We start from the raw sequence: 141,653 nt of genomic DNA on the forward strand, positions 1-141,653 counted from the left end.
ACTGAGCCTGCGCTCTAGAGCCCGTAAGCCACAACTACTGAGCCCGCGTGCCACAACTACTGAAGTCCACGTGCCTAGAGCCAGTGTCCTGCAACAAGAGAAGCCACAGCAATAAGAAGCCCGCGCACTGCAACTAAGAGTAGCCCCTGCTCGCCGCAACTAGAGAAAGCCTGCGCGCAGCCACGAAGACCTAACGCAGCCAAAAATAAATAAATTAAAAAAAAAATGCATCCTAAACACCCCTTGACCTCAAGGAACTCTCAATATAAAGTAGTGATGGTGGCAGCAAATGCATATATAAATTACAGCTATACTAACAGTAGGGAAAAATGTTAAGACCTCACTATGGAAGTGTGGTCTGAGGACCCACAGCATCTGAATCTCCTGGGGCAACTGAGACCCACTGCTAAACCCTTGAATTTGCATTTTAACAAGATCCTCAGGTGGTGTGGATGCTTCTCAAGGTTTGAGAAGTGATGAACTGTGGGACTATAGAAGGACCCACTCTTGATCCCTTCGAAAGTGGTCAGAAGTCTCCAGACTCTTGGGAACATTCCAGGATGAGAGACCAACAGCCCCGTGATGATGGCAGTTAGAGCAAGAAGGATTCTGGAATGAGAAGTTTAGTCTGGAAGGATACTGGGAACTTTGGAAAGTGTGGGAGACAGGACAAAAAAGGCAGGCTGAGGCCAGAGGCAGAAGGGCCAGACTGAACTGCTGAGATTTCTGGAGGAAGCCACAGGAAATTTTAAGCAGTAAAGTGACAGGATAAGATTCCTCTGTTTGGCCATAACTCTGGTTGCAGTGAGGAGGACGAAATGCATAAGAGAGGTTGGAGCAGGCCCGACTTGCATCCTTACATGAGGACGATTCCGTTTTGAACAGAAAAGAAGTCTTTGAGGACTCAGAGATGGAGGGTGGCACTGAGTCCCGGCCGACAGGGAAACACAGGGCTCCAGCTGCAGCTGGATACAGGTGGGTTCTTTCTTCTCAAAGTGCCCCGATACCCACCAGTCACATCAGCATCACCCGGGAATTGTTAGAAATGCAAATTCTTGGGTCTCACCTGAGATACATTGTCAGAAACTCTGGGGATGGGGCACACAAATCTGACTTGGAATAAGTTCTCGTTCACATTGCAAACCACTGTTCTAGCCTGCCAAAAATCTTGTAGTAGGTGGTAAGGCTTAGAATTGCCACAACTTTCTTTCTTAAAAAGAAAACAAACACAAAACAGGAGAGTAACGAGAAATGAGTCTCTATGTCTAGAGGCCAGAATAAAAGCCACATATAACCTAGATTTTATATAGTGCCCAGGAAAAGCAAAAGACATATTGACCATCTTGTCCAAAAGCCTCACATTTGGAGAATTAAAATAGTTCTGGTAGAGGCCTGTTAAGTTCTAGGTAGCCTAAATTAAGTAAAACTTAATCATCACGGTTGTAAATTCTTTGTTGCCTTTATTCCCCAGAAAAACACCCTCAGAAAAGGCGCTGGGATTCCTTCTGGCCCTCTGAAAATTGTGTTTCTGATGCAACCGCCCATTAAAAAAAACGCAATCTCAAATTAAAAACCCCCCAAAAGGAGCAGCGGGGCTGGCGCCACCATCCTGAGGCATCTCTGCCGTTTCCCTGCCACACTGCTGCGGACTGCAGTGCTCCTTTCCCGGGCTGTTCCCAAAGACAAATAAATCACTCCTTGTTTTTTCCAGACCTGAAATTAGCGGTGACTCAGAGCGCTCTGAATCGCCACAGTCGCCTCGGCAAAGAGGAAAAATGTGCAGATTTTTCCTCTCGCCCGAGGGCCAGACGTGCAGGTCTGGGCCAATCAGGCGAGGATGGCGGGAATCTCACCAAAGTAGGTAAAAAATGCGGGACGCGCGGCCCCCGCGACTGCCCGCGCCCCGGCTCCCGCTGGTCCTTTCTTCGTCCCTCCCTCCCTCCCTCTCGTCCTCCTTCCTCCCTCCCCCCTCCTCCTCCCTCCTCCCTCCCGTCTCCTCCGCCGCGGGCCCCGCCCCTCTCACCCCTCCCCCTCCCAGGCCCCGCCCCTCGCGGCGGTGCACACCTGGCCAGGTGGCTACTTCCATGTAAGGGCAACGGCGGCGCAGTGGGCGGGGCGCTACGTGGCCCCGCCCCGGTGAAGGGGCCACCGCCCCTCGCCCGCAGGTGCCAGCTGAAGCTCCGCCCCCTCGTCCGGAGCTGCTGGGGGAGGACCTCGCCCCCGCCCCACAGGCCAGAGCTGGTGAGGGGTGCCCGGTGCCCCTTCTCCGGAAGGCGAGGAAGACCCCGCCCCCGCGGAGTCGGGGTTGGGGGGGGGACTGCCGGGGCGGGGCGTTGCCAGGCCGGCCGGTTGCGTAGCAACGGTGGGCAGCGCGTGACGTGCGCCGCCGCGTCTGGGCCCGAGGCGCCCGCCAGTCCCTGGGAGGTTAGTGGGGCTGCTGTGAGGAGGTCGCTCCGCAGACTTGGTGCTCGCCGGCTCCCTCTCCGCGCTCTGCGGCCGCCGCGGCGAAGATGGTAAGCTGGGGGCCCGGGGCGCCGCGGGGTCGGGGCGGCGGCGGCGCGGGGGGACCCGGGCTTCGGCCGCCGCGGACCCGCTGGGCCCCGCGCCGGGGCGGCTCCTCGGCCGCTGCATTCTCGCCGTCGCCGCCGGCGCGGGGCCTCCCCCTGGCCTCGGTAGCCCAGCCGGGGTCGACCCCCCCGCCCCGGCGACGCCGCCCGGGGTCCGCCCGCGCTCCCGGGTGGGGCCTCTTTGGCGCACGTTTCGCCAAGGCCGGGAGCGGGCGGTCGGCGACTCGGGCGGTTTCGGCCCCTGAGGTCCGTGCGTCTTGAGGAGGGAACGAGGACTTTATTGAGCCACCTGGGGGGCGGGATGGCCACCGAGCGTGACCCCCCACGATTCCGAACCGGGCCTGCGGTCCTTTGCTGCCGCCCCCGGTGGTCCGCGTCCCGTAGCTCCTCGTCCTGCGCGTTCGGCCGGGCGGTGGCCTGTCCGGCCTCCATGTACGGTCACAGATTTTCTTTTACCTGCAAACAGGTTGGCTCTGCCAGTATTTAGCGGGCAGGGGGTGGGCATGATGCTGGGATGCTAACTAAAGCAAATGAAAAAGCTTTTTAAAGTCCATTAAGCTATCCGAGTCGCTAAAAAGTAAACAGATGTTCCGCATATTCTAGGTGTTGGACTGCTTAATTCACGTATTTTCCCCTCTAAACTGTCACTCTCGTTTGCTGTAGAACCGTGCTCTTAAGTGGACGATCAAGTAGGACATTTTGTCGTTTTCTGTAGTCTGCGCATTCTGTTACCATTTTTGGTCAATGATTTGCAGGCAAAGGCTTACCAGACTTTGCTGGAAATATTACACTGTTATTGCATCTGTCTGCCTGGAAACAGTTGGTCCCAGTTTATCTTCCTACACAGTGTTTTCACTGAATGACAATTTGGGTTTTCTTAAGGTATTGCACCTTTCAGGGCTATGCAGACTGGCTCAGTGGTGGAAGAAAATTAGAGATTAACAGTAGTTTCTGGATGACTGAGGATATTTAGTACGAATTTGATGTTGTTCAGTTTTTGGTTCTTCTTTGGTTTGATTTTGTAAGCTACAAAGGAGATCGGCATCTTACAACTTTCTAACTTCTTTAAGATTGTACTACTTTATGCTAAAAGACTTAATCTTAGGGCTTTGAGTTTTCATAAATTTAAGACCATACACTCAGACGAAAGTGCTTTGAATCAGGCTGGAGCCGGCTTTAGTGCCTTCTGATTTGACATAACTTTATTTTCTGTTTGAAAATAGGACCAACCCTTTTTACTTTAGCTAAATGCTTAAACTTTAAAGCTTAACTTTCTTATTTCTATACATTCAAATAAAATGAAGAGTATGTTTAAAATATTTATGGTTCGGAAGGAGGAGGAGAAATAAAAATTAATCAAGATGGGTGATTCCGAGTACGTTTCAAACTTCGGGAGGTCGGAAGAACTTATGAACTACTCTTGTTAGGATGCTTGCAAAGAAAGAGAGTTTAGAATACAGGTGACCATCTTTATTTTATTATTTTAATTGACACAGTTGAGTTACAATGTTGTGTTCATTTCTGCTGTCCCGCAGAGTGCTTCAGTCATACATATATATACATTCTTTTTAAAATATTGTTTTCCAGTATGGTTTATCATAGGATGTTGAATATAGTTTTCTGTGCTATACAGTAGGATCTATATGTAGAAGCTCACATCTGCTAACCCCAACCTTAGTCTGTCCCTCCCCAACCCCCTCCCCCTTGGCAACCACAAGTCTGTTCTCTTTGTCTGTGAGTCTGTGTCTGTTTCGTAGATCAGTTCATTTGTGCAGATGACCATTTTTAAAGCTTACTCTTGTATTTAGCCTTATGAGCACAGAGCTTCTCCCTTCATTCCAGCTATTAGAGAATATTATGAAGATGTATGTTTATTCCCTGATTTTAGCACTTTACCTCTGTATTTGAAACTGTTTAGATCTGTTGGTTGGATACTTGGTTCCAAGTTTCTAAGATTTTTTTTTTTTCAGATTAAATTTTAACTGTTGATGGATTTGTTCTACATTAACAAAATCACTTCCTGGTACTCACCAAGTCTTCTCGAAGCACTTGGGAATAAAGCAATTTGAAACCAACTCAGATCACCCTGAGCACTTTAAGATGAGATTTCATGTTTTTAAAGTCTCACTTTACAGTGCCAAAGAAAAAAAAAAGCCTACCCTCCACAGGAACCACATCTACACTCTCCAAACAAAACTTTGGTGTGCGTGTGTACTGGGTGCGCCAGCTTCCTCATACAAAGATTATTTACCAGCCTACCATGAAATTCCTAGGGTTATCTGCTGAGTAGTTCTTCCTGTTGGTATGGATTGAGACATCACAGGAGACTGGCCTAGCTCCTCTTGTAACCAGTGGCTCTCTGGGAAGTCAGAGTGTAGTCTTGTCCCTGAAACAGTAAAGGTCTGCATGATAATCTAACCCTTAACCTTACCCTAATGAGAACTTGGCTCTAACAAACTGAGCTGTTGGCTCAGACTGAATTACACCTGTATTCTTCCACTTGATGATTAGCAAAAACACTTTTACTTACAGCAATCTAGTGGAAGAGGTTGGGCATGTGTTCCTGTGCCCATTTAACATATTAGAAAACAGTCTGTAAAGGTTTTATTGACTTGTGGCCTTTTCTGACTCCACATCAGGCTTTAAAATAATTTAAAAATTAATTTTGAAACATTTTAAGCAGGAAGGTACACAGAATAATAAGTTCCTTTGTACAAAAAAAGAAAAGGTTAACTTTTTGCCATATTTCAGGTTTTTATGTTACCTTTACAGGTAAATACGCATCTTTTTCCTCATCCCATTCCCTTCTCTCCCCAGAGGTAACCACTCCTGTGTCAAAGACGTAATGTACTGGCCGATTAAGGAGATGATTTTTGCAGGTTATTGCATTTGAGAGAACATTAATTGAAATGAGGAACATCTCAAAAACAAACAAAAAAACAACAAAAAAGGACAGAGACCTGGGGCTGGTAAACTGAGGAGTCTTGAGGAAGCCTGGGGACATGTCTTAATCTGGAAGTAAGCAAGAGCAGGATCCTTCTGTTGCCCTGAACACAAAATGATGGGAGTGAATTTCTTAATCTTCACTGCTTTTCAGGAGCTCAGGGCTCAGGTAAAAGTTCAGCATAGTCACCTGAAACTAACACATTTCATTGATGTTTCCATACTTTCAGTTGTACATGTATGCGTCTGTAATAATATATGTTGCCTTGACGTATTTTAAGATTTTACATAAATGTTATCATGCTTCGTGTATCCTTTTGCAACTTTGAAAAAAAGAACTTGGTGAGGTTTAGTTCTAGTTTGCCTCCCATCAGCTGCTTTCACGAGCCTGTTTCTCTATTTTCACTACTTGGCATTATGAGACTTTGAAAACCAATCGGATAGGTGTGAAATGGTTTCTCATTCTTTTAATTTGCATTTCTCTGATTAGCAGTAGTTGAGTATCTTTTCATTCTTGTTGCAGCTTATGTTTTTACATGCATGAGCTTTCAGTGACCCTGACACTGTGTAAATACTCCCCACGTCTTCATATAAACTCATTTGTGGAGCCATAAAGTAAATCTAACCTTAAAAGAAAATCAGCGAGAATGTGCTTGTCAAAGCCAGACCTGCATAATGAAGACTAATATACCTTGCCTCTGGCACCTGCTTTTCTTTGCCTGCCTCTCAAGCTGCTAAGTAACAGAAGTTCAGTACTCTTAATTCTAGCCACCTGCCCTTGTGAGGCCCTGGTTGTGGTAGAATGCACAGTGATCCAGAGTAGAGTTCCATCTTTGCCACAGGGCGTGGAGATTAACATCCTCTGTTCTATACTTACCCTTTTCCTTCTTTTTCCTCCGTTTTGGGGATTTTTAATTTGGGATTGCGTATTTTTTAATGGGCGGTTGCATCAGAAACACAATTTTCAGAGGGCCAGAAGGAATCCCAGTGCCTTTTCTGAGGGTGTTTTTCTGGGGAATAAAGGCAACAAAGAATTTACAACCGTGATGATTAAGTTTTACTTAATTTAGGCTACCTAGAACTTAACAGGCCTCTACCAGAACTATTTTAATTCTCCAAATGTGAGGCTTTTGGACAAGATGGTCAATATGTCTTTTGCTTTTCCTGGGCACTATATAAAATCTAGGTTATGTGTGGCTTCTAGCCAAAATGTTAAAAACAAACACACATGGGATATACGGGAAAACTGTACTTTCTGCTCAATTTTGCTGTGAACCTACAATGTCTCTACAAAATAAAGGCTATTAAAAAAATAAAACAAATAACCATAATCGTTTTTTGTAAACAGAATTGTTTTAAATCAAAATGGTGTTTATTGTATACAGGAAGATTCTAAACATTTGTGTTTTTGTTTATGTTAATGTAACTTATATTTTCTTTCAGTAATAATTAAGATACTTTGAGCCGAACACCACATTTGAAATTTGAAAAAAAAAATTGAAACTCTTTAAAAACTGTTGTTTTAACATGTACTTTTTTTTTATCTACAGAGTAATGCTCTAGTCTGAATAACTAGGCCTGGTCTCTGTCGTAGTCTTTGCTATTTGCATACCTAAACCACAGAAAATAATAAACCATAAACATGATGCTTGTTATTTAAGCATCTTGAGCTACCTTTCCACATAGCCTAATACTCCTCTCTAGGTTTTCCATGAAAGACATACCCAAAGATTTATATGTAACACTCAGAAATATTTTAATCATTGGTGTTAGAAATGAGTTTTCACTTGGAGTTGTCCTGCTTCTAAAAGCTGTCTCCTGTTCATTTTGCTTGAAATTTTACATTGGGAGAAGCATAGAAAAATAAACATCAGATTGGTTCATCTCAGTAATGCTTTGACAGACTTGTTACTTAATTCATGGAATCTTGGAATTCATGTACAAGGAATCTTCTGTACAAGGGCCCCCATAGAGTTGAGTACATAGTCTTGAGTGATCCTTAACTCTTGTAAGATTGTCTTCTAGTAGCTGACATTGTAATGCTTATGTGCTGTTTACCCTATTTCATGATTTGTTTGCTGTGTTAAAAAATCAATTTTTGGTAGATCTTTTAAAAGTAGCTCATTTCAGGAAAAATGCAGTCAGAATTCTTAAAATTCATATTTTAATCTGTAGTGTGAAATGGTGGAGATTTTGGCTTTATTTTTTTTGACAATGACAAGGGACCGTCAAAGAACTCTTATGCTGTTGCAACAAGGCTTAGGATGAGCACTTGAAAGGTAGAAACTTCAGTGCGTACTGTAGCAGGAAACCTACATTTAAAACTAATTTATCTGTGTGTTTGTGCTTTTGGATCACATTAGAGGAAGACTGTTTACTACTTTCAACATTTTTGCATTACTTTATAGGTTGTTCCTCCTATTTCTACCCATATTTTTCTACCCGTAGAATTTTCTACCCATATTCCTGTCTTGGCTTGTTTTCAGAAGATGGGCAACTTGTAAATTTTTAAATTCTTTCACAAAGCACATTTTTGTTGGTGGTAGTGTTTTTTTTTTTTTTTAAGTAATAGAGCTAAAACTAAAGCATGGGCAGATATAGGTAAAACTTCTCCAGCTGGCTCTGGAGCTATCTTTTAAGTCAGTTATGGAAGCTCTGAAGCTCTGAGGAATTCTCAAATCATTGAGGCCTTGTTTTAAAAACGTTGTAAGTCATCTTTAGACCAATGTTGTCGAATAGAAATAAAATGTGAGTTACATATGTATTTTTAAATTTTCTAGTAGCCCCATTAAAAAGGTAAAAAGAAAAGATGAAATTTGTTTAACCCAATATATCTGAAATATTGTATCAACATTTAATCAATTAAAAAATGAGACATTTTACATTCTTCTCTCATACAAATTGTTTGAAATCCACTGTATATTTTATACTCAGCACAGCTCAATTCAGATGCTCAGTTTTCATTGGAAATATTTGGTATATATTTAGACATAAAATTTATAGTTGAAAAAGCAGAGTCATATACTTAAGTTGCTCCAAGCATACTTAGTTTTCCAGTAATGGAATTGATAATGAATTTAAAAATTTAAGTTAATTAAAGTGAAATAAAATTAAAAATGCAGTTCCTCGGCAGCACTGGCCATGTTTAATGGACTCTCTAAACCACATGTGGTTAGTGGCCACCTTAACGGACCAGCCTCAGACTTTGTGGATTGGCCTGTTTAATGTGTAAGGGGACGTTAGTGTGGGTACCAACACTTTTGTTAATTCTTGGCATGTCTGCATATGACTAACAGTGCTGAGGTAGCCTGTGAATCCCTTTTATGGAACTTATTAAGATGTTTTGTGGGACTAGACTGTTGAGCTCCATTGGCTAGGATTTGTATATTTCAGTACCACAACACCTCTCCAAGTAGGCCCACAACAGATGTTACCAAATGAACACGAATGAGTGAATGAGAGGGCATTCTTCATTATGATGGGGCCGGGTCCCATGGAGATGGATTACTTTAATTTTTATACTTTCTATTCCCACATACCTTTCTTTTAATACAATGGGAATTGAGTTTTAAGTACTGAACTAATTGAATAGTACCTCCCCTTTGTATATTGCGTTATAATTTAGTTCGAGTCTTAACAGTGAAAATCCTTTGAGATAGATAAGGCAGGTATTATTAGAGTAGCACCTTTCAACTAATTCTGACATGCAAAAACTGCTCAGTAATGCCAATTCTCTTTCTTTCTTAAAAATGAAACTGAATGGTATTTGATGCTCATTGAGGCATCCTGAACCATAGAAAAGCACTTGAAAGCTCAACAAATGAAAGAACAAGAAGTAATGCTATCTTAGATAACTTATAAGTATTTGCTGTGTGTCATACATTGTGTTAACTTATCTCACTCAATCCTTCTAGCAACCCAGTGAGGTAGGTATTGTTATCATTACTGTTAAACTATACTGAGAAGTGGTTAAGAGCTTGAGCCCAGAGTCTGGCTGCCTAGGTTTTTTGAATCTTGGCTCTGCCACTTACTGACTGTATAACCTGAGACACATTACTGACTGTTCTGTGCCTCAATTTCATCATTCCTCCAAGTGGGAATGATAATAGTACTTAACCATCACAACATTTTGTCGATGCATATAAGTAAAGCAATGCCTGGCACATAGTAAAGTGCTTATCAGCACTGGCTAAAATAATAATATTAAACAACCTTAGATCCAAGTTTAACAGTCTCTTTTCTTTATATTCTGAGTACACCAGTGTTTACTTCAGTAATTGTAGATAAAATAAAAACGGTGAAGGAGTGCATAAAAACATGTTTCTAATTGTTTATTATTTCTTTAAACTAATTTTATTTTACTTGGAGTCATTATATATGATCAACTTTTTAATTTGACTTTTGAGGTGATTTTGATCCTTGATGTAAAAATATCTTGTCTTCCACTCATAGTTATATTTTTCTTGAAGTAATTAATGGAGAATGAAACACAGTTGTTCATTGCCCTCAAGGTTTAGAATAGCAATCATCTATTCAATAAATATTTGAGAAGTTATTATATGCCAAGAACTGACCCAGGTACTTGGCATACAGTACAGAAAAACAAAGTCCATTCCTTGTAGAAGTTATATTCTAATGGAGGTGGGCAGGTGGGAGGGACAACCAAAAAATTACAAGATCATGTCAGGTAATGGCAACTGGTGTGAAAAAAATAGGGTGATCAATAGGGAGTACTAGAAAAGTTGGCTACCTTGAGGTAGATTCTTAGGGAAGTCCTCTTGGGGTGACATTTGAGCTTAAGACTTGCATGGCAAGAAGGAGCTAGCTAGCCATGTTAAGAGCATTTTAGGTAGAAGGAACTCTGTAAGTAGAAAGGCCTTGAGAAGAGAATGAGCTTGACATGCCAGGGACAAAAAAAGGTTTGTGTAGTTGGAATTCAGTGAAAAGCAGGGAGAAAAGTAGGAAATGGACTGTAGGCAGGAGCTAGAGCTGGGTGAGCCAAGGTGACTGCACCAGGAAGCTGTCGGGTGTCTGGTGGTAGGGAGGTGTTAGGGTGTTAAGTTGTGGAGTGAGATAGGATTTAGATGTACAAATGGGGACAAAACTGATTGACCGTTGCTATTATTCAATCAGTCAGTGGTAGCTTGGATTAGGATTGTTAGTACTGGGATAGTGAGAAGTGATTGGATATTGTATATTTGGGGGAAGAGCTGACCGGACTTACTGATCATTTGGGTGTGTGGCATAGGGGAAAGAAAGACATCAAAGATAATTCCGAAGATTTAGACCTGAGCCACTAGGTAGTTGGTGGTGTCATTGTGCTGGGGTACTATATAAAAGAAGCCAAAATAGTTTGGCAAAAATTGAGGTTCTTGGGGCTTCCCTAGTGGCGCAGTGGTTGAGAGTCCACCTGCCGATGCATGGGACACGGGTTCGTGCCCCGGTCCGGGAAGATCCCACATGCCGCAGAGCGGCTGGGCCCGTGAGCCATGGCTGCTGAGCCTGTGCGTCTGGAGCCTGTGCTCCGCAATGGGAGAGGCCACAACAGTGAGAGGCCCGCGTACCGCAAAAAAAAAAAAAAAAAATTGAGGTTCTTGGAACTTTGAGGAACAACAAATTGATGCAGAAGTATTACAGATCTTTAAAATATCTTCACATCTGATTGTAATAATAATGTATGTTCGTTATATAACATTAAGGAAAATTGAGTTGTAATGACAGCCCTATCCAAAGTGCATTTGGTGCACTTTCTTTCAGGCCACTTTAAACATATGCTCATTCTTTCAATAAATAAGTGTTAGGTACCTTCTGGGAATCAAGTACTGTTGTAGGTTCTAGAGATTCAACAGTGTACAAGACAAAGTCCCTTTTCCTATGGAATATACATTCTCATGGGGGAGACAGGTAAGAAATCAGTAAATAAATAAGATAATTGGAGATTGTAATAAGTACTATAATGGAAATAAGGGAGATAGTGAATATCTGGAGAATGTCAGTGTAGATTTTTCTCAAACAGTTGAGTTCATCTGTAACAGTTTTATGTCCTTTATTTCTCACATCTCAATGTGACAAGGGTGTCAAGCTAATTTAATGGGGAAACGAATAGCGTCTTCAACAAATGATGCTGGGACAGGTGATGTCCACATGAATGAATTTGGATCCCTGCTTCACACTATATACAAAATTTAACTCAAAATGGGTCATAGACCTAAATATAAGAGCTAAAGCTATAAAACTCCTAGAAGAAAACATAGGCATAAATCTTTGTGAACTTGGATTAGGCAGTGTTTTTTGGACAATTTTCGTGGTATTTTTAGGCAGTGACACCAAAAGCACAGGTGCCAAGAGAAAAATAGGTAAATTGGACTTTATTAGAATTGAAAACTTTTTTGCATCAAAGAACACCATTGAGAAAGTGGAAAAGACAACCCAGAGAATGGGAGAAAATATTTGCAAATCATATGTCTGACAAGGAACTTGCAGAATATATGAAGAACTCTTACAACTCAACAATAAAAAGACAACTGAATTATATGGGCAAAGGCTTTGAATAGACATTTTTCTAAAGGAAGATACACAGATGGTCAATAAGCTCATGAAAATATGCTCAAAATCATTAGCCACTAGGAAATGCAGATCAAAACATAGTGAGATCCTATTTCATACCCACTAGGATGGCTGTAAAAAAACTAACATGTTGGCAAGGGCATGGGGAAGTTGGAACCCTCCCACATATGTTGCTGGTGGGAATGTAAAATGGTGCAGCCATTTTGGAAAACGGTTTGACATTTCCTCAAGAAGTTAAACTTAGGCGTTACCATATGACCCAGCAGTTTCACTCCTAGTTATATACCAAGTGAAATGAAAACACATGTCCACATAAAAACTTGTACATGAATGTTCATAGTGTTATTCATAATAGCCTCAAAGTGGAAACAACCCAGATGTCCATCGACTGATGATTGGATAGATAAAATGTAGTATATCTGTACAATGGAGTATTATTTGTCAGTAAAATAAATGATGTACTGATACATGCTATGACATGGATGAACCTTAACACATGTAAAGTGAAAGAAGCCAGTCAGAAAAAGACTGCATGTTGTATGATTCCATTTATATAGCATATCCAGGATTGGCAGATACATAGAGACAGGAAGTAAATTTGTGGTTGGCTAGGTTTGGGGTTGGTAAGAATGGGAAAGAGGAGTGATTGTTCATGAGTACTGGGTTTCTTTTTAAGGTGTTCAGAATGTTCTAAAACTAGACTGTGATGGATGCACAATGCGAATATACTAAAGCCCACTGAATTTACACTTTAAATGGGTCAATTTTATGGTGTGTTAAATATATCTGTAAAAACTATTTAAACTGTAATGGTATTATGCATATACAGTGATGGTATTAAATCATCTTCCTGTTAGATTTTAATCCGTATTGTAAGTAGTGCCCAGTCATCCTTGAGCATAAATCTTTGCCTTCATTGGCATTGTTTGTTCAAAATAGAGTCCTAGGTATGCAGTTACTGAGTCAAAAGTTTGGTGTTTGTGTGTATATATTTCTGATTTTTAAAATTTGCTCATCATAGAAAACTTGGAAAATAGAGGAAACTAGGGAGTAGATAAAGTCACTTATATTCCCACTGTTAGAGATGAAATTTCTTTTTCCTCTATGTATTTTACTGTACATAAAACTTTATATCTAGCTTATTTTTTCACTTAAACCAAATCATAATTATTTCCCCCATGTCATTAAAAGCTTACCATAAACGTAATTTTAACAGCTGTATCACAAGCTATCCTGTGGATATATTATGATTTTCTTAGTAATTCTTCTGTTTTTATTTGGACTGTCTCATTTTTAGTATTATGCAGATTATTTCCCCAGAATAAATTCCTTGAAGTAGGAATACTAGGTTAAAGGGTCAAAGAGTTTAGATTTTTTTAAGGCTCTTGGTGAAAATGGCCAAATTGCTTCCTGAAAGGTAACAGTGAGTAATATCGTTGCCTGTGGTGGAAGATAAATCTGGAAGGGTAGGTTGGTTCAGATAATAAAGGGCCTCTTATGCTGTGTTAATGAATTCGGACTTTTGTGGGTGCTTGGGAATTGGTGAAGATTTTTAATCTTGGGCGTGATAGAAGATTTGAAGAGTAGATGAGAAGGAATAGATTTGAAATACACATTTAAGGAGGAATTTGGTAGGGCTTAGAAACTGAGTGTGACCACGGAACAAAGGTAGATCAGTTAACCAACAGCATCAAGTCTGCTTCCTGTCTTCGGTTCACTGACATGCTAGCTCATCCTCCAGAGAAGCCAAGTTGTTAAGCTAAGACAACATCGTTTACCATTAGCTTATGGTGTGTTCAGTATTATCTTTCTCAAAAGGGACTAGAGTGTTTTTTACATTGTTGCTCTTGAAGTAAAAACTAAAAGTAATGTATATTTTTTCCATTTAGGATAATTTACGTAAAGTAAAATTCACCATTTTTAGTGTAAGTTCTGCAGATTTTGGCCATATACAGTTGTGTAACTACCACCACAATCAAAATATAGAATAGTTCCTTCACTCCAAAAAAGTGCCCATATTAATACCTCCTCCAATCCCCAACAACCACTGATGTTCTTTTTTTAAAAAAATTTTAAATTTAATTTTATTTATTTTTTTATACAGCAGGTTCTTATTAGTCATCAATTTTATACACATCAGTGTATACATGTCAATCCCAATTGCCCAATTCAGCACACACACCCCACCCCCGCCGCTTTCCCCCCTTGGTGTCCATACATTTGTTCTCTACATCTGTGTCTCATTTTCTGCCCTGCAAACCAGTTCATCTGTACCATTTTTCTAGGTTCCACATATATGCGTTAATATACGATATTTGTTTTTCTCTTTCTGACTTACTTCACTCTGTATGACAGTCACCAGATGCACCCACGTCTCTACAAATGACCCAATTTCATTCCTTTTTATTGAGTAATATTCCATTGTGTATATGTACCACATCTTCTTTATCCATTCGTCTGTCGATGGGCATTTAGGTTGCTTCCATGACCTGGCTATTGTAAATAGTGCTGCAATGAACATTGGGGTGCATGTGTCTTTTTGAATTATGGTTTTCTCTGGGTATATGCCCAGTAGTGGGATTGCTGGGTCACATGGTAATTCTATTTTCAGTTTTTTAAGGAGCCTCCATACTGTTCTCCATAGTAGCTGTATCAATTTACATTCCCACCAACAGTGCAAGAGGGTTCCCTTTTCTCCACACCCTCTCTAGCATTTGTTGTTTGTAGATTTTCTGATGATGCCCATTCTAACTGGTGTGAGGTGATACCTCATTGTAGTTCTGATTTGCATTTCTCTAATAATTAGTGATGTTGAGCAGCTTTTCATGTGCTTCTTGGCCATCTGTATGGCTTCTTTGGAGAAATGTCTATTTAGGTCTTCTGCCCATTTTTGGATTGGGTTCTTTGTTTTTTTAATATTGAGCTGCATGAGCTGTTTATATATTTTGGAGATTAATCCTTTGTCTGTTGATTCGTTTGCAAATCTTTTCTCCCATTCTGAAGGTTGTCTTTTTGTCTTGAGTATGGTTTCCTTTGCTGTGCAAAAGCTTTGAAGTTTCATTAGGTCCCATTTGTTTATTTTTGTTTTTATTTCCATTACTCTAGGAGATGGTTCAAAAAAGATCTTGCTGTGATTTATGTCAAAGAGTGTTCTTCCTATGTTTTCCTCTAAGAGTTTTATAGTGTCCGGTCTTACATTTAGGTCTCGAATCCATTTTGAGTTTATTTTTGTGTATGGTGTTACATACGGAGTGTTCTAATTTCATTCTTTTACATGTAGCTGTCCAGTTTTCCCAACACCACTTATTGAAGAGACTGTCTTTTCTCCATTGTGTATCCTTGCCTCCTTTGTCATAGATTAGTTGACCATAGGTGTGTGGGTTTATCTGTGGGCGTTCTATCTTGTTCCATTGATCTATGTTTCTGTTTTTGTGCCAGTACCATATTTTCTTGATTACTGTAGCTTTATAATATAGTCTGAAGTCAGGGAGTCTGATTCCTCCAGCTCCGTTTTTTTCCCTCAAGATTGCTTTGGCTATTTGGGGTCTTTTGTGTGTCCATACAAATTTTAAGGTTTTTTGTTCTAGTTCTGTAAAAAATGCCATTGGTAATTTGATAGGGATTGCATTTAATCTGTAGATTGCTTTGGGTGTATAGTCATTTTCACAGTATTGATTCTTCCAGTCCAAGAACATGGTGTATCTCTCCATCTGTTGGTATCATCTTTAATTTCTTTCATCAGTGTCTTATAGTTTTCTGCATACAGGTCTTTAGTCTCCCTAGGTAGGTTTATTCCTAGGTATTTTATTCTTTTTGTTGCAATGGTGAATGGGATTGTTTCTTTAATTTCTCTTTCAGATTTTTCATCATTAGTGTATAGGAATGCAAGAGAGTTCTGTGTATTAATTTTGTATCCTGCAACTTTACCAAATTCATTGATTAGCTCTAGTAGTTTTCTGATGACATCTTTAGGATTCTGTATGTATAGTGTCATGTCATTTGCAGACAGTGACAGTTTTACTTCTTCTTTTCCAATTTGTATTCTTTTTATTTGTTATTCTTCTCTGATTGCTGTGGCTAGGACTTCCAAAACTATGTTGAATAATAGTGGTGAGAGTGGACATCCTTGTCTTGTTCCTGATCTTAGAGGAAATGCTTTCAGTTTTTCACCATTGAGAATGATGTTTGCTGTGGGTTTGTCATATATGGCCTTTATTATGTTGAGGTAGCTTCCCTCTATGCCCACTTTCTGGAGAGTTTTTATCATAAATGGGTGTTGAATATTGCCAAAAGCTTTTTCTGCCATCTATTGAGATGATCATATGGTTTTTATTCTTCAATTTGTTAATATGGTGTATCACATTGATTGATTTGTGTATATTGAAGAATCCTTGCATCCCTGGGATAAATCCCACTTGATCATGGTGTACGATCCTTTCAGTGTGTTGTTGGATTCGGTTTGCTAGTATTTTGTTGAGGAATTTTGCATCTATATTCATCTGTGATATTGGTCTGTAATTTTCTTTTTTTGTAGTATCTTTGTCTGGTTTTGGTATCAGGGTGATGGTGGCCTCATAGAATGAGTTTGGGTGTGTTCCTTCCTCTGCAATTTTTTGGAAGAGTTTGAGAAGGATGGGTGTTATCTCTTCTCTAAATGTTTGATAGAATTCACCTGTGAAGCCATCTGGTCCTGGACGTTTGTTTGTTGGAAGATTGTTAATCACAGTTTCAATTTCATTACTTGTGATTGGTCTGTTCATATTTTCTATTTCTTCCTGGTTCAGTCTTGGAAGGTTATACCTTTCTAACAATTTGTCCATTTCTTCCAGGTTGTCCACTTTATTGGCATAGAGTTGCTTGTAGTAGTCTCTTAGGATGCTTTGTATTTCTGTGGTGTCTGTTGTAACTTCTCCTGTTTCATTTCTAATTTTATTGATTTCAGTCCTCTCCTCTTTTTCTTGATGAGTCTGGCTAATGGTTTATCAATTTTGTTTATCTTCTCAAAGAACCAGCTTTTCGTTTTATTGATTTTTGCTGTTGTTTTCTTTGTTTCTATTTCGTTTATTTCTGCTCTGATCTTTATGATTTCTTTCCTTCTGCTAACTTTGGGTTTTGTTTGTTCTTCTTTCTCTAATTGCTTTAGGTGTAAATTTAGATTGTTTATTTGAGATTTTTCTTGTTTCTTGAGGTAGGCTTGTATAGCTATAAACTTCCCTCTTAGAACTACTTTTGCTGCATCTCATAGGTTTTGGATCGTCGTGTTTTCATTGTCATTTGTCTCTAGGTATTTTTTGATTTCCTCTTTGATTTCTTCAGTGATCTCTTGGTATTTAGTAACATATTGTTTAGCCTCCATTTGTTTGTGTTTTTTATGTTTTTTTCCCTGTAATTCATATCTAATCTCATAGCGTTGTGGCCAGAAAAGATGCTTGATATGATTTCAGTTTTCTTAAATTTACTGAGGCTTGATTTGTGACCCAAGATGTGATCTATCCTGGAGAATGTTCCGTGTGCACTTGAGAAGGAAGTGTAATCTGCTGTTTTTGGATGGAATGTCCTATAAATATCAATTAAATCTATCTGGTCTATTGTGTCATTTAAAGCTTCTGTTTCCTTATTTATTTTCATTTTGGATGATCTGTCCATTGGTGTAAGTGAGGTGTTAAAAGTCCCCCACTATTATTGTGTTACTGTTGATTTCCTCTTTTATAGCTGTTAGCAGTTGCCTTATGTATTGAGGTGCTCCTGTGTTTGGTGCATATATATTTATAGTTGTTTTACCTCCTTGGATTGATCCCTTGATCATTATGTAGTGTCATTCCTTATCTCTTGTAACATTCTTTTTTTTTTAAGTCTATTTTATCTGATATGAGTATTGCTACTCCAGCTTTCTTTTGATTTCCATTTGCATGGAATATCTTTTTCCAACCCCTCACTTTCAGTCTGAATGTGTCCCTGTGTCTGAAGTGGGTCTCTTGTAGACAGCATATATATGGGTCTTGTTTTTGTATCCATTCAGCAAGTCTGTGTCTTTTGGTTGGAACATTTAATCCATTCACATTTAAGGTAATTATCAGTATGTATGTTCCTATGACCATTTTCTTAATTGTTTTGGGTTTGTTTTTGTACGTCCTTTTCTTCTCTTGTGTTTCCCACTTAGAGAAGTTCCTTTAGCATTTGTTGTGGAGCTGGTTTGGTGGTGCTGAATTCTCTTAGCTTTCGCTTGTCTGTAAAGCTTTTGATTTCTCCATCGAATCTGAATGAGATCCTTGCCAGGTAGAGTAATCTTGGTTGTAGGTTCTTCCCTTTCACCACTTTCAGTGTATCATGCCACTCCCTTCGGGCTTGTAGAGTTTCTGCTGAGAAATCAGCTTTTAACCTTATGGGAGTTCCCTTGTATGTTATTTGTCATTTTTCCCTTGCTGCTTTCAATAAGTTTTCTTTGTCTTTAATGTTTGCCAATTTGATTACTGTGTGCCTCGGCGTGTTTCTCCTTGGGTTTATCCTGTATGGGACTTGCTGCACTTCCTGGACTTGGGTGGCTATTTCCTTTCCCATGTTAGGGAAGTTTTCGACTATAATCTCTTGAAGTATTTTCTCTGGTCCTTTCTCTCTCTCTTCTCCTTCTGTGACCCCTATAATGCGAATGTTGTTGAGTTTAATGTTGTCCTAGAGGTCTCTTAGGCTGTCTTCATTTCTTTTCATTCTTTTTTCTTCATTCTGTTCCGCAGCAGTGAATTCCACCATTCTGTCTTCCAGGCCACTTACCCGTTCTTCTGCCTCAGTTATTCTGCTATTGATTCCTTCTAGTGTAGTTTTCATTTCAGTTATTGCATTGTTCATCTCTGTTTGTTTTTAATTCTTCTAGATCTTTGTTAAACATTTCTTGCATCTACTCAATCTTTGCCTCCATTCTTTTTCCGAGGTCCTGGATCACTTTTTTTTTTTTTTTTCCTGGTACGCTGGCCTCTCACTGCCGTGGCCTCTCCTGTCGCGGAGCACAGGCTCCAGACGCGTAGGCCCAGCGGCCATGGCTCACGGGCCCAGCTGCTCGGCGGCACGCGGGATCCTCCTGGACCGGGGCACGAACCCGCGCCCCCTGCATGGGCAGGTGGACTCCCAACCACTGCGCCACCAGGGAAGCCCCCTGGATCATCTTCACTATCATTATTCTGAATCCTTTTTCTGCAAGGTTGCCTATCTCTATTTCATTTAGTTGTTTTTCTGGGGTTTTATCTTGTTCCTTCATCTGGTACATAGCTCTCTGCCTTTTCATCTTGTCTGTCTTTCTGTGAATGTGGTTTTTGTTCCACAGGCTGCAGGATTGTAGTTCTTCTTGCTTCTGCTGTCTGCCCTCTGGTGGATGAGGCTATCTGAGAGGCTTATGCAAGTTTCCTGATGGGAGGGACTGGTGGTGTGTAGAGCTGACTCACTGATCTGTTCTTTGTCCCTGTAGTTTCTTTCACCTTTGCACGAGTATCATATAAATGGAATTGTGCAGTCATAACCTTTGAGTCTGGGTTCTTTTCACTTAGGATAAGGTATTTGTACATCAGCAGTTTGTTCCTTTTGTTGCAAACAGTATTCCATTCCCCAGTTTAGGAATGTATTCTTTGTTTCCTATCTTAGTGAAAGGTGAGGCAAAATATTGTGGAGATCTTTTTCCCCCTAATATTAATAAGTGCTTGAAACAGTCATTCTCTCCACCTTGGATAAAACCACTAATAGATATATCTTATTATTAAGTAGTGCTTTTTAAATTTTTTCAACTGCAGAATCAAATGGCTATTTAACAGGGGAGGGGATTGCAGAAATTTTGAAATGTGTCAGTTTGTTTTATGGGATATTGACTTCTTAAAGGTCATACTCTTTGCATATTGAATACTGTATACATTAATGTCTCTTATCTAGCATTTATTCTGAAATTAAGTGATGCTTACATATCAGTTTTAGAAATAAAAAGTGTATATTTGTGACCTTTAGAACAGAATATTAAGTAGAAAACTTACGTTGATTAAATAAACATTTATTAAACAGCTTCGGTTCCGGGTAGATGGGGGATTGTGTGTATGTGTTAGGCAGAGGGCATTGATAAAGATACCAAGAGTTGAGGTGATGTCTCATGGTGGTTTTGATTGTTTCCCTGATGATTAGTGATGTTGAGCACCTTTTCACGTACTTCTTGGCCATCTTTATGTCTTTGGAAAAATGTGTATTCAGAGCCTCTGCTCATTTTTTAATTGAATTTTTTTTGTTGTTGCTGAGTTGTATGTGAGTGAGTTCTTTACATATTTTGGATATGTACCTTATCAGATACCTGATTTGCAAACATTTTCTCCCATTCAATAGATTGCCTTTTCATTTTGTTGATGGTTTTCTTTGCTGTGCAGAAGTGTTTTCATTTGATATAGTTCCACTTACTGATTTTTGCTTTTGTTGCTTTTGGTTTTTGGAGTCAGATCCAGAAAAATCATCACCAAGACCTATGTCGAAGAGCTTACCATCTGTGTTTTATTTTAGGAGATTTGCAATTTCATATCTTCCATTCAAGTCTTTAATCCATTTTTTGAGTTAGTTTCCTTATGCTATAAGATAGCGGTCCAGTGTCATTCTTCTGTACGTGGCTGTCCACTTTTCCCAAAACCATTTATTAAAAGAGATTGTCCTTTCCCATTGTACAGTTGACCCTTGAATAGCATGGGTTTGAACTGCACAGGTCCACTTAGAGGTGGATTTTTTCAGTAAATATGTGCTGTAGTACTACACGATCCGTGGTTGGTTGAATCCACCAATGCGGAACCATGGACTTGGAGGGCTGACTATAAAATTATATGCAGATTTTCAGTTGTGCAGAGGGTCAGTACCCCTAACCCCCAAGGTGTTCAAGGGTCAACTTTTTATTCTTGGCTCCTTTGACATAAATTAATTGACCATATATGCATTAGAATGTCAATTATTAAAAAGACAGAAATAACAAGTGTTGGTGAGGATGTGAAGAAAAGGGAACCCTTGTGCACTATTGGGGGGAATGTAAATTGGTTCAGCCATTATGGAAATCAGTATGAAGATTCCTCATACTGATTTTTTAATTTAATTAAAAATTAAAGAACTACCGTATGATCCATCAGCTCCACTTCTGGGTATTTATGCAAAGGAATAAAAGATGTATGCAACCCCTTGTTCATTGCAACATTATTTACAATAGCCAAGGCATAGAAGCAACCTAAGTGTTCATTGATGGTTAAGTGAATAAAGAAAATGTGCACACATATATAAATACATAAATGGAATATTATTTAGCCATAAAAAAGGAGATTTTGCCACTTGCAGCAACATGGATGTAGCTTGAAGGCATTAAGCTAAGTGAAATAAGTCAAACAGAGGAAGACAAATACCTTATGATCTCAATTATATGTGGAATCTAAAGAAAAAAACCCAAACTCATAGATAAAGAGAACAAATTGGTGGTTGCCAGAGGCAGGGTGGTGGGCAAAATGGGTGAAGGTGGTCAAAAGGTACAAACTTCTATTATAAAATAAATAAGTTCTGGGGATGTGATGTACAGCATGGTGACTATAATATTGTAATAGTACTTATTGTATATTTGAAAGTTGCTAAAAGAGTAGATCTTAAAAGTTCTCATCACAAGAAGGAAAATTGTAACGACGTGTGGTGATGGATGCTAACTAGACTTATTATGGTGATCATCTCACAGTGTATACAAATACTGAATCATTATGTTGTACACTTGAAACAACAGGTATGTTGTTGTGACCTAACAATGCTGTGTCAGTTATAGCTCAAAAAAAATGTCTTTCAGTTTCATCATCATCGCAAGTACATTCATGGTTCCATGATGTGATATGCAGTGAGTTGTCCTTATAAAATCAAATGATGTAAAAATTTTCCTTCTTTACAAGTTGTTTTTGTCAGTTATGAGGAATCTAAAAGATAAACATTATAAATATATGCAAACAGTATGTCAGAGGTCTGAAGTTCTGTATTTTTAGGAAAAAGAAAATAATAGCAGGTCTGATCAGGACCAAAATATTCTGTGGAGATCAATAAAAATTGCTTAGAAGTTTTTCGCTGTGTTTCTTTCAGAAAACCCTAAAGTTTTGAGATGTAGTATTTTCCTTGGTGTAAACTGAAGAATTGTACCATGAAGAATGGGGAAAAAATACAACATTTCATAAAAATTTTAAGGGATAATCATTTTTCAAAACCTTATAAAGTAGCTGATATTTCTTAGGTAGAATAGGGTTGGAGAAAAAATGATACTGTTAGTTCTTGCCCTTAAGGAGCACAGTCTAGAGAATGAGACACCCAATAGAAAGTTCATCACAGTCGTTGATGATTCTGTGATGGAAATAATCGTCCTCTGTGTTAGCATATGGTGGTTGAGAGGCCAAGTAAGCATTTCCTTCCCAGAGGGGAGGCCTGAGCTGAGCCCTGAAGGACTTGGCCGGCGGCAGAGGAGGAAGGTGAAGTATCACTAGAGAATGTGGTGTATTCAGGGAATCCCAGAGGTCGTGCATGACTGGAATTACGGGGTGCACGTCAGGGAGAAGTGGGAAAGGAAGCTGGAAAGATAGGGCATAAAGTGCTTGGCATGGATTTTATCCTGAAGGAAATTGGGCACTTGAAAGAAAACAGGAAAGACCTAGGACTTTTTGCCAGTGTGCTTCTATCCCTTGGTTGCTCGGACCCCCTCCCATTTTTCTATCTAGATTTGAGGCGGGTGGGGGGAGAAATGGGGGCTGTTACTTTCTCCGTCAGGTTTATGGAACTCCTTATTGTTCCTGCCCTGCCTTTCTGACTCCCTGCCTCAGCCTCCCAGCAGGTGGGGAACCTGTTACACCTAGTAAGACTGTCTGTAAATAAGATTGCATACAATCGGAGTGAGACAGATGTTTAGCAACTGGGCCTTTATTCTATCTAATCTATTTTGGCTGTTGAGATGATTTTTCTGTAAGTTATTTTTCTTTTGGTGGCGGGTTTTTTTCTGTGGGTGGTGGTTCCTAGAATTTAGGTTATTGAATGAGTTTTTTTCCTTACCAAGTAAGGTGTAACCATAAAATGGTTTTCGTGGAACTCTAAACGTTAACATGCAGCTAGTAGAGAGTTGCTGTTTGGTCTACATAGGCTGTCTCAAGGACATTGTCTGTACTTTGCTGTGAGGTGAATGAAGGACTTCTACAAGTGGAAATTGGCTGTAAATTTAACAGTTTAGTCACCCTGGCTTTGGGGGATGAGCTAGTGTATCAGGGCAGAGGGTTAACTAGGAACATTTTCTGGCTCGCTGCTGGCCTGTGTAGTGACTGCGCAAATGACAGAACGGTGCTTCCCTCGGTGGCGCAGCCCCAGGAGGCAGGCAGATGGCGCTGCTGCCAGCTTCGCAGCCCTGCAGAGGCGCCTCTCGGCTAGTGGAGCAGGGGCTCAATTTAGCTCTTTCTTGGCCCCCTTGGCCAGGCACGGTCTAGAAAACTGTACTCAGCAGCTGTGGACATTTTGGGCTTATCAAGGGATGGAGGATTTGCTGTGTGCTTGCCTGACTGATCTTTACTTACTGGGCAGGGACAGATTTTAAGGCAGAGCCTGTTAGTTCGCCCCACAGCAGGCCCCAGTTTTCATCCTTGTGACCTTTGCTTCACACCTGTAGCTGATAGTTGTGCGGAGGATAATGGTAAGAGGTGGTGTGACTCAATCTTGACTGTTAAAGAAGACCGTTCTCATCCTTTGTGTTCTTCATATCTTTGCTGTTCATCCATTTAATAGTCACGGGAAGAAAGGAGAGAGATACATCAAATGTCAGTATGTTTTTTAAATCTGTAGTTGCGGTCGTCAGAGGACAGGTAGGAATTACTGTTTCAAATACAAATTTTAAGCTGTCTGGTTGTTTTGACTCTTCCAAATTAACACTCAGAATATCCCCGTGCCAAAAAAAGAGTCTATTATAAGTCTCTTATCCCCCCAAGATTGCTTCCTTACCTCCAGAAATAGTCGGCCATAATTATTACAGTAAACTGGAGTTGAAATCCTTGCCCTTGGGGGCATTATTTTACTGCATAGTATAGTAACGGTGGTTCCTGAGGACAGGAGGCATCCATAACGCTAAATAGTATAGTGTTTTTCCAAGGTAGAAAACTACGTAATATGTTTTATAGATTTGTCTACCCAATATATACTATTTTGGTACATATTGAGTTAATTTTATGTGTTATTTTATGTTAAACTATTTAAAATCCTCAGTTGTATTAGCCATATTTCATGTGCTCAGTAGCCGTGTGTGGTAGTGGCTGCCATATTGGACAGTGCAGACAGAGAACATTTGTATCATCACAGAAAGTTCTGTTGTTCAGCACAGCTTCAAGGTCGTGTTGGAGGTGGAGTGTCTTAGCATCATTTGCATATGGCCACCTATTTTCCTGTTTTCAGTATGATAACTAAGCCAGAAAGACATACTGTTTACCCAGAGAATAACCTCTAGTATTCCAGGGAGTGGGGTGGCGGCAGAGTGGAGTTCAGGACGGGATCTAGAGACCTAAATGCTTCTCAAACTAATTTCATTCATTCTTATTTGAACTCTCAGTGGCTTTTTGGTAGGGAGATAAATTAAATGTATGTATTCTGCCTCCCATCTTGACACAGGATCTGTGAGGTTCTTAAATCTTACATGTAAAAATGTCCCTGAAGTACTTGTCACTCTCATTTTATTTGTTGTGTGATCATTATTGCTCAGAGGCACCAGTTGTAGTAGCCAAAAGCCTAAATATTCTGTAGTCAGTAATTTTCTGATTCTCTTGGCCCTTGTGCAAGGCATGGTGTAAATAAAGGATAATTGTGAACCCATTTAAACTCCCCAACTCCTTTGATTAGCAGTTACGGTGGGTGTTTAAGAGTTGGTAGGTTGAGAAAGGACCTAATTAATGCCATTTTTTTCTGCCAGGTGTTTGTAAATTTGAAACTGTATTTGTCTGCTATGCAGTATTCTACTTTCAAATGTTTCAGACGCTCAGCTTAGAAAAATAATTTTTTAAAAATTAATAATTTTCTGAGGCAAAACAATAGCTTTCATTCCTGTTTTCTCCAACGAGGATTGGGTTAAGTGTAGTTGGCATCAGTTATGGAGCCAGCAGGCATCCTACGTGAGTTTGGTAGTATAGACATAGACCACTGTTTCTGAAGTTTTGTTGAAAGGTAGGCTGCTGTAAGCCATCACATTTCGTTTTTGGCCTGGTTCCGTTGTCTACAATAATTGAATCAGAAAACTTGAGCTTCTTTCAAAGATTACCACCCTTACTCTAGAAGTGGAGAGAGTTGATGTTTTAACTTTAAAATACCCAGTGTTTCATAGTCTTTGTAGCTTTTACTTCCCCCTCTGTTTGTGAGTAGTAACTTTATTTAAAGAAGCGTACACTGGGTGAATGTTGAATATAAAGACAGTGCCTCCGTGTACATTATGCATTTAATCTCTGAATCAGTGTTTTACACAAGCTCTGCCAGAGGAGACTCAGGTTTGAGATCCATTATGCTTCAGGTACAAGTTAAAACTGGTAGTCACGTGAGATAAAATAAGTGAAGAATCATTTAACAGCAACTATTTTAACATGGGGGTGGAGTTCTGAAAGCAACTGTTATTCTCCAGTGGTCACTGGTACAGAACAGAGAGAAACTGAAGTCGTGGATAACATATCTTTTTAAGGTAATCACAAGGCTCTTGTAATAGCAATCTATTTTTGCTCTCAAGATTTTCTTTCCCAACAGTGCAGCAGATTTTGGTCCTATTTCAAAGTATCCTTTAATGGTCTTTATTGTTAAAACTTTGCAGTTGAATATAAATAACTCTTTAGAAATAAATTTAAAATTGCAACTGAATTTGGTTTTGCTTTAAAAAATAAACTTTGGATTTCTTGACAGCTGAGCAGTTAAAATGTTAATAATTAACATTTTAGAGAAATACTGAAAACTGAGACTTATGGGAGAGGATCTTTTCTATTAGGTAAAAAACACAGTGAACAAATGATTCTGAATATTAGTGTTACAACTGTTTTTAAGAGATTCATTGAAATGTGATAACAAATCCACAGAATTTAATACTCACAGGAATTCTTAACCATCATGATGGATGAACTGTATTTCAATATAATTGGTTTTTTTTAATGCTGTATCTTTTATTTTGATTGAAATACCATGTTGAGAAAGGACCCATAGGCTTTACCAGGAGTCTGTGGCTCAAAAAATGCTTTGACTTTGGGCCTATTAGTTTTTATAATGTACGCTATCACTACTGCTTCATTATAAAAGTTAAACTTGTAGGCAAAGAAGTAAAATAGCAATGAGCTAAGATTTTAATGTTTCTTGAAATTTTAGAGCAACAGTTTAGTGATTGTCACCTGGGGCTGATTGGAAATGCAGAGTCTCAGACTCTACCCCAGATATTCTGAATCAGAATCTGCAAAATCTGCATTTTAACAGGATCCCCAGGTGATCCTACTGACCTGGTGCATGCCCCTAAGTAAATCAGTTGAAGGAACTCCTTTACTCAGGAGATGTTAAATGACACGCCCGAGGTGACACAGCTGGTTAGTGGGGAAGCTTGGGTGGAGCTGTTGCTCTCATAATTCTGGTGCTTTAATATCAAGTTATCTGCTTTTGGCCTCTAAAAAGTTAATAAACTGTAGTTACTTAAGGAGTAGTTTATCTTTTTTCCATCCCACTAGTCCGTACCCCAGGCTTTCCCGTTCACCCCCCAGAGTCAAAGGTGGAAGAAGAGCCCTGCTGGTGCCCGTGAGACCATGGAGCAGCAGTGGCAGAGGCGCCGGGCTGGAGGAGTGGTGTCCCCTGCCTTCCCAGTCTGCCCTCGCGGTTTTATTTTAGTCCAGCTTTATAAAAATCATTATCAAGAGTCTGGGCACCAGTTGTTTAATCTTCCATATCAAGTGTATTCCAAGTATATACTAAGTAAAGCAAGGTCTAACAAATTCAAGCATATTTTATTCATTACAATTGAATCTAATGTACATGTTGCCTCGTGCATGTTTTAAATTACTTTCAAGGGCAAAAGTTAGTATTACAGTGTTAGTAGTCGTAAAGAAATCGTACTTGTTTAACATCGAAGCCCCTAAAGCCACCGCAGTAGGAAGATGAGAGAAAATGAGCATTTGGTGATATCAGTCAGCCTCCTGGTCACTGACCTGAACACTTGATTCTGTCTGCTTCCTCGCTGTCTTCCCTTCCCAGCCAGCGGCTGTGGAGCACAGGGGATGTCCTCACCACCTCCTCCTTGTACTGTGCCTGCCACGCTGGTGGAGGCCTCATGGCCCCGGCCTTGCTGACCGCAGTGGCCTTTAGGTTGTCTCCTTGCCCCAGTCTCCTCCTGTCCTGGCTCTCTCATGCATGGCTTCGTGTATTTTCCAAAAAATACCCAGTGCCTCCAGACTCCTGGGCCTGCCGTTGGTGGCCTCTCCCCCGAACCCAGTCCACATCCTGGTTTCCTCCTCTCATACTGGATGAACCGCGTTCTGTTTGTCAGGAACTGTCTTTTCATCCTTTCAGCCCCCTTATTCTGGAGTGCTTTAAGTCACCTTCCAGACGAAACTCTCCTTGATTTACCCGCATCCCCTCCCTGCCCCCAGTTTGATCTCTACCTTCTTTAAACGCCCTTCTGTTGGAGTTTATCAAGGAATAGTGAATGTTTTACCAAGTATTGAAGCACTATATGTGCTCTTTATCTTCTCCACTAATCAGTACACTCCCTTGAGGGTCTGATTTATTCTTGATTTCCTCAAGGGAACACAAAAGTGAACAAGACAGACATATAGTCTTAAGGAGCTTACTGCCCCTTTGGGGAGACAGTCAAGTAATCTTGAAGGTAGGACATTGAGGCTGTAGTAAGTGCTATGGGCTAGAGGCATATGATCTCATGGAAGCGCGTGATAGTGGTTTTGGCCCAAACAACTTGTTTTCCAAGTGAAAATTGATCTGAGGTGTAAAGAGTGAATGAGGCACAGTGAGCAGAGGCCCCGAGCCGGGAGGGAGCCTGAATGCAGACAACTAACAGAAGGCCGGTAGTGAGCTTCCTGAACTTCCGAGCACGGGTGCTGTAAGGTAGGGCTGCAGAGGTGGGCGGATCACGCCTGCGCAGAGCAGTGGAAAGCCGCCACTGAAGTGTTTTACGCACGGTGATGGTATTCCTGTTGCAGATCTGTGGCTGCAGTGCACTGGATGAATTAGGGGGAGTGGAGGTGATCACAGGGTGCGTGAGCAGTCTGTTGTGTTTGGGATGACAAATTAAACGCCAAATATCAGTGGCCTAATAATAGAGTAAAGGTTTATCTCTGTCGTGCAGTGCAGTGGGGTTGGGCAGCCCTCTTCTGTCTTGAGGTGTGTCTGCCAGGGTCATCTTTGCAGGGGAAGGCAGAGCTTGAAGATCAGCTTTAAAGGGCCAGGCCTGGCGGTGCTTCCTGTCACGGTGACCACCTCTCACCGAGCAGGGCTCAGTCTTGTGGCCCCAGCTGAGCTTGCGAGGAAGGCTGGAGAACGTGGTCTTCCTGGGTCCATGCATGTCCTCGTCTCCCTCCCCTGCAGTGACTTGAGAGGTTACTGGCACAGTTACGGTAATAGGCAGTGGTAGCTTGGGCTGGGAGAATGGCAACAGAAATGGGGAGAAATGAATATCTTGGAGAAAAACTTGGAAATTCAAAGGGCTAAGTGAGGTGAGGGCAGAGGATTGTTGAGGATGTCTCTTAGGTTTGGCGCTTATATGAAACTGAGATGGTGGTGTGTACTGGGAAAGGAAGACTGATGAGAAGGAGACCAACCTGTATCAGATTTTGGACATGCTGAGCATCAGATCCCTTTGAAACATCCAGCTGCAGATGTTAGATAGGCAATTGGGTGTAAAGACTGTGAGTTCAGAAAGGCAGAAATCTGAACACCGTGCGAGTCCTTTGGATTAGGTGATGGAAACCTCGAGCGTGGATACCTCAGGAGAATGCAGAGTCCTTCCTTTCCACCAACACCGCCATCAGCATCTGCTTTCTGCCAGATTGCTCAACCGTTGCCTCTCTGACCTCACTGAACCTGTGGGGTCCTCGGATCCCTTTGCTGGTCCTTAGGGGATTCCCTTTGGAACTACCCATCATAGCTATTCTAAACCTTTACCCTCCCTCTTCCTATTTTAGAGGAATAAAGGCATAGTCTTTCCTAAGACTGACTCGTGCATCTGTGCCCTGCATCTCGTCAGTCTCATTAGGATTCTGACTGTTGTTTGAGTGGTTAAGTATCCTCTGGAGCCAAATCGCCTGAGTTCAAACCTCAGTTCTTCTGTCAGTTTCTGTGTGACCCTGGCCAAGTTACTTAATCTTTCTATGCCTCAATTTCCCCATCTGTAGGATGCAAGCAGTAATGGTAGCTAGCTCATAGAATGGTGATTTAGAAGTGTGTGACAATAGAAGTACTCAATATTAGTATTTTTTTCTTTTTCTTTAGGGTTTGGCTTTCTTTCTCTTGTTCCTTCAAGCTCTTAAACTGTTAGTGTGGCCGCATCTCCCCAGTGGAAGACAACTTACATGCATTGGAAGTCAGCGTTCAGTCCTCCCCTTCCCTTCGCCATCAGCCATCCTGTCTGCTGTACCTCAGTTCCCTGTGCATCCCCAGCCCACTGCCCTGGATTCCTGCCCATCCCTCTGTCTCCTGAAATGCTCAGAGGCCCAGTCGTCAAGCCCAGTGGTCCGTTTCCAGTCATTCTCGAACTTTACAGTTTCTGGTATTGCTGACCTCCCTTCTGGAAATATTTTCTCTTGGCTTCCAGGATGGTCTTTTCCCCCTTCTTACTTTTTCTTCTTAGCCTTCTGATAATTTCTTCTTAATTCCATTGACTTGTTTCTCTTTTGCTACTTAATGTTGATATGCCTCCGTGGTATTGACTTTGGTCCAAAATACCGATTAAGTGGAGCCTTCCTATTAGATTTGTGCTGTTTCCAGTTACTAACTGGTCATCTCCACCTAGATGTCTTGCACATTCTTCAAGATTAACGTGTTAAACTGTGCCCATCCTCCCCCTTCTGTTTATCCATCAGTCTTTCTAGTCACCAGTCTGGAGAATCCATCCAGGGTCGTCTTTGATGCTCTTCTGTACTGTTTCTCTCAGCTGTATTGGCTCTGCTTTGAAATGTCCTTGGATTTGTTTTTGTTTTCAGCAGCACTGCTGTAGTTCAGAGCTTTCTCTGGATATTGGCAGTTGCCTCAGACGTAGTCTTCCTGCTTCCAGTGTCTTTGCCAGTTTCTCCTTCACAGTCTTTGGTGTTAGTTTCCTCAAGCATAAATGTCTCTAGTATTCCCCTCATCAGAAACCTCCATATTCCTCATTTCAGATGGAAAAAAGCCAAAATTCTTCCTTACTGAGGCTTTTAAGGTGCCTGTAAGTTACAGCCAGATTTGACGGAGGTTAGTTGCATTATGATTGCAGGGTACACATTTACTTTCTGTTTTCAATTACTGATACATAATTAATTTAATTTCCAAGTCGTAATTGAGTGTTGTTTGAAATACTTCACTTAGATATTGACAGATACATTCAAATATTAATTGGTTGGATTCAAGGCTTCACATGTTTCCTTCATGCTTTTAAAGATGGATTAGTCAAATGTGATTTACAAATCACCAGTTATGGACTAGGGAGTTAGAGGAATTAGGGTCTGTTTCTAATTCCTTGTTAATTTTTGTCACTTTGAACATTTTATTCATCTCTATTCAAAAAATCAGAATAAAGATTCTTAACTTGCTTTCCATAGATGAACTGTGAAGATCAGAACAATACTACTCCTAAAGCAGTAAAAGAAGGTTTAAGGTAGTATTTTTTAAAAATGGGAAAGCGGTAAGATTGTGTAACTTTGGAGGTAGTTTTCTAGCCTTAATTTTCTATATATTCCTCTTTGTTAGAGTAAAATGTTCATTTAGGATTAGATTAGGTAGGATTGAAGTGGATTATGATTAGATGTAGATTAGATCAGATGGGATTGAGGTGAGCTCTTTTAATCAATGAGATGATTAAGTGGCCCAGTTACCTTAATACTAAGTAACTGCTAGGATCTTTGTGTATTTTAACCCCCAGAATTCTTACATGGATTTTTCTTTTCTTTTTTTTTTTTTTTTTGCGGTACGCGGGCCTCTCACTGTTGTGGCCTCTCCCGTTGCGGAGCACAGGCTCTGGACGTGCAGGCTCAGCGGCCATGGCTCACGGGCCTAGCCGCTCTGCGGCATGTGGGATCTTCCCGGACCGGGGCACGAACCCGTATCCCCTGCATCGGCAGGCGGACTCCCAACCACTGCGCCACAAGGGAAGCCCCTTACATGCCTTTTTAAGTAACAACTTTATTGAGATATAATTCACATATCATAAAGTACAGTTCGCTGATTTTCAGTATGTTTCCAGAGTTGAGCATCCATCACCACTGTCAAATTCCAGAACATTCCATCACTCCAAAAAGATGCCCGTCCCACTAGTAGTCACTCTGCATTCCCTCTCCCCTTTGCCACTGGAAACCACTAATCTGCTTCCTGTCCATGGATTTGACTGTTTTCAACATTTCAGGGAATAGACTTGTGAGCAATGTGGCCTCGTATGTCTGGGCCTTTACTTAGCATGGTGCTTTTCAAGGTTCATGTGTCGTGTAGCGGGTATCAGCACCTCATTCTGTTATGGATGAATAATATTCCATTGTATGGATATGCCACATTTTGTTTATTCATCAGCTGATAAACATTGGATTCTTTCTACTTTTTGGCGGTTAGAAATAATGCTGCTATGAACTTTCACGCACAGGTTTTTGTATGGACATATGTTTTCATTTCTCCTGTGTCTACGCTGAGGAGTGGTGTTGCTGTGTGTTAACACATGCATTGGAAGTCAGCATTGGAATGTTTTGAGGAGCTGCAAGATGTTTAATGTTTTGAGGAGCTGCAAGATGGTTTCCTGAAGCGGCTGCACCATTGTTGTAGTTCTTTCAGCAACATTTAAGGGCCCTAGTTTCTCAACAGCCTCACCAACATTAGTTTCTGTCCACAGCCATCCCGGTGGGTGTGAAGTAGTTTTTCATTGTGGTGTTGATGTGCACTTACCTAATGACTAATGGTGCTGAGCGTTTTTTTCCAAGTGCTTCTTGACCGTTTTTTAAAAATCTTCTTTGGATAAATGTCTATTCAAATTGCTTGCCCATTTTTAAATTGGGTTGTCTTTTTTATTGTTGTTATAAGGTTTCTTTGCAAGTTTCTTATTGGATATACGATTTGCAAATATTTTTTCCTAGTGTGCAGGTTATGTTTTCATCTCACACGCATTTATATTTAATCAAATGGTGTGATGTTAATTTTGGGTATCATTAACATTTTGGCATTGTTTAGTATTTAAATTCTATTAAGTTTATAATTCTTGCTTTAGAAAAGCTAACATGCAAACCAAAGTAGTTAATGAAGCATAAAAAATTATAAAGTTAATGGAAATGGCACATTCCTTAAAGAAGTTGAAAAGATCAAAAAGTGATTTTAGATCTTTGGTTATCAAGATCTTATGTAACCACTTCTTCATTTTGGAATAGCAAGTATAACATGGTAAAAGGTTATTTTCTGTAGTCAGTATAATCCTAAATTAAGCTATCCTCTTTGTTATAGCAGTAAATATTTATTTATTTTTAATCAAGATATAATCGACATATAACATTATGTAAGCTTAGGGTTTACAAGGTGTTGATTTTTGATTCATTTATATATTGCAATATGATTACCACCGTAGGTTAGCTAACACTTCTATCACATCACATAATTATCATTTCTTTTCTTGTGGTGGGAACGATTAAGATCTAGTCTCCTAGCAGTCTCATTTATTCTAATTTTAATTTAAAACTTGGAGATTTTATAAATGAAATTTTACAGGTATGTGACTGATATGTTACTGGATTAATCATATAATTTTGACATGTTAGTAGAACAAAGATCTTTCAATTCTTTTATTAGTGAAGTATGTGCTGTAGTAGTGGAATTTTCTCAACCCAGCCACTCTGACCATCTATTATTCGTTATGAAAAGAATTTCGGGTATTATTAACACCCAAACTGGGGAGATGACTGCCCCAGTCAGGGCTCTGAGCAACCTGTATAAGAAGAAACTAATTCAGCACCCCAGGAAGCACTGTTTGCTAGGTTTCAGGGTTGGAGGAGCTGCTGTAGCTGAATCTTCCCTTACTCCCGCATAATAGTGATGAATGGCTTAGATATGTAATCTTTTTAAAAGTTTAATGACTGAAATTAGTGTTTGCAGCTCAAATTTTCTAGTCTTCCTATTAGATGGTAAATATACCTAAAAAAATTTAAGTGTATGCCAGTCTATGAACCAAAAGTTACGTAGTGTTTTGTATTTGGCATGATAAAAACTGTAAGCCTCCTTGTGATTTTTTTCCCCTCTCATTCTAGGCCTCAGGAGTGCAAGTTGCTGATGAAGTATGTCGCATTTTTTATGACATGAAAGTTCGGAAGTGCTCCACACCAGAAGAAATCAAGAAAAGAAAGAAAGCTGTCATTTTTTGTCTCAGCGCAGACAAAAAGTGCATCATTGTAGAAGAAGGCAAAGAGATCTTGGTTGGAGATATCGGTGTAACCATAACGGATCCTTTCAAGCATTTTGTGGGAATGCTTCCTGAAAAAGATTGTCGCTATGCTTTGTATGATGCAAGCTTCGAAACAAAGGAATCCAGAAAAGAGGAGTTGATGTTTTTTTTGTGGTAAGCATTGTTAGAAATATTGAACCTTTGTAAATCTCAGAGTTAATCTCTTATTGTCAGCTTAGCACCTCACCAGATTCTTCTCCAACACGCCCTGCCAGGAACCAGCCTCCCGCTTCACTTGTGCCTCTGTGGCCTTTGAAGCTGGTGCTGGCGTGGCCTCCAGCTGGGATTTGCTCTGCATTCACATTGTCCAGTAGGGTAGCTACTAGCCTCTTGGGGCTGTTGAAATTAAAGTCTGAAGTTCAGTTTCTCAGTTGAATCACCACATTTCAAATGCTCAGTAGCCACATGTGACTAGTGGCCACCTTTTTAGGTAGCACAGCACCGATACAGAACATTTCCTTTGCTGCAGAAAGCTCTATTTATTGGACAGCATTGTTGTAAATAGTGAAACTGTGCTATAAAGTGATTTACATGGCCTTAAAAGGCTGTCTAAATTAGTTATTCTGGTCTTTTCAAGTAAGTTCATATTTGAGATTAAGCTTGATTTAAAAGTCACCCTATATTCCTCATTTAATTGTATTGTATGTAGTACATTCCTTGGTATGGAATTCTTACACAGCGAGAATCTTCTCTGGCTTCCAAGGGGAAGGGGGAAGTGGTAACGGCCTCTGATTTGGGGGGCGTGAGTGTCCTCTGGACTCTGGCCTGAGCCCAGCAAGGCAAGGAGGGGCTTAACTCTCAGCTGTGTGCCACCAACAACGTGGGACCATGGGGCTGGGAAGTCAAAAGAGTTCAGGTCTCAGGGAATGTAACCCTAGGCCACGGCTCAGTCCCTTGCAGCCCTGGCTGCACCTGGTGAGGTCAGATGCGCGTATTGGGCGCCCACTGTGGAAGGAGCCTGGCAGCCACAGACACAAGTGCATAAAGATAGTAGTGAGACTTAAAACCGAGCATGTTGAATGGAGGTGCATCCTTTAAACTTTTATTTCTGCTACATGCCAGGCATTGTGTTAGGGCTGGGAAAATAGCTGTGAAAAAACCAGCTAAAGCCCTGGCTCTTCCGGGCTTTACTCTTGAGTGGCAGGTATGGCAGGTAAAGGTTTAAGCTTTTAAACTGGTTAATATTTCCTTCATTTGCACTATTTTTTATCCTGGATTTTTATCCTTTTTTTTTTCCACTATGAAAATGATACATCCTTATTAAAGAACATTTGGAAAATAAAAGTAGAATGAAGAAGAGAAGATTCAGTGTTAGTGCAGTGTTTTATTTTTGCTTTATTACTTTTTAAAAGAAAGATAAAACCTTATAGGAGTTTTCCATCACAAGCTCTGTTTAGGGCCCAGGGAACGGCTCTTGCTTCAAGTATTTTGAAGATCTGTTTAGAGTAAAATCAGAACAGCTAAAGCTTTTTTTGTCCCTGACGTATTTTGCATAAGAAAAGCACCCACTTACTTTTGTAGCTGGTGCATCTGAGGTCCTTGTTGTGGCTTTGCCTCCCTCCTTGGACCTCAGAGTTGTGAGGAATATGCGCCGAGAGACCGAGAAACTGCCCTTCGCCTTGTTCCCAGGAATAGACTCAGCCCGCTGTGTGGGCGGCAGACTAGCTGAGGGCCCCACCGGGGCACGGTGTTCATGACTGTGGAATGTCCTGGAAATATGGCAGCTAAATGGAATCGTGGTGGTGTGGAGTGCAGGCAGGCCTGAGGTTTGGTGTATAGTGAGAGATGATGCATTCGTAGATGTGCAGTTTGAGTAGATGAGATGTTTCTGTGCATTGTTAGTATTTCTCTTACTTTCAACGTTGCAGGTAAAGAACATGGTAAAGCGTATGCTGTGCTTCCAGTATTCGTTCAAGAGGGGGAGGCACTAAACGTTTTGTAAATATGAGATAATAGTTATATTAACAATTAAGACATAATGATTGCTGAATTGCCATTAAGCTTAGAAAAAGAAATCCTTGTGACGTGTTTTACTATGTTAGACTGAGATGGACAACGAGTGCCTGAGGTCAGAACTTGCTGCTGGAACAGATGTGAATGAGGGGACCGGGTGGGCAGGGGTAGTAAGGGGACTTGGACTTTATATACATTCTTTTCCAGAAAACAACCTGAAGCAAAAATTGCTAGCATCTCTTAATTCTGGGTGGCAGATACTTGACTTACAGATTATTCTCTGTACTTTTCTGTATTTTGAAACTTTTCCACCAGAAAGTATTAAAAACCTCATACAAAGATGGTGGTTATTAGCCTGAACTCAAGCCTTTATTGATACGAGTGAAAAACAATTATTTGCAAGAAAACAGTTGGGTCATACAGTGAATTATCCAACGTTGTTTCTTTTATTCTAGCGCCATTAACTGATTTCTAATCATTGGTCCTCAACTTTTTTCCCACCTTCGTCAACCTGAGTTATTCTGTATACGCTCAGCCACCACGGTCCAAGGAGCGGAATTGGAAAAATTGTGTAGTTAGAGAAGCTCTCCCAGAAGATTCTGAGGACCCTCCCTGCCCACTGCTGCAGATGTTTAACAAGATGTAAATTGAACTTTCTCTAAACCACTGTTTTTCTTCTTTGGCGCTTCTGTATCCAGGGCTCCAGAACTAGCACCTCTGAAAAGTAAAATGATCTACGCAAGCTCCAAGGATGCAATCAAAAAGAAATTTCAAGGTAAGGCCTAGCTGACTTCCGGTACTCGGCGGTGTCATGAGCCCTGGCACGGGGACCGCCTGTTCTAAGAAGCACCTTACTCTCTTTGGAGGGCCCTGGCCACAGAGGAGGGCATCACTGCTTGTTTAGAGGAAAACCCTGGAGGCTGACCCAGCTTTCTGCGCGTCTCTGCCTTGTGCAGGCCACCCTGGGCCGAAAGGCCTGTGTTCGATATTCTGTTCCCTCGACACTGTGTGTGTACTCCTGTTCAGTCTGGTGTGAAACTAGTTTGAGATGCTGTCAAGTTTCTCACGTAGCAGGTGGGGACTAACTGGTCATACTAAGTAATAAATTTGCTGTTACCTCTGAATGTAGTTGACAGAACACAGTTGCACAAAGGAAATGTTCATAAATGGGAAGGGCTGCTCTTGTCGCTGGCTCTTCTTTGGAATGGTATGATTTTACGTTATAGACGCATCTGTGTCCAGAGGAGAGTGGCCTCAGTCCTTGGGCTGGCCAGTTATATTTGACTTGCCGCTGGGTGATTGGGACCCTGATGAGATGGCCTGGACGCACTTACTGTCTCCAGCCAGGAGGAGATGTTGGTATGATGGACAGAGCATGGGGCAAGTGCCCTTAGCCCGCTGAGGGCTAAGCTTGTCGTCTGAGTGCTGTGTGACCTCCACGGGCCGGGTTCTCCCAGCTGGGAACGGGAGGTGCGCAGTAGAAGAGGTGGCCCCCTACCTTCCTGCTGTGGCCGCTCCAGACAGCTGGGAGAGCCGCAGTCACAAGGGCTTGGCCTAGGGTCATTTTCATTTTGCTTGTTTTACTGTGACTGATTTTTATATTCTTGAAGTAGATCGGGTTTGCCCTAGCGTGTTTTACTTGGGAAAACAAAGTTCTCGCTTCCTTTCCTGCATCGTGCAGTCCTTGTCAGGCTCCTCATGTGCTTGGTTTGGTGTCGGGCTGCCCCTAGAAGTGTGTGCACTGGCCGGGGAACTGGTGTTTTGACGTGACCCCTTAGCTTCAGCACTGGCACAGGGCACCCCAGAGGGCGTCGGAGTGGATTCCTCCTCGCTCTGCGGTGCGTTCCAGTAAAGGAGCTGCTCCGTGGACTTGATCTGCTGACGTGAAAGACCATCTCCCTGGTGCCTTTTTTCCTGGTGAAACCTTCGCTGGCTTTCTCCAGTCAGTCCTGAGTGGTCTAAAAGCTGACCTGCTGTGCTTTCAGCAGCTTAAGAAATGGTCTTAAAATTATGGAAAATCAGAAAATGCAGCTGTTTAAAAGAGAGCAGCTGTTTACAGAGAAGCTACTGTATATGATTCCATAATTGAGCTCCTTTTGTGCAGTGTGGTGTTGTAATTTTGATGAGAAGGCGATCAGTAAAACATTTTACATAGTCTTAATTGTGACAGATTTCTTGATGTATTGTGCGGTGCCACTGGAGACCTGTTTTCTGGAGCAGAAGTGATCCCATTTGTAAGTGCTCTTATTCCTCAATTCAGTTGACTAAATCAACTGTACGATCAAAACATCAAATTCATATGTTTATGTATATTTCAAAAACCAAGAAAAACTTCCTAGACCTGCTTTTTAACTTGTTGAAATACAGCGCATCTGTAGAAAAGCGTACGTGAATTACGGTTGTTTCCTGGTTTAATGACCAGCGCCCCGAAGCCTTCCCGGTGCCCCTCCTCACACCACTGCCCCTACTTCTTCCCCCCAGGGACACCAGTCCCCTGGCTCCTAACAGCATAAGGTAGCTCTGGCTGATTTTGTGTTATACGAGTGGAACCGTCTAGAACATACGCTATTAAGTCTGGCTTCTTTTTGTCAGCATTAGTCTGTGAGAGTCATTCGTGATGATGCATGTGGTTACAGATTGCTCGTCACTGTGTGCTATTCCGTGGTTTGTATATGCCACGGCTTTCCCACCCACGTTTGAACTGGTCTTTTAAAACAGTTGGATATCTTAGAGAAATACGTAAGCTACTGCCATAATTCTAAATAGAATTGTTGTTTTTCCTCCCTAGGCATAAAACATGAATGTCAAGCAAATGGGCCAGAAGACCTCAATCGAGCTTGTATTGCTGAAAAGCTAGGTGGATCCTTAATTGTAGCTTTTGAAGGATGCCCTGTGTAGACCATCACTTGGTGCCACAAACTGAAAGCTTCCGTGTTTAATGTTATCCTTTCGCTATGTAAGTAAAGCTGATGCGTTTAGGCCAGGGACTCGCTGAGGGGAGCTGTCTTGTCATTTGCTAGGGTAAACTATTCCATGCACATGTGCAAATGGCCCTAAATAAATCTAAACTCTAAAGTTGTATTGGTGTGAAATTAAATTCTTACTGGCCAAATGCCTGTTTTGATTAGTTGACTTGTAAAGATTTTTGTTAAGCTCATGATTTTTAATAGTGCAGTTCACACAACAGTCCAAGGCCACATGAAGAGAACTACTGCATCTTCATTAACCTCAGTAGTTACTTTGTTTCTTTTGCTTAGAGAATTGGTCATAATCTGGTTATAATTTTGGCCCAAATTCTTTTTTCTCTGTTGAGCTAAACTGAGTAATGGAAAATAATTCTCACAACATGTAACAGCACTAATGTACTTACTAACTACGTAAGATTCTACCAGACGTGTGGCGGAGACTGCTTAGAACCAGCACCGATCTTGCACAGCACTACTTCATGCACGTGGCTGGCACACAGGAAGCAGCTCCTGCACCTGCAGCTGCTCGCTGGTCTAGTTGGGAGGCTGTTCTGAGAGTGACCTTGCATCTTGGAAATCTGGAGAATGTGCACTGTCTTGTAACAGCGAATTATAATGCAAATTTGGGCTCCAGTGTAATCCACTTCGTTGATGAAAATGGTGAGGTGGTGTATTGACAGACTGGGATACCGGGATGTCTTTAATTGTGTCTCCTTCAGAACTGTGTTGCTTCTGGTACAATAAGGTTTGGAAGAACATTATGTTTACTCTGGGGCCTGGGCAAGCTTCTTAATTTCCTAGAGTAGTTTGCCGACTGTCTGAAGCAGGGAGCGGGTGTGACGGCCGACAGCCACGGGAAGCCACGCTGAGGACACCTGGAAGTGACTGCCTTTCACATCACAGGCGTAACACTGAAAAACACAGAGATGCATAAACAGTGGAATTTAGAAGTAGCAGTACTGGCTTTATGTAATAAAGGAAGCATTTTTAATTTCTCTCTCGTGTAATTATTCATGGCTGAATTGGGGATAAAGGATTTTGCCTTCCATGTGTGGGGTTAGGTGTGGAGGTTTGGGTATTTCGGACAATTAGCGTTAAGGCCACAGCCCCCTCCTCCTCTGATTGAATGAAAAAGTTGGTATAAAAGTTGGGAGTCTTTCTCTTATTCCAAATGTTTATCCAAATGCCAGGATTTTGTCTCCTCTCTGATTCATCTGGGAGCCAAAAAAGGATACGCTTTGATCAAAGTACTTCTTTCAAAATTATCTAGAAAATAGTGCTGGCTTTACCAGCACTGGCTTTACCAGCACTATTTTCTAGATAATAGTGGTTTTCTAGATAAAAGTGGTTTACTGATAAGCTGCTTGTCGTTCTTTCATCCTGAATTTGTTTTCTCTTCTGGAAAGCAGTGCTTTTAGTGAGTGTACGTTAACAGGCCTCCGAGAAGCGCTGCAGGCCCAAGGCTGCCCTTTTCAAGAATCAGCTTTGTAGGTAGAGCCAGGAGTCTAGAAGGAGAAGGTCTTTTCTGTGGCTTCACCTTGTGACGTGTGGCCCCACCTGTATGAGTACCACCACTCCTCCGTGCAGGTATGTCGGGGTGGGGCTGCTGCCGTGGGGAGGGTTTCGAGCACAGGGATGTGATGTGATGTAAACAGCTCCCAGCGGTCCACTTGACTCCAGAAATTGGGAAATGCTAACAGTCACTTATATCTCTGCCTAGGGGAGCTTTTGGATTCCTGAGGTTGGGGCCCAAGAATCCTGCTAACCAGCACTCCGGGTAATTCTGCTGCAAAATTAGAGTTTTGAGACCTCAGCTGACATTGGTGAGGAATAAAACCACAGGTATTCTCTGCTTTCAACACATTTACACTTTTATAAGTGTTAACACATTGCAGAAGTGTGTGTGGAAAGCTGACTTAGGGTTCATTTAATCATTACTCTTTTGTCCCGAGGAAGAAGCAGATAAAGCCACTGCTAACGGAAGTTCAGAGCTTGACTGTGAAGTTTGTTACTCAGAGAATATTAATCTCTAAGAAAACAGTGAGCACAGTGACTCAATAACATTAGGCTTAGTCGAGTGGTTTCCTTTTTTTAGAACTCCTCAGAGTGCTGGCTGGTCCACACACGGAAGTGCAGCTTCTGTTTCTTCACCAGTTCGTGCCCTTTGGACTATCAGAGCCTGGATATGCCCAAGGGCAGACTCATCACTTTGTCATGACCTGGGGCACTTCTGAAACGTGCAGTCAGTCTTTAGGCCAAGTTCCAGCCGGGCTGCAGCTGGAAGAAGGGTCACTGCATGGTTGGCTGGAGGGGCAGCAGGAGGGGACTTACTGAGCCTGCAGCCAGTGCCTCAGTAGCCAGTCCAGAGAGGTAAAGTAACTTGTCTAAGGTCACACAGCTCATGGGCGGCACAGCTGGACAGCTCAGGTATCGTTTTCCGGTCCTAAGCTATTCCCATCACGCATCTGGAGTTCTGAGATTTTGTTCTATTTGGGGCAGGAAGGAAAACAACACTCTTCTTTTGCATTTTGAGTCCTGTTGGCCCCAAACCTGCAGGAAGCTCAAAGAGAAGGCGTTTGTGGAGTGTCTGGTGGCTTCTAGGATCTTGTGTCTTTGCTGCCTGCAGGTCAGGCATCCCGGTGTTTGTGCATTTTATTGACAGTCACGCGGAGGTGACTGGAGGAAGCTAGTCCAGAAAGCCGCCACCAGCGTGACGGAGCTTCCGGGTCTGGAGGGGATGTTGATGGGCCTCGTGACTCTGAGCTTCAGGTCAACCCGGGAGCCTCTGCAGGGGGACTTTGGACCAGATGCTGTCAGAGCCCCCAGCTCTCCTGTCGGGGCCTGAGACATGGGCTGGGTCTGTGAGGGCAGCTGCCCGCCCCCCTCCCCAGCCCGAGGGTGGGACCTGGCCCAGGGACAGCGAGGCCCGTGGGCTCCCCCTGCTGGCCAGCAGGGAGCTGCTGCTGCTGCTGGGCCTCAGGGTGGGGCTTTGGGGAGAGAGGGGCTCACCCTGCCCTGGGCCGCCTGGTCCCCACAGGTGGACGCTGGGCCCCACCAGGCGGTCTGAGGACGGAGCCCAAAGGCAGCAGCTCGGCACCCCCAGGGTCTCCTGTGCCTTCTTTCCTGGAAGTGACCCATTCCTGTGCCTTCAGGGGGCATCTGCCTAGCGTCAGGGTCCTCAGTTCTGAAGCTGGTGTGGTGAGGGAGGGGAGCTTAGTGGAAACGCAGGCTCCTGGGCCCACGGTGGCCACTCGGATGCCAGAGACCTGGTTTGGGGCACGAGGCCGTCCTGTTTCCCACCAGAAAATGGCCCCAAACCCCTACCCTTGCGTGAAGGGCCCTGTGTGCCAGAGGGTGAGTCGTGAGCCGGGCGTGGGCTCCAGGCTCACAAACCTCCCCAGGTCTCCTGACCTTGGCTGGTGTTAGAGGCGGGCCTGAAGCCTGCCCAGCCTTTCACCAGGTGAGCCACTCTCACTTTTGCAGGGTTCTTTGCAGGGTGGGGGAGGTTCCTCTCCCACAGGCACTGAAAGATGTCACGTGAGAACTGAGCCTACGGGCAGGCCCGTGGCCAGCTCAGGTGTCATCAGTCACTTCCGCTCGGGCTCCTGGCCAGAACCTGTGTCCTGCGGCCCGCGGGCTCCCTCTCCACTTTAGCCCCCTGCAGAGTTCCAGGCGGGTATGACTGTCCCCCTCAGTGGCTCCCAGTGCCCTCCTGTCTAGACCACTTGACTTCATGACCTGGCTACACAGGGCCCTCCCAGACACTCACTCTGTGTGCACCACTGTCCCCTTGGCCTTGACCCCTCCTCCTCTGACAGTGCCTCTGTGCTGAACTCCAGCTTCTGCTCACATCTCTGGGGAACTATCCCAGAATTTCCAGCACCCTGATCCCAACAGTTGCAACATACAAGTGCCACACAGCAGGGCCAGGTGGCCCACGTACCAAGTGCCCCTGAAAGCCAGGCCCAGGTCTTGGCTGTGCAGACTGAAAGCACTGCCCGGCCTCTGGCAGTGGCTCGCATGGGGCCTTGGGCAGCACCCTGATCTTTCCCTCCCCAAGGTCCCGAGGCTGCTGTGACAACCACCCCAGAGAGGAGTCAACCCCCCCCCCCCACTGCGATGAATGGGATGCGGAGCTTCTCAAGCAGGTGGTGAGACCCCAGTACTCAGCTGCTTTCCCTGGGAGCACCACCCTCCCTTCCATCTGGCTGTACCTGTAGTCTAAGTTCAGCCTATCAGACCCCTCTCCCAGGATTATGGGTCCTGGAATTGAGCTGAAAGTACCAGCGAGACCCCCGCCCCCCGCCCCCGCCCCGCCAGGGTTGCTCTGATTCACCTTCTGTTCCTAGGTTGGTGCAACTGCTCCTGTCACCCTGCCTCTAAATCCTTTTTTTTTTTGCTTGAGCTCCAGGTTCCTTACAAAGCCCCTGACACACCTCCTGACCACAGATTCTGTGGGCCCCTCAGAACACAGTGGGTCCAAAGATCACCCCAAGTTCAGCTGCCTGCCCCCCGGCCCTGGGCCAGCCCTCCTGCAGCGTGGATGTTTGCCCAGGTCCGTGTTCATTCCTGGAACTCACTTCACATGACAGCCTAGGCTGCCCACAGCCCTGCTAGGGAACCGCCTCAGTTCCTCAGGGTGGAGCCCACAGGGCATCTGGCCACCAGGTGTCACGGGCCCTGCTCCCTCATCCTGCCCGGTGGGTGCTAGGGCCCGGGTGGGGAAAGCGCGGGGGGGACCAGAAACCACACTCATTCTCTCCCAAAGTGCCGGGCGACACGCGGGTTTTAATGGCATCAACACCCAGGAGGTCACACGTCAGTTGTGGTGGCAACTTCTTCCAGGGGTGAGAACTGCTGCCTCGCTGGCTGTGACCCTACAGTCTGCGCTGCAGCCTTCAGGACTCACCACCTGGACCGCCCATCGCCCGACCGCCAACCCCACAAAAGACACAACAATTGCACTGACTGATTGACATACACACCCCAAGGTCCCGGCCCCCTAGCACACACCCAGGTCTGTCACACAGCTGCTGAGGGCTTTGGCGTCTGCTGGCCGGTGGTCCAGGGCCGGTCCTAGGGAATAGTGTTTATCGAATGTGACAAAGATTCTTTTACAAACTGGGGTCTGGAAGAGCTACTTCTGGTGCTAAGAGACTCTCGTCTCTATGGCTTCTCAGAGCTACCCAAGTTGGGCCCAGATAACGCTGTGTTGGTTTGTTTATTGGTCAGGAATGTGTAAGGCATTTTGGTAAGTTGAACAGTGACTTCTTTTTCCGCAGGAAGCTCAGACAGATGTTCCCTCCTTCGAGCTGCTGCTGCCGGCCTCCTGTGAACAGAGGGCGGGGGAGGGGCAGGCTGGGCCTAGGGGCCTCGTCCCTACACCACCCTACCTACCACCTTCCACCTTGAGAGGCCCCTGGGGCTGGAGGAGGCACCGAGGGCTTGGCGGGGCAGAGGACAGCTTTCAGGCATCCCGGGGCGCCCAGCCCTGCCCAAACCCCGAGGGGATGGCCGGCGGCACTCACTGGTCTGTCCAGCTGCTCCTGCAGCTTCTTCACCGTGTCTTTCTCCTTTGCCAGCTGCTCCTGGGTCGTCTTCAAAAGCTCCTGTAGTTTGGTGGCAGCGCGTCCCAGGTCACTGGTTAATTTCTTCTCCTTTTCTAGTCTCTCCTGTGGGTCAGAGGGTTGAAGGGGATCAGCCTTCACGTGACGCACAGCAGGAAGGCCACCTGGCTGCGCACGTGGGGTCGAGGGTGTGAGGACGCGGCCTGCGGGTCACAGGGCTGTGCTTCAGGGTCGGGCACTGGTTGCTGAGCACCTGCCCTGTGGCCAGGGTGACGGAGGAGCTCAGCTTCAGTTCTACTCGATTTAAATCGTCACACTGGTGACGTCCAGCTGTGACACTGGACACTTAGGGATCCCCCCCGACCTCGCCAACCTCCAAATTAGGCTGGACGCTGCCCGAGGGGCCTCCGGGGGTGACAACGGGGAACCTTGTACCTTGAGCCGCGTGGCCTCCTCCGCCTCTGAGGACCCGAGGGTGCTGCTGCAGCGGAGCTTCTCCAACTCCCCCTGCAGACGACTCGACACGAGCTGAGCCTGGACAGAGCGGGGCAGCGGGTCAGGCCCCATGTGGACAGGAGGTGGGTGACGATGGCGCAGCGACACCCCCTGGGGTGGGACACGGCTCAACCCCCTAGACCCGCCGCCCTGACCCAGAGAAGCCCCGACGGCACGGGGTAGCCTGACCTCCTCGAACTCAGCTGTGAGCTTCTGCCGCTGCGTCTGCTCGTCCTCCAGGATGGCTTCCGTCCGCTCCAGCTGCATCTTCAGCTGCATGCAAACACCGCAAACATGCTCGGAACCTGGGGCAGACCCTCCTGGGTACCCAGGGCTCTGGGCAGCCTGACACCTGCGGCCACATCTTCTGGCTGTGCCCAGGGCCCCCTCGACCCTGCCCTGCCTGGGACAAGCGAGCGGGGAGGCCTGTGTGCCTGAAGCCCCCCTGGGGGAGGCAGGGCCCCGACCCCTGGGAACGGAAGCTGGTATGGCTGAGAAGAGACGCAGACGCAGCCCCTCTGCTGAGACCCCAGGACAGAGGAGCCTAGGCACCGCACGAGCCCTGGCGGCCTTCCCACCCCGGCGAGGCTCTGGGCGGCTGCCGCCCAGATCAGGGGTCTGGATGGCAAGGGCCCCACCAGTGATGCCCCAGCCCCCCGCCCCCCTCCCACTCTGGCGTCCTGAGGAGTCGGGCATCTGGGCAGTGGGGCCGGGAGCTGCGAGTGGCCGGAGTTTAGCCAGAGCAGAGGCTGCCGTCCCTGCCCTCCAGCTGGGTGGAAGGGCCCACACGGCGGTCAGTGATGGACACCTGGGGACGGGCTCACCACCCTAACCTCGATGGGGTCCTGCTCTGCTGAGGGGGCCTCTGGGGGGGCAGCCGGGGACCCGGCTACGTCACCATCCTCTACGTGGCTCTTCATCTCACTCAACTGCTGCCTGACCTGGAACAGGGAGGGTGGGTTTGTGCCTGACATAGCTGGATGCACCCCGCAGGAGGACGGCAGATGCTCTCAGCAGCCAAAGCCCACGGGGGACCTGCTCTGACAACTGTGGCCTGTGTTGGCTCCCGTGCAGGTTCCCTGGGGCAGGAGAGCCAGCGCCACGAGCCCTCACCCGAGCCAAACTGTGGCCGAGGGGCCCGCAAGGGGCCCGGGCTGACCCCACATGCACTCTGTGGCAAGGCCAGCGGCGCAGAGAACCCCACGCCGGGAGCCAGGTGACCCCCGAAGGATGTGGTATGCGCGGGGCTACGGAATCTGAAGAACGGCAGGCGGCCGGTGGGCTCGGCACAGACACTGCCGCCTGCCTCCCGCTACCCTCCTGGGTGCGGTCCCCCGTCAGGGCCTTTTGTGGGGTCCCCGACAAGCTGACACTCTTACCTCATAAGGTCCCCTCACCCCTGAGCTCCACTGCTGGGGGGCCTAAGCCCCAGACCTCTGAACCTCAAGTCTGAAGGGGCAGCAGTGTCACCCACAAAGCTTGGGTGAAGGTTCCCAGCGGGGATCTGGGGGGGGCCCTGACAGAGCTGCCCCATGAGGGGCGCCCCAAGTGTGTGGGGCTTCACCCTCCAGGTCCTTTCCTCCTGCCAACAGCCCCAAAAGTCAACACCAGACCGCAGAGGCCAGTGACGAGGAGAAACTCGGGGCGTGTCCTCTGCATGTGGCCCAGGCCTGGCTTGGACATGGCTTTGGAGAATGGCCCTCAGACTCGGCACCTGCCCTCGGGGGCGATGGTCCCCGGTCAGGCCCGAACGACCAGAGGGGGCACCCGGGGAGCCAGAGCGTGCACCCAGCGAGGGGGCTGCTCAGTGGGTGCTGCTTTGGGAACGCCAGCCCCCCGGACCAGACCTGGGGTCTCCTCGCAGAAAGCCAGACACGTACGTTTTTCACACACACACACAGCACCCCGCGCCCGCTCCCCCCACCCCCCCACGCCGGTGGCTCAGTGTTAACAGCCAACTCATGATTTAATGAAAGCCCGTGCAGATCACACGGACTGTGTCTGGCCTCACGGGCTGGTACTGGAACCAGTGGGCCGCCCCCCCCGCCGCTACAAGGCCAGGCTGACCTGGCCAAGGAGCGCGGACCAGAGTCACACATCAAGGCTGAAAACCGGAAGAACCAGAGGCCCCCGCGTGGCCGGGAGCCCTGCGCAGCTGCAGACAGGTCACCTGGTACCGCCCAGCGTGGAGCAGGCTGCCCTGCACACTGCAGATCTGACTGACCTGACCTGAGCCACTGCTGGGTGAGGAAGGACCCTAGTCCCACAAGAAGGACCCTAGTCCCACAGAAGGCCACGGGGCAGAAGGACCCCCCCAGAGCTCCCAGCGCAGACCTGGAGCCCCGTGGTCCTGGCAGCCACAGGCCCAGTGTGCAGCGTGGAGCAAACGTGTGAGGGGCCGTCCACACCGGGCCCAGCACAGACCGGCGCACGTCCCCTTTGACGGGACGCAGAAACACACACCCAACCCCAGGGCACATGCCGGCCACACCAGTTCACTCACCAGGGCAAGCTCGTCGCTTTGTTTCTGGGCTTCACTCTTGGCTGCATCCAGCTGAGACTGAGATTCTAATAAAAGCTGCCTCAACTTGGACAGAAAACAGACCCGGGTGGTGGGAGAAAAGGAGAGAGAGCCAGTTCCAGTGAGTCAGCACCTCACACCCAACCAAGCACATCCACATACGCCACCCGGAGAGCCTGTGGGGCGTGGGGGAGGGGTGGGCGCAGGCCCCCAGGAGCTTCTGCTCTTTTTTGAAGACGAAGGAAGGATCGTCTTCAGTACACGCTAGTCTCAGGCCTGCACAAATGTTTGTGGATTGTCTTTTGCAAAGCGAGGCCAGAAGTCGGAGATCGAACCAGGATCGGGGGTGCCAGGCTTGTGTTCTCTGCTCCCCGAATCAGAAAACACTCAGATTTAAATGCCTTCCCCGCAGAGATGGTGTCTCCACACCGGGTAGAGAGATCCTCTCGCTGCCAGGCTGACCTGGCTGCCCCCTGCCCTGGCCGCAGGGCCCCCACCAGGCCCACCTGTGCCGGGACACTCACCCCTGCCACCTCCGTGGCGTAGTTCTGGCACTCGGCGCTCGCGGCCGCCATGTGCTTCTCCAGCTCGGCCTCCAGATGTGACGTGTGCTCCCTCACCTGGACACAACACACATCAGGAGCCTCGAGCCGGCCAGTGGGAGGGCACGGGCCACGGGGACAGGGCGCTGGGGCCACCAGGCCCTGGGACAAGGGCTGAGGGGGCCCCCGTGGCCTGATGGCTACGAGCCAACTGAGGCCATGCAGGGGGGTGCCCCCCAGGCCCAACACCTCCTGAAGATGCACCCTGGGGCCGCACGTGTTCTCAGACCTCAGCAGCTTTTAGGTTTACTTGCAAGGAGGGTGCGGAGTGCAGCAGGGCCACCCGGCAACCCTCCCACGGTTCATGAGGCCACGGCAGAAGCCATGGTGCACCGGGGCCCAGCCACCCCGAGGTCGTAACGGCTCATTAAGGACAAGCAGGGACGTGCGGTCGGGGAAGGAAAGCCGCTAGAGGAGCCTCTGTAGCAGGATGGCAGCCCTCCGGACGGCGCCCGCACGTACCTGATCGGCACTTTCAAGTTCCCCTTTCAGCTTCCCGACAGTCTCTTCGAGATGCTTCACTGTGACCCGCGACTACAAAGCAAGAAGGGGAAGCGCCGTCAAGCACGAGCCCCGGGGGTCCATACTGGGATGCACCCCACCTCCCGGGAAGCCCTGTGGTGCCCCCGCCCCCCCCCACCCCCAGGTATGACCAGCACTCTCTTCCTTGGGGGTGGGGCTGGGGGGGGTCTCCTTGAGACCGGGACTCAGCTGTCGGTCATTCCACAATGACACCGTTTGTGGCATCACCAAAACCCAGCAAACGTGACTCCCAAGTGACCCAGATAACCCCGTGGGCGTTTCCCCTGAATTTTATGGCATTCTGAGGGAGTGGAGTTTGGGTTCCGAGGGAAGGTGGGCCCTGGGGAGACTGGGGGCCGTGCGGTACCTTCTGGAGCTCCTCCTCCGTGGCGCTCACCCGGGCCTTCCACACCTGTTCCTCCTCCTCCACGCTCTTCTGCAGGGCTTTGAGCATGGCCTCCTGCGGGGATGGCACTGAGCAGGGCCTGGAGAGGCCCCCCCATACCCCCGTGGCTCCCCGCAACCCCCCGGCTCAAAGCCCAGAGCGGCGGCCGTGCGGGAGGAGGGGGTACAGTTCCGGAGGGGGGCCCCCGGCCGGTGTGCGAACAAGGTTGTCAGGTCTCTCGTCTCCGGTGGGTTTGCACCAGGTGGGCCTCAGCGGCCCAGGACGGGGAACCCAGGACTGGCCATCGCAGAGGGAGGCTGAGTGAGCATGGCCCCTGGAGTCGCAGGAAAGCGGATTCAAGCCGAACGCTGTCCTATCCCTTCCCATACTGTGCCCCAGACCTTCAACCTGAGCTCACCCCCTTCACCATTCAGCCAAAGAAACTGGGCCCAGAGAGGGGCAGTGACTCGCCCAAGGTCACAGAGGCCTCACCGTCTCGGCCAGGATGCTGCGGTACTGGTCACACTCGGCCTGAAGGCTGTTCTGCGTCTCCTCCGCCTCCCTCAGCTTGGCAGCCAGGTCCTGAGGGTGGAGGGCAGGACAGGGGCCTGCTGAGCCAAAATCCGATGGCCAGCTCCAGGCACCCTCCATCCCGCAGACAGGGCAGGGCGCGAGTGACAGTGGCCGTGCTCACCGAGGGCTCCGTGTGTGCTGGTGGCTGCTTCAGCAGCTCTGGGCCTTTCTCTTTGAGCTCCTGCAGCCAGTCGGCGTAATTCTGCGACAAAAATGTTCAAGGTCGGGCGGGATGTGCCCCCACCCGCACAGGGGTCCCCCGAGAGCTGCCTCCCCTCCTACCTGGTGGGTGGGGGCAGAGAGGCCCGGGAGCAGGGCCAGCAGGGCCTCCCTGGTCTGGGCCTCCGTCAGGCTGAGCTGCTTCTCCGACTCCTCCTGGGGGCGGGGCGGGAGGGCGGGAGGGTGGTCAGTCACGGAGCTTACGGCAGCCCCGGGGGTTTCACCCCAGGAACATGTCCCCAGCCGTTCAGGGGAGGGACAAGGATCGGAGGAGACCAATGGTGGCTCCGTGGGGCCGGCTGGGCGGGGGTGTGTCTAACCTTAGCAGTCAAGTTCCGGCCACCCCACCCCAGGCCTGGCCAACTTTAAACAAACTCAGCTCTAAAGAAGGGGGATGGCAGCACCCCCTACGGGACATGCAGGTTCGCGGACACCTCCCAGCAGACACTCAGGCTCAGGTCTTCTTTCTGAGCGTGTGCATATGGGGGGCAGGGAGCGCAGAGAAGAGGGGTGGCCACCAGGGTCAGGAGCTCCTGCAACCCTGTGGGCGGGAGGATCAGGGCTGCCATGTGCTGAGGGGATAAGGCAGGTCGGGGTCTCGGCTCTCCAACAGCTCCTGGGCCCCCTGCTGCAGCTGCGCTGGCCAGAGCCCCCTCCATCCTCCCTGATGCTCCCACTCAACGCAAGAAAAAGGAGCCCAAGAAAGCGGGAAGGAGCCATAAGTAAAGCCGAGAAGGACTGCACTGTCCCTGGGGACAGATAGCCTGTCCCCACACCCTGGGGGCAGGGGGGCGGTGCAGATTTCTGGCTGAAAGTCCCATCTGGTCACCCGTCCCCAGCAGGCTGAGCCTGCCGCCTGCCCCTAAGGGCCCGAGGCCTGGAACGGCACTAGGAGCTCCCGGACTAGAGCCGGGAGTGAGGCTCTGTGTGTGACTTGGGGCCGGTGGCGGGGGGATGGATGGCCGGCAGATGGACGCCCAGCCTGACCACAGCACCACGTGCCTAGACTTGAGTCTCAGAAGCCGACCCTTCTCGCTCACCTGCTGATCCGTGGCCTGCTATGGGCCCCCGACCTCGTGACCACCATTCAGGTGCCCGGGTCATGGGATGCCAAGCAAGGGCTGAGGACCCAGAGGCCAGCTCCCTGTCTTCATCTGGCTGTGTGACCACAAACAAGTCAGGTGACACCTCTGGTCACAGCTTCTGCATTTGCCACAGAAAGGCCAGACAGGCGCCCAGGTCACTCCTGGGGAGTGTAAGTGTAAGCTCCCCAGCTCCGCCTCTCGGAGGCCTCATCTGACACAGCCTCAGGCTTCCTGGGAGGCTTGTGAAAGTTGCTGCAAAGCTCATGATAACAGGACAGTAATTCTGCGTTGCAGGGGGAGCAAAAGGGAGAGGGAGGGCAGGCCTGGCCAAAGCCAGTGGTGAGGCCCCGCCTGCTCATGCTGCAGCTGCAGACCATGTCCCGGCCAGGGCCCTGGACACTGACCCACCCGTGCTCCCCCGACCTGGGCCTGAGTGCTCGCTACTAAAGACTGTCCTTCCCCCAAAGCTCAGTCACGGAGCCCCTGGGCCAGGACCGCAGGGGGCCTGAGAAAGCAGACAAACGTCAGGCGAGAAGAATTCACACGAGCGAAGTCCATGAACAGACCCAGCTCGGGGCCCCCGTGGCCTCCGAGGGCAAAAGGCCCAGCTGAGAAGCAGGAGACAAGGGCTTGCCGCTCCCCGCATGTCGGGGAGAAATGCGCGGCGGGAGGGCAGGAGGGCGGGCAGGAATGTGCAGCAGCCGGGCCCTGGGTGGACTTCTGAGATGCCCTGAGGCTGAGGCTGCCCTGCACGCAGTCTGTGTGGTCTGCTGAGCTGCTAGACGGAGGCGATCCCGAGGCCGATGCTGACCTTGGCCTGGGTCAGGGACCGCAGCTTCTCCTCGCAGCCCCTCTCAGCCGAGGCCAGAGCCTCCATCGCCTTCCAGTTCTTCTCTCGGAGGTCCTGGGAGGAGAGGGGAGACGGTCAACAGCCAGGCTGGTGTCCGCCGGGCGGGCGAGCCCTCTCCGACCCGTCTCTGGACCTCACAGGCCACCCCGGGCAGCACTGGCGCCAGGCCGCTCTTGGGTGGCCGGGGCCTGCGGGCGCCTTTCAGGGAGACGCGTCTGCGGGCGGCGGGGATCTGCCAGCTCTTCAGTGGGAAGAGGGTCTGCCACCGTGTGTGTGTGTGTGTGTGTGTGTGTGTGTGTGTGTGTGTGTGTGTGTGTGTGTGTGTGTGTGTGTGTGTGTGTGTGTGTGTGTGTGTGTGTGTGTGTGTGTGTGTGTGTGTGTGTGTGTGTGTGTGTGTGTGTGTGTCTTGGGTGTGTGTGTGTGTGTCTTGGGTGTGTGTGTGTCTCTTGGGTGTGTGTGTGTGTGTCTTGGGTGTGTGTGTGTCTTGGGTGTGTGTGTGTGTGTCTCGGGGGGGGGGTCCGGGGGGACGGCCCGGGTCGGAGGGACGCAGCCGAGGCTCCCATGCGCCCACCGCAGAGGAGGCGCCCTACAGCCCCCTCCTCACGCCAGGTGACCACATGACCAAGCCGACCCAGTGGGAGTCAGGACCCCCGAGCCCCACCACAGGGAGCAGCTGGACGGGACAAGGAGAGGCCCCGAGCCCCCTCCGCATCCACACGGCAGGTGGCCCCTTGACACTCACGTTGTTCTTCACTTTTTGCTGCTCAACTGCCTCCTTGAGCTCCGTGGCCTCCTTCTCCAGACACCACACCTGCGACTCCAACTCCATGAGGCTGAGGGGGGATGGCGGCGTCACTGCCGGGCTCCGAGGGCCCGCGGCCGCCATAGGCCCTGTCTCGGGGCCCCTTCCTCTGCCCCAGAACACCCGTGGGGCCTGGGGCTACGGTCAGTCCCCTCCCCAAGCCGGCACAGGCTTCAGGGGAGCCCCAGCAGCCACCGTGGCCCCTCCCCTGAGGGCTGGGGGCCCAGAGGCCAGCGCTGTCCCACTTGGTGGCACTGGCTGCGGGGACGGCAGCGGTCAGAGCTGCCACAACGGCCAGTGCGCGGACGCGCCGCGGACAGTCAGGTTTCCAGATGCTCTTTCTTCTGGTAAACTGAGCCTGGTCCCACTCTGTCCCGCAGCACGCGTCAGCTGGCCCTTCCCTGCGGCCACGGCTGCCCTCGAGACTGGGCTGGGGCTCCTCGGAGGACGCCGGGGCCGGAGGCTCGGGTGGCACCGTGGCCGGCACACCCATCAACTGCATCCCTGCTCTCGGCGCTGGGACCGTCCTGTGTCCAAAACCTAACTCTGCTGAGACCCGAAGGCTCCCCCTCAGTCCTGCGCCGGGGCTCCAGGGAATCAGCCCGAGACGACCCCGGATGCGTGCGGCTGGCAGGCCGGGGGGGCCATCTTTTCGCACTTCTCTCTGGACTCGAGGCCCTGCGGCTCCGTCCACCCCATCGCCCGGAAAGCGAGGGGTGGACGCTCTAGAACTGCTCTGGCTGCTCTGAGGAAGACGCTTCAAATGGACACTTAATACGTCACCTTCTGCGTTAAGATTTAGGACAGGGAAGCCCCGGGGTCGCACAAAAGCTGACATCCAGAAGCCGCCAACGCCGACTTGAAGCAACACAACAGGGCCCCTCTGGGAGCAGGAGGAAGCCCGTCTGAAGATGCCCCCGGGGGGGACACGTTCGTATTTCTCACCAGGGGCCGGCAGTACACCACGCTAAGGAGGTGCATGAGGACCAAATAACCTCAGCGAGGCTGTGTGCGCTGCCCGCTCTGACGCCCCCGAGCACCGTCTCATTTTCATTCTAAGTACCGTTTGCATGTGGCCTTGAAGACGGCTGTCGACTTCTTGGATGTTGGTTTCAGGCCACAGGACCTGACCCCACCCTCAAAGCTCCAGTGGGACCCCTCGCAGTTTCTCCTTAAGCCGCTGGCATTCTGCACCAGCGCTGGCCCCGCACACACCCCTGCAAGAGCACCCCCAAAGGCACGAGGCCCCGAGGAAGAAGGCACAGCAGGCCGGTGGCAAGGACACGCTGACAGTCACCCCCCTTGGTAGCTACGGCCCGAGTTCCAGAACATCTGGGGCCGGATCACTCATCCCCACCCCAGAACACGATGGCCTGGCCTAGACGCAACTTCCAGATAAACAGTCTGAGAAGGAAATTTTAAAAAACCCTAATTCTGCCAAACATCTACATGATGCAAAAAGCTAGAATCAACCCTGCTTGCAGCATGACTTAGGTAACTAGCAATTAGCTGTGCAGTCCAAGAAGCTGATCGTAAAATACAAGAAGCAAAACGCTTAACAAACACCTCTCTACCCTGGCAAGTGCCGTGAGAAACAGAGTTTGCGCAAAGCTTTCTGGGAAGGTGCACGGAGAGGGTTTCCTTCTGAGTCTCCAGCAAGATGCTTTGGGGCCGCCGTGAGGCCGGCTTCCTTCCCCAGCCCCCAAACCCGAGCCCAAGGCCACGGAACATGGGCCGTGGCCTGGGGAGGCGCTGGGGAGGGGACTCACTGGCAGCAGCAGCCGGAACAAGGGAGGTTGGTCAGTGGACGACCCAGGACATGACCGACCACCTGCATGCTTAACCCCACGTGGCTGCCCTGGGGACCCCCAGCCACGGCAGCCAGGGCCACCCCCCAAGCTCATGGACATCTGCTGAGGGACACATACCCAGCCCCCTGGCCTGAGAAGCCCACCAGATCTTAGCAACAGCAAACACACAGTCCAAGCAGGCCTGGGGCTGGGCCACTGAAGTCACCCGGCATCAACCCTGCGACCTGGTCAGCTGTGAACCGCACCGCATCCCAGATCTGTGCAAAAGCCCGGGCATCCTCCCGGGTTCTCCACTCTGGGCACGTAACCACTTTCCCGTTTGGGTTACAACTTCAGCTCCTAAATTCCCTCGCCCTGTGACGTGGAGAGAACACCCTGACCAGCCGGTCCTTCCCGGGGAGAGAAGGATGGATGGATGCATGGATGGACGGATGGACAGCGAGGCCCATCCCCCTGCCGAGGCGCAGCCACTCTCCCCACAGCCTCGCTCCTCGAAGCAGGAGCTCCCTGCAAGGTGCCCTCTTCCCTGCCCAGCCTGTCCTCGTCCTCGAGGTCACTGGAGGGATGGGGAAAGGCAGGGCGTCTCAGAGGGCTCCTCCCTGGGATCCCCGCACCCAGGCCACGGCCCCTGCCTCCTCTTACCGGGCCTGCTGCTGGTTGGCCTCCTCTCGGCTGGCCTGGAACGAGAGACAGAGCCCTGAGGTCACCACGAGACCACCTCGCATGACAGGTCATCAGGGCAGGGCCCCTGTGGGGTGGGTGGGGGCGCTCCCAGGAGGAGGTGCAGCTGACCTGGGCGTCCCGGGCCTGGCTCGCCTCCAGCAGGGCCTCGATGGAGCGGATCCTCTCCGTGAGCTGCGAGTTTTGTGCCTTGGCCTCGTCCAGCTGCCCGTGGACACTGCTCAGCTCCTCGCACCTGCTCCTCACCTCAGCCTCGGAGGACTGCAGCTTGCCGTGCAGCTCTGCGGGGAGGGAGGCCAGCGGGTTGCAGGGTGCGGGGAAGGCCGGCACAGGTGCCCCATGCTGCCCAGTGCACGCCTGCGGGCTTCCAGGCACTCCCCTGACCCCTGGGTGTCCTGTTAGCTGGTGGAGAAAGTCACAGCCTGGCTTCCTTCTCAAGGACTCACTAGGGTAGAACAGAACGCCCCCGGATCACTCAGGAAAAGATGGAAAACTGAATGGGCTCCTGTTGCAGTTTCTAAAACCTTACTCTCTGGGAGATGGGCTCACGTCGCTGAGACCAGAGGCAGGGGGGCGCCTCAACGTGCCCTCCCCCGGTGACCTCCGCTAAGCCCCACCACGGCTCTGAAAGTCCTCCACGTGTGCCTGACTCCAACGGCGGCCCGGCCCTGGTCTCCTCCCTGAGCCCTGGCTCAGACGCCGGCCACGTCCACACGCAGCTCTGCTCAGACCTCCTGGTCCCCTCGCTGTGGCTGTTCTGCTTTCCTGTGCCCCCGCCTCTCACTCACCTACCAGGCTTGTGGATCCAACATCCACTGCCTGCCGAATCCACCAGCGCCTCCGTGGCTGCCTGGGCCCAGCCCAGGTGCCTTTGGTCCGACGACTGCAAGGCCCCATCCCTGGTCCCCACCGGGAGCCGGAGCATCCAGAAGTGCAGATGGGATCCCGCCAGCCCTGCCCGTGCTCCCCGCCCCCTCAGCACTCCACACGGCCCCTGAACTCTTCAAAGGAGGGTGGCCCGGCCCTGCCCGTCTACCCCACACTAGCCACTGCCTTCTTCTCCAGTCTCGCTTGCTGACCTGCATCTGTTTCTTGTACAGGCCAAGTTCAAGTTCACTCCCATTCTCAGGGGCCCCTTCGCGGTTTCTGTGAGGCTGGCCTCTCCCCATCATCCAGACCTTGGGCTTAAACATCCCCTTCTCCCCAGAGAGGCCTCCCCTGACCACTCAAAGCCACACCCGGCCCATCACAGCAGGGGTCAGCAAACTAGGCCCTTGGGCCAACCCAGCCCACAACGTGTTCTTGAAAATAAAGCTTTATTGGCACGCAGCCAGGTCTGTCTGTCTAGGGTGGCTTTTGCACTGTGGCAGCAGAGCTGAGCAGTTGTGACAAATACCATTTGGCCTACAAAGCCAGAAGTATTTACTGCCTAGCCCTTCACAGACACAGCCTGCCGTTTCTAGGGCCTGCTCTCGGTCACGCTGCCTACCTGAAGTCTGTCGACATGGGTCCATCTACTGTGCCCGTCTCTCCTGCCGGAACGCGGCCCCAAGCCCGCTGCTTCACTCCCGGCCAAGCCCCAGGCACCCACAGGAGTGCTCGGCCCCCAGCAGCGGCTCCAGAAGTACTGGTGAGCCCTCACGGGCACGGTCTGCCCTGCTTCTCTAGGGGCCCTTGGTGCCCTGGGTTTCGTCACCACCTCCCGTTTGAGAAGGTGACTTGTGAACACAGGGGGACCATAAACCCACCTTCCAAATCTGGCCTCCAGGCCTGACTGGGCTGGAAGAGAAGGCCGGCAGCAGCCCCAGGAGCATCACGGCTCCAGGTGGGCCCCACAGCAAGTGACGCCGAAGGGGCAGCATCTTCCACCTTGAGCCCGCCCCCGTATCCCACCCCACAGGCCACACCCCCACAGGCTCCATCCCACCCCCATATCCGGCCCCACAGGCCCCGCCCCCACATTCAGTCCTCCGCAGCCCAGGCCTGACCCCGAGCACCCCCGGCACGTCCCCTGACGGGTGGGGAGTCAGGGGTCCCAGCTGCCCTCGCCACCCCCACCACGGAGCCGGCCCCCACACCGCCCTCACCGGCCATCTGCTGCTGCTGCTCCCGGGCCTTCTCGGCGTCCGCCCGGAGGCTGGCATGGCTGGTCTGCGAGCGGCACAGCTCCCGGCTGACCTCATCCAGGCGCTTCTGCAGGGCCTCCTCGCTCTCCTTGTGAGACGCCTGGGGGCCAGCAGAGGGAGGAGGGCTGGGAGGATGCGGCAGGAGGTGGGCCCTCAGCCGGCTCTGCCGTCTAGAGCTCCTCACACCCTGCCATCCTGTGCCGATGACTTATATAAGCCTCCTGGATTTCCAGGTCAGTTCACCTGCTAGAAAAGGCCAAGAGGCCACCCTGGACCCTGAAGAGCGGGCTCCTGGGGAAGAGGCCTCAGGTGAAGGCAGGACAGCCCCAGAAAGGCAAAGGCCCATTTTCACCTGAATGTGGCACAGGGAGAGGCTTCCTACAAGCTAAACGTCCGGCCTGAGCTGGAGATTTCCCGAGGGGGCCTGGGAAAGGGCATATGGTTGTTAGGCAGTTCTGGACAAGGCATCCGTGTGTGTCAGCCACCCCAAGACACAGGTACCACCACCACACCCACATTACAGGTGGGGAAACTGCACCTCTGAAATCCGGGCCTCACTACCAATACCACGGGGACTCTGTGACCTCAGAGAGAGGAGATGCTCGCGGCCTGGGAATTCCTGGCTACAGTGATGGTGACAACCCGGGCGCCAGAAGCCTCCAGCCCCGGAAGCCCCAGCGGCACCCGACAGCCTTCAGAACATAACCACCAGGCCCTCCCCAGGGGCTCTGATCTCACTGCTCAGGGTGGACCTACTTTACACCAAGTTATCCATCTCAATTCCACCCAAACAATCCAAACTTTGTTTATCTGTGCCTGTTCTTAGGCACACACACAGCAGTCTTACAATTTCGTGTCTGTCGTTCTAGTCCCTTCCATAAAACAGCCCCACTGCCCCACACGCTACAGCCGAGAGCTTCAGTGACTGAGCAGAAACAGTTGCAAAGCTGTGTGGGTCTCCAGGGTTTCCTTGTCCTCCAGAGAAGTTACACGCACAGAGGTATGACAATTGCCCCACGCCCGGTCACCCTGCCCCGAAACAGGCCAGCTGGGGGACGCAGCACTCGTCGGGCCAATGAGCAGGGAGGCCCCGAGACTGAGGGGCCCACTGGTTGCTGCCCAGCACCTATGGGGCAGGGAGGGGACAGTCTTCCTCCCTCTGGACAACAGGCGTCCCCCTGGGAAAATACGAGCTTCCGGGCCACATCCAGAGGCTGAGAAGAAAGAACACCCACCGGGCCTTGAAGCCAGAGGCCGCGCCCGCCGGCCTGGCTGCGGCCGGAGCTGTGACACCACACGTGTGGCAAGTGTGGGACGCTGACTGCTCTGGGGCTGCCCTGGGGCTCAAACCCTGGCTGTGGGTGAACTGGCAGAGTTGCTGAACTTTGTGCATCCAATTTCCTTCTGGGTAAATTACAGATAATAACACTATCTACCCCATAAGGTTGCAATGAGAATTACCTGAGTTAAGCTTGTAAACGTTCAGAACAACGCTTAGCACACAGAAAGCACCCACTCTATGCTGACCAGGTATCACTACTAACGAGGCCAAGGTCAAGGGTTCCAGCCCCAGCCCTGCCTGGGTCCACTGCAGTCACAGTCACAGCTGAGAAGGGAGGACCCAGGGAGGCCACGCGTAGAGCCTGGCGGGCAGGATTCACGGGCACCGAGGTGGCTGCCCCCGAGCTCACCTGCAGCTGCAGGACCTGCTTCTCAAAGGCAGCCGCCTTGGCCTCCAGCGTCTTCCGCTGCTGCTCCTCCTGCCGTGCGGCCTCCGACTTCTCCACCAGCTCCTTGCTGACCTTGCCCAGCTCCTGCCGGAGCTTGGCCAGCTCTGCATTCTGCCTGCAAGACAGTCAGGAGGCCCCGCATGACGGACAGAAGAGGGCTCAAGTCAGCTCTCGCCAGCCCCAAGAGCCGCCCCGGGAGATGGGACCAGAGGTCTGAGCCCTTCCTCCGGGGCACCTGCTCTTTCTGAAGTAGCTGCCCATCTTGGAGCCCCTCTGAGGCCCTCTATATAATCAGCCACGTGGGTGTGACGTGTTTTGTTGAAGATGCTGTTTTACAAACACGGTGGAGGGACCAGCAAAAGCCAAGGGCAAAATGTGCACTAAAGCAGCCCATGGAGCCCCTGACAGAAGTGGCTGATTCCTCACGGCTGGTCTGGGCCCAAATGAGCCCTGGGATGCTGCCCTGCAGGACCGGGACCGGCGGCCCGCTCGAGTCCACACGCTGGATCCACTGGCCCACTGAACCACAGCCAGGCAGGGAAAGAGGCTGCAGCATCTTACACGAGACCCCTCAACGCTGCACAAGAGCTGGGTCTCAGGACCAGCGAGGAGGTTCAGGAGTGACGGAAGGAGATGTGACTGACAGCGAAAGGGGCAACTCCGGACCCGCCTTTCCCAGCATGAGGAGGTCGTCAGCGTGCAGCCTCCTTCACAGCACAAAAGACACCTCTTCACGGCAGGACTGACCGTCCAGCCAAGGGACAGTACCAGACCAGGTGAAGGCAACAGAAGAGACGGTCCACAGCCCTGAGAGGCAGGAAACCTGGCCAACACCAGCTCTGCCCTGCTGCCTGGGGAGGGGAGATGTGGGCCCCCCGTCTGCACGGGGGAGGCCGCCCCAAAGCCCTCTGCGGGGCCCTCAGTGCACGCTTTCCAGGGCCAAGATTCGAGACCGGGGAGCCCACGCGAGGCTGGACTCCGGTACCAGGGATGGGGATGAGGGTGGGAGGCCAGCTGGGTGGCCCCTTGGGACCGACATGAAGCTCTGGGAGGGACGTGGGGACACCCGTCCCACACGGCAGAGTGTCCGCAAGCTGATGGAGTCAGTAGCCGCAACTCAGGGCCAGGCTTTAGAGCTGTCCCCAGGATGGAGCCAGTAGTGGACACTACATGAGAAGGAAGCCAGTGTCCCTCTGTCCCCACGGTCACCTTCTGCCATGACTGCTGAGGAAACCGCAGCCCCAGACCATCAACCTGCCAGCAGGTCAGGACGGAGATGAAGACAGGGACCCCTGAGAGAAGGGACCAGCGAGGAGGGTGGCCGTCAACCTCACTCCGAGTCAGCGGGGCCGCCAGGAAAAGCAGCCTTGTGAGCACAGGCTTTGCTCCCGGTGCCGCTTGTGGGCGACACTCTTCCCACCTGCCCTCCTGCTACGGGCGCCTGCTCTCTCTGCTCCCGTCAGCCTCCTCTGGGGGAGAGGGGATGGTCTGGGGATAACAAGCACCCCAGAAATCCCTACAGGACACCCCGGACGAGAGAAGGCAAAGAAACGGGAACCAAGAGAAAATGCAGTGGGGCTTCCTCCTGGCCAGCCTGCTGGGGTGGTGGTGCTGAAAACAGGGCCACAGAAGACCCTGCCCCCTGGGGAGTGGCCTCTGCCGGCTCACGGAGGCCTCCTGGCTTCAGCTCCTGAGCAGCAGACGTCCCCTCCTGCACAGGAGACCTGACCAGGGGGATTCAGGGCACTCAGGCCCACGGCAGGGCCCACACCACACCAGACCCTCATCTTGGATGGTCAGCCTGGCTCTGATACTCTGGGCCAGAAGCAGGGACACTGTGAAAATAGACATGAAAAAGTATCTGCTCTCCCAGCAAAGCCAGGACCTGAGGGGATCTGGTGACACGGATGCCGGGCATGGGCTGGAGCTCACTAGCCCTCCCAGGGCCTGACCACGCGAGAGGTCGCCGGCCACGTGTTGAAGGCTCACGGAGGGACCCTGCCCACTCCGGGCCCTCGGGGAGGTGCCAGGGTCCGGCCAGGGGCGCAGGGCTTACTTGCTCTCCACTTGGCTCGTGGCCTGGTTCAAGGCGTCCCTCAGGATGGAGTTCTCCTGCTGCAGGCGGGCCAGCTGCGTGTTGGGGCCATTCTCCAGCTGCTCCTGGAGCGTCCGGATCTGAAAGGTCATCCAAGGGGCATCAGAGGCCGCTCGGCCTGACAAAGAGAGCCACCTCGGAGCAAGGTTGGCAAGACCCCAGCCCGCAGACAAGAGCCCGGAGGGCTCCGCCTTCTCCCCCCGAGGTGGGGAGGCCCCCTCAGAACAGGGGCCGGAAAAGTGCAGAGCCGAGCACTCAGCCCAAAGCCCCAGACGGAGCTGGTGCGCTCTGCCCCGACCGAGGCTCTGAGACCCAGCAAAGGGCCACAAGCCACAGCCTACGGTTACCCCGAAGATGCCGTTTCCTGCCCTCTGACCCCCTGTGGCGCGGCCCGCGGAAGCGGAGTGCAGGGCTCTGGCCGTGCAGGCCAGGGCTGGCCCGCCCGCCGCTGGGGCTGTGCGGTTTTTGGGCCTCTAGTTTTATGGCGTTCTCCCAACCTCGAGCGGAGGAGGTGGAGCCGGCATGACTCCAGGGTCATGGAGAGGCTGTGAACTTGACCCATGGGCCCCCAGGGAAAAGGATGGAGTGCTGACCACTTGGGACCAGAGTGCTTTCAGACAATGCTCTTTAAAATGTGCATACATCTTCCTGCTTATTAACGTTAAACACACACACCATCTGGCCAGGTGAAACAACCCGCCCCCAAACAAACGCGATGGTGAGGGCCCCGTCCGCGGGCATCCGTGCCCGCCCTGCTGCCCACCTTGCCCTGCAGCTGCTGCACCTCCTGCACATGCTCCCGGTAGCTGGCCTGCATGCGCGCCTGCACGGCCGTGATCTCCTGCTCCCGGGCCACCAGCTGCTTTTTCACTTTGGCCTCCCCGGCTGCTGCCTTGGCCTTTTCCGCTGCCAGCTCCTGGGAGAAAGCAGAGGGCAGAGAGGCTGGTGAGGCGGGCGGGGGCAGCTTATCAGATGAAACCAAGACCATCATGACCCGGAACATGACCTGGGGCCAGGAGGAGCCTGATTGCAGAGCCACAAGACCCCCGTCCTGAGCTCTCGGACAGACGGGAGCAGCCACAGCAGAGAACGAGCAGGGGATGAGGAGGGACCCCGGAATCCCTGCCGGCCTGACTGGCGGAGGGCTGGCCATCAGGCCTTGAACACAGTGGGCACCGTGGATACAGGCAGGAGCTGGGCAACGTGGCATCCTGTCCCTGGGCTCTCCAGGGGCACTGGCTGAACCCTGCTGGGATTACAACACCCTGGTTTGGCTCAGCGTCCGACAGCCAGGCTCCAGAACGCCCTCTTCTACTTGAGTATCTCTGTCAGGACTGACAAGGCAGCAAGCCCTGATGGCCGAGGGGTCAGCCCACTCCTAGAGGGCCTAGGTCCCCGTGGACAGCCACTCGGTCCACCGCCCTATCCCTGGAATGTCTGCTCCGGTCAGTGGCAGATGCCCACAATGAACACGGGACGCGGGGCCTGGGGACCCAGAGCCGCAGGCAGGGGCAGAGCGCAGGGTGGGAAGGGCTGGCCAAAGGATGGGGTCTCCATCATCGCAGAAGGAATGGCAGTGGACGGAAACAATGGGGGAGCAGGAAGTGATAGTGTGAGGAGGGACCCGTGCACCGGCCCCCTGGCGGAGGTGCTCTCTGTCGAGGGGGCCTCTAGCCAGACTGGGGCACAAGTCCCATGAGATTCAAGTCCCCTCCCCGTCCTGGGCAGTGGACCAGAGAAGCGGGAGAGCCTCCTCTTCTCCAGGCCGGGATCCTAGGGAGGTCTATCCCAAAGGGCCAGAGGGCCCCTCCCGTCTGAGATGGGACAGAACCGGAGGCCAGGGAAGGGCCAGGCTGAGCGGGTGGCCGCTGGGTGCCAGGGCAGCTCTGCATGCCTGGAGTTCCCTGGGACCATCCAGGACCCCTGGCCCCGCTCTTCAAAGAAATCCTCTTCCTGGCTGTGCCCAGGGCGAGGGCCCACAGGGGCAGAGGCCACTCGGACACGCATGTGTCTCGTTCCTTCAATCCTCTCAGTAAGGCGAGGCTCTCCATCTCTGGTTTGAAGCTGAGCTCACAGAGCCTCGGGGAGGACACGCTTTCGAAGGCCGAGAGCAGCCCTAAGCGACAGGATGGGCAGGAACCTGGGGCCTTGTGGGCCCACGAGGGTCCCAGAAGGGATGGTATGCGAGGTGCCCCTCCTCTGGCTGAGCTGGCCGCTCGGCGGGGATTCAGGGCTCCGGCAGGCTTCCTCTGACCCATGCCTGCCACCCTACCCCAAGCAGAACAGAGGCTCCTAAGTACACGGTCCAGCCCGATGAATAATCAAGGCCACACAGAAGTGGCCCTCCGCCCACCATGCCAGATGCCCGGAGGCTGAGCATAGGTCTGGGGAAGGCCTTCCCCACCCTGAGCAGGCCTCAGGCAGGTCTGGGCATCCACCCGGCTCAGGGTGTAAGGATCCCAGTCTCCTGGGACAGGGTCCCAAGGCCACCAGGATTCAATGGGATTTCCCTTCCTTTTGCCCTGGGACTTTTTAAAGGCAAAGAAAGGCCAGATTTTCCTCAGGGCATCTGTTTCATCCTCCACAGCTTCTCTTTCCTCTAGGAGCTCAGAATCCCAGGACTCCTCCTGTCTGTCAAATTCTTAATTCAGTTGCAGTGGTCAGACTTATCTTCTTGAAAGGCACACCTGCTGCTGGGGGCCGGAGCCCCATTTCCTCTGACTGAGCTGAGAGGCACCGTCGCGACACCACCAGCCCAGAAACTCACTTGCTCCCCAGGCCGAGCGGGCCCTGCACCGTGAATCTCCCGAGGCGGCTGAGGCGTGGACTGGAGCACCCCCGCCCTGAGAGTCTCCTTGTCCACGGAGGATTCAGAGCCCAGCCTCTCGGGCCCGCGTGAGGACAGGATGGGGTCCAGCCCAGAGTGTCACCTCGGGACAGAGGCCCCGGTGCCCAAGCAGATGACAGCTGGAAAGAGTTTTCCAGAAGGACGGCTCTGGAGCCACGTGTGGTTCCTCAAATCCCTGAACACGTCCCCGAAGACGCTCAGAAACCAGGATGGAGGTCTCAGGACGCCCGAGCCCGTGAACTGGTGCCCGGAATGGTCTTTGAACCCAACTCTGTTGACTTCACCCACTTGCAAGGCGCCCACTTAACCTGGCAGACAGTCCACACGGCCTCTGTGTCCTTTAGCCACAGATCACAAGAAAAGGAATTCACCAAAACCCTCTTTTGCAACCATAAAAACTTCTGTACAAGGACAAAGAAATTGTGACGCGAACTAAACAAGAAACGCGGATCCTATCCACCCCCCAGCTCCTGGGATGATCAAGTTAGTCGGAACTTCTACATTCTCAGAAGTTTCTCATATAACTTTACTCAACAGTGCTAGGCTGGAAGACGTGGCACAGCAGTGGAATCCCCTCCGCTCTGCTTGAAACTCTCAACAGAGAAATGCAGGGACTCAGCATCCACGGACTCCAGGGCACAGAAGGACAGATGGCGATGCCTGGGCCTCAGTGGCCCCTGCCAGGCAAGGTGACCTCTGAGCTGAGACAGGAAAATGGGGGCCCCACCCTGGAGGGCTTCCTGAAGGAGGGGGCTCTTTCCAGTGAGCCAAGTGGTGAAGGGCACTCGAGGCTAATGCAGGAGCACCAGAGGCCCCGGGGAGGCAGTGAGGAGCAGGCGCGTCGGGGAGCAGACTCGGGTCTGAAGACTGGGAGCCACCTGCGCTTGAAGAGGCGGCCCTCCCAGGGCTGCATAAGCGCTGAGAGCCCGTGAAGACCCCCTGCGGCTCAGGGAGAAGGATGCCGTGGGGGAGGCAGGGCCCCAGCTGGACGCACTGTCAGACGTCTTGCCTCAGAGCCAAGGCCTGGAGCCCCAGGGGCTGCGCCTGTGTCTCATGGCAGGGAGACGGTGCCTGGGCAGGGCTGGAAATGCGTCTGGTCGGGGAGGGGGAGGGCGAGGGGGAGGGGGTCTGTGGGTCAGCTGCGCTAGGGTTTGGAAACTCAAGTAGCCACCCCGGAGGGGAACGGCAAGTGTCCTACACAGGCAGCAGCGCCTAAGGGGCTTCCTGTTGCAGGGTGCACCCCCCACCCCACACCTGCTGTCCAGCCCGAGGTGGCCGGAGACCCCGGCAATGGCCACCATCCCCGTCAGAGGCTGCAGCTGCTCACTCGTGACACGTCCAGCCCACCCTAATCTCAGGGGCCAGCACGAGGAACTGGCCGGGCAGCCACACAGCCACCAGCCACAAAAACAGTCACTCCCCTTTCCTCTCACGTGAGCTTTATTTTGGGGTCAACACATCTTCTCAGGTTGTCCAAAAAGAGGATACAGAAGAACAGCCCCCAGAACCACAGACTCCACAGTCGCTGCTGGCCGCGGGCCCTTGGGGCAGGAGGCCTGGGACTCACAGCCCACTTCCATGGGGCAGAGGCTCCTGGCCTGGGACGCGCCAGCAGCTGGGCGGAAAGGGAAGCGCAGTCGGCTCTTGGGAGCAGGGTGAGTGGCTCTGGCCGCCCTGCATCCAACCAGCAACCCGAGGCCGCGGGGGACACTCCCGAGAGAGAAGACGAAGGCCACCGGGCAGGAGGCTGCACTAGGGGAGGCCTCAGAGACCGGCCTTCCCCTTCCGCCTCCTGGATGGAGCCTGACCAGGAGCGACCACGGCAAAGCCTCGTCTTCCGCTCCCGCCGCCCGTCCGTCCCCCACTGAACAAACCTTCCCGTCTGGCCTAGAGCCGCAGCCGTCGCTCAGGACGAACTCTGAGGCCTCGTGAGTGAGCGACGCAGGCGCCCAGCCGTGTGGGATGTTCCGAGGCCCCAGCCGCCTCCCTGCGCCCGCTGTCCCGCGGAGGAAGCAGGGACAGGGCGAGGGCCACGCAGGGCGCGATGCTGGGAAGGACAGCTTAAACGGGAGGGACCAGCTTTCTGCAGGGGACCTGGACCTCCTCCTCACAAGGAGTGGCCATGTGCCGACCCCTCCTGAACGAGGCCCCCAGCCCGTCGGGGCAGCACGGGCCCTCGAGACCAGTGTTCACTGGGTACATACGTGTCACGTGCTGAACCACCACGGGACCGCTCCCCAGACAGCGGAGAAGGGGCAGCAGCCCCGCTAAGCCCTCGCCACGGCTTTCTGCTCCAATTCTCAAGAAAAGACCCTGGGACCCACCGTGCCCACCCTCCTCTCAGGGCATCACCCTAAAAAGACGGGGCCACAACCGCAGGGCCGGCTGTCCCCTCCAACCCGTGCGTTCCCAGTCCCGAGAGGGACCCCGCTGTGCAGGGGTCCTCACGCAGCCACAGCCCCCGGGCCGACCCGGCGCCGGCCCTACCTTATTGAGCTCCCTCAGTTTGCTCTTGGCGGCGGCCGCGTCCTCCTGCTCTGTGGCCAGCAGCTTCTCCTTCTCTTCCAGCTGGCGTTTCAGAATCGCCACGGGGTCACCCTTCTGAGTGGCCTAGAGATGCCCACAGAGCCACGTTAATGGGGTGGCCAGACGCCTGGTTTGAGACTCACCCCGACCATCAGACCCGACCCAAAAGCAGAGCGGCGGCCTGACGGCACACACTTCTGGGGGCGGCCCCTGCCTCTGCCGCCCGGTCGGCCAGGCCTCGGGTCCAAAGCTCTGGACCCCTGGGGTAGTTGTGGGAGCATGGTTCTTCCCTAACCCCAGTCGATGGTGGCCAGGGCCTCTTCCCGGCCTGCTGGGGGCCGTCGGCCATCGTCCCTGGCTTGGTGCCCATCCCTCAGCTGCTGGGGGCGGCCTGCAGGCTGCCAGCTGAAGCCTGGAGGCCCGGGCACGGGGTGGGGGTGGGGGGTGGGTACCTGGGGACAGTGGCCTGAGCTGAGTTCAGGCCTCTCTTGTTGGAGGGGAGCGGCCACCTTGACCTCCGGCCACTTCAGGCCCAGAAGACGGCCCAACGCGCACTGAGCGAGGAGCTCCTGTGACCGCAGGGCCCGTCACCACTCAGCAAGGGCTGGGGCGGGGCGGGGGGGGGGGGTGACCCAGTGGCCTCAGGACACTCCCAACATCTCTCACCACTGAGGTGCCACAAAATCCTCCAGCAAAATTACCTACAATTCCAGCTGTTTAAGGAACAAACATGCCCCGCGGCACCTCCTGGGGCAGCTCGTGGCCACAAGCACCAGACAGAGAGAAACCAGGGAGACAAACACCCTCCTTCCTGAGCCCGAGCCCCGGCCACAAACCAGCGGATCCCAGCTCCTGGCCCCCCCGACGCCCCGCCCCGGCCCTTAACAGCCCTCCTGCTGCAGTGGCTGGGCTGCAGCTGAAGCAGAAGCATCTGCGGGTGATTCACGCAGCCCGACCTGGGGAAGGGCACAGAGTTGTGCCGAGAGGCAGGTGGAGGTGTTCCAGGAACACTCCGCGCAGCTTGTCAGGTCAGGTGCGGCCGGCCTGCGGGGCACCATCCAGGGGAGGCCGGGGCCCAAGACCAGGAAACCACTGCCACTCACTGGCCCCTGGGGTGGGGGGAGGGCCCACCTTATGCCACGTGTCCTGGACAACACCTGCTTTCTCAGACAGGATCTCGATGAGCCGCTGGGCCTCGCCCTCGCTGAACACCATGCTTCCGACCGTGGAGACCAGCGTCTTGTAGGGGAGGCAGAGCGGGCTGTCGGTCTCCGGGGGCCCTGCACAGAAGGGAAGGGGCAGGGACTCACACTCGGGCACCAGCCACCAAGCCCGTCACACCCCAGAGCAGCAGAGGCCAGTCAGAGCCGAGGTCTCTGTCTGGCTGCCCAAGGTCTGCGGGCCGAGTGCAGCGAGCCCACCCTGGGGTCTCAACTGGACTCAGCTCAGGTCCTGCTCAAAAACAGCAGCGGGGAAGGTCCCCAGGAAAGAAAGGCTGAGTATTCCTGGGCTGGAGGAGATGTCCCCCTACTTTTTCATCATCAAAGTGAGCAGACTTGGGCAAGGCATACTTTCCCATAGGTGCTTTTTTCCTTCCTTCTTTTCCCAGCAAACTGCCTAGGCCGGCTCTGGCCGTGCGCCACCCAGCGACGCTCACGCCCCTGCCAAGACTGAGCCCCACCGGCGGGGAGCAGGAGGCTGCCTCCCCGACGTCCTGGTTCAGACCCTCTATTTCCAGCCCTCCCTGGACGAAGCTTAAGGCAGGTTTCAGGACAGGGATGGCTGGGTTCGTCCAGAACAGGGCTGCCCGCTCGCTGGTCCATTAGTGCGTGACCTTGCTGGAGAACACAGAGCCATGTGCCAACAGCCAGCTGTCACTCCTGGACGCCCGACGCCCCCGCGATAGCTTCACTCTCACGCAGCCCCTCACACAGCCCCAAAGACACGAAAGGGTGAACAGAGACCCCCCCCCCCGTCTGGCAGCTCCTCGCGCTGAGCTCCCCAAACTGCCCACGAGCTGTGGAACGACAGGGCCCCAAACGAGCTGAAACAGAACCAAGCGGCCGCCTGCAGCGGCACCTGCAGCCAAGCCCACCTCACTGAGGACAGCGAGGGGAAGGTTTCCATGGCAACCGAAATTCTCTGGCTTGTCACAATATTTTCACTCCCTAGTCACAATATTGTCATTACAAGTCAAAGCACTTAGCAGGATCCCCTAATAAAGGGGACGTGGCACGTGGCGAGCTGGTTGCTACGAGCACCTTCACTTTAGAACTTTCTACCCCGCGAAGCTCGGGAGTAAAAATAACCATGTTGGGCTTCCCTGGTGGCGCAGTAGTGGAGAGTCCGCCTGCCGATGCAGGGGACACGGGTTTGTGCCCCGGTCCGGGAGGATCCCACATGCCGCGGAGCGGCTGGGCCTGTGAGCCATGGCCGCTGAGCCTGCGCATCCGGAGCCTGTGCTCTGCAACGGGAGAGGCCACAACAGTGAGAGGCCCGCGTACCGCAAAAAAAACAAAAAAAAACAAAACCATGTTGACATTAAAGGCCTAGGAGCTTGAGGGTGTCATGAAAACTGGGAGGTGGGGGGAGGCCCTCTTCAACCTTCATTCTTTTCACTGAAATATGTACGTAAAATAATTTTAATGGTAAACTTCTGCACCCTAGAGAAAATTCAAGTACAGCTAAGCCAAAAGAGAAGGAACCACTCGGACGAAAACCTCACGGTCAGCAGTTTGGTCTCTGGGCTTCCTGCTCCGCCCCGTCGGCCTGCAGACCGATGTTTCTGCCAGGCTTTTTCAGAAGAGGGAGGTCGGCCGGAGTCAGACTGGGCAGGATGGGCTCCCTGAAGCTGGCCACTCAGATGTTTTCCTCTGCGGACCCAGAGATGCCTGCTCCTGCGCTGCCCCCAGCCATGCCGGCTGCCAGGCACCTGCCACGTGGCTAGTGGTGGGAACTGGGGTGGCTCCCAGGGGAGCACACACCAGATTGTGAAAACTTGGTATGGAAAAACAAAAGAATGTAAAATACCTGCAATGATTATTTTATATTGATTGCATATTGAAATGATAGCATTTGGGGTAACTGGGTTAAATGAAATATATTAAAATGAATTCCACGTGTCTCTCATTTGCCTTTTGTAGTGTGGCTCACAGTGTATTTCCAGCCCTGGGGCCCCAAAGCACCGCCTGCTGAAGCCCTGGCAGCCCCGTCCCTGCAGAGGCCCCAGAGTGACCATCCTCCTAGGCCCCAGGGCCCCTGCTGCACTGCCCCCCACCCACCTGGGGGAGGGGACACAGACCTGGATGACACAGCTACGCTTCCCTATGGAATGCCGCATCCTTCACGGCCACTACCCCAGTGGTCTCACAGATGCATTCCCTCCAGGAGGGCCCTGTGCACAGAATGTTCCTGAGAGTATTCTGGGAGTGTCATTCTAACACACGTTTGTTAAAACTTTCTCATGTAATTATACTAAATTGTATTAGATGTCCTAGTGAACAAAGTCACAAAAACCTGTAACAAGTGGAACACCCCAAAGCTATGTAACGGCAGAACTTAACTCTCCTCGCCCACCCCCCACAGAAACTTCCACGGCCTTCTCCATCCTCATACAAACACTGCAGCATTAGTTTTAGAGTAGAGAGATATGACTTGACTTTATTTCATTAAGGTAAGAACGGCGCCATATTTATTCACCCCAAATCGGGGAAAGTAAAACTGAAAGAAAGGAAAGTTCTGGGAACCAGAACTCTGGGCCTCACGTGAGTGGCATTTATTTCTGGGTTTCAAGGCCCACGAGACGGGCACGCTGACCCATACACAAAGGACTAACGTGTCCTCTGGCAAAGGCTCGAAGGCTAGAAATAATCCTTGGGGTTGTGAAATCTTAAGGCCCTAAGAGAAACTTGTCAGAGACTCAACGTCTATTCTGTGAAGCCACAGGCTTCACAAGGATCACGTAGCAGTGAACTCCCGTGAGAGAGAAGCAGCCAAGGCTCCGCCCACGTAGGTGAGTCTGAAATTCCAGGTACGGCCGGGCCGGAGGCCTGGGGGAGGAACCAGGCAGCAGAAGGGCACAGCGGCCGGGGAGGGCCAGCGTCTCACTGCTCTGGAGTAACCCGGGCTCCTGCCTGGCTGGGGACACAGTGAGCACCCCAAGCGCTGTGCCCTGCAGGGACGGGGCAGCCTCCCCTGAGCGGGTGGCCTTGGCCATGGTCCTTTCCCTCCAGGTGACAGCTCCCACGGGGTCCAGGCCAGAACCCGCAGGGCTGCGGACGCATCGAGGAGAGCTAGAAACGAGACTGCTGTGTGCCATCTCCTGACCTTCAGTGCTGACAGCTAACTCAGTGAAAAAAACCACCACGGAGCTGAACACATCCACGGGCCAATTCCGATCTGCAGGTCATCCCTGCCCTTGGGCTGTGGGCACCCTGGTCAGAGCAAGGCCCCTGGAGCCAGGTGGTCTGGGCTTGAATCTTGGCTCAGCTCCCTCCCACCTGTGCATCCTTGGGCAAGCAACTTCACCTCTCTGAGCCTGTTTCCTCATCTGTCAAATGCGGGCAACGGCAATGTGCTGGGCACAGGGTAAGCACGGCAGAACTGATCAACAGGGCCAGGAGCACCCCACACCCTGACCCCTCCTTGGGCGGACAGCGCCCCAGTGAGGAACTTGGGTGGGGAGGCAGGGGGTGAAGCAACTCTGCCTTCCTCTGCCCCCGCAGCTGGCGCTCACGCCCCCGTGGACAGAGCGCTGGGGCCCACGGCCCCTGCTCGCACCACTGTCTTTGCACACGAGGTCAAGCGGGCAGCACATTTAGGGAAATGAGGGGCCCTCTGCCTCCCTGGGCTCTGAGCGGAGAAGCACTCAGCGCTTGTATAACGTGCCTCAAACTCCCAAACTACGCTCCCTTTCGTGACCACGCCGGGAGGCTTAATCACCTAAAATTAGACCTGTCCTGCAAAAAGGGCTGAGGAGTCTCCCCTCTCACCGTCGACAGTGGGGTCTCAGCCACCAGGGACTTGGCGCTGTTTCAGCAGCAGCCCCTCCAGGTCCGGGCCCTGGAAGCCCTGCCTGCTCGTGCCTGGCTCAGCCAAGCGACAGGGGGCGTCAGAACAGCTGCAGGGACTGCACGCACACAGCTGTGATCGAGGGAGTTACTGCCAGGCCCTGGCACGGGCGTCAAGAGCTCCAGCTCCACTCCAGCTGCTGCTGCAGGTGCCTGGAAGCCCTGTGCAGATGGTCTCCAGACATGAAGTATGCACCTACTGTGTACCCCACAGTCTGCAAAATCCTGGAAAGGCCTGTGGGACTCCCAGCTGGGAGAGGGGAGGAGACCCCGGACACGGAATCAGGCAGCAGAGCCACAGGGCACCTGGGGAAGCAGCCACGGCAGCAACACCGGCGAGGCTTCTAACGCAGGAGGTGCTTGAGCCAAACACTACCAGGTGGAGAGCAGGAAGGGGAGGGAGTGGCAGGGATGACCCGAGGCTGGTGGAGCAGAGGCAGGTGGCACTGGCATGGGTCCCGGGGATCCGGGCTTCACCTCATGGGCAAAGGGGCAGTGCCTCAGAGTGAGCAACGTTTGCACTTGAGGACACCTGGGGGCCAAGGCTGGAGGCAGGTCAGGGAGGAGCCCAGGGCCGGGGCTGAGAGCACCCAGGAAGCGGGGTGGCGGTGACAACCTAGGGCTTGACAGCAGACACGGGTGGGGTCCTGGAGACCGGACGAGAACTCCAACGGCAAAGACGCTCACATCCCAGGGAGTGTCCAAACCGGTTCTGAACGCCTCCGCTCATACACACAGGTGCAGGCCGAACGGCAGCTGCTGGCTCGGGACCCTGCAGGGGCACCACCCCAACAGTGTGGGTGGGGGACCTGCACGCTCCCCCCAACAGGAAGCCAGACCCCAGCCTCGGGAAGCCCCCCAGGACATTCCCCAATCACCTGAGCCAAACTCAGGTCAAAGGCCAGGGCCCCAGGAAGGGCCCCTGCGCCTCCTGGAAGCCCAGCACTTCCCAAGCAATCGTCAGATTCAGAAACAGAGCCAAGCCCCCGACTCCTGCTGACCCCAAGTCCAGAGGGCGGCCACCGTGTCCAGAAACAAGGAACCTGGGCCACACCCCCAGCTGCACGTTCACGGACAGTGGCCGTGTAGGGTCCTCCCGAGTCTTCGGGAAAGCGACCCTTCGAGGCCCGCGACGGAAGATCCACCAAGTGTGTCAAGAGCTGGAGCTGCAGCTCCTGCCGCCCTCACAGCTGCTGGTCTGCACCACGGCGGTCCAGGGCAGCACACACGCGGCCGACCCCAAGCCCGGCTCAGGCTGAAGCCCAGCACTGCCCAGGGCTTCCGGCTCCCAACAGGGTGCAGGCCTCAGACCAGCGGCTGCACTGGACCCTGGCAATGGCGTTTTAAGTGCACTGGAGCAAAGGACAAATAATGTCAAGAGCAACCCTACCTGGGGCCTTTGAATCAGGCCTTTTCATTTGGCTGGAGAAAAAAGTAATCTCTTGACAAGCTGGGAGATTGGACACATAATGACATCTAATGGAGTTTTTAAAAAATCCTATAAATTGAATGACTGTATTTTTCTCTTTATACTTTTGCTTTTCCCCCCAAATTTTAACAAAATCAATTTTAAATCTGAAAAAAGAACTAAAACACATCACAGTATTTCTTAAAGAAATACAACCCCTGGAGGGCCTTTGCACAAGCTCCTTCCTCGGGCCTGAGGGGACCAGGAGGTCTGACCTACTGCCTGCAGGAAGGACGGGGGACGTACAACCTCAGCCTCCTGCCCTGGCAGTGACGGGAGCCACAGTGCCACCCCGTTTAAGAGGAGTGAACGGAGAGCCCTGGAAGAACATCTTCCAGCAGGTTCTCTGAGACGTGACACCAGACTCGCTTCCCCAGGGGATGTTTTGTTCTTTCAAAAAGAAGAAAGGGAAAAGTTGAGTTTGAAGAACTTACACAGAAAGTGAAAAAAATCTCAGGAGCTCTGCAGTTTTCTTCAGAGCTTCAGACCCCGAGAAACTGAGTTAAGTTCAAAAGAGAGGCTCAAACGTAATCTCCACACCCCACCTCTGTGCCTCGGCCTGTGCAGGAGGGGCAGCTGCTGGTGGTTGAGCCTGGGCGGGGGCAGGCGGAGACCCAGGCCCGGGGTCCCAACTCTCCCTTCTGGGAAGTCCTGAAACAGAGCTGAGCTTTGGTTTCTGCTGTCCTAAAACAGGTAAAAATACAAACCCACCTTAAAGGAAGTTGGGGGATAAATGCACAGAAAGAGCCCCTCCCCACACACCAGGCTGGAGCACAGTGGGGCCGGTTCCCCGGGACCCCGGCCTCAGGCACAGCAGCCCACGGGGGGTGGGGACAGCAGGAGGCAGGGGTACAGCTACTGTCCAGTCACACGGCTCAAGATGAGGCCCTGTGGGCCACAGACACCCCGACTGAAGGTCTCCTGGTGGGTCTGGCCCCTGTCCTGTTACATTACAGGACACGACCCTATTCCTGCATCTCCCGGGGTCCAGCAGCGGCAGGAGGCCTCTCACAGCACGGAGCTGACACCCCTAGGATGCCGCCAGGTCCCGGGTGCAGGAACTACCTTTCTCTCTCACCTGACCTCAGTCACCACCATCTGCTGGGTGCCCAGGGGCTGGGGCAGCCCAAGAAGCACTGGCCACTTCCCTTCCTCAACCTGCGCCCCCGAAGGAGCAGTTCTCTCTGCGGCTCAGAGGATGCTCAGGGCCCTGAGGTCAGGGCCCTGAGGTCAGGGCTGGGCTCCCTCCTGGCGCCCGAAGGGGTGGGACCTCCACTTTGGTACGAGGAGGGCCTGTTTCTCCAACTCACAGACAAAGAATGGAGTTTTGGTTTCTCTTCCATTAACAAGAATACGTGTGACAGAAAAACTGGAAAATGCAGAAGGGTGAAGGGAAGAAAATAAAATTCACCTACAGTCCTCCCCGCAAAGATGGCTCTTCTGCCCCGTGGACCTGTGAGCGCATCGGACTCAGCCGTCGTGGGATCGTGCGGGCCGGTCTGAGGGTAGGTACCTCCACCTCCTGGAGGCTGGCTGGGCCCTGACGTGATGGCCTCTGGCCCCTGGTAGATGGCACGCGTCCGTGTTAAGGGCCAGGGTCTGGCATGATGCTGGGCACAGAGTCCAAGAGGAGGGCCCCCCGGCCTCAGCCTTGCTCGGCAGTGATGCCCGCAAACCAAGCCCCCGTGGCAGCATGAGTCCCAGGGCTTGGGCCCAACTCAGTTTCCAGAAGGTGCCTCCTGTCCGGCCCAAGTCTGGGCATCCAGTTCCCCAGGCCTGGCCCGCACTGTGTTTGCGTGGACTCCCTTCCAGGAGCTGAGGAACGGCCCTGCCGAGAAGGTCCCAAACCACCCCCATGTCCGCTTGCTTCCTGGGCAAGAAGCGTGCTTTCCTTATGAACATGAATACTCGCCGCGGTGGCCCTCGGAGAACAAACCAGCAGAGGCCTGGACGGTGCAGCCGACTCAGAAGCTTCCGTTCTGGAAGTTTCCACTTCGTTATGATTCCGTGAATCCCCTCTTCTCCAGACACTGGGAAAAGAATCCGTGCTTCTGTTTCAAAACCAAGTGTTTTCCCGTAGTCCATACCTGGGCTCCTGACGGCCCTGAAATCGCCCCCATCTCCACGGGGCCACGTGAGCACCGAGGTCAGGTTGGGGGGGCGCTCACGTGGGCCCATCACCGCGGGAACCGTCCGCTGCACCAGGCCTCCAGAGGGTAAGGCAGATAGAGCTTGTCTTCCTAAATTAAAAAAGCACCCGCCTTTGGACTTAGCAGTTACCTATCTAGGAATTTACGTTATAGAGATACTCACCCAGTGATACATGTACGCCACTGTAGCATTAATTTCAGCAGCAAAAGAATGGCACACTGCTTCGTGGCATTTAAGTAAATGACGTTATGGTCACGCCGTGGGCTACAATGCAGCTGAAAGCGGCAGCCCCAGGGTGTACTGAGGAATAAAGGAGGCAAGTCCGTCTCTGCAACGCAGGCCCGCTGCGTGTGCCGTGTGATGAGCGGGGCATCGCCGGGGGCCCCCCGGGAGGTCGGCGGTGGCTGCGATGGAGTGGAGAGGAAGACTCTCAATTCTTACCTTCCACGCTTCCATACTGTATGAATTTTGTTTGCTGGAAGCACGCATTTACACAATAAATTTAAGAAAGGATTAGGAAGGTGGGTGTCCATGTCAAGTCTGGTCAGACCTGTCACACAGCCTCAATTTGCTCCTGTAGGAAGATCAGATCAGAAGTTCCGGAATAGCTCCAACTCGGGCCTGCGGAAGCGTGTCCTGTGCCCGCTCTCCTCTGGGGCTCCTGTCAGCGGAGGCCCTGCTGGGACAACCGGGTGTCAGGACAACTGCGGGAGCCACCCCAGCTCCAGGGCTGCTCTTGCTGCTGACATGCCACGTGTGTGGGCTAGCCACAGGCTCTGGGAGCTCTCTCACGGTTTCCGTGATGCGGGGCGACGGGGAGCTCACTGCCACCCCACTCAGGACACAGACAGAACAAAGACGGAGGAACTCCTGACGCCACCACAGGGCTGCAAAGACAAGTCCATTTTCACGGGGCCTCCTGCAAGGTGACCCAAGAGGCCCCCTCATTCCCGATGGCTCTTGTTTAGAAAAGCTTTGTCCAGTAGAACCTTCTGTGCTGATGGAGATGGTCTTCATCTGCACTGTCCAAACAGGTAGCCACTGGCCCTGTGGAACTACTGAGACCTTGAGTGCGGTTTTCACTCTGACCTTTTGATTGATTTGAATGTTAACTGGCCCCACGTGACCAGCAGCTCCCGTACTGGTCAGCGCAGCCCCAGAACCTAGCTCTCTGGTGCCAACGGTTAAACCTCGTGGCCCTGGACCCTCCCCTGCCCGAGCCCGGGTCCCCTCCCCCAAGCTCCCTCCCCGGCCTGCTCCGCACCAGCGACACAGACCCCCCCCAGCCATCTCCCTCATCCCCGCGGCATGGTCATCAGGACACCTCACCCCCCAAGGCATTCACACCTCCAGGCCCCTGAGCTTCTGGATGCCCAGGGCCAGCCAGCCAGTGGGGATCTGTCCACAGTTCCCTCGAGGGTATACCCGTGGCCCTGAAGAAATGGAGTGTGCAGCCCCCAAACCGACTGAGTCCTGGCTGGCAGGCAAGGAGGTCAAGGGCAGGCAGCCGGGGGTCAAGGGAGGAGCACGGAACACGAGGTGTAACTAAGTGAAGGGAACGCGGCCTGCTTCTCACTGGGCAGTGCGGCCACAGGGGCCAAAAGCTCGATGTGAGTCAGATGAACGGGACCCCAAGCTCCACAAACAAGCTGTGACTGCAAGGGCAGTGGGGGCCGGTTCCATGAGCCACGGGAAAGGCCGAGCCACCCGTCCACACCCGTCCTCGCACCCTCAACCACCATGGCTGTGGCGGACATGGCTCAGCGGGGAATGCGGGGCAGTCAGAGCGACAGGTTCACTCTGCCCTTGGGAAGCGGTCCTTCACAGGCGCAGCTGCAAGGCTGCTCGAAGCCAAGCCCTTACAGAAAGAGCCCACCTCCCTTTCCTGCCCCCACCCTCAGGAGACTCGGGGCCCTGACCATCACTGCAACAGCACCGGCATCTCCGGGAGCCGCTTAGACATGCAGCACCTCGGGCCTCACTGGGAACCACTGAGTCTTTATCTTAACAAGACCCTGCACGTCAAAGCCTGAGAAGCCCTGCCCTGGGGGGATCTCCACGGAGACGGTGGGGGTGGGGTGGGAGGGCAGCGGCGGACAGGGGCCTGCATCCACTTCGAGGGTCCACCAACCGTGGGAAAATGGGGGAAAGCACACGGGGCACGTCCAGGAAAATGAAAAACCGCAAGCACATCCCCCACATTTCCAACTCTTCAGAGTTGAAGACAAGCAATTCACCGCTCAAGTGTCACATCACCCGCAGGCCACCGGTGTGGCTGCGCTCTCTCTGCGGCCTGTCCGTGTGCTACGTGGCTGGCCGTGTGGCCCAGCGCCCCACCCTTTGTGATTTTCTCCCTGCAACCTCGGAGTCACGGCCTCCTGCCACGAGTTGATCAGTACTAATTTCGGCCATCTTTCCTATTTTCCAGGGTTTGATTTCTTTTTACGTTAACTCCAATATGATACACACCTGACATTTTCACAGGGACTAAGCAGACCCTTCCAAACCTTAAACATCCTGCCTAGGATCACTGCCTTGACCTGTCCCCTCCCCGCCCTGAAGCGCAGGTGAGATACAGTCTAGTTAGGACCACTCTCTTCCCTGACCTGCTGGCCTCACTCCAGCACCCTACTGTAATTACAATAGTTTGGGACTGTGTTCACACATCAGACAGAACCGGCCTTCCAATAGCCACTTAAAAGGCTATTCAGTATTCTTACTTATTCTTCCCTCCAGGGGGGACTTTTAAGCCCACTGAAATTTTGGCAGGAAGAATAATAAACTACTAAGTTAACTTGGGAGTGACTATCATTTTATCTGCAATATTTAATCTTTCTTATCCTGAATCATGGTATTTTTTCTGTTCAAATTTCCTCTTATACCACCTCAGGCGAGCTGCTCTGTGGGTTCACACAGGTCGTTAAGTTAGGTCTTCCTCCCAACAAGGTTCTTTATTACCTGCAAATTAGGACAATTTTGCCTTCCTTTCTAATATTATCATGTTTCTGTTTCATACCTTACTTCAATGGCCAAAGCCCTACACAGTAACGATGACCACAGGAAGGTCTAGTCTGAACACACCTGATGCGCGAGAAGCCAGAGAACAGGCAGCTCTCACCTGCATCCCCGTCTTCTGCCTCGAATGCCCTCCTCCCAGGGTCAAGTGGAGCATCACCGTGAAGAGAGGGCAGCGTGCTCTCCCTCCGCCACGGAGTCAGGGTTGAGGCTGAGCGCCTGGGTTTTCAAAGGGCCTGAGAGGCTGACATGGCCTGTGGGGCAAGGTGGGCCAGTCCCTGACCCTCACATGGGACGAGTGTTGCCTGAGTAAATGTCCCCCCAGAAGTTGGGGCGGAGGAAACAGCAAAGCAGATACAACTTCACAGAGGGAAAAAACGTAGGGCCCTGCCTACCTGGCACAGGTCCAAACGTTTCAAAGCCCCTAATGTACCTCACCAAGACAAATGCAATTAATTTTCCAAATCAACTAATGGCTAATCTAAGAAAGAAAGAAATCTAGAGAGAAAGAGAAGAAGAGAGAGAGAGAGAAAGGGAGGGAGGGAGGAAGAAAACATCAGACTACTGTATCAAGTGAGTGATGAATATGAAACAGGAACTCGCGGGCCCAATTTCTACAGTAATCCATACTAAAAAGATAACGGACATTCATGTTCTACATTATCTAATATATGTATCTGATACATAATGTCTATTTTAATGTGCTATTAATGCTCCATTACATAACGGGGGTGGGGGGTAGCGAAGAGGGAAAACTGGGAGGCAGGGGTGTGGATGCCATTGTTTCTCAGAAACGTCATCCTACTGCTACTCATGCAACAAACATCTAGAAAAGAACAAAGCTATGCTAAAGCACCAGGTGAGGTAAGAACGCAGAACAGGCTGACAGAACGCAGCCAGACGTTTGAGAAAGACTGCAAGACACGGAACTGTCCTAGACTGGGTGGTGGATGGAGTCACTGCTCCTAATTCCTCACCCCTCCTCAACTCACACCTTTTCCCAGGTCACTCCGCAGTCCCTCCCACTGGGGACAGTAGACTTCCTGCCCCTTGACTCAGGCTCAGTCTCATGGCCTGCTCTAGCCAACAGGATGCTGGTTTGAGCAGTGCCCTTTCACAGCTCTGCCAAAACCATGGGAGGGCCTCTGCCCTCGAGAGTCACTGATGCCTCGGCCAGGGCCCCAGAAGTAGCACATAGAAGAGACCTATGTTCAACCTGCAGCAGGAGCTGAACCAGTTAAACTGCAGCATGAAGCAGAGCCACCAGCCGAGATAACCCCAACCAGTCAACCTCCAGCCAAGTCAACAGAAACATGAGCAGGAATAAACGACTGACACTGTGAGACCCTGAATTCTGGGATGTTTGTTATGCAGCCATGTGGCGATAGCTGACTGATACAGATGGCTTCCCCAAAGGGAATCCATAAGCCACTTAAAGACTGCTTTTCCCTCCAAAGTCATAAAGAAATCAAAGCTACTCACCAGGCTCACCTTTCTTCTTAGACCCAGACTTCTTCTTCACAGGAGCTTCTTGCTTTTGTGCCTCCTGGCTCTGGACCATATCTGCATTTTTGCCCTGCATAGGAGCTGACTCTGCCTTTTTACCCTGGTTGGCAGATGCATCCACCTTTTTGCCCTGGTTGGGGGACCCTTCTGACTTTCTGCCCTGGTTCAAGGTTCCCTCTGCCTTTTTGCCTTGATTGGGGGCCCCCCCTTCTGCTTTTTTCCCCTGGTTTGCAACACCCTCCGCCTTTGTGCCCTGATTAGCAACCGAATCTGCCTTTTTGCCCTGATTCTGGCCCCCCTCTGCTTTCCTGCCCTGGTTGGGGGTTCCCTCTGCCTTCTTCCCCTGGTTCTGGGCCCCCTCTCCCTTCTTGCCCTGGTTCTGGGGCCCCTCTGTCTTCTTGCCCTGGTTGGGGGCCCCCTCTGTCTTCTTGCCCTGGTTCTGGGCCCCCTCTCCCTTCTTGCCCTGGTTCTGGGGCCCCTCTGTCTTCTTGCCCTGGTTGGGGGCCCCCTCTGTCTTCTTGCCCTGGTTGGGGGCCCCCTCTGTCTTCTTGCCCTGGTTCTGGGCCCCCTCTGTCTTCTTGCCCTGGTTGGGGGCCCCCTCTGTCTTCTTGCCCTGGTTGGGGGTCCCCTCTGTCTTCTTGCCCTGGTTCTGGGTCCCCTCTGTCTTCTTGCCTTGGTTGGGGGCTCCCTCTGCCTTCTTGCCCTGGTTGGGGGCCCCCTCTGTCTTCTTGCCCTGGTTGGGGGTCCCCTCTGCCTTCTTGCCCTGGTTGGGGGCCCCCTCTCCCTTCTTGCCCTGGTTGGGGGCCCCCTCTCCCTTCTTGCCCTGGTTGGGGGCCCCCTCTGTCTTCTTGCCCTGGTTGGGGGCCCCCTCTGTCTTCTTGCCCTGGTTCTGGGCCCCCTCTGCCTTCCTGCCCTGGTTGGGGGCCTCCTCTGTCTTCTTGCCCTGGTTGGGGGCCCCCTCTCCCTTCTTGCCCTGGTTGGGGGCCCCCTCTCCCTTCTTGCCCTGGTTCTGGGCCCCCTCTGTCTTCTTGCCCTGGCTCTGGGCCCCCTCTGTCTTCTTGCCCTGGTTCTGGGCCCCCTCTGTCTTCCTGCCCTGGTTGGGGGTCCCCTCTGTCTTCTTGCCCTGGTTGGGGGCCCCCTCTATCTTCTTGCCCTGGTTGGGGGCCCCCTCTGTCTTCTTGCCCTGGTTGGGGGCCCCCTCTGTCTTCTTGCCCTGGTTGGGGGCCCCCTCTGTCTTCTTGCCCTGGGTGGGGGCCCCCTCTGTCTTCTTGCCCTGGTTCTGGGTCCCCTCTCCCTTCTTGCCCTGGTTCTGGGCCCCCTCTGCCTTCCTGCCCTGGTTCTGGGCCCCCTCTGCCTTCCTGCCCTGGTTGGGGGCCCCCTCTCCCTTCTTGCCCTGGTTCTGGGCCCCCTCTGCCTTCTTGCCCTGCATAGCACTGGTGGCAGAGGCACTGCCCTTGGCACCCACTGGGGACACAACCACCATAGGGACCTCCTTGGGAGCGGCTTCCAAAATGGCAGCCTTTGAGGCAAGAACCTGGATGGAATTTACTACAGAACTGACTGCTGGTTCCACCTTTGCCACTTTTTTCTCCTTCTTCTTTTTGTCCTTAGGGGAAGAAGCCGGCTTCTCCTGGGGCATGGCTGGTACCGTGGCTACAGGGGGAATGACCACGGGGGACTGGACGGGGGTTGGAGCCACTGCCACTGCAGGCGCCCGCACTGCGTCCTTGGGGAGGATGGTCACGTTGGGGCCTGGCTCATGGTCAGGTATCTTCCCGTTGGGTTTCTCGTCCTTTTTCTTGGTCTTTCCTTTCTTCTCCACTGTTTTCTCCTTCTTTTTCTTCTCCACTTTCTGGTGGTGAGTTTTCGCCATCTCCCTGCGCTGGTTGGCTAGAGCTTCTTCATACGACGTCTCCTTCATGGAGAACGTCGACACCAGGAAGATGCCGATGGCGGAAACAACCATGAATCCACCAAAGACCACAACCCCCAAGGTCTGGGTGTCGTAAATATCCATCCTGGCTTGCTTTCCTTTCACCTGCCAAATACATACATGTCAATTATTTTTTGTAGAAACTGAGGTATTCAACAAGCACCAACCCCACCCCTAACACCTGACTTACGGTTTCACTAATTCTTCAGACTGATAAAGTGAAGGAAGAAACAAACTCAGGCCATCTCCGATGTCACCCATTCTCCCCGCCCCCTTCAGAAGTGAGCAACTCTTACGTAAGATATTCCATTAGTGCCGGGACATACGAAGCCATGGAGAGACAGCAGCGAGGAGCTCTATAATCAGGGCACATAACACCCAGGAGACTCAGATGCCATGCTCCCAGTTCACGATGTTCCTCACGGCAGGGGTCAAAGATGCACATGAACACAAGCACCGGCCAGGTGTGAGACAACTGGGAGTAGTGAGGACTGTGGCAAACTGCCCCACTACATTAGGGCCAGGTGACGCCCAGCCACAGCTGATTACTGTAGACATGCGGGCACCGTGTTGAGAGATCTTTCGCTTTCTCACATTAGGACAGAAAATTTTTTTTTGCTTAACGTGAAGCTGACTGATTTTAAAAATACCATGTGAGTCAAACCAAACACGGCTGCCGGCTCTCAGCCACAGCGTCCAGGCCAGCAGGCCCTTGCGAGCCATCTGACTCTGCTGCCTCCATTTCCTCCAGTGCTGATAAACACAGCTACCCAGGGCCAAAGATGAGAACCCATGCATTACAATCCGGAAAGGTGATCAAAAGTTGGTGAGGAAAAATGGCCTTTAGCCAGTGACAGCTCCGAAGAGCTATGCAACCTGCAAACTTGCACATTAGGAAACAGGAAATACCAGTCTTGGGAAGCCGACCAAGTAAGACTCCAGGTTTGGAATTTCACATCCAGAGGCTGCAAAGAGGGAGGAGGACAGTGTCACCAGGTCCACTCCTCGCCCTGGGGAGGGGACCCTTTGCCTGATGACAAACTCCCAATCAAGAGGATGAACCATCCCTTCTTGCTGGCTGGGGACCAAAGTCCATAGGGTCAGAGGTGGCCAGGTCCACACCCATCAGCTGTCAGCCGGGCTAAATCTGACTTCAGTGAGAAACTCCAACAGGCTCATTTCTTGGATACATTCAACTTTTATCAACTAATATTGATGCTACTACAATCATATTCCAGTCCCCTGAACTGGGGAGTGAGAAACAGCTCCCCCAGGAGGACAAGCAGTGGACCTGAGAAGGGAACGCAATGGTGAGGTGGGGGAGGAAGGCAGCAAGGGGGAGAGCTGAACGGCCCCCGGGTCCCCAGAGCACAGTTTCTCCGTCTTTCTACAGAACCCTTGCGGGAAGAGGGTGGAACGCGCTCTGCTCTCCACGGTGGTAAGTCCCTCAGCTGCGGCTGTGACACTTACTTCACCCAGACTGTCGCCGGGCCTGCAGCTCCAGGTCAAGCTCCACATTCCACTCCTCAGGCCCGAGGTGGACTCCTGGGGCAGCGGGTTCTGACCCCGGGCCATGGGTTCTGGCAGCGAGATACACAGCCAGGGCCCCTCACACATGACAGTCAGGAGAGGTCACCCCACACGAGCCCTTCGGGATCCTCGCAGCCAAGTGTGCAAAAGGCCTGGAGGGGGGTCCCGTGGGTGGGAGGACAGGGACAAGAAGCTGGAACGTTCCAGGCCCCGTTCTAACCCCGCTGCTTGGAGGGCGTCCACCAACTGAAACTCCGGGTCCTCACAAGCACCCCTCAGAACTTCGCCAACGTGGACACGTTTCAGGTACAAAGCAACACCATAATCACTATATCCATCCTATTCAGATGACAAAAACCCTTTGACCTTCTGTACAGCACAGGGAACTCTACTCAATGCTCTGTAATGACCTACATGGAAAAAGAATCTGAAAAAGAATGGATACAAAACTCCTTTGAAACACCCCTTCTCCAGAGGCAGCACCACGCCAGGGGCCCGGGTCACCCTGGCTGAGGGTCCGTAAGCCCCGGGTGGCGTCCCCAACAAGCCCTGGAGGTCGGGTCCCCTGGAGTCCCAGGGCCACCACCCCCACGATGGGCGCCTGCCCCCCACCGTGGGCTCTGCAGATGTGTGGTTTGGTTAGAAAAGCCACGGTTGAAAAGTCAGCTTTGACTCTCAAGTTAGGCAAACACGGGATACAAAAATATATTCTCTGTCAGGGGCAGAGTGGAGAAAAGCCAGCTGGGAGAGCACTTCCCTCCGCAGTGGACAGACAGATATCTGAGTCCATCACAGATGTGTCTTCCCAGCTTTGCAGGACCGCTGCTCCAGAAAGAAATTGTATCCCCACCACTAACTCCTGAGTATGAGTTTCTTTGAAAGGACGCTTTCACAGGAAGATGAAAAGCCCTAGATTTGTGGTAACTCAGTGAAACAGTGAAGGCTCAGGACACATCACCATCATCACGGACAGCCAAGAAGTCGAGGTGGGAGCCGCCTTCCCGCTGCCCCGCAGAGTCAGCTCCTGCTCGAGGGGCGGGAGTACCACCGGTGCTCACAGGCACAGCAAAGCCAGCGATGCCTCAAGGACGCTCTCAAGGTCAGCCTTCAAGGTCGGCCTTCTGGCGCTTCGCTTCTGAAATCCCCACCATGGTAAAAGGCCCCCAGAGGGAATCTCCCGCAGGGTTTCCCCAAGGGCCGTGCCCAGGAGGGCAAAGAATCCGGCCAACCGTGCCACTGCATCCTGTGTGGGCTGACCACAAAGAACCTGCACTCCGTCAATCCCGGAAACCTCTATGAAATGCGCACTCTTATTTACTATGGCCAGTCCGCTTAGAGTGCAAAGCAGAAAGGTGAAGGCCTGCCAGGGCAGGGGGCAGAAGACTCCCCCGAGGCTCGGGGACCGCTCCCAGGCTTGGCCGGCTGACATGCCCTGGGCCACCTCGGGGCTCCTCAGAGAATGGCTTTCCTCTGCTCCTGGGAGTAAGGACTCGGGAACAGAAGTTAAGTGGATGCCCCAGGCACGGACTACATTTGCTGATTCGTGTGGCCCGACCTGGCTTGTCCAGTCTGGCCAGTTCAGTCCAACTTGGCAATGGGGATTTGGGGACGTTTTGCGAAAAGGGCCCTCAACAGCACCGCTGGGGCGGGGTCTCATCACTCTCCAGCTGCTCCTCGGGGGCCACTTGTGGGCACTTGGAGAAGCCACGGCAGGGGAGCGAGACGAAGCCTCCCGACTGAGCCCAAGCCCCATCTCCTGGGCGGTAGGTGACTTACCAGGAAGGCACAACCCAAAACACAACGACAATAAAATGGAGACACTAGCAGGTGCGGCTGCATCAGGATCACTGTCTCCTTGTTTTTGTAAATATTATGAAATATTTCAAATATACGGAAGATTAAGAAAAATATCATGAACGTCCATTTACCTACCACCCAGGTTTAGCAAATCCAAACATCTTTCCCCATTTACTTTAGATACATATATGTAGTATCTCATCCTTCTCTCCAGAGAGAACCAATACTCAGAACGCCACCACTTCCACACGCGTGCGGGTGCTTACACATGTCCAGCACCGCTACGGTGAGGGCTGTGTGAGACACCACTGCGGGCATCACCTGGCAGCATTTCATCCTCTAGGACACACCGCAGGGCCCAGGGCTGCTCCCCCAGGGCAGTGCCGCGAGCTCCGCCCTCTGCGGCCCGCACCATCTCCTCCTGCACTCACACCCGGCTGCGGCCCCACGTGCCTCCCATGGTGAGCTGCCCTTCATGCTGCTTCCACGACGTTGTCTGCTCATACCCTTGGCCCATTTTCTAAAGGGTTGTCTTTTTCCCTCATTTGTAGGTGCCCTTTACACATTTGGATATTAACCATTTGTATCCAAGTCTGCGGTTTCTTTTTCAACCAATTTTGTTTGAAAAATTGTTTCACTGTTTTGTTTCACAGTGTTTTCTTGTTTCATTGCTACCACCCCAGAGTCAAAGAGAACCTGTTTCCTTTTCCTTTTTTTAAGGAAAAATCTGTTGCTATCCTTTAAATCTAAATAATTACTCAGTTGTGTTGGAGAAAGGCAACGCATTCCTAGGAGTCAAAACGCAAAAGGAACAAAGGGGTTGATACCGAGTGAAAACCTCCCTTACACCCCTGACTCTCAGCCACCCAGGTTCCAACCACTGGGAGAGAAGTCCTTTCACTGTTTATTTCCTTCTACAAACTTCAGAACACTTTTCATAGCTGGGTTTCTAATCACCTGGGATCTACTCTGGCATAGGAAAGGAAACAGGGTCAGCTTCCCCCACGGCTTAAGTTACCCAGCGCCCCTTCCGGACTGGTCCATCCCCGCCACCCCCCGACTTTTACAGCCTCCTCTGTCCCATCTGGTTTGCAGTACACGTGGATCCCTCCTCACCGGACTCACACTTTGTTCCACCTAAATGTTATTTACGCCCTGCGTCAATACTACATTTTGGTCTATGCATCCCTTCCAAAAATTCTACTGGAACTTTTATTTGAAACACACTGAATTTACAGGTGAACATGGGGAGAGCCAATGCTGTATACTATGGGAGCTGTTGGTGAATGGAGCGTGTAGCACTCCACTTATTTCAATGTTCTTTTATACTTGCAGGGAGCTTTTATGATCTTCTCTATAGAAGTCTTACACATCTTTTTTGTTGTTGTTAAGGTTATTGCTATTTTTAAATGTACTAGAAAAAGATATCTTTTTCTTTTTCTAGCTACAGACAACCAGCAAAGTTATTCATTTTTGCGTGTGTGTCGTTTACCCAAATATTAAGCTAAACTCTCATCAAATCCAGGAGTTTGTGGATCCTCTTCAAGAAAAATCACCTGTGAAAAGAGTAATTTCTTGCTTTCTAATCCACACCATCGCTTCTCTCTCGTCTCACAGAGCCGGCTCCAGGCTCGCTGGTCTCACGGCCAGGTCTCCACTTCTGATCCTTCACTGTTAGATGCTGTGTTGACTGTAGGCTTTTGGTAGAAACCTTTGATCAGGTTAAGCTATCTTATGTTCCTAGTTACCTTTCCTTTTTTAATAGGGTATTTTAGCAAATGCTTTCTCTTTACCACTTGACATTTAATCTGAATTGGATTGAATTAAAAGAATATATTCTAATGTTAACTCACAGGTGGTTCTGATGGTGTAAACACTTCTTGACGGTGGGTCTTTTCTTTTCTAATCCCTCACTAGATTTGGTCTGTTCACATTTTTATGTGGGATTCGGGTGGCTGTGCTGTCAAGCGGGGCAAGTCAGAGCTCATTCTCAGACTGTTCTTACGCAGTCTTGGTAGCAAGGTCACTTCAGTCCCGTAAGATGAGCTACAATCTCTTTTCCTCCATCCTTTGTAGGTTCACAAGAACTTGCCTGTAAAACTGTCAGAATCTGGTTTTTCGAGATCTGTTCTTGGAGGGGGGAGAGTGGGTAGAGAGCTGATTTTTCTTTAACTGAAGTATAGTTGCTGTATATTATATAAGTTACAGGTATACAATACAGTGATTCACAATTTTGAAAGGTTTTTAAAGTATAAACCTACTCCATTTATAGTTATTATAAAATATTGGCTATACTCCCCATGTTGTACAATAGACCCTTGTAGCTTATTTTATATCTAATAGTTGTGCCTCTTAATCTCCTACCCCTCTCTCGCCCCTCCTCGCTTCCCTCTCCCCACTGGCAACCACTAGTTTGTTCTCTATACTGTGAATCTGCTTCTTTTTTGTTATATTCACTAGTTTGTTGTATTTTTTAGATTCCACATATAAGTGACATCATACGGTATTTTTCTTTCTCTGTCTGACTTATTTCACGTCGCACAATACCTTCTAGGTTCACCCATGTTGTCGCAAACGGCAAAATTTCATTCTTTTTTTATGGCTGAGTAGTATTCCATCATATACGTATATATAAATATATATGCGATATATATATCACATCTTTTATTCATTCATCTGTTGATGGACATTTAGGTTGTTTCCATGTCTTGGCTATTATAAATAGTGCTGCTATGAACACTGGGGTGCATGTATATTTCTGAATTAGTGTTTTTGTTTTTTTCAGATATATACTCAGGAGTAGGAGTGCTGGGTCATACTGTAGTTCTATTTTTAGTTTTTTGAGGAACCTCCACACTGTTCTGTTTTCCACAGTGGCTGCACTAATTTACATTCCCACCAACAGTGTATGAAGGTTCCCTTTGGCAGAGAGCTGATTTTTAATTGCTATTTCAATTTCAATGATGATTCCAGAACCAGCTTTTGGGTTTGTGATCCAATCTATATAATTAATTTTCATTATTCCTTCCTCCAACTTCCATTGGTTTATACTGTTCTAACTTCTTGACATGAACCTCCCTGATCATGGCTTTATCAGTTTCTCCTGGAAATCTGTTGATTTGTGCTTTATTTGGAGGGCATCTGTTAGGTGAATATAAGATCAGAATTGTTACATCTTTCTGATAAAGTGCCTACTATTTTTTCCTTTATTATAAAGTGATTTTTTTTTTTTTTTTTTTTTGGTGGTACGTGGGCCTGTCACTGCTGTGGCCTCTCCTGTTGCGGAGCACAGGCTCCGGACGCGCAGGCTCAGCGGCCGTGGCTCACGGGCCTAGCTGCTCCGCGGCATGTGGGATCTTCCCGGACCGGGGCACGAACCCGTGTCCCCTGCATCGGCAGGTGGACTCTCAACCATTGCGTCACCAGGGAAGCCCCTAAAGTGATCCTCTTTATCCCTAATAATGATCCTTTTTTTTCCCACTTCATTCTGATTGTATGTCTGAATACACTACTATGTGTAAAATAGACAGCTAGTGGGAACCTGCTGCATAGCACAGGGAGCTCAGCTCGGTGCTCTGTGATGACCTAGATGGATGGGATGGGGGGGATATATGTATATATATATAGCTGATTCACTTTGTTGTACAGCAGAAACTAACACAACATTGTAAGGCAATTATACTCCAGTTAAAAAAAAAAAGTTATGCCAATTTTGGGGGGGTTAATATTGGCCTAGAATCATTTTCTGTTCTCCACATGCAACCTTTCTGGGTTCACATGTTCTAAGTGGAGCTCTTAAAAGCAGCATATAGCTGGATTTTATTGTCAGACCAGCATGGCAATTTGCTTTCTTAACTGGTACGGTTAGTTCACCAACATCTACTGTGATTGCCTACGTATCTGGACTCATTTATACCCTTATTTTGTTACTCCTATTTACAATACTTTTTCTTTGCTTATTCCCCCTTTATTTATTTATTTATTTGCATTCCACTGGACATCTTTTCCTCTGTGTTTGAAAGTTACTCTTCTGTTCTTGTGTGTGTCTGTGTGCAAGCGCTCTTTTAAAAAACTGTAATTAATGGGCTTCCCTGGTGGCGCAGTGGTTGAGAATCTGCCTGCTAATGCAGGGGACACGGGTTCGAGCCCTGGTCTGGGAGGATCCCACATGCCGCGGAGCAACTAGGCCCGTGAGCCCCAACTACTGAGCCTGCGCGTCTGGAGCCTGTGCTCTGCAACAGGAGAGGCCACAACAGTGAGAGGCCCACGCACCGCGATGAAGAGTGGCCCCCACTTGCCGCAACTAGAGAGAGCCCTCGCACAGAAACGAAGGCCCAACATAGCCATAAATAAATAGATAAATAAAAAATTTTAAAAAAACTGTAATTAAAATGTCTTTTCCCCTTACGTTCTCCTAACATACACACCTGACACTTCCCAGGAGCCTTGGTGCTCCACCCACTTCTCCCTCACACATACTTGGGCGACCTGCGGGTGCTTGGAGTTCCAGACACTCGTGTTAAATTACCCAAACGGTTCCCAGTCTGCTGCTGGCCACTGCTTCGTGCACCTCACGCCTTCTTTTGAGTCTCCCCAAAGCACGTCCTCGACTACTTGCTTCAGCAACAGTCTCCTCTTGATAAACACCCGCAGTCCTCACAGCCCTGGAAGGACTTCTTTCCTTCACCCTCGCTCTGCATGAATGGATTAACTGGGTCCACAGTCCCGTGCTGACAGTTATTTTCTCTCACCACTTTGAAGACATTATCTTATCTGTCTTCTGGCTTTTTTGGTTGGCAGCCGTGGCAGGGTGTGTGCTTACTATGGAAAAACATGTTGTTGAGCTGTCATTCCTTTGTAATAACTTTTAAAAATACCTCCTCGCTTTTAAGCTCCATCTTTGGGGTTCCAAGCCTTTACCAATGCCTTTAGACGTGTTATTTATTTTTATTATCTTAGGCTCACTGTGCTTTCTCATGTTTTTCACCAGTTCTGGAAAGCCCTTGGCCACTCAGTTCTCTGGAGATTTCCTTGCTCCTGTTTCTTTGTGGTAGAAGTCCTAACTAGACCTCAATCTCTCTGTGCTACCACTCGGACATACGCTCCACTTTGCCAATTGTCTCTTCAGCTGAATCTAACCAGTTCTATAATCAGTCCTTTGAGTTATTCTATTTTTTTTCAAGTTCGCCTTGTTTTTTCCCTGGTGTTATTTTTTCCCATTAATGTTTTCCACTACCTACTTTTATACCTCTGACAGTGACTCTGGCAGGAATTTATTAAGTTGCAACCCTGTCTGGGCTGAATTTCAGGCTTGTCTCTAAAGAGCTATTTTATCTTTGCTTCAAGGAAGCCTTCAGAGAAGGCGGCAGGTAGGGACACATTTTTAGATGCAGCAGCTCCTGTTAAATATTCCCAGGAGACTCTGCCTTCCCCGCCTCAGGACAAAACAGATAAGCTCCCATGCCATCTCCCCTGGCCACTAGTCTGTCCCTTCAGTGCAGGTTTTACATTGGAGTGTGAGTTGGGTTCCCACTCCCCACACCCAGCTCCCACCTGGACATAAAAACCAATGACCCAAGACCCAGACTTCGGAGGACTACGCGACACCCACACTGCAGGGGCAGCTCACCTCTGGACCCAGACAGTCCCCGCCCTTGTCTTATGGCATTCGGTAATCTCTTTTACTACCTTGTAAACTCAGCTATGCTTTTTAGAGAACGCTTATTAGCTCCATCTAACATTTCTAAATGTTTATAGAGAAGAGAGTTTTCAGGTCATCTCATCTAAAATTTTAAGTGTGACCTCTAATTCTTCTTTCTTTTTCTTTTCTTTTTTTTTTTTTTAACCTAAAACTAAGAGAAAATCTTGTAACTAAAAGATATAGTATTCGGAAATAATTTATTTCATGTTTTAAGAGGATGGAAATAACTGACTTCCTACTTCAAAGAAACAATGCTATTCATTTTAAAGAAAGATAAAACACTAAAAATAGAAATGTATTCTATTCTCAGCCTTGGCTTTTTCACCGGCCATTTCAGATTCAATTTCTTTGCTAAGGAAAAAAAACAAAGCATTGACATGCTTTTGTGTTTCTCCAATATAACAGTCTTTGGAAAAGTAGGTACTTGAATGGACCTAAATCTTCTGAGCACTTACGAGGAGCCTACAGGGCTCACTACACGCCCCTGAGGTAGGGGTCAGGAGTCCTGAGTCCTCAAATCGCCCACGAGCAGTTCAGATGTGCAGAGTTCTTCCTGCAGTGGACACGAAGCTCCCAGGAAGCAGGATCAGTGGTCTCCCCACCGTGTCCAATCAAACCTGGGCACATCCACGCTCCAAGCGTCTGTGTAGGCTCCACTAAATACCAATCAGGCAGGGGCCACTCATTTACACAGTCACAGGGTTATGAGAACCACCTTGAAACAGAAAAGCACAGGCATCCTGGCGGAGGAAGAGAACACACACTGTGGGGTCTCACACGCTTTGGGAAAGAGTTATTTTCTTCTTGGTTTTTCGGCTTTTACACTATTGCAGATGGGGTCTCTCTTAAGTTTCATTTTCTGTTTGTTGCTGGTAATACTGACATGTAATTGATTTCTGTAGGGTTTTCCCCCCCGACCCACAGCAACCTTGCCTAATTCTACTAACTTTCTACTAGTAGTAATTCTACTACTTTCTTCCCAATCTTTCTATCCTCCGCTTCACTTCTCTTGAATTTCTGCACAGGGCAGGACGGCCAACACCGTGCTCAAGAGAAGGCGTGTCAGCTGGCAGCCTGTTCTTCCTGATCTCAAAGCAAAACTTCTGGGCGTCTTGCTATGCAGTGCAATGTTTGCTGTAGACTTTCCTGCAGGTGTCCCTTCATCAGGTTCTTGGTTCTCTTCTTAGCTTAGTGTTGTTAAGTTATATGTTCCCAGAAATTCACTGTTGTTAAAACTTGCAAAATTATCACCATGTTGAGATGAAAAAAGGCGGCTTATACAAACAATGTGTGGTAGAGCCCCCTCCTCTGGTGGTTAATAAACACCTATGACATTGCTTTGCTTTTATTTATTAGCACAAGTTGTTCATGATAACCACTCATCTTTTTAACGTCACCACATCTGTAGTGAAGTCCCATTTTACACTCTTGATGTTATTTGTGCCTTTTTCTTGACCAATTTTGCTTGATATTTGTCAACATTATTCATCTTTTGTAAGAATGAACTTCTCCACTGTATATTTACTTGTTTTCTGTTTCGTTAATCCCTTCTCATTGTCACTTCCTTCTGAGTGGTTTATTTTGACTTTGTTACTTCTGGAGACAGATGCTTACTTAGCTCATTAATTTTCATTTTCTTTCTTAATATGTGTATTTAAAGTTATCAATTTCCCTATAAATATTTTAGCTACATCCTACAAGTTTTGATGTGTAGTATCTTCATCATTCATTTCAAAATATTTTCTATTTTCCTTCTTTTTTTGACCTACAAATACATGCTAGAAGTGTTTTATTTTAATATACACATACATGGAGATTCTCTATTTATCTTTTTATTCATATTTCTAGTTTAACTGACCTCTGGTCGGACTACCTGCTCTACATAATTTCAATCCTTTCATTTGTTGAGATTGACTTTAAGGCCCTGGATACAGCCAATCTTTGAAAATTCTGAAGTCAAATAGGTATTAGCTGGCTACAGTGTTTTGTTTTATTTATATAGAGTCACAGATCACATTCCTAATTTTGTTCAAAGTTCTAATCCTTAGTGATTTTTTGTCTGCTTAGCTGTCAATTACTGAGAGGATATTGTAAAATTCTCTACTATGCTTATAGATTTGACCATTTCCTGTAGTTCTGTCAATTTTTGTTTTATATATTCTTTCATTTTCACCATCTCTTGTAAACAAGAGTTGGATTTTTAAAATCCAGTAAGATATCTTTATGTTTTAACTGGAGTATTTAGTCAATTTACAATTAAAAAAAAATTTTTTTTCTTTTTTTAATTTATTTGGTTGCACCGGGTCTTAGTTGCGGCAGGTGGGATCCTTAGTTGCGGCCTGCGAACTCTTAGTTGCAGCATGTATGTGGGATCTAGTTCCCTGACCAGGGATTGAACCCGGGCCCCCTGCATTGGGAGCATGGATTCTTAACCACTGCGCCACCAGGGAAGTCCCCAATTTACATTTTAAATGCTGATATAGTTGAGTTTAACTCTATAATCTTATTTTGTGTTATTTCCCCACCAGTCCTGGAGTTCTTTTTGTCTCCTTTCTTATCTCTTTTTGGATTGTTTTTAAATCACTCCATTTCTTCCCCTCTACTATTGCAGAATACAGTTTCTATTCTTTAGTGACAACCTTTAAAACACAATAATATGTGAGGTTCACAAAGTTCAAAATTAAACAAAACTTTACTCCCTCCGCTAATTCTAACACCCCCCTAACTTAGGTGTTATTAACCATATCCTTTTCCCAGTGCCCCTCCCAACATTATTATTATTATTTCACATTTGTTTAGAGTTGCCCAAATGTTCCCACCTTCTTCATTCTTCTTTCCGTTTGGCACTATTTTCCTTCCAAGAACATCCTGGAGAGTTTCCTTTAGCCAAGATGTCACTAATTAACGGTCTCGGTTTTTGCCTTAAAAGTTACCTTTATTTCACCCTCACTCTGGAATCTTTTCCTTTGGTTGCTGTATCACTACACTTTCTACATGTGGGTGTTTTTCCCTTGTTTGGATGGGTGTCTTCTCCATTCTGTACAATTCTCAGTCATTATTTCGTCCAACACGGGCTCTGGCACACCACCTCTTCTCCCTGATTCTCAGTTGGTCTTACAAGTTACTTACAAGTCCTATTTTGTTCTAAAGTGAAACCTGTACATTCTGCTCTATCTTCCAGTTCAATCACACACTTCAATCTGTTGGGTTTTTAACTATAGTGGTTGAGCTGCCCATGGCTAGAAACTGCACCTGATTCCTTTATCAAATGTGTTAGGTCACTTAACAGTTTCCTTTCTTTGTAGGTATTTTCCACCTTGTCTATTACTTTAAGCAGAGTAAGAAGTGCTTTTAAACACTGTGTCAACCACTCACTGTCCCTGTTTTCACAGAGCTCCTGCTGGTCCTCATTCACTGAACGCCTGGCGTTCTGTGTTTGGTTATTCTCAACCAGGGATGCTCGTTTGCCTTGAGCCGAGGATAAAGGCGCAGTCCTTCAAAGACCTGCTCGCTTGTGGACTGGCCGTGGGGCACTCTCTACAAAGAATCAGAATTGGCTGGAAAATGTCCTACCACTGAGGTCACAGGATCTGCACGAAGGACAACATCTCAGGAGGGGATGGGCTTACTTCTGACTCACCTTCACCCTGGAGGTGAAGTCCTCGGTGGGCACAGCTTCCATCATCCTGCCCACCTTGGTCTCTGCCCCCTGCGCCCAGAGGTGCCATCGGAACTCACAGTTTGCCCAGTTCACCGAATGCCCTCAGGACTGTGCTCACCATCCAGGGTTATTCTTTGCACTGAGACTCTGGTCTCCTCACTACCTTCCTCAGGATCTTCCAAGCCATTCAGTGCTTTCCACAGGTGTTGTTTTCATCTGTTCTGTAGCACTTGCCCCACCCGAGTGAGAAGACTGGTCCAGCCCACCAGTCCACCCTGTCACCGGAACACAGCCCGCCCTTACTTCTTCAAGCTACTGACATTTGGCACTGCTGCCACTCGTGGCCAAACCAAACCCCAGCCAGGCAAGCTCTTAAAAGGAAAGAGGTCATCCCTGCGATGTGACAGGAGGGCTGTTGGGTAGGGTGACTCCCAGATCCAAGCCTGGATGCACATCTGTCCCAGGAGGAGGGGAGCCTGCCCAGTGCCCTTGCCTCCCGGCCCTGGGCTCTGCGCAGGGTCCCGGCAGGTGGGCAGAGGCTCAGGCGGAGTGACCTCTAGTACCCAACGGCCGGCTCCTTTGTTTTGAAGAAATCCACTTAGCACTCCAACAGTCACTACATCTACCTTGTTGGAACCGGGGTGAGGTGGGGGGGTCTGATGAAGAATCTCCCCGCAGATCAAAGCTCTGTGAGCCCTCCCTCATGTACTGCGAGGGGTTGCCTTTCTGCTTGGACAGCATCTGCTCACCGGCAGTAACACCTGACCCTTTTCCGCAAGCCCTATGCAAAGGCTCCTCTTTGATGAACCATCTCCAGGACATGGGGAGGGCAGCACGAGGGGGTGCTTCTTATCAGTAGCAGTGGTAACTCAACTTCACCCTGGTTCCTTGTTGAAGTCATGTTCCAAGATCCTAGGCTGCTGGTGGGAGTACAAATGAGGACCAGCGCTCTGGGGAGTCCGCACTGTTGTCCACAGCTGAGCATATGCCTCCCGTTGCTGCAGCCCCACCCCTGGGAACAGACCCCGTGGAAAAGTGGACACAGGGTCGCCAAAGTCAGGGGCAAGACTGCATTTTACAGTATCGTGTAATTTAGAGTACATCAAAACAGAAGCCCGAAAGTGGAAACTATCCAAGTGCCCCTGCACAGTGATGTGCAGAGTATGTACAATAGGGGGATGAACTACAATAGGCCAAGACCACGGATGGACCTCATGCTCACATATAACGTCGAATGGGAGGCCACGATGAGCACAGGCCGTGTGTCCACTTGCCCTGAGTTCACGCGCAGGCGCGAGGGACCTGTGAGCTACAGGTCAGGGGTGTGGTTACCCCCGGGCACGGGCAGCAACCCGAGGGGCACGAAATGAGCTGCTGGGGGACAATGTTTCTTGTTTGGCTGGTCACATGGGGCGCTGCTCCGTGAGCTGTAGACGAGACAGTGCATTTTTCTATATTTGTTCTACTTTAGTAAAGAGTTAAAATATGTATATACACACATGCCAACTTTGGTAGGAAAATGAATCCACACAGCTCTCAAAGGAGGAGCATCTCTGATGCCAGGCGGGTCTGTCACGGCACATACACTCCTGCCACCCCCAGGCCCCTCATATGCGCTCACTACGCAGCTCCCAAGAGAGGGGAAGTGGAGACCAAGGTCACAGTGGGCACCGCCTCCCACCTCCAAGCCCCACAGACCTCACTGTCCCTGCGGCTTCCAAAACCAGACTGTTCAGAACAAACCTCAGGGCTTCCCTCTGAGGTTGGAGGCAACAACACAGGCTGCAGTGGCCAGCTCGGCCGTGGCTAAAGCCCCGTCCATGCCCCTAACGACATGTCACTAACGAGGCCGCTGTTGACGGTGTCGTCACCACTCACTCTTGCGCACTGACCCCTTCCCCGAGTCACTGCAGTTACTACGGAATTCCCCAACTACGATGATCTAGAACTCACCAAGAAATGAAAACGTGTTCAACAGAAATAAAGTTGCATCTAATTCCTATGCAGGATGAGCCTTAATTAAAAAGGAAATCGTTTTGCTACAGCTGAGTTGTACATTTTAACCACTGAATGAAAAGTTCCAATAGAACATACTGCCTGGGCTGAGGGCCAGAACCCGGTCTCTCACGGTTCTGCGTGAAATGCGTAGGCCAGATCCTCCCGTCAGGAGGGGCCAGGAATCTATGATCTACTTTTCCATTTCTTTGCCTAAAAGCAAAGGCAGGCAGAGAGGAGACAACGAGGGATGTGGGCTCGGCCTGGAAGGGGCTGCGATCAGCCAGCCCGCCTGTCTCCAGTATCCCACACCTGCCCAGCGTCCACGCCCGGTCCTCGAGGAAACGCCATCTGGGAGGCGGGAGGTTCACCTCATCCAGCCCTCTCAGTCCAACAAAGTCTGACTAAAAGAAGGGAGAATGGAATGCCAACTACCGGAAAAGAATTTCCCCTCCTACCACGAAGGAGCACTCTTGCTCACGAAACACAAAACCCACCTCTTTTCAGAGGCAGTGCACTGTTCAAACCAAAAATAACGTTTTGTTTCCTGGTGAGGGCGTCGTCACTGATACGCTCGGCTGCTCTGCAAACCCATCTAGCTCATCAGCTCCGCTGGGAAATAAAGGATGCTCACTGCGAATTCTCCTCCTGGAACCAGCGCAGGCACCTGGGAAGGGCCCGGTCTGGTGAGGCCCCCGCGTGGGTGACGGACAGCGGAGAACAGGCAGCGCTGAGACCAATCTAACCGGCCTGCAGGTGCAGGGCACCTGGGAGAGAGCGAACGCCCAAGCCTTCTGCCAAGGGTCACTTCAGAGCATTGGCTTCTGCTGGCGGAGCAGGATGGGCCACATGTGGCAGCACTGCCATGAGTGTAACGGTCAGCCTCCCAACTGGAGCCTGGCTGGGGGGAATCCCAAAGTCACTTGGCTTTGGAATATGTTTTTTGTGTTTATATTTGATGCTCTAGGAATCCAGGCTACTTGAGGCTAAATGATAATGTACTCACAGAACACAGGCACTAGAAAATCACCTGTTAGCTCGGCAAGGATGGGCACCTACTGTGTGCCACTGTCCAGACACTAGGGACACCTCGGGGAAACAGGGCAGCCACAACCCTGCACTGGGAGAGCTTACAATCCAGTGTCAGAAATGACAAAGTCAGTCACATATGTGACACATCAGGTGGTGATAATGAAAACAAAGCCATGCAGAGAAGTGGGACTGGGGTCACCGGGCCTGTCACTTTAAGTAGGGTGGTCAGGGAGGTCACAATGCACAGACCTGAGGATGGTGGGGGAGCAAGCCACATGGCCGTCTGGGAAAAAGCTCCCCAGGGAGAGCAAGAGCATGTGCAAAGGCCCTGCGGCAGAAGGGCCTGCCCGGGAAACAGAGCAGGGGGTGGGGGTGGCAGCAGTGAAGCCTGAGGGAAAAGTGGGGCCTTGGAGGCCACTGGACAGACTCTGGCCAAGGAGGGTCCTGAACACAGGGTGGCACGATCTGCTCTGGGAACAGACCAGAAGGCAGGGGTGAGGGCAAAAGCAGGCAGACCACTTCAGACCTAGTGAAATAACCCGGGGGATGAGGGGTCTGCACCAGGCTGGCACCAGGGGATGCGGTGAGAGTGGACGGAGCTGACATGTTTGCCGTCGTAAAGGATACAAGTGTGAGAAGGCATGGAGTGAAGGATAAAGCACGATGTGTGGCCTGAAAGATGGAGCCAACTGGCCTGGTTTCATGTTACACGAGGAGGAAACTGAAGCCAAGGGACGAGAACAGTCACATCCAAGGTCACACCACTTACTCCGGGGACTAGAACCCAGACCACTGCTCCCCCCGCTGCCCCAAGCTGCAGCCAGTGGGGGACGCCGGTGACTACGCAGGTCACATGCGGACGCCCTCCAGCTCCTCTTTGCTCCCAGACGCTGGAGTAGACAGTGTCCCTCGGGGACCACCGGCACCCAAGCACGTACTGTGAGCAAGGCTGGGAGGAGAGCACAGCCCCTGCCTGGGGAAGACAACCACAGTCCACGGCTGCCACCTGAGAAAGCAGAACTGGTGTGCCCAGAAATTCCCACTTTCCCCAAGAGAACCCCCAAATCTAGATTTTAACAACAACAACTTCTCCAATTTTAAAAGGTGGCTCAGTTGTTTAGCAACCGGGCCTGAACAAACCTCACATGCCAGCCAAGTTCCATCCATGCAGGGCTCCAGCTGGGAACCAGTCTCAAGACAGCCTGAAACACACCTGGTTCACTCACACCTCAACCAGGGCCAGGGCACAGAATTAGAGCTTTGGGTCTAAGATGGTCTTCTATTCCAACTCTGGAGCCAGCAGATGGTATTCACTATCACTATAAATAGCTGATCACTTCCGCCACAACCTTAGGGGCCTCCTGTCTGACCAACAAGAAAGTAGCTGTCTATCACTCTGGGCTCTGTTAACTGGTTTGACGTTACTCTACACAATGTACTAAGATGAGGCCACTAGTAAAGCCAAGAATTCAGAAATTCTCCCCAAATACTATCCAGTGATCCTTTCAAAGTTCTATGGAATATAACAAAGCCCTGCAAAGAGCCAGGAAGCAACTGCTGTCCGCCAAACAGGAAAATGCCTGCACCCTGGACCGTGTAAGGTTAGGAGACCGGCAGCTGTTCCAGCCTTGCCAAAATAATCCAACGTAGAAATTACAGAACTTTCTTTATAAATTAAAGTTGCCCTGCGTTGCTAGGCATGTGGGAGATGCATGTCATTTACAGCTCTTAAAGGAAACACGCTACATGTGTCTGGCCTCCAGTCGTGGGAGTCGGCCTGCCTGTTTCAGGAGACTCATCAGAACTTGTGTGCCTAAGAAAACAGCCTCCTAGGAAGTCCCCAGGTTAATTTTCCATAATGCTAAGTGGCCCTCTTGCCCAGGCTCTCTCACTTAGAATTAAATATTTACTTTCCCTACAAGCCATATGTTTTCTGCCCAATACCTATCTTCCGTGTCTGTTACATTTGACCACTTTGATGCCCTTGGTGTTAGGTAAGAAGCTCTCCAGGGCAGGACCACTGTCTGTGCTACGCCCCTGCTCCCCTGCCTTCTTTCCCTTAACATGCAGTTTATAATGCACACCAAGGGTCAGGAAGAACTGCTTTCTAAAGGTGACATCTTATTAGGTGGAAGCGCATGAACAGCCACTAATTTAATTTTATTTAACTTTAATTAAGTTGAAATACCTCCGTGTGGCTACCGTACTGGACAACACAGTTCTAGATGGAGTGTCTTCGGACACGAACGAGGTTCGTTTGTGGTGTCTGAAGGCCTGGCACACAGGAGAAGCTTGACAAAGACATGAAATGAAAGCCCTGTCTTGGTACTGCCACATCCCACACTGAATCCCCGCCTTCGTTTCCATCTTCCAATTCCAGGTGCTTCCTGGGGTACTTACTGTCCCAACGAGTATGGAATTATACGGCCTGTAGGTGTCGGTGAACATTCAGAAGGCCGTGCCCACATCGCCCAGCAGCTGGGCAACAGGAACTGACCTGCTGGGCCTCCACGTTCTCATCCACAGGATGGGAACAACCACATCTACGCTATGGAAACTGGCTGCTGTGAGGCCGAGATGTACACCAAAGCCGTGAATCTGACTCTAAACAGTAAACCTTAAAAATCAAGTTGGGCTGAGCTTCGGCTGTCCAATGAGATAGCTGGAGAAAATTTAACAGGTGTGTTGGTCTACCTCATTTCATCCGCAATTATTGTGTTACGGGCCAGGCCTTAACCATCCCCGGGCCAGAACGTACAGATGGACAGCAGTGTCTCCACCGTCATCATTCTCACTGACCATATTTTTTCTCCCAAAACAAGATTTTAGCACAGAAAAATCTGGATTCTCGAAAAGAATGGTTGACTCCTTGCCTATACGTCACTCACCTCCTCGTTAAAACTCCTTGGAATAAAAGAACAAGTAAGAAAAGTCTGGGGTCCTGACATTTTTAAAAGGCGTCCCTGCTACATAATAAACCAGGATGCCAATCAAATGGTTTGCATTCAGCCACTTACATGGAATTTGGTGCTGTATCATCACTACAGCCTACTGACTTAGGGCTCTTTTCAGCAAAGAGCATAATTGCTCAAATGTGACTCAGTGGCTTGGGATTTATTTAAAATTCTCCCATCACCAAAAACTATTCATGCACCAAGGTACCAAACTAACTTCTTAATCTCTGTAGAGATGTTCAGAGGCCAACTCCTAACTGTGAAAGTGAAGAGTTCTGATCCAGCACAGTGCCTGCGGCTCGACTCCCTGGCGGCTGTTTCCAGTCCCCGAGACACCTCTCTCTCCCTATCTGGCCACCCACCCCGCCACCCTGCAGCTCAACGGGTCCAGAAGCCCTGAACGTGCAAGCCCTGCTCCGCCTCCTGCCTCCAGCTTTCCTCCTTCGCTTCATCAGAGAGGGAAGTGGCATCTCCAGGCCCTCAGAACCGGAAGCTTCTTTCTGGAAGGAAAACAAGTTGGCAGCCCACAGTGGGCCTGACCTTTGGAGAGTTCATAAAGGAACAGAGACGTCACCACAGCCCGCTGCAGGATCACAGAGCCTTCTCTGGGGTTGGATCAGGGGGAAGTCAGGACAGCCAAGCACAGAGGAAAGCGTAGGGGGAGGCAGAGTGCTTCCCAGCCCCGCGGGAACAGCCAAAGCTCTGAAGAGACCTCCTCCCCAAAGTCCAGAAAACGCCACACAAACGCCCCCGCTCTGAAGGTTCCAGCACACCAGGCAAACAGTGACCCGCGAGGCTCCCAAGAGCCTGCAAAGTTTCATTTTCTAGATGCTTCCTAGACTCTGCTGACCTCCGACCTCCAGGAGTTATTGCCAAACTTCCTTCTGCTGGCACAAGGTCCCAGGGTTTCCCAGCACTTACCTGGGAGGCTGCCCGACCCTACAGTGAGTGGGTGGTTCTATCTCCAGGCTACAGATAAGGAAACCCGGGTTCAGAGAGGTTAAGCAACCTGAGCAAAGGGTCTGCAGCGTGGCAGGGGTGGGATCCAGACGACAGGACGTGGCAAGGCTGCGTCCGCAGCGGGTGGGCCAGAGCCAAACCCAGACCCCACCACCCTCCCGGCCCGAACACCCTAGAAACTCATGCAAAAACAGTAACAGTCAACACCTGTGGACTACTCCCTACACGTGCTGGGTCTTCACGGTTCTCTCTCCGGCAGCCCGGCTGTTCCGACGTGGAAGCGGACCCCGGAGTGAAACAGCCTGGCCGACTCCCCACGGTGCCGGCTTTCGGAAGCCCACCCCTTAGCCATGACACCACCCGAGCTACCGTTTGTGATCTGCAATGTGGGGAGGGTTCCCCGAGGCTTCCCAGATGCTGCCCGGGAAGCGCGGACCCCAGCCCGCCCTCCCCTGCCCGGCGCCAGGCCGGGAGCCCGGGACCCGGGGCGGGAGCCAGGCGGGGTGCCAGCGCGCTTGACGGCCGGGCCGGAGGTGCCACTTCCGCCGGGCCTGGCACCGCCGGCCCATTCATCGTCCCCCCGCCGGGCGCCCTCGCACCGGGTCCGCGCGGCCGGCCGGGCAAACAGCGCCCCCGGCCCCGCCGCCAGGGGGAGCAGGAAGCCGCCTCCCGCACTCCGGGAAGTTGCCACCACGGCCGCCGGGCGTCCGGACCCGGACGGTCCGGGTCTCCGCACGGCGGGCCCCGCGGCCCCGAGCCCGGCCCGCCCCGTCGGCGCCGCCCGGCCCCGCCGCGCCCCCAGCCGCAGCCCGAGGCGGGCGCGCTCGGCTCGGGCCCCCATTCAATCCCGCCCCCTCCCCCGCCGGCCCCAGCCGCCTTCCGCCCGCCCCCACCCCCCCAGCCCGGACTCCAGCCCGGCAACGTCATCCAGCCGCTTCCCGAAGCTTAACCCCTTCCTCCGCCAGCTGTGCGCCGCCCCGCCCCGCCGCCAACTTTCTTCGCCCAACTTCGGAGCGCGCCGGCCGGCCCGACGGCCCGGCTGGGAAGGACAGAGAGAGGTGGGGGGGGGCGGCCACGTCGCGCCGCGGGGCCGCCGCAGGTCCCGCAGACGGCGAGGGCGTGGGGTCCACACCTCGGGCACGCTCGGCCAACGCCCCTGCACCGGGTTCGGCCCGGCACACGCCCCCAGGGCCCGCCCGGACCCCCAGGGTCCGCCGCCGCGGCGACGGCCGGGGGCGCCGCCGGGGGAGGGGCCACCAGGGAGACGTGTCACTCCCGGCGCGGCCCGCCCGGCCCGGCCCCGGCGCCCCGACGGCCCGGCCCGCGCGCCGCCACCGCCGCTGCAGGGCCCGGCCAAGTTTCTTACCTGCAGCCGGAGACGCGGGAGGGAGAGCGAGAGGGCAGGAGCCGCCGCCGCCGCCGCCGCGGAACCGGGAGAGAGGAGCCGGCCGAGCCTCCGCCGAGAAGCCGCCCCCGAGCAACTGCAGGCGCCGCGACCCCGACGCCACCCGCTCCGTCCGCCGTCCGCTCCGGCTGCTCGCTGGCTGCGTGCGCGCGTGTGGAGTCGTGGCACTTTCTGCCTCGGAGCTGGCAAACGGCCCCCTCCGCCGGGATCGCCGCCTCCTGCCTTCCCCACCCGGGCCAGCCATTCATCGAGCCGCCTCTCCCCATTGGCCCGCGCCCCGCCACTCCGCCGGCCGCTGACCAGTCAGAGCGCGGGCGGCCGAGCCGCGGCGGCGGCCATTGGGCGGAGAGGCGGGTCTCCGCTTCGGCCAATGGGAGAGGGGAGGAGCTGCGGGGAGCCTCGGGGGCGGGGCCTGTGAGGGGCGGAGCCGCGCGGCGCGGCGCTCGGCCCAGCGCGGGGGCGGGGCGGGCCCGGAACCCGCGGCCGAACGGGGGAGGGGGCGCCGGCCGGCCCCGCCCACCCCGGGCCAGCGACCCTGCTTGCTGGCGCTGATTCCGGGAAGGCTGTGGCCCGGCGGGCCGCGAAGGTTCGAATCCCAGCGGCGCCGCGCCTGCGCCCCTGGCCCCTCCGGGCTGAGATGGCGGTGGGTGTCACCCTGAGCAGGGTTGCGCAACATGCGAACAGTAGGGAGAAATGCTTCGTTTAAAACCAACTGACTTCCCCTGCAGCAGCGCCCCCTCCGGGCCCTAGATGTGAGGACAAGTTATGCTGGGGGTCAGTTCAGAGAGGGCACGTCACTATCTTCAAAGAGATTGCAATCAGCACCAGAAAGAATTTTCTTGAGTAAACTGGGGCGGAAAGTCCAGACGGTGCAGGAGGAATGGAGGGTGGACGTCATTTACACCCATTTTTAGGGAGGTTACAACTGAGGCACCGTCCAAACCTCAACTGGCAGCAGGGCAATGACTGCAGTTGACCTTCCGGCATTTTACTCTGCAATGGGGAGGGTGAGAGGGTCTGACGCACATAAACTCACCCACTTTCCAGAAAACTGAGTAAACGGTGCTTCATGACAGGACTTCCCGACCCCTACCCCCCCCCCCATATAACCCAGCACTCTCTCTTCATAACCAAATAAGTCTCAATTAAGATAATTTTAGGCCTGGTTTCTAACCATTATATCAGTGTCTCTTAAAACTAACTCTTTGAACTTGAGTCAAAGCCAGTTTCTTTGAAATTAAGGTTTCTGGGAGGGCAAAAGGGCTGCTGCAGGCTGATCTGCCCTGTACCACTTCCCCCACCCCCGTGGCTGCAGAATCCTGTTCCTAATAGCTGTTTCTTGGACAGTCTCACATACTCGCTCCCTCTTTGTCACTGGTACCATATGAGTTGTTAGATGTGGAAATACAAGCCATCATGAGGGAATAAAGAGGGGCTGGGTTGAAATTAAACCGTTCATTCATATTTTTAATCTCAGCAGTTCCCTAGCATATTAATGATTAATCCGCGGGAATTAACCTGGATTAGCTTTCCACACTCAGTCTTTTTCCAGTGGTGAGCCCCAGCTTGACGTAAAAGTCAAGAATCCCAGCTTCTTGCTGGCATATGCTACCAACTAGTTCTAATTGACCGTGGGTAAACCAGTTAGCCTCTCTGAACATGGATGTACCCTTTTAGGACAATCGCTCCCCTCTCTGGGTTTTGGAGAGTCATTCTTCCATCCACCCATCCATCCACCCATCCATCCACCCATCCACCCATCAACCCATCCACCCATCCATCCTACCTACCCATCTACCCATCCATCCACCCATCTATCCACCCATCCACCCACCCATCCATCCACCCATCCACCCATCCATCCATCCACCCATCCATCCACCCATCCATCCATCCATCCACCCATCCACCCATCCACCCATCCATCCATCCACCCACCCATCCACCCATCCACCCATCCACCCATCCACCCATCCATCCACCCATCCATCCACCCATCCATCCATTCATTGGTGTCTGTCGAGTGCCCGGAAATCACTACAAGCTGGGCAAGCAGCCTAGACTGATACTTAGACCCAGTAAAGACCCAACTGCCCTCAGAGGCCTTGCTGTGGGCACAGACCTCCTTCATCTTATTCACACTGGTTTTCCCAGAAGCAGATCCTGACCAGGAGGGTTTGGGTGCAAGTGACTCATTTGAGGGATGATCACAGGAAACACTGGTAGGAAAGTGGGATGGGAAGGGGCTGGTGAAGAGCACAATGTCAAGCAAGTGGCCTCTGCGGGCAGCCAAGGCTCAGCATCGCTGGGCACTAGGGAACCATGTGGAGCCCGCCCCAGAGGTGTCCCCCCTGCAGTGCGGGACTCCCAGTCCTCGTGGTGGAGGGCTTCTTCTGGGGGGCTTTAACTCACCCCGATGCTCCGTCAGCCAGAGAAAGCCTTCCAGCAGAGAGAAGCAGCTGTTTGCAGCAAGAAGCCCTTGGCAGAAGGCTGAGTGCCTGGGGCATCTGGGGGCCACGATAGGACCTTCTACCGACCCCACACCTGCACAGAGTAGGGGCTCCGTAAATGCACATTTCATAAATGTTGTTAAACGAATCATAGGATTACAAAGTCCGTAGGAGCGAAGGGTGTTTACAAAAAAGGGTCTCTCTGTCTGCTCCCTCCTGTGATTGACGTTTTTTTGGCCTCAACACAACATAGGGTTCAGTATGGACAAGTGGCCTGGCCTGAGCCTTTGCCTTTGCTCAGTCCCTGCCCCTTGTCCAGCCTCCACGAGGAGGTCAGCTCCTGCCCCACCCCACCCCCACCTCCTAGCCGACCTGACTCACAGCCACTGCTGTGCCTGCAGACTGCCCTCCTCGGCCCTGCTCCGCCTTCTCAGCCTGTCTCAGCCTTGGTCTCTCCCAAGGCGTGTCTGGGAAAAATGGGAACCACCCCCAGGACTAGATGGACAGGAGGTGCCTGTGGGGGAGTGAGGGGCTTCCCCCAGGCTCAGAGCCCCTGGCCCTGCCGCAGGCCTGTAACCATCAAGCCACCCAGCACGAGAGGGATCCCATCGCCCAGCACAGCCTCCAGGTCCTATCTGCTCAGTGCCAGACACAGGCTGGAGCCTGGGAATCAGGTCCCTGCCGCCCCCTGGATGACAGGCCAGTGAGGGCTGTCACATGAAGCCAGGCCAGAGAGAGGCCGAGGCGAGCTCAGACTGCGGAGAGCAGAGGGGTGAGAGCAGAAGCTGGAAAGAGAAGGGGAATTAGCCAGGCCAGAAGGTGAGAGAACAGGGCGGGTGGAGGCCTGGGATCTAGGTAGCGTGGTGCACCAGGGGCCTGCCGATTTGTGGTGTTTTGCCAAAGCTTGAAGGGTGAAGGAGAGGGTAAGAAGAGCTGAGTGTCAAAAGGCGAGCCTCACGGGCACAAGGGAACCATGTAGAGGTGATGTCAATGCTCCGCACCTTGGCGATAGTGACAGTTACACGATCAAATTATGCGCTCTTGAAAAGGGCGACTTTGGTTTGTAAGCAAATTATTCTTCAATCAACCTGACTTAAGAAAAAAAAAAAGGATACGTCCTTTTTGGGTTTTAGTTGTATATTAAAAACAAATAAAGCATTCTTATTGGGAAAAACTAAACATACAAGAATAATTACCTAGAACAGCCCATTAACTCATGACAGGGCTTTGCTTTCTATGACTAACTTGCAAATATTATTTTTAAAGAGTAGGTAGAAAGAGAAGATATCTTACAGTGTGAAAAGAGGTTTTACTTTATCAACAACTAAAAAAGGATGATAAAAGACAAACAGAAGAAAAATATCATGTGAAAAAAAGGACGTAACATTTTTAGGTCTTATCACGTGCCAGGCACTATTGGAGATGCCTTACAAATAAGGAAAATTATTTCACCCTCAGAACAACCCAGTAAAGGAGGCACAGTTATTATCTCCACTTTAGAGATGAGGAAACGGAGGCACAGAGAGGTTGAGTACCCTGCCGTTTGTCACAGGGCTGGTCAGAGGAGGGGGGTGGGCGCCAGGGTCCATGAGCATAACCACTGCATTTGGTGCCAGATCCCAGAAGGTGTGCTGTACCTGTGCGGGTTGCAGTGGTGGTTCAGGGAAGGCTTTGTTGTCAGTGACAGCCAAGGTCGCTCCCATGGCCCCCTATTTCGGCTGACTGTGATGCTCAGCTAGGTTGGGGACCCACTGGGTTGGAGGCCATTGCAATAGTTCTGGTGGTGAGGGCTTGAACAGAGCAGTGGCACCGTTGGGAGGTGTAAGGGTCCTTCATGAGGGTGTTTAGGAGGTGGAGTAGGTGAGGCTTCGTGACCACGGGAGTGAGGGACAGGGAGGAGCCACCTGTGAGCCCCTGTTCTTGGCCCGAATGACAGGGAGCATGGTGGTGTCAGTGCAGGGGCAGGGCATGCAGGAGAATGAATAGGTGGGGGAAAGGAAGTGGGGAGGATGTTGCCTGTTGTCTTGACATGTCGAATTTGAGGAGTCTTGGGGAAGTCCAGGGGGAGATAGTGTTTCACTGGGTCTGAAGCTCAAGGGTGGAGGCCAGTGTGGCTATTACAGTTGGAAACCTGAGCACGAGAGGAGGTTCAGACCTTAAGGACAGAGATGAGATGATCACACCCAGCATGTGAAGCTGGGAGCTGCATGTGGATGGGGACAGGAGAAACCAGAGCTTGAGTCCTGCACAGAGAAAGGAAAACCCACAAAAGAGTCTGTATCAATCTGCTTTTGCTGCATAATAAATCACTCCAAAACTCAGTGGCTTATCACAATTCTGGTTTCCTATTAGAGCTCACACATCTACGGCAGCTGAGGCTTGGCTGATCTTGGCTGGCCCACGCATAAGTCACGCATGGGTGGGCTAGGGGTTCACTTCTAGTCTGGGCTTGACTGGAGCATCTCAATGCTGCTCCACAAGGCTCATTCCTTTCTTTGGGAATCAGAAACTAGAGAGGGCGTTCACTTCTCATGGCGATGGTTGAAGCAAAAGAAAACAAGCAGAAATACACATGGAAGGGAAAGAGTTTCAAGAAGTAAAGAATGATTAAATGCAGACTGGAAATTCAGCAAGATGAAGACTGAAATGTGTGTTAAACGTGGCAACTCAGGAATCAAAGTTTTAGAGGAAGGGGTGGGTGAAAAGTTGGCCACCGAGTTGTGGAGGGCTGAGAAGTGAATGGAGCCAGGGTGGGGGGCAGGTAGAAGCAACGTGCAACCATTCATCCAACAGATGAATCCAACTCAGGACCTATCACATGTCAGTCACTGTTCTAGGAGGTGAGGAGACAGCCTTGAACAAGGCAGAGGGTTCCTTTCGTGGAGTTCACATTCTAGTGGGGAAAAGGCGGTAGCCAAGTCAACCAATACATAAGCAAGGTGAGTCAAAATGGTGCCAAAGGCTACAAGGAGCGAGAAGAGGCTCCTGTGAAGGAGAGGGGTGGGCTTTGGGAATGGGGGGTGCAGAGGATGTAAGAGGCCGGTCAGAGAAAACCCCTCTGGGGAGGTGATGGTTGAGCTGACACTTAAAGGACGAGAAGCTGATCTTGTGAAAAGAAGGAAGAATAAGTGGAAAAGCCCTGGGGTGGGGAGGAGCTTAGCAGCTGGTTCAGGGAACAGAAGGAGGACTGTGTGACTGGAGCTCAAGAAGGAAAGGAGAGAAGGCAAAGGCCGTGAGGCACGAAGGTGCAGACAGGAGAGGAGCCTTAGGATGTATCGGAAGCCAGGGGAGCGGGAGCCTTAAGTGGGAGAGTAGTGCCGTCTGATCTGCATTTTTTTTTTAATTTATTTTTTTATACAGCAGGTTCTTATTAGTCACCAGTTTTATACACATCAGTGTATATCCCAAAAGGTCACCTTAGCAGTGGTGGGCAGAATTGTTAAGACATGGAATGGAGGATGCCAGGACCAGGTAGGAGGCTTTTGTAAGATTCCAGGCAAAATATGGTTGATGTGCCGGTAAATATTTAACTATTGGCTACTGGAGTTGGGGGCAGGGGAGCATTCCTAATTTGTAGCATTTGCCAATTTCTGGGGTGTGAATACTCCCATCGGAGCTGATTTCAAGTAACCAAACACAAAGATGCGAAGAAATTCGCAGTAACATACCATTATAAACCATACAGGTAACCTCATGAATAATCTCAAAGGCAGATATAATAGTAAAATGTAGTCAAATAATTAGGAAGTGATGAGGATGAGTATTTATTACTTTTGTTTTTACTATAATCTATGTCATTGTAAGTTTATATCATAAAATGTTTTATAATGGCTGTGTTTAATGAACTGCTTGAAAAATTCCTGAAAATGCAACAATCAGCCCTTATGAGGTGGCTGGTTCCTTCACAGAACTGAATATAACAGTCACCTGGACTGGAGTGGAGGGTGAGTGTGAGTGTGTGTGTGTGTGTGTGTGTGTGTGTGAAAGAGACTCAACAGTATTTGAAAATGTTAGAAAATGAAATCCTGTTCATGCTCATGTTGACATTTCTGCACACATCTCACGCCATGTCTGAGCTGCGGACTCGTTGCGGGCAGTGGCTGGAACTGATGCATCATTCTGTTCCCTGAAGACCTACCCAATGCCTTGATTCTGGTAAAAACTCACCTTAGGTTGGCTCTCCTCAGAGGAAGACCTTGAGAAAAAGATTTGAGTGAAAGCATTTTATATGGAAGGTGATCCCAGGAGTCACCAGGAAGGGAGTGAAGAAGTGAGCCAGGGAAGGAAGACAGCCAGTAAACAGCGCATCACCAGCAAGTTTCCACCGTGAGCAGTTGAAGCTTAATCCCGCTGAGGAACCCTGGGATGCGGTGGTGTATGCCTCAGAGGTACCACCCTGAGCACCGAGGAAGCCAGAGTACTTACTCACCAACACCTACCCATCACTGGTTGAAGGCTGCTCCTGGCGTTTCCAGCCCACGCCCCAGAGAAAGACCTGAGGAAGGGTGCTGGTGTTTGCAGTCAGCGGCTGTGGAGATGCCCAGGAATGGCAGAGGGGATGTGAACAGGGCATCAGCTGGGCTGATCCAAAACTGATAAATATTTCTTCAAGGAATGAACAAACGACTGAATGTAGGGCCCTCTGAGCTTCTAGAAACACAAATTTAGGGTTTAAAAGCTTTGAAACAGAACGCAGATCCTTCCGCTCCACAGTCAGCACATTTATCTTATACTTTTGCAAAATCTAGAGCAGGAGACCTATGACATCCCAGACGATTTAAGTTCTGCAGCAGTGTTACTCGAAATCAGAGTAATGTTGTTATACACTTAAAGAAAACGCTCTGTAGATAGACTATACTAACCATCAAAAGAAAAATAAAACTTACACAAAGAAAATAGATGGTAAGAGTGATCCCAAATTACAAATTTCTATGGTTGCTAGTGGTAGTAAAATATACCTTGGCCAAAAATGTTTGGTTTGCTCTGTGGGTGATGCTGGAAGTGAGCTTAGAGATAGGAGCTTTTGCAAAATTGAGGACTGACCTGGGGCTGGCTGGGTCCCCAAAGAAAATATGGGGGAAATAAATAGATGGATGATGTTTGCGTGGTACTTTCCTATTTCTAAAGTCCTTTGAAAATGATCCTTACTAGAACCGTGAGAGGGAAGTATTATTATCATTAGCTCAGTTTACAGGTGAGGCAGCTGGTGTTCAGAGAAGTGCAGTAGCATTGCTCAAGACCCCACACTTATAAATGACAAAGTTAAATAAGTCTAGAGACTCCAAAAATGGCATCTTTCCATGATACAACCCTCTGCTTTTGCCATGGAAAAAAACAGTGGGGAAATGAGCAGGTATAACAGACCCTACGTGAGTTAATGAAACCTTTCTCCTTTCTACTGTCCTTCCAGGACTCCATGTGTTTCCCCTTCAGCCTGCTCCTCAGATAACAGTGAGCACTTGGTAAACTGTCAGAAATATTTTAATTGAACTGAATGTGGTCAGCCTGGCTTGGTTAGATGCCTCACACTGGACATTCAGATTCAAAATCTGAGGGCCATCAAGTTAAAAGGCTTTCCCTGAGCAGAAAGCCTCCTTTACTAGTCTAGCTAGTTAGACGTCTTGACTCTTTTTTTAAAGATTACCAGCAATGAAGAACTCAGGACTCCCAAACTTTGTCCCTCGTGCCCGGTTTACTTTATTCATTCATTCGATGAATGTATCTGGAGCCCTGCTACGCTCTAGGGTCTATGCTAGGTGCTAAGAACTCAGCGGAGAACAAGAAAAACAGGACCCTGTGCTCGGGGAGCCTGTGGTGTAGTAGGGATGGGCACAGGCAATCACTAATTCATCAGCCTAACGTTCAGCTTGTGGGAAATGCTCCAGCGTAAATAGAGTGAATTGGTGTACAGAGCTGTGAAAGACCCAACTGTCTTTCTTCTCTCACTCTTTCCAATCCATCCACTCGCTTTTAGCAAACTCAACCTTCCAAAACCGGTGCTTCCATCTTGTCTCGTCCCCCCTTCAGGAGCCTCAGATGGTCTCCTCTACGTCAAATCTTTCTCTGCCTGACTTGTGTGGACTCCCGTCGCCTGGTCCCCCCGACGTTCGCCAAGCCCTACACATTCCCGCCCGTGCCCATGCGGTGCCTCGGCCCAAAGCATGCTCTCCCAGCCTCTTGCCGTCCCCTTCTGCCCCAACTCTCAAGGACTGCCTTTGCTCGTTCATCCTGGAATCGGGCACTACGTTTGCCAAGCCCCCGCTTCTTGTTGTGGTGCAGAGCTGCATCGAACTTGGTTTCTCTCTGCCCTTGAAGAGCTCTCAGAACTGCTTCCTCCACAAAATCTCTGAACACATTTTTCCCCCACCGCTGGCTCCACGGAGAAGCTGCCCCAACACAACTGGGCACTAGTTTGCCGGCAGATTCTGTGAACAGGAATTAGAACTCTTCAACCAACATTAACGCTTATAAAAGGCCTAAAAGGTTTTTCCTTCTGAATCCACTGTGATTTCTGGTTCTGCAATGAGATGCTTTTAGCTTTTGGGAAGTCCTTTCTTGTATCTATCTTAAATCCCTCCTACCTCCTTCGTACTTCTTTCTTAAAGTCTTATTCTTCTTGGCTTTAGGGCACAGATAAGGCATCCCCACGCAATGTCCATTCAACGTTCACCGAGTGCGTCTCAGTTGATTAAGTGCCTGGCACTTAAAAATCATTATTCTATCCCCTCTTCTGGGTTCTCTTCTCCAAACTGCAGCTCCTTAAACCTTTTTTCCACGTCTTTTCTCGAACCACTTAATCATCGTGTGGCTCTTCTCAACTCTGTTAATCAGCTTTTTTTTTTTTAATCATTAGTGAGAGTTTTGAAGAAGGTCTTTAAACCAGAAGTAAAAAAGAAAATAAAATCCAGAAAGGGCCTGCAAGGGCGATTGAGCTCAGCTCTCTGCCTTTGGCCTGGCAGCCCCTTCAACCAGCTAACAGATCAAGCAGACTGTCTCAGTTCGGCACAAGCGTCCAGCCTCCAATCTGAACGTGCGCTGCAGACAAATTAGATTCGGTGGGATGAGAACATAGCCTGTGGCCCCCCTGACACCTTCTTTAGATTGCTGCTGGCCACTGCAGTCAGAAAAATCCAGGCCTGGGCAGAATTGAGTTAGCTGGTTTAATTTAGGCAACTTTTATTCCTTCTTTCATTGTGAGTCCACAGACTCTCACAGAGTTCTGGGTGCCACCTGTGGGGTGTGTGTGTCTGTGTGCATGTGTGTGGGGGGCGGGGGGAGATGAACTCCGGCTAATTCACACTAAAGTATTACTGGCTTACCACGCAATGCCTCTAAAGGCAGGGGAGGGTGAAGGCAGCCATTGAGGATGGGGCTCCAGCCTCTAAGTCTGTACCAGGAAGGCATTAAGGTTTATATTAAAGATGCACATGATTTTTGCATTCTTCTCCACAATATATCCACAAAGGCAGTTTTTCTAAAAAGGGAAATTATTTTATTGTTATTTTTATGACACGAGAGTAACGTATATGAATACACAATGCGGATAATACAGGAAAAGCTATCAAGAAAAACGTGGAAAATCACCTGAAGTCCCAACCCCTGCCATGTGACACTTTTTACTTTTCCCTTCTATACTATTTTCTATTAATAAATACAGTTTAATGTATATTAAATATTTAACATTACAATATAATATATATTTAAGATGTGTATAATATAATATAAAGTTTTAAATTATTTACTACTGTGTAAAAAGATCCTAGCAATTTACCTGGTAGTGTCAGGTCCAGGCAGTGAGGATGGCTCGTCTGACCTCAGGAGTGACCCCTCCAGGAATCATGCACATTTCAAATGAGGAAGAAAGAGAGGGCAGAAGAACTTTCTGGAAATGTGCTGGGTGGGCACTTTAGGGAGAGGGGGCGTGCATCCCAGCCTCTGCCCAAGTCTCCCAGGCCCTGCCCGGCCCTCAGCCCACGGCAGTGGGCAGCCGCTGGCGTGGACAACTCCAGGGCCTGGCAGGTCTGTGAGCGCTGTCGGTGCGCTGGGTCTTCCCTGAATGACCCACCTACAAACCTAGATTCATCTTCCTTGCAGAGAGGTCTCACTCTCCTCCAGCAGAAAGAGAAACACGCCCATTCCTAAAGAAGTGTTTTCTTTCTTTCAGGCAGGAAAATTAATGAGCTCCATCTTTGGCATGGATTAGAAAATTCCACCGTGGCCTTGGCAGGGCTCATGCCAACACCAGAACTTTAGAGAAACCCCACATTGAGAGCTACGAGGAACAAAGGTAAGGCTGGCTGACCTGATTTCCTTGCTCACAGTCGGGAAGGGAAAGGGGAGAGGAACAAAGCACCTGGCTGGAGAGGTGCGCCCGGTTGAGGGAGGTGCTTCCCCCCCTTTCCCGAGCTGTTCTGGGAACTAGCAGCACAATGCCCTCCTTATTCCCTGGTCCTCACCACACGGACTGACGTAGAGCCTTCCCCGGCAAACGTTCAGACTGTGGCCGCCAGCACGTCTCGGGCAGATTCCTTCAGCCACTGGAGTGGGTGCCCGGTCTCAGCAGAGGAGGAAAAAGCCGTGTTTGCTTCACAGTCTCTGGTTTTTGGAAAACAGTTGGCAGACTGAATAAATACAACATGTTGCCTAGTTATCAATAAGTATCTGTTCACTCTCAGTACATGATTTTTGAGCACCAACTTTGCTCCAGGGGCTGGAGACATAGCAATGAACAAAACAGAGACCCTCTACCCAAGGAGGTTTGGGATGGGAGGTAGACAATCAGCATTTAACAAACAAAATAACCTCAGGTACTAATAACACCAGATGATGAGGTAGAACATGGTAGCGGGGAGGAGGCTATCTCAGGACGCTCAGGAGAAGCCTCCAGTGACGCTGTTGCTGAAACCTGCATCACCTGAAGGATCCAGTGGAGGCAAGATGTGGGCACAACAGTCTTCTAGGCAGCGGGAACAACACGTGCAAAGGCCCTGAGGGGGGAATGTTGTCTGGCAATTTCAGGGAACTGAGTGGAAGCTGATGAGGAAGGGGTGGTAATGAGCAAGGCATAAAGAAAGGCAGAGACCGGGTTTATTACAGGAATCATCACATCTCACATTGTAGGGTGTGTTACAGTTTGCAGAGGGCTTTGAACACACACTATCTCAATTCAATCATTTTCCTTAACAATATTCCTTACCCAATAGATAAAGAAACTGAGGCTCAGGAGGTAACTTCCTCAAGGTCACAAAACTAGGAAGTGATGGGACAGGACTCTGACCAAGGAGTCTGTTTGCACAACTCCACAGGGCTCTATCCACGTGGCAGGGGAAGATATTTGTATCATTGCTTGGAGTTTGTGCAGTGCACGGCCTGTGCCACTGTACATAGTGACCCTGTGCCAGCTCAGGTCTATTTTCTCCAAATTTCTGTGGTTTATTTCTGTGCTGGGGCTGTTGGAAACACAAAGAATAAAAATATTATTTCAAGCCCTTGGTGAGCACATGATGTGGTTAAAGAGAAACAATATAAGAAAGGATGGTGGATGATAACAGTATTTGTTTCCAGCAAAGACATTATGGCTGATTTCGCAGGGGCTGCAAGATTTGCGCCCGGTTTGAAAACTTAGATTGGTGGGCATACAGGAAAAAAATCATAGGACTTCATGACACAAACATGCAATTAAAACCTGGTGAGTCGTCGACCACCATAAGTGCTTGCCTCCAATGGCTGCAGAATTTTTAAAAAATGAACGTTTATTATTCTATCATATAAACAATAAGATCATACAGGTGAAATTTTGGCAAATCTGAGAAGAGAAAAAAGATCATCTATAATCCCATTCATGAAACAAAACTTCTTTTCACATTTTAGTGTAGCTCCTTCTGGTTTTTTCCCCAGGGAAGCAATGTGTGTGTGTGTGTGTGTGTGTGTGTGTGTGTGTGTGTGTGTGTGTGTATTTATACATACATATATATATGTATCTGAACATATATATATGTAATACACATCATATATACACACACTGCAAGTACAAACACACACATTCTCACCTTTATTGCAGTATAATTTACATGCTTTAAAATTCACACATTTTAAGTGTGATGGTTGACAAGTTTTGACAAATGTATGCACCCGAGTAACCACCACTATACTAAAGATTAGAACATTTTCTTTTCCCCAAAAGATTCCTCATCCCTTTACCCCATGCGCCCCAGGCCCTTCCTTAGCCTTGGACTAGTTTTGCCTGTTCCAAAACTTCACATAAACACAATCAAGTGTGTACTCTTTTGTCTCTGGCCTCTGTTGCTCAAGGTATTTTTGAGGTTTATCATGTTAGCTTGTATGTACCAGTGGTTTATTCCTTTTTATATCTGATTAACATTCTATTATAAGAATATACAAGAATTTGTTTATTCAGTCACCTGTTAATGGACATTTGGGTTGTTTCTGGTTTCTGGTTTGGGGATATCATGAATAAAGCAGCTGTGAAATTCCTGTACCAGTCTTTTTGTGATGTTTTCATTCCTTTTGGTAAATACCTGGAAGTGGAATTACTGGGTCATAGGGTAGGTCTCACTCTATGGAAAACTACCAATTTTCCAAAGTGCTGTAGCATTTACAATGTAGAGAATTCAATTGCTCCACATCCTTGTCAACACTTAGTATTGCTGCTTTTTTTTTTTAAAGGGTTTTTAAAAATTTACTTATTTGTTTATTTTTGGCTGCATTGGGTCTTTGTTCCTGCATGTGGGCTTTCTCTAGTTGCAGCGAGTGGGGGCTACTCTTCATTGCAGCGCGCGGGCTCCTTGTTGCAGTGGCTTCTCTTGTTGCGGAGCACAGCCTCTAGGCGCATGGGCTTTGGTAGTTGTGGCACGTTTCCCATGTTTCTAAATAACACTGAAATTAACATGTGAGTGCATAGATTTCCCCCATATTTTAGATTATTTCCTTTAAATTAATGACCAAATAAAATGATCAGGTCCAAGGCATTTTTGTGGCTTCAGGAGGGTAAATATGAGGTGAACATTGAGACCACTGTCTTCAAAGGCACAAGCTGAGCCCCCGTTCCTATCTCAGTTCTGTGCTGGGGTCTCGGAAGGGGACCCCTTTCATGAATGTGAGCCTTTTGTCGAGAGGCAGAGCTAATGATGGCTTTGCGGCCAAATACATTTTGAGTCCTGGGTGATGCTGTTATTGACACCAGGCTCCAGTACAAAGGGCTTCGTTCTCCCTCCAGCCATGTTGAAATGTGGGGCAAGAAGAACTCAGGTGCCTCGTCCCCTAAGAATGATCTACGCAGGTGCCCAGCCAAGCAGCCTCGGGCCCCTCAGTAGCAGTTCCAGAATTTCTGTACGTGAAGCGTCTGACTGAAGGGGGTGGGAACTTGCCTTGAAGGGTATTTTGATGCCATGCCCAGTGTCTTCATCTGGGCTGTGTGTTTGTTGGCGGCCTCGGGAGAACTGGTGATGATGGAGAGGAGTGTGTGGAAGGAGCGGAGGGCTATGGCCCCCTGCAAAGCAGTGGGCTGATCCTGCCTAGTGCAGGCGTGAGGCTGGGCACCCTGGAAAGCACATTCATCCCATCGGCCAGCAGACACCCTTATCAACCCCTCTCCAACCATCCCACAGCCGCCCAAACCTGATAAAAGCCATATTTTATATGGTGTCTGGTCCCCCTCCAAATTCTTATTTCAGGAAGAATCATCCAGGGAGGTGGAAACCAGGAGGAATTTGTATGGCAAATCAGTCCCCTGTGGGTACCACATTCAGGCCTCCCGTGTGGAAGAAAAGGCCTTGGGGCCAGCTTGCCGAGGCCCCTTCTTCCCGCTGGCCTCCTCCTGAGAGTGTCAGCTGAGCTCCTGCGTTTCCTCAAGGTGTCCCTGATGACAGTCCAAAGGGTCACCAGCAGAACGAATGCCTCCCTCTGCCCTGAGACCCGACACTCACCAGCAATTCCCAGAAATTCCCGATTGTACTAAGCCACTTTGTCTTTCCTCCTCTCAATGTGAACTTATCAAGGACAAAAACCATTCCTTATTCACCATGTCCTAGTTCGGGTTCCCCTCAAAGCAGACCCTGAAAAGAGGATTCAAGGGAAAGTCCTTTACTTGGGGGCTGATCCCAGGAAATTCTGGTAGGGGAGGGGGGAAGTGAGTCAGGAGAGAGGCAGCAAGACAGGATGTGTAACCAAGGCGGTGACCACTGCGGGCAACTGAGGCTCGGTCCCAGGGGACCTCTGGGAGATGGTACAGAGACCTCCTCCAAATGACCACACCTGAGCAGGAGGGTGACCAGGTGGGGAGACTTTATTCCCTGACCTTGCAGCTGCACCGCCTCCAGGCAGGGTGGGCTCCAGCAGCTGGAAAAAGCCACCCAGCAAAGAGACACAGGTGCTGGCAGCTCTGTCAGCTCCCTAGTGCACCGAAGGGGTAGAGCCAGGAGGCTGCAGGCAGCCAGGGCACAGACAGCATCAGCCGTGCCTTGCCAGCGCGACTCGGCACCTGCAAGGGACAGATCCTTAACGGAGCGGGTTGTTTGAACCCAGAGGCTTGGAGGTACCCCCGGAAGTCAGTTTGTGAAGGAAAGCTGTATAAAAGATGGGTTTGTTTTAACTGCGTTGACCCCGGCCAGGCAGGGGCAGGGACACCCAGCATCGGGGGGTCTCAAAGCTGCTCTCAGGCTTGCAGCACAGACACCTCACTGCCTCTCCAGCAGTGCCGGCCCAGAACAGCACCCAGAGGGGTTCAGTTCTTGGTGGGGGGGTCCCCTGACACCAGCAGGGACAGCAGGCTGTGTGTGGGCCGCCCCAGGGTGTGACATCACGATGCAGTCCATTCAGGATCTGTGGACTGACTTGCCCCTGGGCCCAGTTATAAGCTGAGCCCCCAGGGCTGGCCTGCACTTGCGGGGCCAGGCAACTGAGACACGCTGACCTTCGGCGCCGACCTTCCAGGCACCGTTGGTGAGTACTCAGGCTTCCGGAGAGCTGTGGACACAGAGACAGCCCGTGGTGGGCGGGCCGAGCCCTTAGGGTCTCATACTCAGAACAGGATTATCCAGTCTGGGGGCCAGGACTGTACCAGGACCAGCCCAGGGCCCTTCCTGGGGAAGCCAGCTCAGGCCACCCAGGCACCCCTTTTCCAGCCCCTGCCTGTGGGGTTACTGGCTGCAGGAAGTGATATTCTAATCACCTCCAAGGCCTGCTTTGCCACCTGGCCCTGCTCCCTTGGGCAAAGGTCAGCGGTGTGCTTGCTAGAGGCTGGGGGGGAGGATGGTCAGGCTCTCAGATGACAGATCCCAGGGAGGTGGTAGGCCGTCCTCGGGCCCAGGACACACTCACAGCCGTGTGAGCAGGTGGGGCCTCGGTGGTGCGAGGGATGCTGAAACCACCGCCCCTCCAGAGACGCACACCAGGACCCTCCCTCTCTCTCTGTACACACTGCTTCTCTGGCGGTTTTTAAATCAACTCCCATGGCCCTCAGGTGTGTCAGGACTCTTTCTCCCCTTTGCGGACAGTGAGGGAGATTTGAGCCGGTGGTGGGAAGTGGGTGGATGGATCAGGACCCCAAGAGAGCAGGCAACACGGAGGAAGGGGCTGGGGGTGAGGCAGGGACGGAAGCCAACTCTCGAGAGGATGCTGGCTCTTCCTAGCCGGGCCGCCAGCAGTCAGCCAAGGGTGGTCTGTGGCCAATGGGCAGGGGACCCACGCAAGGGCACCAGGAGGCGGGGCTGGCCTCCCTGCAGCCCCCTTGCGCTCTCCTCCAGCCTGTCCGTCCATCAGCTTCAGGCATCCAGATGGGCCACTCACCGTCTGTGACGGGGCACCCGCAGGTCCCCATGGCATGCGTCGCCCTGGTGTTGTTCTGGGGCCCACGGTTTTGAGCAGCTCCTGGCTTTACCCGAGTGTGTCAGGCAGTAAGCGAGATGGGTGCGCAGAGAAACCTTTTACCCTGAGGCTTCACCATCACTCCTTCATCTTCTTTGGATGCCTGACCCCTACCCCGACTCCTCACACGCGAGTCCCTGGTGCCGGTGGTCTCCAAGTCCGCTGAGAACACTGGTTCCACCCAGGTCCACTGACCGAGGCGAACAGTCTAGGGTCCAGAGATAGAGGGCCCCTGCGCCAGCCCCCATTTGGAGAGGTGGGAGGGAACACATGTGAAGCACCTACTGTGTGTCAGACCTGCTACCTCTGCCATTGCTCTTAATTCCTGCCACCAGGAAGGTGAAGCTTATAGACACAGAAGCCAAGAACTGTGTTTCAAGAGGGGCATTAACCTAGAATTTATATATACCCTGTGTTCAGACTGGCTCTCCAACATGAGAGCACTCTGAAAATAGAACGAGCTGCTTTGCCAGGCAGCCAGGGTGCACCTTTGGAAGCGTCCAGGCAAGCCAGGTGCCTCTGCCAGCAGGGCTGGGACGCGACCCTTGTGATCAGTCGGGAGATGATGGACCAAACGATCTTTAAAGGCTGCTCTGGATCCCAGATTGCAGGATCCGGTTCTCAACACCTTGCTAATCTTCCACGTTTGAGTCCAACTGGGTCAGGCCTCCCAGGGCAGCTGCAAACTTTGTCAGGAGGGGAGAGCTGAAGGAACCACAGAGATAAGCTCTGTGGACCTGCGGGGCCCCAGGTAGGAAACAGGGGTCCAGGCTGGAAAAGGGTGTGGTCCAAGGCCACAGCCAATCCGCAGAATGAATGTTTGTTGAATGAATGAAGGAAGGAGTGACAGTGCCAGGGTTGGAACCAGCCTGGATGTGAATCAGACATCCCTTCACCCATCTCTCCTCCTTTCCTAAGACTGTTCTCAATCAAATTATGCTTCGGCGAACACATACGGAGCACCTGCTGTCTGCCAAGTGTTCACAGAGATTATTTCATGCAGTCCTCCCCTAACCCATCAGGTGGGTGTCCTCCCCTAACCCATCAGGTGGGTGTCCTCGCCCCCATTTCTCAGATGAGGATGATCAGGTACCCGCCCCAGAGGTTGGTGAACTTGCGGAGGTGTCACAAACGCTAAACAACAGCGCGGTCCCGCTAACTCCAGGAAGGGCATGCGTCTCCACCTTCGGCCTCCCGGCTTGAGCAAGGAAGCGCTGCTCTTCCTAACACAAACTGCCCACGACTTGACCGGTCCCTCAGGCCCTGTCTTAGCCCCGCCCCCAGACTTTGGCCTGGCTGACATCGGGCTCCCCGTGGACCCTCCTGGTTCTCTGCCCGTGCGTCTCGCTCTGACAGGACACCAACAGATGTTATGCGCCAAGGAAGAAAATATGCTAATCGAAATCAGCTTCAGCTAATTGTAGCAATTTCCCTTCTGCGAGTTGCCCTGAAATAGTAGCCACGCTCTGTTCTTTTTCACATCAGGGAGCCCCAAATTGGCAGCTTAAATGAGGTTGCAAAGAAGGCAACTAAACAGCCTCTTTGCTGCCAGTTACTGTGAATGAGGCCTTGAACACACGCTCTGGGCAAGACCCCAGCTCCGCTCTCTGTGCACTTGGCATCTCGCTGGGGATTATAGGGACCCGCTCTTGGGCCGGAAGAGCCTCACTGAATCCTGGGGAAAACCAGGACCTCAAGGGATGTAATGAAGTACCAAGCCCCAGAGCACACAGTCTGACCTTGAACCCTGGCTTACTTCTGACTTGTTCTATAGCCAGCGCCGGCCAACAGGACTTTCTGCATTGACAGAAACGTTCCCATCGGCGCTGCCCCATATGGTAGCCATGATCCACGTGTGGCTGTTGAGCTCTTGAAATGTGGCTCGTGGGACTGACAAACTGCATTTTCAATTGTACTTAACCGTCACGTAAGTTTAAGTTTAAAGTAAGATAGCCTTGTGTGGCCAGTGGCCGCCGAAAGGGATGGTGCCTCTGTAGCCCTGCCAGCTTCTGTGACTCCATCCCCATCCCACAGACCAGCCGCCCGTGTCCCCTGTCCCTTGGCTGCACCCCCTTTCCTCTGGCTCAACATCAGGACCTCAGGTCAAGTATGTCTCCTCAGAGGGACCTTCCCACCCCCACTCCAAATCGGTCCTTATCCCTCTGAGGTCATCGTGTGTCTCAGTTCAGGCTGTCATAACTAAATACCATCGACTGGGTGCCTTCCAAACAACACAAGTGTATCGCTCCCCGTTCTGGAGGCTGGACGTCTGAGACCAGGGTGCCGGCAGGGTCGGGTGGCAGACGGCCACTTTTTCACTGATCCTCACGTGGTGGAAAGAGAGGGAGAGAGCTCTCTGGAGTCCCCTTGATGTGAGCACTCACACCGTTCACAAGGGCTCCACCCTAACCAGCCCCCAAAGGCTCCATGTCCTAACACCATCACCCCAGGGGTTAGGATTTCCACCTGTGAATCTGGGGGGACACAAACATCCGGGCCACTGCATTGTGGTTGCATGGTCTCCTGTCTATCGCTGTCTCCCTGGACAAGAACATCAGTCCTGCAAGAGCAGGGGTGCTGCCTATGCTTGCACCTCCACCCGTGCCTGGAACGGCATTTGGAACAGCGCCTGGCCGGTGGCAAGTGCTCAGCACAGAGTCTGGAGCGAGTGAACACCCTGCAGATGGCCCGGTAGCTATTCCTCAGCTAAATAACAAAATGACTCCAAACAGTGGCTTCAGACACCAGTGATGAGCTGTTTCTCCTGATTCTGTGGGTGAGATACTTGGGCAGGGCTCAGCTCCATGTGATATCAGCGAGGGTCACGTGCTCAGCTGCGTTTATCTGGGGGCTGCGCTGGATGAGGCGGCCCAAGAAGGAAGGCCCTCCTCACTCGTCTGGAGCTCACAGGTCCTCAGGCGGCATCCCCACAGGGTTAGCCTAGGGTCGGACTTGTTATATGGCAGCTGGCTTCTGCGGGAAGAAGCAGAGCCTCCAGGCCACTTGAGGGCCAAGCAGGGCACGGAAGCACCACTTCCAGCACACTCCTGGGCCCAAGCAAGTCAGGGGGCAGCCCAGATAAAAAGGGAGGGGAAACTGTCCACCGCTGATGGCCGAGGCAGCAGTACACGCAGGGAGGACCAGCTGATGTGGCCACAGTCACCACAAGGTGTTTCTCAGGCTGGAATGTGCATCAGACCACCCGGGATCTTGTTAAAATGCAGATCCTGGGACTTCCCTCGTGGCCCAGTGGCGGTTCCTACGCTCCCAGGGGGCACGGGTTCAATCCCTGGTCGGGGAACTAAGATCCCACATGCCACACCATGTGGCCAAATTAAAAAAAAAGTGCAGATCCTGATCCAGTGTGGGATGTGGCCTGAGCCCCCGCATTCCTAACGAGCTCCCAGGAGACGCCAAGCCTGCAGGTCCCCACCCACACGTGCTGGCGCAAGGCTCTCTTAGAGCAAAGTCCATCAGCACTGGCCCTCTGTTTAGGTTCAGCCTCACAGAGCCCCAAATACCACCACAACTGCATCCCTCCACTGGGTTGAGCCTTGTGCCCTATTGCTGGGGTCCGTGTGATCTGTCCCTTCTCCTGGCACTCGGGCTTGCACCCACACTGCCATGGGCAGCCATCCCAGTCCACGTCCTGAGCAACCCCCTGCACTTCACCCTTCCTCCTCCCATTTAACATTTGATGCTGCCCATGACCCTGGCAAAACTGGTTGGGGCTCTTTCAGTTACAGGATTAGAACCAAATTCAAGCTATTTTAAGGGAAAAGGATTGATGGGAGCATGCAAGGGCTTCAGGAATGGCTGGATCCAGGGCCTCAGTGATTCCAGAAAAGTATTTGTCACCATCTTCAGCTCTGCTTTCTCCTGGGGTCTTGGTGGCAGACTCTCCAAAGTGAGGAAGAGATGCCCCTCTGGTTTGCACTTTCCAGCAAACGTGCCAGAGTTCTCTCTGGTTGGCCTCGTGGGGTCCCCTGCCCACAGTGAAGCAATCGCTGTGGCCAGGAGGATGTGTTACCTCACGGCCAGGCCTGGGTTCTGTGTAGGGCCTTGGAGCCAGGTGGTGAGGCCAGCCCCCCTGAGTCACATGGAACGAGGGCAGGAAAGGTGGGATTCTCCGTGGAAAACTGGACAGGAGGAAGAACTTCTGGAACGTCAGGAAACTAGCATGGTCGACATGAGACAGGTACTCTATTATGGTGGGGGAAGCAGAGGGCAGGGGCCCTATCAGTTCCAGGGGGCTATCTGGGCCTCCTGTCTCCCAGCACAGACTCAGAGGGACTGCTGAGCTAAAGAAGAACTTCAGCACCAGAGGAGACATGAAAATTAGCCAAGGCATGGTCCACAGAACCCTGGCCCAGGGATGTGAACTGATGTTATTTCAAAGGCCATGTGGTCCAGGAAGGTCAGGAGACAGTGGGTTAGGCCACGTCAGCAGTTCCCTCTCTGCGCAGGACTTGTCAGGGCCTTGAATAAGCTGGCGGACACTGAATTGACAGGAACTGGGGGGAAAATTAGAGGCTATTGTTCTGTTGAGCGCACTTTGGGAAATTATTAACCTAACTCCACCCCACTCATTTTATGGACGAAGCAACCAAGAAAGGGAAGTGACTTGGACAAGGTCATGCAGCTCTTTAGTTTCAGGCTGAACCCCACCTGCTGCTACGGTGACCTATGTGACGCTGCATAGAAGCATCACCTTGTGCCTCAGGGGGCCCTGTCCCAGCCCTGGTGGTTTTCCTTCCTCTGGAGGGTGTTCTCTGTTCTCTTAGACATTCCTGCACAAAGGCAGGAATGTGAGGGGCTGCTGGAGCCCAGAGGGCTGCCCAGACCTGAAGGGACTATGGAAAGTGCAGGAAGCGCGTGGGTCTGCACTTAGGAAATCGCGGCCTCCTGACGGGCAAGGTGCCTGCATTGTGAGGTTGAAGAGGCTCGATGCCTGCACAGACATGGAAGAGTCAGCAACAGCCAGGGGTGCCAAGCCCGTCAGGCAGGAGGGGTTAGAAGGAAGGTCGTGTTCCTGGAACCAAGCACGCACTCTAAATCCAGACAGAGGTTGTGCGTCAGGGCCGCAGCGAGCTGACGTGCATGACGGCTATAACAACATCATGTTTGAGGACCCGGTCTGGGCACTTCTCAGCCACTCCAAGACCCACATTTATAAAGAGAAAGCGGCTGTTGGTTAGTCGGTGGGACTCACAAGTATCAGCTACACATGGAGGACCCAGGCTCTTCTCCTTGCTGAGTTCACCATCTTGGCTCTGTTATTAAACTCTCTAAGCCTCAGTTTCTTCATCTGTTAAATAGAGCTACAACGCATTCCTGCCTCACGGCTCTGTTAGGAGGATCAAATAAGCCTGTAGCAAGGGCTCCTGAAGTGGCAGGGGGAATGGAGAGGTGGGATCAGGGCCGGCTTCCCGGCTGCTAAGGAGCCTCTGCGCGGCTCCCTCCGGCCCCTACACTGCCACTCAGGGAGAAGCTGCATCCGTGAGCAGACAGCAGTGGCTCGGAGCCCAGAGAGGTGTAAAGGGCTTCTCCATATGGGGCAGGGGGTGTGTGGCGTACGTGTCCCTGGTCACTTCGAGGTGACTCTATCCAAAGGCCAGGCGGAGAAGCAGATGTCATGAGCAGAGTGGGGTGTGTGTACCTAACCCTTGAGAGCAGAGTCAGCGCCAAGCGTGGCTTGGTGGACTTTGGCCATCAGCACTCAAGGCCACCCAGAGGGAAGGGACTGGAGTCCACACCTTGGCATTTTGGGCCGGGTTTGCACACACAGGAAGTCAAGCCTTCACCAGTAGGTGCTTTGACAGTTGAAAGTCCCAGTGGGGACTGAAGAGGAGATGCTGGGACTGTCTGGCCACTGAGTGGGAGATGGGAGCAGAGGCGGGAACGGTGGTTACCTGCTTGTAGATACACTTCATGGGGAAGGTCAAACCACATCCCCAGGAAACCCTGTCTGAGGTTGAAGATGAGAACCACTCTCGTAAGAGTTGAGAGTGGCAGCAGAGGTTCCTAATCTGGGGCGCTGGTCCACAACCCCCAAAAACAGATGTCAAATTTTATTTATATGTGCAGGTGGGGCGTTTTTCTGGAAGGAGAGTCTATAGCAGGAGAGGCAAACTGGTGGCGTGGCTTGGTTTTGTTGGGTCCACACTGTGTTTCAGGTATTTGAATTTTTGCCCAACATTTAAAAATTGGGAACTTGCATATAAAAATCAAAACTTTTGTGGGGCTTCCCTGGTGGTGTAGTGGTTAAGACTCTGCACTCCCAATGCAGGAGAGCCCAGGTTCGATCCCTGGTCAGGGAACTAGATCCCACATGCACACCACAACTAAGAGTTCGCATGACACAACTAAGGAGCACATGTGCCACAACTAAGGAGCTGGTGAACTGCAACTAAGGAGCCCACCTGCCGCAACTAAGGAGCCCACCTGCTGCAACTAAGGAGCCCACCTGCTGCAACTAACACCTGGCACGACCAAATGAATAAATTAATTTTTTAAAAAAGTTAAAAAATAAAAAATGTTGGTGTCTCTCAAAATAACTCACAAGATCTGGCCACCTGGGACCCACACCCCTGAGAGGGGCTACCTCATTAAGGTGGGGTGTGGGCCCCCAGACGGCCACATCCGCACCACCTGTGGCCTCCTTGATGAATCCCAAATGCTAGTCCACACTAACCATTGCCCTTGCACTGTTTTTCCTCATGGATTTATTTTGTTCACTTGCCTGAATCCTCTGGCTTTTGCGTTTGTAACCCCTAATCTGAACTTTGAACAGAGGCTCAAAATGGTGTGTTTTCAACAAAGGCCATTGAAACTGAGATCCCTTCCAGCCTAAACTCTTCCCTAACAATCCAGGGTGGAGACTGATGCTCAGTAGGGGCAGATCACAGCCCTGCCAGCGCCAGGGAATGCAGAATCTCTTCCCCGGAAGGAATGTAGTTATGCTCTGGGTCCAGAAGCGTGTTTACAAACGGGCAGGCTTATCTCATGATGGCTACAGAACGCCCAAAGGTCTCCAGAAATAACTGAAACTCCTTTGTATCGTCTCTGCAAGGGGCCTCTTTGCAAAACACATAGTTCGTGTTCTGCTCAGATGATAACGTAATGAGTGAAACCAATGGCAATCTTTGGGGAAACCTTTCTTTATGGCCTCGAGAACCTGGCTTTTGAAAGCGGACAAATCAGAAAGAGAACAGAACTCTGGGTGAGACCTCCTCTTTGAAGCCAGAGCTAACAAGACTCTGAGTCTTAAGTAGGACTTTGCATTTGGGAAGATGGGGCAAGTCACTCAGAGCTGCTTTCTGAGCTGAGACTCACAGGTGCATAGACGCCTACTCTCACAACCCTTAGAAGGTACTGGACCTGCTGTGCTGAGGACCCAGACGAGGGCAGGCACACAAGTGTGAGAGCAAAGGGATAAAGGAAAGTGGAGTCTTGGCCTAGAACTTGGACTAGAATCTTGGAATCTTGCCAAAGAGCAAGTAGAAGACACACACATACGGGCCTTGCATGTCTTAGAATGGACTGAATATATGGCTTAAAATGTGGCATGATGGCAAGTTTCCTCCTGTACAATGGCCGCCAGCTGCAGCCCTTGCTCGTATCTGCACCAGAGCAGAGGAATTCAGTCCAGAGCTGGAAGGAGAGAACGTGATTGTCCAGAAATCCAGCAGAAGACTTTCTTGATGACTCAGTGTTTGGGAACCAGATGTTAGTCTGAGCACAGTCGGATTTGAGGCCTGGTGATGCCCCAGGCCAGTTAATGTGTCATATCTGTAAAGGGGGCCATCGTAGACCCCGCTTCCTCGCACTGCCGGGGAGATTAAATGAGATGATACACAAGAAGAGCTTCCCATGACCCTGGAAGCTGGACCAGCGCTAACTGCTCTCTCGGGCTGGATTTCCCAGTCACCGACCCTGAGAAACTGATTTGAGCACAAGAAGTAATTTGCAAGGGGATCCGGGTCACACGAGGGGGGCGGGGGAAGGGCGGCAGGGAAGGGACAGCAGCAGTGCTCAGAGCAGGTCGCCGCCTGGGGCCATCCACCTGTGGGTCCCCACCCGAGCTGTGCAGGGACTGGGTGTTTATCCACCTGCAGGTGTTTATCCACCTGCAGGTCCTTGCGGTGGGAACTGCGAGCCCCGCCCGAAGGAACGTGGGCGGGCAGGGACAGCCTCTGAGAAAACTGCCCTCGTTGTTCTGATTTTTCGAATTCTGACCTGGGAGAGGCAGGAGCCACGCAGACCTCAGCTCACATCCATCCCTGCCCTCTACTGGCTGCGTGACCCTCTCCGCCTCTCTGGGCCTCGGCTTCCCCGTCACTCAGAATGGGAACAATTCCCCACTGCTGCCTAGTTAATTCTGAGAATTAAGTGTGACCACAGCCACGGACAGGGAGAGGCGGTCGGTGTCCTGCAAACGTGAGGCCCTTTATTGCGTTTCCCTCACTTCCCCGCAGTGGACGTTCTGTTCTTGCCCCAGGGTGAGCCCAGCCGGCAAAGATGGTCCATCCAGAGGAGCAGGACACGCTGAATCCAAACTAGTGTTGGCCTCCGAGGCGACTTGTGAGTGATGCGCTGTCCTTCAGCAATTATCTCCCCGGCCGTGTATTATCAGGCTGTTTCCCCTCTCTAGCTCCGTGGGTCTGTAGCTTTCATATCCAGAGAGGGAGGCAGAGGAGCTGGCCTGAAAGGGGCCAAGCCAGGAGAGAAATCTCAACAGGAAGAATATCTGGCCCTGCAGCTCACCGGGCAGCCCAGGGTCCACAGTGTGGGCGGACCTAGGGGCTTCTGCTGAGTCAGAGGTGGGGAGAGAGCTGCCGGGGGAAATGCAGGTTTCCCAGCAGAAACTGAATTTCAGATAAACTGCAAATAACTTCTTTAGAATAAGTATGCCTTGTGAAAATATTTGGGTCAGACTTACATTAACTAGTTATTTATCTGAAATACAAATTTAACTGGGCATCTTGTATTTTCATTTCCTAAACCTGGCCACCCTAGTCTGGAAGAACAAACCCTCACAGGAGGTTTGGGTTAGAAATCAGCCCAGCGACCATCCAGCAGGCCCTGCAGGCCAAGAGGAGCGGAGAAGGGTCACCCGACCCCGGACTGGGCCTCCGGGAGCTTCACCCCAGGGCCTGTAACCGCCCCCTCAATTGAATCGCTGTTACCGTAAAGCATCGTTAACCGTGCAGTGGAGTCGGTCACAAATGCACTCGCGCTGCACCCACATGTGCAAAGAAAGTGCACTTCTCTGTTCTTACGCAGTGGGGTCCAGGCAAACATAGGCTAGCCGGTCAGTTCCGGGAAGCAGACCTCAGACCAGGATGCAGGTGCACGTGGCCCGGAGAGGGGGAGGGGAGCAGGAGGGGGAGGAGCGAGCAAAGCTGTTGCCGCTGGGGGCCCCTCCCGCTGGATCTCACAGGATCCCGGGAGCAGCAACGGTGCCAGAAAGCGGGTCCCGCCCCAGATGAGGGGACCGGGCTTTGTACTCGGTGTCAGGGTCACAGGCGTCTCCAGGAGTGGCCGCTTCCACTGCAGGGTCGGGAGAGCCGCCGCTGAGTGTGGGAGTGTGGGTGGCCGCACTTTTAGCAGCTGGGCCATAGGTGCTCTGGCTGGTCCCGGGGATCTGGGCGTGCGCCAACCGCACCTAGTACGCGCTCTGTCTTCAGTTTCACGCTGTGTCCTTTCAGTGTGAGCAGTCAGCTATCCAGGCCGATTTAAAGAGTGTCTTTTGGGAGATGGTCTCCTTAGCAACCGCTCTCCCCCTCCCCAGCCTCCCTAAGGAGTTCTGTGGCTGTGGGGCTGGGCAGCGATGCTTATGCGTCTTTAAGGAGGGGGCGGGGGGCAGGGCTTTGAGAACTCGTGGTGCCTGCAGGATGATGGCCTGGCCCCTGAGGCAGTGGCTGCTCTGGGGGTCATCAGCCCCTTCTGGTCTTGTAGGGGTATTTTGGCACCCGATGCTGGAGTCTATGGCTTGGCCATTGCCCTGGTTGTAAGGTCCCCATTCCTGGGACCGCTTCATCCGGATGCCAGACTCTGGCTCATCCATCAGCCCTCAAAGCATCTTCTGCCTGGTGCTCAGGCTCATGTATCCAGCAGTTGCTCACGGCCGCTGCACCACTGACCCAAACACCTTGGAAGCAGCCTGTTCTTGTCATCTCTTGATAAGCCCAGTGAAGCAGGCCACTGGGTCTCATGCACCATTCCCAGGGCCTGGCCAGGGTGCCAGAACTTTCCCTCTGGAATCTCACGTGTCTGCCCACTGTGGGATTTTTGTCCCAGAGAGGAGCTCCCTGCCCCTATTACCTGCGTCCCAAACAACCTGTTCTCTCTTGTGGGTAATGGGGTGAGCTTTCTCCTTCCTCTTTCTAGAATCTGCGGCAGAAAAGGTAGATTCTCTCTTCTTCTTTCTTTCTTCTGGAGAAGCTCCTTCTCCTTGTCTCTGGGGCTATAATGGCAGAGAGAGGAGGAATCTAAAGCTCTACCCAAAAGGGGGTGTAAATCAAGAGGTTAATAAAATTGATCTGTTACAGCACACCCATGTTCATAGCAGAATTAGCCACAATAGCTAAAAGGTGGAAGCAGGGCTTCCCTGGTGGTGCAGTGGTTGAGAATCTGCCTGCTAATGCAGGGGACACGGGTTCGAGCCCTGGTCTGGGAGGATCCCACATGCCACGGAGCAACTAGGCCCGTGAGCCACAACTACTGAGCCTGCGCGTCTGGAGCCTGTGCTCCGCAACAAGAGAGGCTGCGATAGTGAGAGGCCCGCGCACCGCGATGAAGAGTGGCCCCCGCTTGCCACAACTAGAGAAAGCCCTCGCACAGAAACGAAGACCCAACACAGCCAAAAATAAATAGACAAACGTGGGGTTTAAAGAAAAAAGAATATTATTAAAAAAAAAAAGGTGGAAGCAACCCAAATGTCCATTGATGGGTGAATAAGGATAAAATGTGGTCTGTGCATAAAATGCGATATTATTATTCAGCCTTAAAATTCTAACACATGATGCAATATAGATGAACCTTAAGGACAGTATGCTAAGTGAAATAAGCCAGTCGCAAATAGACAAATACTGTACGATTCCACTTATATGAGGTCCCTAGAGGAGTCACATTCGTAGAGACAGAAAGTAGCATGGTGGTTGCCAGGGGCCAGGGGAGCTGTTGTTTAACTCCAGTATGAAAAAGTTCTGGGAATGGGTCACACAGCAATGTGAATATACTTAACACTACTGAACTGTACACTTTTAAAATGGCTAAGATGGTAAATTTTATATTATATATATTTTTACCACAATTGAAAATAAAAAGTGAGGGAAAAAATATCTGTTACAAAAGCAGATGTCCATGGAGGGTAGCTAATACACTCATCCGTTCCTTAGATGACGTATTTTATTAGATCAGCCCTGGATCCTTTGCAGAGAACAGGGCCCCAAAGAAGAGGAAATACTTTCATGAAAGAAAAATGCAGCCAGGAACAGTCCCAGCTAGAACCACCTCCCAGACAAAGGCTATCCAGCAGAGACAGGATTTTAGAGACAGGGCAATTATATTTAGGGAAAGGGGGTTAGGAGACTGAGAATCATGAGACAGGAGAGGTGACAGCTGGAGAAGCTGTGGCTTCTTCAGGGGACCGTTGCAGGTGGCTCAGGTCTATAAAGCCTTACTCAGAACCGCGGGGGCCACAAGTTTTGGGGGACTCAGATTTTTTTGGATTTTAGAAAAGCAGTGTGGTGCCTATTCTGTGCATCCGAGACCGTTCCCAGGAGAGTCTGGCTCGGCACCCTGTAAACAAAGCCATTAATATGCCTGTGGTAAAATGTATAAATATTCACACTAAGTGGGATAATAAAGACTAGAAATAGCCTCATGTCAGTTCAGACTAGGTTTTGCTGCCAAAGAAGTTTCAAAAAAAAAAAATCTTCTGGTTTCCAGAGCTTTTTGGATTTTGGATTTGAAAATGGCAGAATAGGGATTGGGGATGTGTGTGAAGTCTCCACCATCTACAGATTATAAATTAACAAAGGCACATGACATTGGGAGGGACCAGAATGATGAGTTCCCGTGAACCTAACGTTCTGATTTTATAAATATGAAACAAAAGCTTCTCGCCCAAGGTCACACTCCTGGTCGTGGGCAGAGCTGGGATCAGACTCAGGTCTCCTGCGCCCAACCAGCACACCCAGTAGGGGCCTAGCCGAGGCCTTCACACCCAGATTGCGCTTTGAGTGGAGTCTGGAATCCGTGACGCCAACCCTCCCTCTCCTTTCTAGTTCCCTGAAGAGGGGACTCCTTGACTCTAGGCACGTCCTCCCGCAAAGCTGAGTTCACCTTGTTAAGTTTTCTCTGGGCAAGGCACCCACAGAAGGACTTGTCCTACAGGTTCATAGACGACTCAATGCCTTGCCTATAGATGGTGGTCAGTAAAGATCTGCAGAATCATTTAATTTATTTGGGTTTTCATCACTTGTAGACCCATCTAGAGAAAGAGCTATCATTAAAAGGCCACGTGTAAGACAGCCACCAAAGATCTTGTTTGCCATTGTAGAACTGGAACTAAGGGCAAGGAAGGCAAATATTACCTTTATTTTTGAATGATGAACATTAATGGTCATTGAAAATTGATTTTTCCATCCCTGATGCCTAAGCCATGGGACTGATCCTGCCCCGGGTCTCTGGGCAGAGTGAAGATGCTTTTGTGCCTAGAACAGTACCCAGCATATAGTAGGTGCACCACCTCAAATGTTGAATGAGTGAGTGAAGGAATGAACATTGCGGGTGTATTAGTTAGGACTCTTCGTTACAAATAGCACAATCTCAACTTAAACTGATTAAACAGAAGTAGAAAATATTGTCTGACGTAATTGAAAAGTCTAGGGGTAGATGCCTTCAGGCGTGGCTAGATCCAGGCCTGCAAATGATTACTGGGGAACCTCTCTCTTTCCTTATCTCAGATCTGGCTTTCTTATATGTTGTTTTCCTTCTTAGGCAGTCTCTTGGGAGCAGGTGATGGCAAACATGGTTACAGCAGTTCTGGTCTCACATTCTACCAAGCTGAGTAATCCTCCCAGAGAAAGACATCCTAGACTTGGCCTGGGCTAGGGAATGCACCCATTTCTGAACCAATCACTGAGACCAAAGTGATCCGCTACTTTCATTGGCCAGGCCTGCGTACGGTTGCCCCGTGGAGCCAGGGTGTTGGGATGACAAAGACTGAGGTTTGGGGAAGAGAGGTCAGTAAAGGGAAGTGGAGGTGATGGTCCCAGAAGCAGAAGGAGCAGGCACTGAGCAGGGGTAGACAGCTGACGTCTCTTACAGAGCTGGATGCCAAAGCGTCTTCCCGTGGCATGTGAAGGACGCAGCAAGCTCACGTTCTAGAAGATGATAGTGCTTAGAAACAACAGACACCAACTTGGTCCGATACCCACAGAGAGTCGGCTTGAAGAAGAATAATTAAACACAACCCCAATGAGTCAGCTCACTGGAGTGGGGCTTACTCTATTCCCGACTGCGCACTAGGAGTCGACATTCTTGTTTGATCTCAACAGTCATCCCGGTGATACTCATTATGCCCACTTTACAGATGAGGAGACTAAGTCTTCGGTTCAGGAATCCTCTTGAGCTCTCCTAGCTAGTAAGCGAAGGGGCAGATAATCCCACCCTCTTATTTCTGACTCCCTAGCTTGGGCACTTCTTGGGCCCATCTGTGTTGCTGGGTCTGCCATCTCTCAGACCTGCTTTTCCCCGTGATGTTTGCCCCTCGCCCCGGGAGTAGCACGGATGGCTGGGTCCCCCCAGCCGAGCACTCCTCACAGAGAGGTATTCATGGGTGCGCCAGGATGTGGCCTGAGAAAGTGAGGGGGAGGTCCCACGCCAGCCAGCCCCAGGCCATTGTGGTGAGTATGGTGTGGCCTGAAGAGTAATTCTTGAATTGACTGAACAAAATGGAGCCCTGGTCTTCAGCCCGTGAACTTCCATCCTAAAAGGGAGGCGAACTTACAGTGGCTCCTTGGACCCTCCGCGGATTAAAGGGGAAGGAGTCAGACCTCAACACCACAGGAACATCACCACCCTTCCGAGGCGGGAGGGCCAGACCCGGTCATCTGAAGGGAGAAGACTTGCTCTGAGGAGTGGGGCAGAGTTACCAAGACCCTGGGGTGGTATTTGACAGACAAGGTATCCTTGGATCCTGATGGGTGAGAAGTGGGTAGTATCCTCACTCCCTCCTGGTCCAAGTCTGTCAGAACTGAGTTGAGTGCACTTGAGTGCAAACGTCCATCCATCCTCTCACTGGAGGCCCAGGGCCTCTGCGGAGGCCGTCCTGAGGTCACTCTCACCCTCCCTCTCTTGCTGCTACACAGCTGCCGTGTTTTGAGGACACAGGGAAGGATCCTGAATTTTCCCATAAATCTGCTTAGTTTAGGAGCTATTTATGTTCTCCAGAGCTTTCAGGCATTGGGCAACTTTTTAATCGAGGGTGTGAGGACTTTGAACACATGAATTTAAGTTTTAAAATAAAGGGAGAAAGAGAAAATGAAGACATTGAGATAAAGAAGCAAACATGGTAACTAGGAAGGGAGGGAGGTTTTAATCCACGCTAGTTTCTCTATACGGTTGTCAAATTGAGCTCAAAGATTCCTAGTAAAAAGGGAAAAAGGATGTTTGCAAGTCCTTTCTGTCATAAAGGTAGAAATATGCCAATTTTGGAAGGTATACTTTTTTCTTCACATTAAATTCCAAAAGATGTATCTTGTGGGACATTTTATAGAACAAGATGTAAGCAGCAGAATGCTCCCCTTTACCCCCTGTTACTACCCCAATAAAGGGTGAGGGAAAAACACAAAGTCTAATATTAAATATACCGTAGTTCCTGGGGAAGGCGATACCGTAAATGCCTGAATAGAAAGCAAACACGAAAATAAGATAATCTTTCATTTGCTCAAAATGTTTTTTGGCTCTTTGAATATATAAACTCTCAGGGATATAGATGAAATAGTCTACATAGACTATTTGATCTTATAATTTAATTACACACATTTAAAGTCACATATTATATAAAATGGTATATTTAGAAATATATTACGTTTCTGTTTCCATTTCAGGAAAACAATAGTATTCTAATTATATTCCTGTACGGTCCACTTTGGTGTCTTCCTCACTGGGGTTACATTTCGTGTCATCTCCCACGGTTTTCAGAGAATAACGACTTTGCTTTCCGCTAATGGGTGTTGAACGGCATCACCTTTCGAATTCACATATTATGTCCCCGCTGGAAACGGCATCCCAAGCCCCACATGCCCATTTGTCTGGTATCAGAGTCCTGCACCCTCACCCCATTTATCTAACGGGGCAGATAAATTTGTTAGCACTTCCTCACAAAGACCGATTGTGTCGATTTTTTAAATGATCTTTAAATGTCGTCAAACATTTGCAACTAGAAGGTCATTCCTTTGAGAATCGTGATCAGATTCCCTTGACTTGTATTCTTTATTTAAACAGGTGACTCCTCTAAGCATCTAAACCCAGACTTGACCGAGGTCATTTCCTGCCATGTGTCTTCCCCAAACACTACTTTGAGGTTGAAAACGATGTAATTGAGAAGAACACCCTGTAACACAGGAGTCTTTGGCGGGACGACACTACGTTAAAGCATTTGCAGTCATTTTGTCATATGGCCCTCGAGCAAGCGCTTAATCTGACCCTACTGCAGCCCCCCCATCCTGAAGCCACCCCGCACTGGGAAATGTCACTGACTCAGAAGGGGGTGCCCTTCTGCATGGTTGCTAGCTGCATGGTCTTGAGCAGGTCACATAAACTTCGGGGCTTCCGTGTTCTCATGTGTGACATGAGGGGTTTAGGCTGCATCAGAGAGGGGCCGGGGAAGCACCGGGGACCACCCAACAGCTCCGTGTTTGGGGCAGGGGTTGGTGTTCTCACCTCGTTCCCAAGTCAACAGAGTAATTCTGCTTTGATCTACGTTATATAAAGGGATTGCAGGTAAAATTTCCTTTGAAGTAAAGATCCCTTTTTTTATAATTTTAAAAACAGGGGGATAGACCATTATTGAGGTCTGCCTGCTCTGAAGTTGTCTGAACTCAAAGCCGTCAGGGTCATAGTTAAATCTTCCTGTTGATGTCTAATGAGGGTATGATGTGCCCGGTGATCGGGGTGGGAGTGTAGACAGTGCCTGAGGGTTGGTGAGCTTATGCCATCTGGCAACACAGACGGTGGAGACTCCACTGTAAAGTCCCACTTAGCTGGAACCCCATCATCCTAGAAAACCAGCTCATAATTTTATGAGAAAGAAGCAAATGACAAGGCAGCAATGGTTCTCAAACTTTGCAGCATATTGGAATCACCTGGGGAGTTTTTTTTAAATTCCAGTGTTCAGGGCATACTCCACATTAATTAAAGCAAACTCTGGAGGAGGGACCTGAACATCAGTAATTTGTAAATTTCCCCACGTGAGTCTAATGTGCTGTCAAGTTTAAGAATAAGTGGCATTGGTACAGCCACTATGGGACACAGTATGGTGGTTCTTCAAAAGAGTAGACATAGAATTACCATGTGATCCAGCAATCCCACTTCTGGGTACATACCCAGAAGAACTAAAAGCATGGTCTCGAAGAGATGTTTTTACACCCATATTCATAGCAGCATTATTCACAATAGCCAGAAGGTGGAAACAACCCAAGTGCCCATCAATGGATGAACGGATTAACAAGATGTGATATATATGTACAAGGTGAGCTTCCTTAAAAAGGAAGAAATTCTAACCCATGATACAGCATGGTTGAACCTGAAGGACATTACCCTAAGTGAAAAAAGCCAGTCGCAAAAGGACAAATACTGTATGATTCCACTTATATGAGGTCCCTAGAGCAGTCACGTTCATAGAGACGTTCATAGAGAAAGCAGAATGGTGGTTGCCAGGAGAGGAGGGTGGAGCAGGGTGAGGTGTGGAATGAGGACTTGTTTAATGGATTTAAGAGTTTCAGTTTTGCAAGATGAGAGACTTCTGGAAATCGGTCGCACAATAATGTGAATATACTTAACACTACTGTACACTTAAAAATGGTTAAGGTGGTAAATTTTACGCTACGTGTATTTTACCACGATGAAATATAAAATAACATGAAAAGAACAAGTGGCATCACGTAATGCCTTGCCACTCAAAGTGCGATCCACAGGCTGGGAGCATCATCATCTTCCAGGAACTCGTTAGAAATGCAGCGTCTCAGGTCCACTCCAGACCTGCTGCATTTGAACCTGCATTTTTCTTTTTCTTTCTTTCCTTGTTTTTTATTTTTTAGAAAGACAGTTCCGCTATCACAGTGGGAATTTTATTTATTTTTTAAATTTTATTTATTTAATTATTTTTCGTTATGTTGAATCTTCGTTGCTGCACGAGTGGGGGCTTCTCTCGTTGTGGAGCACGGGCTCTAGGTGCGCAGGCTTCAGTACTTGGGGCACATGGGCTCAGTAGTTGTGGCTCGCGGGCTCTAGAGTGCAGGCTCAGTAGTTGTGGCGCACGGGCTTAGCTGCTCTGAGGCATGTGGGATCTTCCCAGACCAGGGCTCGAACCCGTGTCCCTTGCATTGGCAGGCGGATTCTTAACCACTGCACCACCAGGGAAGTCCCTGAACCAGCATTTTTCAACAAGACCCCCTGTGTGGTTGGTGCGTACATTAATCTTTGAGAAGTGCTAGTTGCAACGGACCGAATATTAGTCCAGGGTTTAGAAGATGGAGCAAACAAGGTCATTCGTCCACCCGGCACCCACCTCCTCCCTTCCTACTTCCTGGAGACCCCAGCATTCTCCAAGCAGCCATGTGCTCGGGAGGATGACTTCATACACTCCCCCCACCCCCCACCCCGTGGTCTTACTCCCCTGGCCAGTGACTTGTGTAAGGCTGGGCATGTGGCCTGGTTTTGGCCAGTAGAAGGAAGGGAAGTTCTGCTGTAGAGGTTCTGCTGCCAAAGCAGAAATGACCTCTCCTTCCCTGTGAAGTTCTCATGTCAGGATGTGACCCGAGCAAATTCCATAGGCATCTCGGGACCTTGGGGGCAGCTAGACCAGTACTTGAAAAACAGAGCCACTGACTGACAAAATCCTGGGTCCACCTCACCAATGATTGCTGATTATGTGAGATTAGAAATGTATTTATTGTTTAAGAGCGTCTGAGTCAGGGCTCTCCATTCCTTGGAACCCAGGGTTCCTCAGCCTTGACTCTCTGGATGTGTTGGACAGGATAATTCTTTGCTGTGGAAGGGCTGCTGTGTGCATTACAGGATGCGTGGCAGCAACCCTGACCTCTGCCCATCAGACGCCGGTGGCACTCCCGCCCCCCCAGTTGTGACATCGTGTCTCCAGACACATGGCCCCATATTTGGAGGGGGTGACAATTGGCCCCCAGTTGAGGACCACTGTCGCAAAGGCACCCTAACGAATGCAAAGACCTTTCCTCGGTGGTCCGTGAGGAGGGTAAACATCGCTGTCTATGCTCCAGAATGTCTCAAGGATCCAGCTGTGTGAGAAAAGCAAACACACAAGGTGTTGCTAACGACTGGCTGTCTTTGATGCTGCTGGTGCTTTGATAACAATGTTGTGCTTTCCATTTATTCTTTGAATAGGCAGAGATGTTTAACTTAACAGATGGCCAGTGCGGATAGGGAGTGGAATTTTCCCTGGGCAAAGTTGGTGACCCGGCCAGCACTCTCTCGGCCTCTTCCTCCCACTCAGAAATCCTGATCTCTTACCGCCAGGCCCCGAGCTGGGCCACCAGCCCCGACTCACCGTCCCACGAGGCGATGGGTGCTGCAGATTCACGCAGTATCGCGTTTTCACAGATTGAGAGATGTTCATATTGAACTGCTGAAGAGAGAGATCTGTGTTCTCCACGTAATGTTGTATTCGCAGCTCACACATCCATGGATTTGAGACTCGCAGAGTCGGTGGCTTCTGGACAAGAATCAGTTGACACACCGAGACCACTTTCCTTAGGAGCCCCCTGGCCCCGAAAATCAGTGCATTTCGATTCATCACTCCTTGGAGAGTTTAGTTTCATCCAAAACGTTCCCTGGGGCAGGAAGGCTTACAAGGAAGGTCTGGAGGAGAGTTGGGAGCATGGGGACGGGTTGGGGGACCAGTGCTGTGAAAGCCACAGATGTTTCTGTGGTTGAGGTCAAGTGTTTCCCGTGTGCCAGCGCAGTACTCAGCACTGGGGCTGGGGTGCGGAGCAAAGGCCGTTTGGGAGGCGCTGCGGCCCTTGGGGGCCTCACAACCTACTGGGGAGTATGTGGAGGGTGCTGGGTTGCTCTCCTACCCTCAGCCCGTATGGTGGTCACTTCCCCAGGTAAGTGCCCCCAGGAACACGGCGACTACCCTGATTTTGTGTCCCATCCCCGCCCCTGCAGCCTGTGTGCTTTGCAGGTCACTAACCTGCTTTCTGAACCAGAGGGAAGACACATGTATCAGGCCGTAGTCAATGTCTTAGGCCTGGCGTACGAGGATTTGACTGGAGAAGACACACATGCACAGCTTCTGGAGGAAAAGCAGTGTTTTCCTTTGGGGGAGGGGGCGTGGCTTGCAGGCCCTGCTGCAGCCCGATTATTTCCAAATAGGAGTGGAGCTGAGGGTTGAGCCAATGAACAAAGGGAGGCAGAGTCGAGAGTCACAGGGAAATCAAGCGGGAGCCTTGATCGACCACATGTGACGCACCTCGGGACATTTAGGTGGCACATGCTAGTAAACCTCCGTTAAGTGTAAGCCAGCTGGAACCGGATTTCCTGTTGCTTGCATCATAAACTAAGGAGCAAACCTCCAGCGCGGACAGGCAGAGAGGAGTGAGGGTGTCTTCACACAAACGACGAGGACAGTGACCCTCGTGTAGGGAAATGGCTGGTTCTGGTGGGCCCGCTTCACCCGGGGACACAGACCTTACGTGTATGGAGACTCGACTTCTGGAGATCTGATGGGATATTCGGGACACTGTGCACCTCTGCGTCCTCATTAAGGCCCTAGGAGACTCACATCCAGGGGGAAGGTGGCCCATTGGCGGGGTGAGAGGGGTGAAAGTACAGCTTTGCTAAGAGACAGTGTTTCTGCCTGTGGCTTGAGCAAGTCCTGCTGGGTTGGAAAAGCTGACTTTTCGGGCTGAATTTAGAACACAGGCGACCAGTCAGGTGACTTAACAAGAGAAAGGATTAGGGCCCCGGAAGAACATTGCCCCAGTTCCCAGGTGTCTCCCGAGCCTCTTGTCTGAAGGATGTCACGCTTGATAAAGGGGACAATTGCCTTACTGTGAAGATGCAGCTGGGATGAGGTGGGGCAAGGGGCAGACCTGGGGCACCTCCCCACCTCGGAGATGTAGTTAGATGTCCCCAGTCCGAGGAGCAGGGCAGCAGGCAGGGCACAGATCAAGGATACAGACCTGTGAAGATCTCCACTCAACCACCAGCCCATGGACTTGAACAGAAGAAACCCAGTAAATTCTGAAGGGGGCTGAGATGCCAAGGAAACTGGCCAAGTAGTGGCCTGAGATCGCCCATCCCTCAGGGAGATCCCTGAGCTTGTGCCCACAGGAAGTGGGGTGCTACAACAGTGAATCTTCTTGGGAGGCATCAACACCAAGCCCCTCAGATGTTAACAAGGCGGTGGATGGGGACCCACCCAAACCCAGAACTGGGGGCAGCACCTTGTCTGCTGGAGGAGCTGGCTTCACCACAAGGGCAAGGACTCCCCAATATTTCCTCAATACCGTATGTGCTATCGACCAATGGCAACTGAGTGTGTTTCCCACCTTCTCCTTCTCCAAATGGAGAATTTCCCTTCTGCAAATTCTTACTGCAGATATCCTGGTTTTTCCCATCGTTGCTGGCTATGTTGATGATGATGAACTGCAGAATTTAGTTCATAGGTTACCATCCCTTGAGTAGCTACTTCCAGACATGATGGGGAGTACGATGCATCTCACAGAAAATGTGAACTCAAGTCTGAATCCAGTAACTGGATGAATCATAGAGCTCTGCCCTTTGGGGGAGGGGTGAGTCCATTTCAGCCACCTGTGGGTATTTCTGATGGCTACATAAGGGAAGGAGATTGTACCAGTGTTAGTTCATCAAAGGGGTAGACCATAGTGGGACGTTATGGTTACTGCCTTCACACCCACCTGCCCTTCTCTGGATAATCATCCTGATTTTGTGCAGGTAACTGTACTTGAACTCACAGCTTGTACAGCTTAGAGAAAGCTGACTCCACTCCCAGATCCAGGACTGGACATACAGCTGGATGAGGCTCTGCTTGGAACTCCTCTGAAACAGTTTCTCTCTCTTTAGAAACTTCTTCTTTTGGGGTTGAGATTTGGCGGGGGGGCACGGCATGAGTGCTGGAGCAGCCATTTCATCACCATGAGGGGAACCAGCCCCCACCGAAACCAACACAGGGAAGAAAAGTTGGAAGAATCAGAGAAAAGGATCTGCAACCCTGATGGTACCAGACCCACCCTCGCTCTTGGGCTCCTGACTTATATCATGTCTTCTTTAATATTTGAGCCAGTTAGAGTTTTCTGTTATTGCAACCAAACAACCAGCTATTACAGAATGAGATAAAAGCTAAAATAGAAATATGAAAAAAACGCTGGAGAAGGTAGATTCACTGGCTAAGAGAAGCAGGCTGTTTCTTTAAGCATTTAGGGTGGGAAGGTTGGCAAGGAACCCATCAGAGCTCTTAGCATCAATCCCACCCTTTTCATGGGGAGTTTTTGGGCTTATCTGAGACCATCACTAACGTCCCCACCTAACCCGTGCAGGTGGGGATGCGTATGTAAAGGTTTCAAAGCAGGGCGTTGCACCTGGCATCTAAAAGTCCCCAATAAACGTTGGGCGGTGGCAGGATACTCGCTGTCTGTTGGCCCCAGCGCCCGCCCCGGGAAGGCCGAGGGAGTTCCCTAACCACCTCCCTCCCCACGGCTGTTGCAGAACATGGACCACATGTCTCCCAGGCTGAGAACCTTCCTTTCTGAACCCATTGGAGAAAAGAATGTTGCCTGGGTAGATGGGGTCAGCCGTGAGCTTGCAATCAATCTGTGCACCAAAGGTTTCAACAAGGTAATTCCTCCTTTCTCGTTTCTCCAACTTCTCTTTCAACCTGTATTCCCCTAATCCTGCCAGATGGCAGCCAGTGCCACGTGTCCCTGCCAGTGGCTGTCGGAGAGCAAAGCTGCCACTTGGCCGGGCGCCACATGCTTGGTTGGAGGCTACTGACCCCGCATGCTTGGGCAGCCGCCAGGGTCCACAGATAATGGGCAAATCGAATCACTGTGGCTCAGAGCAGCTGGGCTGTGCGTGACTCACTTGGTGTTCAAACACCCAGGGGTCGACAGCAGCGAGCCGGCCGCCCGAGTCTGGGGCCGAGCTGTCAGGATGGATGATTTGGGTGCACTCCCCACCCCCATGAAGAGACATGAGGGTCTCTTGTCCTATCAGGCCATGGCAGATGGAGTCATGGCAGCCTGGTGTCTACACCAGAGTACGAGGAAGTGAGTTATTCTAAGATGTCACTAGCAGTCCGAGAACAGCCTCAATGATGGCCAATGGAATCGGAACGATCTCTTCTAGGCAACTGTTTCTATGGTGCTATTATATGAGGCTGCAGGAACCTCAGGAGAGGATGGGAGATATTCCCAAAGAGAACCCGGAGAAAGCGAGCGGGTGGGAATTCACAGGAGCATTGCACACTCGGTCGAGAGAGGCGCCTCCGGCAGAGGCACTGTAGCTCGTTCCCTTTGGCCTTAAAGTCAGCCCTCACCGCTGGGCGGGAAGAGGCTGCAGAGACGCCCAGGGAGGCGGGGAACCGCTGAGTGCGCAGCTGACGGTGAGATTGGTTTGCACCGGCCCAGCGCATGGCTGTGTCCAGGGGGCAGCTGGACGACTGGGCCTGTGGTTCTCTGATGGACACGCTGCCCTGCACCACTTGTTAAACATTCTGAATATCACCCGAATCTACCACAATCTGATACCCAAT

The 141,653-nt window shown here is 50.9% G+C and overlaps 3 protein-coding genes and 1 long non-coding RNA gene across 7 annotated transcripts in view; 2 read left to right on the forward strand and 2 right to left on the reverse strand.

Annotated features, from left to right (window-relative positions):
* Positions 1-2,276: 2,276 nt before the first annotated feature.
* DSTN (destrin, actin depolymerizing factor) lies at positions 2,277-39,655 on the forward strand. The gene is made up of 4 exons (XM_019927512.3): positions 2,277-2,513; positions 33,548-33,855; positions 36,393-36,469; positions 38,483-39,655. Exons 1-4 carry the CDS (start codon positions 2,511-2,513, stop codon positions 38,590-38,592), a joined length of 498 nt encoding a protein of 165 aa, XP_019783071.1. The 5' UTR covers positions 2,277-2,510; the 3' UTR covers positions 38,593-39,655.
* A 3,773-nt stretch (positions 39,656-43,428) lies between these two features.
* RRBP1 (ribosome binding protein 1) lies at positions 43,429-102,370 on the reverse strand. 4 transcript variants are annotated; one of them, XM_073792582.1, is made up of 25 exons: positions 102,237-102,370; positions 80,662-81,345; positions 79,284-80,631; positions 67,230-67,378; positions 66,060-66,182; positions 61,488-61,640; positions 60,686-60,804; positions 58,591-58,744; positions 56,861-56,999; positions 54,885-55,054; positions 54,735-54,769; positions 52,222-52,312; positions 51,441-51,533; positions 49,608-49,700; positions 49,447-49,527; positions 49,245-49,334; positions 48,735-48,827; positions 48,308-48,379; positions 47,768-47,863; positions 47,226-47,309; positions 45,556-45,663; positions 44,912-44,995; positions 44,663-44,761; positions 44,189-44,332; positions 43,429-43,989 (listed from the first exon to the last, which is right to left on the reverse strand). In XM_073792582.1, the coding sequence occupies exons 2-25, from the start codon at positions 81,322-81,324 to the stop codon at positions 43,948-43,950; spliced, it is 4,323 nt and encodes a 1,440-aa protein (XP_073648683.1). In that variant the 5' UTR covers positions 81,325-81,345; positions 102,237-102,370; the 3' UTR covers positions 43,429-43,947. The 4 variants fall into 4 exon arrangements, with proteins under 4 accessions (XP_073648683.1, XP_033696042.1, XP_073648685.1 ...); XM_033840151.2 differs by having other exon boundaries at positions 79,284-81,345; XM_073792584.1 differs by lacking the exon at positions 66,060-66,182 and having other exon boundaries at positions 79,284-81,345.
* On the reverse strand, positions 64,995-66,053 carry LOC141276508 (uncharacterized). Its single transcript, XR_012326180.1, has 2 exons — positions 65,447-66,053; positions 64,995-65,187 (listed from the first exon to the last, which is right to left on the reverse strand). It is a non-coding gene; the product is annotated as an uncharacterized lncRNA (long non-coding RNA).
* Positions 102,371-140,611: 38,241 nt separating the features above from the next.
* The window catches only part of BANF2 (BANF family member 2), an 8,803-nt gene continuing 7,761 nt past the window's right edge, over positions 140,612-141,653 (forward strand). The window contains exon 1 of the mRNA XM_073793242.1: positions 140,612-140,737. Within this exon, the coding sequence (XP_073649343.1) occupies positions 140,612-140,737 (126 nt within the window). The remainder of the gene's footprint in view (positions 140,738-141,653) is intronic.

This window comes from Tursiops truncatus, chromosome 15, assembly GCF_011762595.2.
Source record: "Tursiops truncatus isolate mTurTru1 chromosome 15, mTurTru1.mat.Y, whole genome shotgun sequence".
Classification (NCBI taxonomy): Eukaryota; Metazoa; Chordata; class Mammalia; order Artiodactyla; family Delphinidae; genus Tursiops; species Tursiops truncatus.

Coding starts and splice junctions, on each gene's coding strand:
- DSTN (XM_019927512.3), top strand. Junction 33,856..36,392: donor GAGTTGATGTTTTTTTTGTG/GTAAGCATTGTT, acceptor TTCTGTATCCAG/GGCTCCAGAACTAGCACCTC. Junction 36,470..38,482: donor AATCAAAAAGAAATTTCAAG/GTAAGGCCTAGC, acceptor TTTCCTCCCTAG/GCATAAAACATGAATGTCAA.
- RRBP1 (XM_033840151.2), bottom strand. CDS start 81,324: ATGGATATTTACGACACCCAGACCTTGGGGGTTGTGGTCTTTGGTGGA. Junction 57,000..58,590: donor AGCAGGTCCTGCAGCTGCAG/GTGAGCTCGGGG, acceptor GCTGGCCCCCAG/GCGTCTCACAAGGAGAGCGA. Junction 51,534..52,221: donor AGCAAAAAGTGAAGAACAAC/GTGAGTGTCAAG, acceptor CTCTCCTCCCAG/GACCTCCGAGAGAAGAACTG.